The sequence below is a fragment of the Micrasema longulum genome, unplaced genomic scaffold, assembly GCF_059751315.1.
Source record: "Micrasema longulum isolate JH-2025_06_02 unplaced genomic scaffold, ASM5975131v1 h1tg000817l, whole genome shotgun sequence".
Lineage (NCBI taxonomy): Eukaryota > Metazoa > Arthropoda > Insecta > Trichoptera > Brachycentridae > Micrasema > Micrasema longulum.
Window position 1 is genome coordinate 7,858 of NW_028278009.1, and position 144,179 is coordinate 152,036.

Sequence of the window (144,179 nt, forward strand, 5' to 3'; positions counted from 1 at the left end):
TATTTTATGCGTAAAAGCACAATTTAAATAAAACAAGATAGAAAAAAAAATCAAAAAAACTAATTTAAAAAAAAACAGATCCGGTCGAAAATTTTCAAAAACCAATTTAAAAAATCGTAACTCGAAAACTATGCAATATTTCGGAATATACATGGGGGTGATTTGAATACCCCTCAATATGAGGCACTTACATTTTTTTTCTTTGGACGTCACTTCTCCGGCCACCTGTATATATATATATATATATATACATACATACACATACATTCATACATACATACATATATACATACATATACACACATGAACATATACGCATACACAAATGCACATACATACGCGTAAATATATATAATTAATAATAAAAGAATGAAAACTAATAAATAAAACGATAAAAAAAATAGGAACTTAAAAACAATATTTTTAGTTTTTCTAAATTTTTGTAGACAAGGACTGAATTCAACTCCCTATGACACTGTTAATATTAACAAATTAAAACAGTGCTAAAGAAAATTTAAGAGAGGGTAACATAGAGGTCTGGGTATCTACAGGGCCTATGACTCGTCATTGGCTGGTTGGAAGCAAAAATTCATTAACATTTTCTTGTATACCCACGAACAGGCCATGCCTTTGTGGGATTATTTGTTTACTATTTTTCTATTAATATGTATTTCATTGATATTTAATTATGCTTTATTTTTTTAATATTCTGTTTTGTTATTATGTTTATTGTAAAAAACAAAAAAAAAAAATTAAAAAAAAAAAAAAAAAAAAAAATCACCTACATACCAGGCAACGCCTGAAATTTTTGATTTCATTTTTATTTTTCTTCATGGACCAGGTGGATTTATCAACAGCAACAACAACTTCAAAAACATCAACAGACGAAAGAATTAAAGGAATATAAATGTTCAAATATGGGCAGAATGGTGAATGATGCACAGTGTTGCTTGCTATACCTGGTATTATTTCCTTTTTCTCTGCAGCATTGACATATTTTTATACTTTTAAACTACTTTTAATTACTTATAATTTCTATGTATTTAAAATCGATATGTTGCTGCTCTAACTATATTGGGTCATTCATTTTGAAGGTGTTTTTTTTAATTTACTGTCTTATATTTGATTTAAAGATTTTTCTCATCGTTTCTATGAATCCCATAAAATATGTATGTGTATATTTATGTTTTTCCTTTTTGAAAATGTTTTTTTTTTTTTTTACACCTGAGCATGTTTTTCATTCTTACCTTTTAATTACTTTTACAATTTTTTTAATTCATTTTTAATATTATTTCCATTTTCTATTTCCACTGACTGCAAACTTTTAAAATAACTATTTTTACTTTAACCTTAATTTTTAAACAACTTCCATTTATTTATTTTTTTCTTCTCTTTTTTGTACTTTCATTGATAACCGTACATAAAATTAAAAAAATTACAACAGGGGTGGAGAATACCTTTTTTAAATTTATTTATTTATTTAATAGCATAATTATACATTTTTACAATTTAAAAAAAAAAATCACTTGTTATATTTTTACCAAAACTAAAATCCCACCAAGCCACTTTTTGTAGCTTGTTGGTGAAGATTATATTTATACTGACTTAATAATATTATTTACATTTATAAAAACAATGAATAACAGATAAAAATTAACAGCCGGAAATATCAGAATAAACATGTTTATACAAGTAATAAAATATAAATTCATTTTTTAAATACAAGAAAATATTTGAAAAATTAAAATATTTACACCTAAGCTACTATTCATATATAAACTCTTGATCGAGTAGCCACTCTCTTATTTTGCTCTTGTTACAATGTGAGTTAAATTTAAGTTCTTTTGGTAATAAATTAAAAATCCTAGGTACTAAATATTTGAGAGTTCTATTTCCATATTTATTACATACTTTTGGTACTCCCAAGCCATCATTAGACGTGAAAGACCTTAAATAAGGGATTATGGAAGTCTAGGCATTTACAGGGCTTATGACCTGTCATTGTCTGGTTTAAGTGGCCACTTTACACACTGTGTAACATTCACCATTTTGCCTATGTTTGAACATCCATATTTCTTCAACTCTTCCATTTGTTGATTTTAGTGAATGTTAGACAGTGTGTAAAGTGGCCACTTAAACCAGCCAATGACAAGTTATAGGCCGTGTAGGTCCCTAGACTTCTATATTACCTTCTCTAAAATGTTCTTCATCTCTGTTGTAATTTGTAATATGTTAATAGTAACTAAAAATGTTGCTCTTGTGACGTCTCTATCGCAATTTTTATATGTTTTTTAAAACAGTATTTTCTTTCGTTGAAAAAATCAATCATGCTAAAAAATGTATTGTATGGCGAGCATACGCTATAAATGTATTGTAATGTACAGATTCAATTGTTAAAAAGATTTTGAAAAAATATGATTTAGTCGTCTATTAAACCTGGGTATTAATTTTTTTTATTTTTTTTATTTAACTTTTTGTACATAATGTTATTTGTACATTGGCGGGCTTATTGCCAAATGGCAATTTCTTCCAACCAACCAATAAAATGAAAGTTTTATTTTTATAATTCAAGTTACAGAAATTCAACAGAAAAAAAAGATTAAAAAGCTAAAGATATATAAAAATAGAAATAAACATATTTGTTTATAAATTAACTTAAATCAAAACTATTACTCCATGGGAAAAAGGAAAAAAGAGGAAAAAGGAAAGGAGGAGAGATTAAGGAAGAGAAAAGAGATGTTTCTTTAGGCGTGATTTAAACAGAGATAATGTAGTAACATCTTTTATGGTGGATGGGAGATGATTCCACAGTCGAGCCGCATGGACACTATATGAGTTAAAGAAGAAAGAGGAATTGTGGATGGGTATTAAGAGAGTGCCTTGATAATCAAAACGAAGAGGTAAACCATGAACTGATAAGCGTTGAAATTTTTCACGCAGGTATATAGGAGCGTTAGGACTATAAAGTACATTGAACAGAAGTGAGAGGGAGTGATACTCTCTCCGCTGTCCAATTTTGAGCCATTTGAGTTGCCTACGATAATCAGAAATGTAGTCATATTTCCTAAGACCAAAAATGTACCTTATGCATGTATTCTGAAGTCGTTTAAGTTTATCGAGTTGCTCACAGCTTAAATCAGTAATCTAGAATGGGCAGTAGTAATGCTTGTACAAGGGTGCATTTAGTATTAATGGGTAAGGATTTTTGCAACCTTCTAAGTGAGTGTAGACTGAAAAAAAAATTCCGACTGAATTTTTTTTTATTGTTGGTAATAATTCAGCAGAATCAATTTCGTTTTTTAAGATTTTATATGAATACACCTGCTCTAGAACAATTCATCGATCTAAGAGAACTGATTTCATAGTGTTTTGCTGCATCTACATTATTAAGAAAATTTTTATTAGTTTTGTAATTGTAAGATGTTATGATAGGCCTCGAACGGCTAATACTGCAGCGCCCTATGCACCATCTGATGTGGATAACGACATGAAGAAGATAACAAAAGAAAAAAGATTTTCTGTTTTCATTCATCTCTACGTTGGTTGGCGTATTTTTATATTGTCATGTACGTAGGTACTCGTCGACGCGTAGAATTAATTATGAATGGAACCCTGAGAAGGTAGAATACATTTTAACAGGATTAAGCATAAAATTTAAAGCATAAAACGCTTATTGCAAAAGTGTATATTTCCGTATAAACAAAAATTTAACAATAAGCTAAATAATTTTTTATACGAATTTTAACATTTTGCGAGGATTTGACAATTTTGCGTCAATTTTCCTGTCTTCAAATGACATAACGTGAACTTTCAAACGACTTTTTAAAACATTCATATCAAATACTGTAAAAATATTCATGTCACGTTAAATAAAAAAGGATTAAAACAATTTTGCTTACCTTAGAAGTAAATATACGAATTAAACTATTTACAGTGGCGAAGCGTTCTGCTAATCATTTACTGGTCCGAACACACTCACGAATTCAGCCATCAAAAGTATGCATAATGTCCATAAAACACTTTGATAATATGTCCAATTAATAAATTATAAACACGTTGAAGAAGACATTCGATTTACGGTTAGCAATGGACGCCCGGGCGACGGTTCTGTATTCCGCGCAGTTTTCCGCCGATTTCCACGCGACTTTTGATTGATTCGAACCGCTGTTCGAGATTTTTCGTTCCCTTTTGTTGTTTATAGGCAGTGGGTCGCGAACAGGGAAGGTGTGGTGTTGTCTTGTTGGGTTTCGAGGCGACCGGGCGCGCGACCGCCCCTGCTGACGGCGATCTACTGACTGAGAACGTGAGAACTGAAAACTGAACTGAATAATATTGGAGTAAAGGATCCTGCGCACACAGCCTTATCGCTACGTGGTGGAAATTAATGCTATTTTGTCATTTCATTTTCACGTTAAATAGCGTGGCAAGTTAAATGCTATTTCTGAATGCTAAATTATGTAATCATCATTCGCTAATGCGTACCTAGTCAGACATAGGGCACTGGATTGTTACTATAATCAAATAAAAAAGTAGTAAAGATGCAGCTTACAAAATTTTTAGATGTAAATAATATTTTATGTGATCAACAATCGGGATTTAGGTTTAAAAATTCATGTAAAATGGCCCTTTATATTGTTATAGATGACTGGAAAGAGAACATCGATAAAAATAAATATGTAGTTGCAGTGTTTTTAGATTTTAAAAGAGCGTTCGAAACTATTGACCGAAATATAATCATTAAAAAATAAAAAAATATTGGTATTCAAAACACGGAAATAAAATGGTTTGAAAATTACCTCAACAATCGCATGCAAATGACAAAGGTTAATAATGAAACGTCAGATCAACTAAAAAATTATTTGGGAGTTCCACAAGGATCTGTTCTGGGACCACTATTGTTTATTTTGTACATAAATGATATGACTTTAACATTGTCTGATTGCCAAGTTTGACTTTTGGCAGATGATACCTTAATTTATGTAGCTGATAACGAATATGATTCAGCAATAAGGAAAATAAATGCAGAATTAAAAACAGTCTCCAAATGGCTTAAAGCAAATAAGCTAAAACTAAATGTAGGAAAAACAAAATGTATGATAATGGGTAAGAAACGCTGTTTTAACAGTGATCACAGTGTTGAATTAGATGGAGAAGTTCTTGAGAATGTTGAAAGCATAAAATATCTAGGAGTTTGGATTGACTCTAAATTATCTTTTTCAAAAAATGCAGACTATACGAGTAAGAAAATCGCAAAGAAGGTATCCCTGTTAGGAAGGATAAGGAATAAATTAGACATTAAAACCTCTCTGCTGGTATTTAAAAGTATCATCGTTCCCCACATTGATTATTGCTCCAGTATTTTATATTTAAGTAATGAAGGAGATCTAAAGAGACTCCAAATAATACACAACAAAGCGATGAGGATAATATTAAGATGTGGGAGACGAACAAAAGTTAAGAAAATGATTCAACTTCTAGATATCACGACAATTGATCAAAGAATCAAATTCAATGTTGCCAATGAAATAAACAAAATTATTAAAGGAATAGTTCCGAGATATTTTCAAAATAAACTAAAAAATAATGAGTTCTTTCATAGAAACTATGCAACAAGAGGATCTAAAAATATAAGACTGGAAAAGAAATCAAAAGCAATGTCCCAGAACTGCCTTATGTACAAGTATAGATTAAATCGTCCATGTATAGATTAAACAGCCATGGTGACATTACACATCCCTGTTTCACGCCTGTTAAGATGGCAAACCAAGATGTGAATCCCCCATTAACTCTTATACACGCTGAACTCTCCTCATAGAGAGACGATACTGCACGTATAAGTTTATTGTTTACTCCATACTTATCCATCACGCCTCACAATTTCATTGTATCTACTTTATCATACGCTTTTTGCAAATCGACAAATTTGCAAATATCCCGACATCATATGATCAAATAGAACCAATGAATGACCGCAACAATTTAGTCCGCGTACCTTACGTCATTGACATTTAAAATAGTTCAGATTTATATTTTAAATAGGCTTCTGTGATAAAAAGTGCTCATTTCAAAGATATTATAAAGTCCAATGAGTCCATTCAAGCAAAAATGCTCGTTTGAACACGGTTTTATATAACTTTTGACAATTACCAAAACGTTTTGCTTAACGATCGTCTGTCTTTATCTACAGAGCAATTACAAAGCCAGCTCCTTTAACGTCTCGATACGTACACTCCGTAAAACAGTAAAACAGACAAAAAAAATAAAATAACTAATAATTTTTTTATAGTGGCAACTTTCTTTCGCCTAGATACTCTTATATGTTAATAGGGCAGAACTTAGCGACATTATTTTTTGCATCCAGCCACTCGTTTCCAAAACTGAGTTATGTAAGAATTAATTTGGACGAAATTCACTTATTTTTCTCTCATTTTTTTAATAGGATTTTAAGAAAAAAAGTGCCAACCTCAAAACGATTAACAATTTAAGTAAATCGTAATTGAAGGATAAATTGCTCGGCGGATCAAAATTGTTATCACTTTTAATGCGTAGATAAACATATAGAGGGGTTCTAGACCCGTCGATACAAACCGATGTACTTACATCAAAACTTGATGGTAGGGGGGATCGGTAGCGTATCTTAGTAATCGTTCGGGAAAATTTTATTTTATTCGGCATTTTAACGTATCTATTTAATTATACGTCACTGCACAGAACTGTATATTTTTTTCTCTCCGGAAACAGGAAATTTAAAACAAACCGACGCCGATGTTTAAATTACTTAGCAGATGCTAATTAAAATAAAAGCGTAATTTAGCATTTGTTAATGCTACCCGTGTTTCATTCTGATTTTATGGTGCAAATGCTGATTATTCTGTTAAGTATCATGTACCTACGCCTATGTATTTTACGTTACTAGAGAGAAGGTAAAAATGGGCCCACATAGAATGGAAAACTATTCTCCGGTTGGCGAGCATAAACAATTCAAAGAGGAAACATCAATTGAGACATTTCCACAGTGGAATTTCTAAAATCCACCCCTGTTTTTAGATATTAATTCTAAAAATAATGTGCTGTAAAATCCCTTTGCAAACGATAAACGGCTGTAACGTCGCACACTGTTTTGCTTCATACAAACTAGACGCGATGACGTCATAATTATTCCAGGATAATCAGCTTGACAAATGGATGCTTAATTGGTCTGACTAATTCATGCGTTTACTAATAACTGCATCCTAAAATACATATATTTAACAATGTTTGATTATGTCCAAATGCTTGCAGACTGGCTGGATTTCCTCCCTAGGGAGTAGTTTAACAACTCCCTGGGAGGAAATCCAGCCAGTCTGCAAGCATTTGGACATAATCAAACATTGTTGAATTACTACCTGGTAAAAGAAGAAGTATATAAAAATTGGAAAATTGTTTTCAGGCGTTGCCTAGTAGGTGATTTGGTTCAGTCGGATGAATCTCACCCACGTGATAAAGGTTTCAGCTCTTTTACTTCACAAACTTTTTTACTTTTACTTCGTCAACAGATGGAAGAGTTGAGGAAATGTGGATGCTCAAACATGGGCAGAATGATGAATGTTACACAGTGTGTAAAGTGGCCACTTAAACTAGCCAATGACAGGTCATAAGCCTTGTAAATGCCTAGACTTCCATATTCCCTTCTCAAAAATGTTTTCCCTCTCTGTTGAAATAAATTATATTATTTTAGATTATTTAATTGCATTCATTCGCTCATTGTCGCGCTACGGTTAAAGTTGTATTTTGATCCAAATTTGTTGCAACAGAGAGAAAAAAACATTTTGAGAATGGAATATGGAAGTCTAGGCATTTACGGGGCTTATAAAAATTGTAAAAAGCCACTTAACTTCCTCATTAAATGCTCTATTTTATTTTTTTTATTGTGTATGCAGATAATTAGTAGAATTCCATATTTAAATTTGTTAATGTATCCAAAATAAAACACTTTTATTGGATTTCATTATAGTTTTAAAAAAAAATATATATTTGACGCGTTATCTTGTTAGGACATTATCAAACATATCAAATAGAATTCGATAATGCCCTAGCAAGACGAAACGCGTCACATATATATATATGTGTATATATATATATATTTTATTAGTTAAATGAATAACCCCCTAAAGCCTCTTCTTTAGAGGCTTGTCAGCAGGTGGGAAATAGGATATGGAAGGAAGTTATGCAAAATATACCACAACACCCAGACCATTTGAGAAAAAATCTACCCGCGACGCCGACGCTAGTCTCACAATTAGCTGTCTTACCAACTGCGCCACGGCGCCTATGCCTGAATTAAATTCAATAAAAGTGTTTTATTTTGGGTTGGCTTGGTAAGGTACCAAGCTCTAATTTTTACAGCGTGATATAAATCATTTTTTGTATCCAATTAACTTAATAATTTTTTTTTCACTTTCTGAGAGAAGAACTATTAGTGATCTTTTTGTACTGTATAAAATTGTAAACTCTCTTTTTGACGTACCAAAAATACTTGAATTGATTAATTTTAGAGTACCCGCCGTCAACACTAGGAGTACTTTATTGTTTCATTGCTCCAGTACTTCTTCCAACCAACAAAACAATTCATTGATACCGAGACTGCATAGGTTAGGTAACACTTATGGAACGGCTGCAATCATTTTGTCCAATTCTTTACTATCTTATAAGTCCACAATATCAAGTTTATTTGTAGCTGCTTGTCAAACTATTATTGACAATTCAATTCCATAAATTAAAAAAATACTTACTTGTTTATTTTTATTACCTTATACTTGTTTTTTATTTTTTAGTATTATATCAAATTGCATTGTAGTATTGGCAAATACGCATTTCATATATACTTACATATTTTTATTTCATCATTTTTCGCGATAATATATGCTTGCTTGTTTATTACGAGTAATTTAACTTAAATTTGTCTTTCTTGCTTACCGTAACACTTTATTTACTGTGTTTGCTTTACAGAATTTATTTCATAAGCTTTGCATTTTTTGTTTATATGCTTACTGTTTTTTCTTACATACCATTGTTATCATTGTGTTTTTTTTACTTTGTAAAACTTTTTATTATATCCTTTCTAACTAATTTCACATATTTTTTCTGTTTATTCTGTGTTTATTATTTAGTATGTTAGCATGTATTTTATTTTTGTTTTTTGTAAATGCCTTTGGGGCGTTAATGAACAAAATAAATATTATAACTGTCCATTATTTATTATAGGGGCGAAAATTCATTAGCATTTTCTTGTATACCCACGAACAGACCATGCCTTTGTGGGAATTTTAGGTTTACTATTTTTACTATTAATATGTATTTCATTGCTTTGTAATTATGCTTTATTTTTTTAATACTCTGTTTTACCTCTTATGTATATTGTAAAATGATGCGGAGTCCGTGGACGGCCAGACGTACGAATGAATCTATTCTCCAGGAACTGGACATAGGAGTACGACTGATATCCATTTGCGAGAAAAGAATCCTGCAGTGCTTTGGGCATATTTCCAGGGGAGACTCTGATAGTTTGGAGAAAACTACTCTCCGGGGAAGTGTCGAAGGGACAAGGTCGCGTGGACGTCAACCGACAAGATGGAGCGGCACAGTCACTGAGTTATCAGAATCATCACTGACGAATGCCTATAGAAGAGCACAAGACCGTTCCAAACAGAGGGAGACTGTCCGCAGACGAGCCATGCCTGGAGTCAGGCGTAATCACCATCCTCATGGGCCTGCCACACACTCGACGAGTGGCATGGGAAGTAGCGAGGAAAGAGACGTAGTGTGACAACATTACTCATCATGCCGCACGTCATGCTCCTCGTCGTGCCCACCGCTCCCTATTTTGTCGGTTTTTGAGCGCGAGTGAAAGGATCGGCAATATAAGTGCGAGTGGCTGGCCACATAACCGCGCGGTCGCAGCACGTATCGAGCGCTCACACAAAATGTACGCGTCATATTTGAATGATGCAAATTTCTTTGTATGACATTGATATAATTGGCCATACTAAAAATGCATAGCGCGCACACTGCCATAGTTTCATCGTCCATTGTATAGCAAAGACAAATGACAAGTGCGATTAATTGCGCGAGTAGAGCAGTGTGTGGGCAGAGAGGGCAATATCGGGCGAGAGAGCGGCAGCGCGAGGAGCATTGTGATGAGCAGCGCAAGGAGCATAGTGTGGCGGGGCTATCAGACATGAGGCACGGATTGAAGAGATATTGTTTTTTTTATTTTTTATTTGAAAATTTATTTATAAACCCTTACGGATTATTACATTCATATTACAAAAAATAATATATACATTTTTCATTTATGCTCTGTTGTTCAAGATAATGTTTTTTACATCTTTTGAAAAGTTTGTCTGAGTCTTTTGTTTAGTTTTGTCTGGTAGTTTATTGTATAATTTCAGTCCCTGGTTCATTAGTCTTGATTGTCCTTGTCTTGTTTTAGAAAGTTGTAAAAAAACAAAAAAAAATTAAAAAAATTAAAAAAAATTATCGGAGCAATGAATTTCCTCATCGTACACGGGATGCTTCAACTGATAAGTGTTGAAATTTTACTTTTTTATATCAAGCTGATAGAAGTATTGCCACCGCAATATTATTCCAGAGGTATGTAGTACGTACGTATATATGTAACATACATGGTTGATAAGGCTCACTATTTCAGTGCAAGTATATGTAGACTGCAGACTAACCATTAATTTACTGATAACTTATCGAAACCACTATAGCTAGGGTATATCTAGAAACGTATAAGGTGACGCAAAAGTCATCACCCTATCGGAAGATGCCATAATTCACCACTGTAATTGGGCCTCCTGGCCTGTTGTGGTGCAAAAATAAAATGAAAATGAAAATGAAAAATGAAAATAACAGCAATCTCCACTATTAATTAGGTAAATCTAATTCTCAAGGCACTCTCTTAATACCCATCCACAATTCCTCTTTCTTCTCTAACTCATATACTGTCCATGCGGCTCGACTGTGAAATCAGAGATGCTACTATAGTATCTCTTTTTTTTTTATTATATAAATAAAACACGAGTGATACTTTAATCCACAAATTTGGAATATCCAGTGACCGGTTTCATCGCTTTCGCGACATCTTCGAGACTGGTATCTTTATTAAAAAGTTAAATGTATTTATACAGAACATAGGTAAGGATACATAATTCAAAATTATATGTAAGTAAATTAAATAAAGTTATTTTTATCTTAAGGATCATTATCGACAAATTTTCTATGGGTTAACTAATGAATGGATATAATGTTATTTTAATGAGTTTAAGTATTTTATTTTATTGTTGGTGTCCCATCCTTCGTGAGTGTGGTTTTGTAATGATTTCTGAAAAACAAGGGGTAAAAAGTCATTAGTAAAATTATATTACAATGGGTAAAGTAATGGAGAATGCACATGTGTTATCTGTTCATTAAGTAATTCTACGTCGGGTTTATTTTTTAATCTATTAATTTCGAGAATTTCTAATTTGTCAAGTTTATGGCCTTTGGGTGCAATATGAATTATTTTTACATTATTTTTTAATTCGAAGGAATGTTTGTTTTCTATTAAATGATTGGCAAAATTTGAATTATCTTTATTATTAGACCATGATTGAAACCGGTCACTGGATATTCCAAATTTGTGGATTAAAGTATCACTCGTGTTTTATTTATATAATAAATTACAATGAACTTCCATCAAGAATTTTCACTTACAAACTTAAATGTTATAGTATCTCTGTTTAAATCACGTCTGAAGAAACATCTCCTTTCTCTTCCTTAATCTCTCCTCTTTTCCTCTTTTTTCCTTTATCCCATTGAGTAATAGTTGTGATTTAAGATAATTTATAAACAAATACGTTTATTTTTATATATCTTTAGCTTTTTAATCTTTATTTTCTATTGAATATGTTTTGTAACTTGAAATATAAAAATAAAACTGTTATTTTTTTAGTTGGTTGGAAGAAATTGCCATTTGGCAGTAAGCCCGCCAACGTACAAATAATATCATGTTAAAAAATAAACAAATAAATAAAATAAAAAACCACCGAAATTCTTCATAATAATAAGGAAATATCACGGATTTTTTTACAAGTTAAAATTGATAAGTGGCATAAAAAAAAGTTTAAATTTATAATTTTTAAATCCCGCGAACACGGTCCATGGCATTGGCCACGCCCCTAATACGCCACGATTCAGTTAAATTTTGAGCTTTATTTGTGACCGTTTAAATTTAAATAGAACATCGTCACGAATCTTGATGTCGCAATTGTCAAGGTCAAACAAACCGCGTTTTTGCTCAAACATATTTTTTCCACAATGTTTTGAGTGTGTCCAAATGCTCGTAGACTGGCTGGATTCCCTTCCTATGTTACACGGTGTGTAAATGGCCACTTAAACCAGCCAATTACAGGTCATAAATTCCTAGACTTCTATATTATCTTCTCAAAAGTGTTTTTCCTTTCTGTTGCAACAAATTTAGACTTATTTTTTAACAATTACATTTTTTAAATTATGCATGAAAACATTTCTCCGCAGTATCCATATTGATTTTGAAAATACAATTCTTCTTCTTCTTTTTGTGCAGGGTGTCAGGTGTCTCCGACGTTGGCAATCAGCTCTAAAAAGGCCTCTCCGTTTTGCGCTGCCCGGAACAACTCTTCTACACATCTCATTCCGGTCCGGGGCCCCGATTACAATGGGAAGTTATCTTCGACTGACTTTAACTCTTGTGTGGCTGTGATGTCACACTAGTCGACATAGGACACAAGATTTGATATATCTCTCTTATAACATGAGCGGCGTATTTGTGATTTTCAATTTATTTTGCTATAACAGGATTAAATTATATGTTTATTCCCATAAATTACTGAAAAGGAGTTATTTAACAGTAGTCTCCATGTTTTCCATTTTCCATTTTTCAAATGTCTGAACTTTAGAATATTCCGTCTTTTACTAGTGGTAATACGATGTTACATCACCGCGCGCAAAGGGATTATTTACCACAGTCTTTTAAGAGTTAAAGAAAAACCGATATTTGTGTACGAAAATGAGTATATTCGCGTGAACATTTAAAGTATCTTCGTCCGCAACCTACGATATAATCGAATATATGTAGAAGAAAAAAATGTATGCATATTTTGATTTTCATATATTGAGGGGAGATCTTTAAGCCCACCATCCACCCGCAGCTGTTATAGAGTCTTGGGGGACTCTCTGTCAGCTGCGCATATAAAAAAGTTATTATAAGTATCCCTAAGGAATACAAACTCTATGCAGATTAAGGATGGGGGAGGAGAATGTATGGACAGAGGCCGACACGTCGTCCCCACCCCTTTAGGATCCCCTCAATGCCTCTGTTTTTTTTTATTAAAAAAATATGTATTTACACAAACAACATTCATAAATAAACGTATCCAAATATACAAAAACGATTGCTTTAAACTATAGTAACACAACAAACATAAGTAAAAACACGGATGTTTACAATGAGAGAACGGCTTTGAATAAAGAAGGACTCCCTGGGTGGTCAGAGGCAGAGGATCCAAATACAACCCCCGTAAGGGGAGGACAAAACAATAGAACGTGTGCGTTCCGCTCGGAATATAGTAGAAAATACAATTATTTTTTCTAAATACATTTCATATGTTTTTATTAGTATTCATGGTAAGTGAAATTTTTCTGTTTTTATTATGATCAAATTATGACTGCAATTTTTGTGTTCTGCCGGTGACAACATATTTATTTATTTATTCATTTACATGGCGAACAGAGCATTTTACCTTACAAAAATACGTTTAATAGAATAAAAACTCTTTAATATATCATCTCTGTTGAAATCAATTTCTTTTTATGTTCCCAACCTCAGAGTAATAATGCGTCAACCTATAGAGAAGCCCTATCACTGTTTCATATAACGCAAGCGATGTTGGTTAGCAACAAATTGGCGGCCATTTTGTTTGTTTGACAACATAGGCATAACGGTTCTATCGGATGCTTTTGTCGCTGTGCTTGGCTTTTTTATAAGTATATTAAATGCAAAGAGGAGTAAAAATATTATAAATACAAGAAAAAAAGTAAATTTATTGCAACAAAAGGAAAGCATTTTTGAGAAGGGAATAAAATATCGCTTATATAACATAGGCGTTGCCTAATAGGCGAAATGGTTCAGCCGGATAAATCTCACCCACATCATAACAGTTTTACTTCCCAAAAGTCAACAGATGGAAGAGTTGAGGAAATGTGGATGTTAAACGAAAATAAATATTTAATGTTACACAGTATGTAAAGTGGCCACTTAAACCAGCCGATGACAGAGGTTACAAGTCCTGAAAATGTCTAAATTTCCATATTGCTTTCTCAAAAATGTCTTCCCTCTCTGTTGCAACAAATTTGGGTGTTTTTGTGTTTATTTTTCGTAATTGTTGCATATTTATTATTTTTTACGATTTCAATTGTTGAAAAATTATACAGTAAACAAAAAAGCATGAATTTTCACCTTTTCTAGTTTTTGGGTATGTCAACATCAAATATCTGTGGAAAATGAAACGTCAAACTGTCGATAAATCATAGAAAATCGTTTAACATATTAATCTGTGCTCTTTTGAATATTTAAGCGCGCGTTCCAAATAATTCATCTCGAGTGTCTGTAAATTTCCCGCGCAGCCGTCTCCTGTCACTTTTCAAACACGTATGCGGAAAAAAGATGCGAAATATTTCCCATCTCTATCGTTTCGTATGCGTGCGAGCGGCGCGGGAGACGTGCACATGGTAACAGTAACAGCTGTAAGGAAAATGAGAATGAGAGCACTCGAGAAATAATTCCGAAGGAAAAATCGATCCTCCGACGCAGTCCGCCATATGTTTCGTGCGCAGCCGCGGTAAAAGGCCCGCGATAAATTTGGGATAAGTGCTGCCAGTATAAATAAAGTTAAAGTAATTATTCTTTAGGATAAGTACTCAGGTTTAAAAAAAAAACTTGAATAGAAAATTCAATCGATAAATAGTAAATAATTTTTGGAATTCAAAACAAATTAAATGAGGTCAAAAAAGAGGTTCTCAGAAAAGAGAAAATAAATTTCATCAACAATATTGTGAGTTTTTCTAAATGTTTGTAGGAAATTATTACATATTACAACAGACATGGGTATAGAGAAGAATTTTGAAGAAGAAAAAATAAAGGAAGTCAACACATAAACAAGGCTTTTGATCTGCCATTGATATTTAAAATATAGATTTTTAGGAGGGTTAAAACATGCAAAAGCTCGATATGGGAGACTGCTGCGTCCGTTTTTGTACTTTCATATAAACAAGCACTATATGACAATGTCTTGAGTATATCCAAATGCTTGCAGACTGGCTGGATTTTCTCTAGTGAGTTAATATTGAAATTTGATGCAACAGAGAGGGAAAATATTTTTAACAAGAGAATATGGTAGTTTAGGCATGTACAGGGCTTATGACCTGTCAGTGGCTGGTTGAAGTCGCCACTTTACACACTGTGTAACATTCAACATTCTGCCTATGTTTGAACATCCACATTTCCTCAACTCTTCCATCTCTTGACTTTTGTGGAGTAAGAGCTGAAAACTTTATCATGTGGGTGAGATTCATCCGGCTGAACCAATTCACCTACTAGGCAACGCCTGAAAACATTTTTCCAATCTTTATACTTCTTTTACCAGGTAGTTAATTCAGCAGTGTTTTGAGTGTGTCCAAATGCTTGCAGACTGGCCAGTCTCCAGCCAGTCTGCAAGCATTTGGACATACTCAAAACATTGTTGAGTTCTTTAGTTGCTCTTAGATAGGGGAGATCATATATTTCTATATTCAAAATGGATAATATTGCAGTTTTTCTCATTGAGTGTAAGTAAGCTTGAGTTTGTCCATTTAGTCAACATAGTCAGGTCTTCGTTTATGTCATTATTTGTTGATACGTCTGTTTGATTTTAGTCCAATGTTGTCGGCATACATAATAATTTTTCCATTAAAATTGTAAAGTGATAAGTCATTAAAATATATATAGTGGACCCAAAATAGATCCTTGTGGTACACCAAAATTTACTGTTTGTATTTATTTGTCTTTATTTTTTATTTACATATGTATACTGCTTCCGATTTGCTAAGTATGATTTTAGTAGTTTATATAACATTGAATACAAAAGTTTGACCATTTTGTCAGTTGGTTCCTTCGCCTGCAATGGACTCATATTATATCCACCAATAAACAGCTATAAAAAATAGCTTAATACAAATCTTGATCAACTTTCACCGGTCTGTTATTGGTTAGTTGGAAGATATTTATAATAATTATATGTACAAAAGTTTCATAAATAAAAAAAACTAAATTAATTTTACCAAATAAAACACATTATCATTTTACATTGTTTATTTCATCATTTATCATAAACTCACACCATTCTTTATATCTTGACTGAGGACACCGATACAAATAATAACACATGTGTCCAGAAAATAAACATTAACCTCACTTTCTGAGAGCAGCGCGCGCGACGCCATCTTGTGACAACTTCACACGCCAGAGTTCTCAAAAGGTGGAGGAAAGAAAATAACCCCTGCGTACAATGCAAGAGACGATAATTATACAACATTTGTAATGGAGGGATGATTATTGAAGTGATTACTTTAAATATCTGTACAAGTCAGTTTGGGTAAAAACGCGCCATTTTCTTTTAGGCTGATATAAGTTTGTTAACATTTGATCCATAGATAACTGGCAAATTCAAAATAAGATTAGATCTTGTAGCATAGTGTACAGATAATATTTTTCTAAGATATTTACAGAAATTCTGTATTTTTTACATTGCTCAGTTAAAAACTGTTTGAGAAATCAATGTAACGAGTTTTTTTGTTTGTTTTATATCTATAAAAAATGCCGCGTTGCTCCCAAACATGAGTTAATAAAAATCTGACAATAGAGAACAAATTGACATTTGGCTTAAAGCTCGAGAAAACTATAATGCTCTTTACATTAATTTCTATGGACAATCAATTGATTATGTAATTTGAAAAATTAGATTACAAGCTGTGATATATGCGTAAATTAAAAACATATTTAATATACGGAACACACATTGTCTCAATACAATTTTGATGCCAGCATCCATCGATTGAAATATTTTTTTTATTTTGTTTTCGCAAATTTATTGACTCCATTAAGGAGTGCGCGAAAATTAGATTACTCGCTGCAAAGTCATTGGATTAAATCACCTTCCACGATTCTAATTCAAAAAATATCTACTATTTTAGTTACAAACGATAGTTTATTTGTTTTTTTTTTTTATTTAAACGCCCGTATGGGCCAATATATAATAATATTGTTAAAGGTAATATTATTATGTTCAATAGAAAAATAAAATAGTCCTTCTCACAAACACAACACCGAGATATTTACCAATTCGCATTGACATGTTGATAAAAAACTGGCTTCGCGTCGATCCGAAGACACGAATTCGGTACGCGTACATTAAAAACTTTGCGAGTAATTTTTGGAACAACCGAATTCAATATCGAACGGAATAACGCGAATTTGATATTACATTAATTTATTTCGATACATTGAAAAAAATTCATTAAAACGATAGATTGTTGTGCACTTAACAAAATAAAAATAAAATCAGGAAAAACTACATGTAATTTTAATTATAAATGTTATTATAAATATATTATCTTTTAGAAAATGTTGACTCTAAATCAATAAAAAATAGTTTATCTACTCTTCCAAACGCTCAAAGCGCACTCACACTAAACACTATCATCACATCCAGGGCATTATTCTTTTCAAGGTATTTTCAATACATTTGACTTACTTCTACGACTTAACCATAAACGCCTTCACAAAGCCAATAAGACATTTGAGATCTCATTGTGAAAAAATTAAGTACTTAGATCTTGCTCAAACCATAAATAAATATAGCCGGGCGATTACTACAATTATTCTCGGATCAACCTTAATGTACCTCATCGTAACTTGCGTTCCGATGCTGTCTTCGCTGTGGGAAATTCTAAATCCAACGTCGGATTCTTTTCCTCTCTGGCGAGGATCCTCGGAACAGTCAACAACATCTCACCAAACGGTATAGTTGATGTGTTCCTAGTGTTGTCACTCCTGACTTGAGGTGACACACTTGCCATGTCTGCCTAGATCACGCCATGACTATGTCCGATGTACATTTAAATAGATTCTAAGATTGTTAAGGTTTAGTTAACACATTGTATTATTTATCATTAATGCCAATTTATTAGGGCTCTCATAAACCTTTTCATGAGCTCACTTTTTTTAAAAATAGATAACTTCAAAATCAGGGTTTGATTTTTTGTTAACCGCAGCTAAGTCACATCTTATCATTTTTTCAAGACGTGATGCATTCAAACAATATTATGATGATCAAAATAAAAACTAAACAACTTTGATTTTCAACAATGTTTCGAGTATGTCCAAATGCTTGCAGACTGGCTGGATTTTCTCCCTAGGGAGGTGTTCATATTTTAATTTGTTGCAACAGAGAGGGAAAACATTTTTGAGAAGTAAATATAGAAGTCTAAGCATCTATAGGGCTTATGACCTGTCATTGGCTGGTTTATGTGGCCACTTGACACACGGTGTAACATTCACCATTCTGCCCATATTTTAACATTTATATCCCTTCAATTCTTTCATCTTTTGATGTTTGTGAAGTTAAAGAGCTGAAACCTTTATTTATTCGGATGAGATTTTCAGGCGTTGCCTAGTATGAAGGTGAAATAATTCAATTACACGAATCTCACCCGCATAAATAAAGGTTTCAGCTCTTTAACTTCACAAACATCAACAGACGAAAGAATTGAAGGGATATAGATGTTCAAATATGGGCAGAATGGTGAATGTTACACAGTGTGTAAAGTGGCCACTTTAACCAGCCAATGACAGGTCAGAAGCCCTGTAGAAGCCTAGACTTTTATATTACCTTCTCTAAAATGTTCTTTATCTCTGTTGTAATATGTTAATATCAAGCTTCTCGGGGAGTTGAATCTAGTCGTTGTCTATAAAAATTTCGACAAACTCAAAATATTGTTTATAAAATATGTGATTAAAAACAAATTAGTTTTATTTTTGCTTTAATTATAAAAAATAACCACAACTGTAGTGCTTAATATAAATTTTTTGATATTACGCTGATTTGAATGCACGACTTTTCTATTTAAAAATGTGTCTTTAGTGGTTAAATAAAAAATGCTGATTTCAAAGTCACCTGTCTGTAGTAATTACCCTGCGATATGAAATAAGATTATATTTAAATCATCGCACACAATAATGTTGATGAATTATATTAGATCGTAAGAGATTGCTTTAAGACATTGCTCTTCCTACTGGTGTCGATTTCGTGAGAGTCCTGACGAAGAGACGGGTACATCTCGAAACCGGTAGACATTGACAAGTCAGCGAGTGGCTATATACAAGTATTTACTAACATTAGTTAATATATTTGACCATAAAGTTAATACTTCAAATTTAAATCTTACCAAAATGTTTAAATGAATTGAATACAGTATAAATGATACTGTAGAGAAATAGACTACGAGGACATACGTCTCCTTGGCAGTTCTCACGTACACATAAAATACAATGGAGAGCCTCGATTTCAGTATTATAAATTTGGTAGAAAACATTAAAAATTATTTGTTCCGAGTTAATCTTCCACAATGAGACCAAATCACAGATCTAGATCAATTTCTAACTCACATATTGCATTGCTTAAAAAATATGAAGGATTGGAAACAGTAAATAATATACACATTTTTAAAAAGCGGTGATCCGACATCATTTCTTTACGAGTAGCAAAGCCGATAAACATTCATTTCACTCCGTGCCGGGTGGGTACTCTCCGGCTTAAATCCCGAAAGAGGAGATCGATTGGGGATAGTCAGCCTCGTAGTCGCCGCTTAGCTAACAACACCGCGTAAGTTATTTTTATTTCGTTATTGAATTGAAGAAGAATTGAACGTAGAAAAGTGAAACTGAGATAATAGCACTTTTGTGAAAAGACTGAATAATCAAATCTATTCAACAGTTTGAATGTTTTTGACTTTTACAGATAATAATAATACATTACTTTTTACAAACAAGAATCTAATTATGTATTTGACCAGTTTTAATGATTTCTAAGGTACCGTAAGATTTTTCTAGTGGTGTGTGTTTTCTACAAATTGAGAAATGCCATTTTTGTAATCGACGCCATTTTCAGAAGGTGATTAATACAGTTTTTTGTATGAAAACGGTCTGGCCGTTTTTAGCAAAACATAAAATTGACCTTACTGCATCCGATAACATCAATATCTCATTTTTCTAAAATTGTAGACTGGCTGCTTTCTGCGTAACTACATTCAATTAAATTTCAGTTTTTAATAGATGACATTTCACGGCGTAATTACTACGACTGGGTGCCTTCAAAATCAGCATTTTTAAGTTGGCCACTAAAACACATCTTCGTATCTTCCTCCGTGAATGCTACAAATAGACGAGTCGTGATACATTCAAATAATGCTATGGTGATTTGAATGCACGACTTGTATATTTGTAGCATTTATGGAGGTTAGAAAAATGTGTTTTCAGTCGGTAACTCGCAAATGTTGATTTTGAAGTTACCGAGTTGTAAAGTTCCCTCTATTATCCGGCACTTCACTTCTCTGGCCCTGCCAGCGATCCGGAGTTTCTATACAGGCAGCCACCAAGCGGGTGGCTCGGTAATTTCGAGCGTGAATTGGAGACAAGTGACTGCTTGTCGCGGGGCCAATGACCGCTGTGCGCGACGTATTCGTCTACTTTGTCTGCCTCACACCAGTCTGTTACATACATATATGTTTACAATAAACGTAGCTTCTGTCGTTTAAATGAGCCATTATTAGTGATTTCCATTAATCCGGCTATCTGCCAGATTACCGAGAGACCACTGTAGTAATTACCCCACAATTTTATTTTAACACATTTCAAGGCGTACTTTAGCGGAGCCTAATTAAAAAATAAGCAGTTTTTTCATCGTCCTGTAAAAATAACTTTAGCAGTGTTATTTGCTAAACCACGTTGCGTAGTGATTGGTGCGTTTACCTACGACGCTGTCCCGGTTCGACTTCTGGTAAGGTCGACATGAAATATCGATTCAAAAGGTTGTTCCCCGCGGCAATATTTCATTGTTTCTGGACTGGCGCATGAATCGACGTTATCGTGTTCAAATGCAGTGCGTTACATACAATCATTTGAAGAATGACATTAAGGGGTTTTTTTCTGAAGGCATTTAAGCATATTAAAAAATATGTGATATAATTTGCACCATGAATTGAGTAAAACTAGAGATCATAAAACCAGAGTTTGCTGCTAAAATTTGCATACAACTATTTAGGTAATGGTCAAAGCTCTATGAGGGTTTCACTAAAGCCCTCACAGAGCACTAAATAATTAATGCACCGCAGATGATGAAACACCTACACACATTCTATGTGAATGTGATGCTTTATATCACAAAAGAAGATGCATTAACGGGACTGTCACCCTCAATCTAATCCTCCCAATTCTGACGGCGATATGGTATGTTAGCTTGTTAGTAAACCGGAAGAAACAAGTCCGATTGGGAGAACCAGAACTGTTACCACTCCTCCACCGGCCAAATTATTCAAACCAACAGGTTATTTGTTGTATAATGACATATTATATTTATGAAACCAATCCTTTATAATTTAAAGGGTAACACTCAGCGCTTGGCCTAATGGCGAAGCGTTTGCGGCACGGCGAGGGCGCCAGTGTGCTCACCATGGACACTACACTCGTTACCATATGTTCGGGTTCCCCGCGCCCGCGCCGCAAACGCTTCGCCACTACGGCCAGGCATTCGAAGACACACACACCTAACCATCTCTATAACAATAAATTTAGAACAAATTTGGCATACTATTACAATCGAAAAATTCATATTAAAAACTACAATTATCTGTAAAAATGATTTTTCTTAATCGTTAAAAGAAATATTGATATGTGAATAATATACTTTAGGTTAAATAAAAACAAAATTATTTACGACAAAGAAATTACAGAACTGGTATTACATTCAATATTATGTACCGCCATTTTGGTCGACTTACATACAAAAATTAGAGAAAAAACAAACAATCTTAAAGTACATCTGACGCTACTTGACTACAGTGCAAACATCTACAATAATAGAAAAAACTAAAATAAATTAAGATAGTTAAATTCAGAGCCGGACCGAACCCACCGTAGGTTCAGTTGGCACAGAGAACCAGGCACTTGCTAACAAGGGAGGGGAGAATAGTATGCAAGTATTCATTTACAAACGTGTATATTCCCGTCCCTTTTCAGTAAGTGACGGGGCTGGTCATTTTGGAGTTGTTTCAATCGCCAATTTTAAAATGTTGAGATTTTTGACAATTGACGTACGCACAATTTTAACATAAGAAATTTCGAGTCAAGTTTTAAATCTTAAAAAAATTGTATTACACTTTTAAATATTTACAATTTTGTTTAACACAGGTGGCTTTAAATACTTGTCAACAGGTTTCGAGGTGATCTCCCCATATAAACATATATCTCTCTTTAACGTTTTGAACTTTTGCGTTGTAGTCAAGATTGACCAAAGCAGAGTGTAACGCTCTGGCAAAAAGCACTAGGTCAGCACATTGCGGTCATTGAAGGAGTACTCCCAATGGTTTGCTTTCGACCTAATGAGGGTTATAACAGCCCTTACAGGGCAATGTAGAATGATCTCTCTGAAACTTCTCGATGTAGGTTCTACAGTGCAGATAATAAAACACCTTTACACATGTTATGCGAATGTGATGCTTTATATCATGAAAGAAGCCGCATCTTCGGGGGACCATTGGTCAAACCGAAGATGTGAGAGCACTCGCCCCCTTCCTAATAGTCTGATGCTTAAAGGACTTGGGTTTGAAGGAAGAGATTAAGCGATAGATACGAAACCACTCGCTCTCAATTATCTTTAAAAGGTTAGGCTTGGAGGACGAGAATTAATTTATCACGATCCACACAAGTCGTAGTGACGTCAGGAGTTTGTTTCGCACTGGCCCCCATTTAAAATAATAAAATGTGTTGTTTCCATGCGAGCTTTTAGAAACAATTATCTCCCCTTCGTCGGGACATTAGCATTTGAAAATTAGTGTTATAAAAATTTTAAACAAAAAAAGTGTTAAAACCATGTAAATAATTCAATTGAGACATAACATTACAAAAATGGCTATGTATAAGTTATCCATAGTAAAAATTGAGTTTGGCATTGTTTGTTAGACAGAAGAATTAGTCAATTGAATAAATATGATGTCAGATCAATAAATTGTCTTACGAAAAATTATGCATACACCAGTTATCAATTTGACCATATCACAAATGAACTCAATCAGTTTGAGAAGTGTGATGCAAAAAGCAACATTTGTTTATTTTAGTTCATATAACTGGTCTAGATTTCTCGTTAAATTAAATTCAAATAAATGTGGATGCAGTTCACTTTTAAATAACAATCAAATTGAAAACTTTGACAAAAAATCAATGTGTTTCTACAAAATTTGAAATGGGTTTATATTCTGATAATAAAGACGTAAAACCTCTTTAAGAAGGTATTATGAAATTTTGGTTATTTACTGTCTCCGAGCGGATGAGAGTACAGTTCTGCGCGTAGAATAGAACCAGAACCCTGCACGAGTGTTTTCGACTCGACGGCCGCTCTCAGGCTGGATGTGGAAAGAGGAATGTTTAGGCAAACATCCATATTTCATATACACACAGTCTATCTCTAAAAATGCATCCACCTTCTTATTTATCAACCTAGGCCAAGTTATATGGTTCTAATAAATAAATAAAAATGTTGCTTTATTTCGAGAATAATTATTTTATAATATTATCATGTCAAAAGACTCATTCCGTCTTTCACTTCCTAATCCAAAATCATAGAGAAAAAATTATAAGATATTACGATTAATTTTACAACAATCTTAAATAATATTGGCAGTAGATTTTTTTAATGTTAATACATATAATTTTAATGAAAAATGTGTGAATAAATATTCATATGAATGCTTTGTCTCAGTCGCGCCGATATTTTATATTTTGACTGGTTCGAACAGGATTGCCAGAGAGCGAATTATTTTTATGACGAAGTCTAGTGATTTATTTATATTTATGTGTTTTTTATTAATATTATTTTTAAATAAACAAAAAATTACAATGGCAAAGGTATTATTTTTTCCGTGCGCTGTTGGTTTCTATAAAGGTTTCAAATGTGCATTTTGAATCACCCGAAAATGAGACATTTCGCGCTCTACAGGACAAACAAATCAAATCGAATCGTATCAGGATTCTAGAATTGTTTGTATAGTCAGTCATATAAATGCGTTCACTGATCCGTATAGGACGTACCACACTTGTATAACCTACTAAAGAAGAAATTCTAAAATACGTTTGATACGATTCGTCCTATGTGAAATATGGGCGCTCACCTTTACACGATGTTTTTTAGAAGTGCTGAAGTGATAGAAGGTGGGCGTGACGTATGACGTTAAAGTGACGTGAACTGCGAGCCGTTTTGTATGTACCCATTTTTTAAATTGAAAATCAACTTGTTTTTCGTGCATTGGTAGTTACATCATTAGATTTGTAAAAATCCCCATTTATGAGAATACCCAATTGTACTAACTCAACTATTCATAACAAACTTTAATTTATACTTGTCACGCTAACCGCAAGAAATCTGTGTTTTTTTTAACAGGCTTTTAGATTGGCATACTAATTTGTAATTGACGGCGAAATAGGCATCCACATACAAAATGGGTTTTTTTTTGTATAATTTAATGTTTGTATAGTTTTCATGTTCCGGAAAACATTTTAAAAATTCAATAAGAAAGTTCAATGCTACGGGAAATTGGATATAAAAAATGATTTGAATGCCAAACTTTGTAAAAAATTATAGATTTTTAAAAATTAATAAAAATTATTTTTAATAAAAATTAACTACTTTGAATAACGAGTTCTTGTGAATCAACTGATGGTGACGAAAAGCCGATTCACCAATCAACAGAACTCACCGTAGAGAACTTGAGACGTCACAGGAGGAGTAATTTCAAAAGTTTAAAAAATCATAGCGCTGATAATAGATAAAAAAAATTTTTTTGGCTTAATTTGATGGTCTATTAACAAATTTTTTTTTCTTCAAAAGACCACTAAACAAGCTCATTTTGATAGTAATAAACTACCTCAGCTCGCTCAGATAATAAAGCGCAGCTCGCTGCTGTTTGAAAATAGAACATAGACAAGTAATGTGCGGTTAGAAGCTGTCGACTTCAGAAGATATTTTGTGATTAAAGAAATCTTCTAAAATAATTAAAGTTATGTTTTGGAGACGTATAATTGAGTTAAATTTCTTGCTGAATATTATAATTATAAAAGTTTTACATATTTATTTACTCTGGCAATCCCGTCATTCCTAATGTCACCTTCCTACATGTCCGCCCGGTTCAAACATCGCCAATTTCCAAAATCCTATCACATTTTTAAATACATATATATATATAATTATTTAAACATGTTATCTAAGCGTTAAGATTAAAACTTAGGAAAAAATTAAAACTGTATTTGAAAAAAAAATAGTTATACGTATTTGAATTTATGGATTTAAAAAATCACATTGACGCGGATGAAATTACGATATCCAATGAAATACAAGACAATATTAGTGTCCACCGCTCGGGAACGATTATTCTGAATGAAAATAAGACAAATGAATCCACACTTCTAGAACGAATTCTCATTCTTTTGTTTTAAATTAATACAAAAGAAACAAAAATTGAATTAAGATATGAAATAAGCGATAACTTGATAAATTTAAGCAAGTAAGATAGAGGATGTGATTCTATTAAATGCTGCGAACGCCCAGTTTTATTCCACCGGCAACACTACCGTTTAGTCCGACTCGTAAGCGCGTGATCATAGCAGATAACGGGAGGATGTAAGGTGAGTTTCCGGCGCCTCCAAACTAGAACCGACCAGCTAAGGGAAGGTAACTCCGACAGAAAAATTCACCAGAGAAGGCAATGGGAAACAACTCGGGTCATCTCTCCCCAGGACACTGTACAGCGAGTATATCAACAGGCGGTCGTCCCGACTGCGGAATATAAAAGTAGCGCAGGTCATGTTTTCGCTGCAGTGATCGCCAACGTCAAGGGGAACCGACGACGATGAATATCTCCTCGCGTGAATATTCGCATGTGTTTCGTTATCTTTCACATTTTGTTTCAAATCGTCAAAGGCAATGCGATATTTGCTACATCTTGGATGTAGCTATAGTCCTTAAAATATAGCTTGATTAAAATGACAGCTGTCAAACTGATGATGGGAAATTACTGATCACTGATCAAATCGATTTTATCAGTTTTTTCATGCAAACATGAAACTCTGTTTCCAATAATTGATATAAAAACATAAAAACAAGCCTATTATAGTGTGTTTAACACAATTATTCACCAAAAAATAAGACATTTATACTTTTTATTCAATCAATTTACATTGATCAATTTGTCCATCTCTAACGTTTTTGCAAAATGATGTAACCTTGTAAGAACATCGTTAATAATTAGGTTTATTTTAGTTTTTTTTTAGTTTTAAAGCTGATTTTATGTATTTATGTGTCAAGCATTATATTAAAAAAATAAATTAACATGCCAGATACAAATGATTTTTCGCGAGTCAATATAAATAACTCCTTATACGTTACTACAAAGTTATGTCGTCACTTTTGCTGACAAATGTCATTCTAATCAAGCTTTATTTTAAGGACTAGAGTATACGAATAACATATCTATTAATTAAACAACATTGATAGCAGTCAAATTTGTGAATATGACGAATCATTAATAAATATTAAAAGGCGTTATTTTCCAGTGTTGCATTTGCCTATTTCCCATTCAGAATAATCGCAAGTGAGCCGTATGTTTGTTTCCTTTTTACAATTGGTCGAGAATCGAGAATAAGTGAATAACACAACGATATCTTTCTTCTATAATTGTTTACCGTTACTATTAATCATAAAATTGTTTTCTTTTAAGACAATAAAACTAACAACTAACTTAAGTGGTATCATTAACCTACACCTTCATATTATCAAATCTTTCACAATTATTTTTTTTATACGCACGTGTGCGCGAACATTGTCATCAATTCGTGTCAATTCGTATCCTATCCACCGTTACAACTTCGAAAATTATTTTCTCCCGACCGCGCTCGGATACAAAATCGGCTGTTACCACCCTAGAATAAATCAACTTACTTTGCATACTTTAAAAATTTTTAGCATCTTTCTGATAGTTGTAAATAATTGAAAGGAAAATATGTGTCAAGTTACGGTAGAATACAAATTCCTCAACAAAAACTACTTTTACTAAACATTTTTTTTTTTTTAAAAGAAATATTTGCGTTCTTATGATTTACCCAAATATTTAATTTTGAGGGCCATTTTCAACGAGTTGTAAATAACTCACTATTAGAAAATGGAATCAAGTTAGGGTAGAGTGGGATTCGAACCACGGACCTTCGGTCCGTGAGTCCGAGACACTAGCCACAGGACCACAACCCGAATTAACATCTGTTTTAAATTTTACCATATTTTTTATGTATGTACTATAATCTGCCATTTTCAGTAATTGGACACACATAAAAAAAACATTCTTCGAGAAAAGGGTGCTGTCCCGAAACCGGTAGACGTATAGTCGACTGTAACACATTTCGATTTTTATTATTTTACAATTTCTATTTAAATCGTTGACATCCTAGGGTGGTGTACATTTCATTTTTTATAATCAGTGTTAAAAATATAATATAAAATTTGGTCGAAAATATTCCTAAATGCTAAGACAGATATTTGAGTGAAATTTTCAAGTGATTATTAAGTCGAGTTTAAAATTTGTTTGACGCGCGCGCAGCCATTTTTTCAAATCTAGACACTATCGCATACTGATTTTTTTTTCTACATATGCTATAGAATCTAGAGGAGCTTACCATAGCCAATACACTGATTCGACTCTGCATGTTTATATGTAGAGACGTAGAACAGGGCCGGACTATTCAATTTATCGCTCCCGCGACATAATTACTAATGTTTTTTAATTTATTTCTCCTGACATTTGAAGCGAAAAATTGTTCACTGTTCGGGAGCAATAATTTCGATTGAATTTTTAGCGAATTCAATTCCAAAATTTAGTTATATTTTTTAAGACAGACACTATTTCGGTTGGTCATTCGACCTCACAGCGAAACATCTACGCTATAACTTCGAAAGATTGCGAATCTATTGTATTACGTAACATCGAATTACAAACATTTCTAATGTTAGATTACTTTTCCGTCCGTGGTTAACTGTCCGTCTGGAGTTTAGCGTCTGTAACACTCGATAACTCTTCCCGTCCGTTTCCCGTTAAACTTAAAACTCCGGCCCCCTGTCAAACCGTTGCGTAACTTCATTCGCGGAGGAAAATTGTTAAAATAATAGAGAACTCATTACAAGGTTCTACGCCGCCCAGCAAACTATCAGACTTAGCTTTATCGATACTATTCGGAATTCCAAGCTTCAAAATGTCCCTAGAAATATTTACACCAAAAATATTATTATAATTTTTTTTCAGTTAGAACAACAGCAACAACAACGACAAACAATATGCATAGAATGCCATATCGCTCTATTATTATTATTTTATTATTTTATTTTATTTAGAAAACATACAGTCATACAAAATCAGTATTAAAAACAACAATTTTTTAACATAAAAAGACCAATTAAGTTTTCATAAATTAAAAAGATATAAACATTAAATGTGACAAAAATAAAAAATAAATAAGAATTTTAAGTGAAAAAAAGATAATTGTTGACATTTGCGTTTTCCATGGAGGTAATAAATTAAAATAAATAAAAATACCGAATGTACACTCCGAGCCATCCACGCACACACATGAACGCACATATAAAACATACACAAACATATACATTACATGCGGCACATATGCATAGCATAAACCACTCAAGATGTACATTCAGCAACTATCCCAAATAATCGACCCCATGAAGAAATTTTCTGTACAAATGCAACGTGCAGTTAAAAATGTCTACATCAATACTGAGTCCGTTATAATTGCATACAGACCTCGCTTCCTCTATATTCACACATCTTCTCATGCACGCACGCCGATTATGCCTACTCTTAACATGTCCATCCCCGGGTATTTGTTGGATTTGATCGTGCCATATCTTTCTCGGTCTTCCTGATTTATTGCATCCATCACCACTCGCACCGTAGATCCTTTTAACCGTTCTTTAGCTGTCCATTTGCCTTACATGTCCAAACCAACGCAGCGCCCCTTTCTTGATTCTGCTCGTCTCAGCCTTGCATAATGCGCGGATCTCGACATTTGCGCACCCATCATACACCGTTTAACACACATTCGCCTGAGAGATCGCATTTGACAGCATCCAACCTACTTTCGTAAACGTTTTTCCCAATTCCACATTACATTTTATTTACAGTTATTTACGATAAATACACGAATCTGCTTTCGTATTCGTGTCCCGACTTGCTGGAAATAAAATCTGTGTTAAGTCAGGAATTACGGATGAGTTGAGAAGTAAAATAATTGTAGGAAAACACATAAACAAGACAATATTTTGAGTTTGTCCAAATGTTTGTAGAAAAGGGCTGGATTTCACCGCTCAAGGAGTTATCAAGACTGACATATTTAAAAACAGACAGAGAATATTTTTGAGAAAGAATTATGGATATCTAAACATAGACAGAATGGTAAATGTTATACAGTGCGTAAAGTTGACAGGTTATAAGCCCATAACTCCACATTACAATCTCATCTATGTCGTAATATCTTAATAACTTATTTATTCGTGACAATATTTTGAGTTTGTTCAAATGTTTGTAGACAAAATACTGGATTTCACCCCTTAGGGAGTCATTACGATGAACAAATTACAACAGGGATGTAGGACATTTTAGAAAAGTAAATATCGAAGTCTAGGCATTAAAGGGCTTATGACCTGTCATTGGCTGGTTTAAGTGGCCACTTTATAAACTATGTAACATTCATCATTTTGCCTGTGTTTAAACATCCATATTTCTATAATGACAGGTAATAAGCCCTGTAAATGCCTAGACTTCCATATTCCCTTCTCTAAAATGTTCTTCATCCCTATTGCAATTTGTTGATATTTATTTATGTTTTATTTACATAATATGTTAATTTCATTTAATATAAAAAATTATCAAGGAAATATAATTTTTCTTTGATGTGAATGATGTTAAGACTTTCCGTTTCATTTAGTTCTTCAGGTAACTTATTTACAGTTTTAAACCCTTGTACAATGAGTTTTGAGACTCCGTTTTTTGAACGAATAAAATAGAATGTAAATAGATCTTTAAACTCATTTCTGCATTCATAAAATATTTAATATGAATTTATTTCTCATTTAACTCATTCAATACAGTTGCGTTTTTACGACTTATCCAAATATATTCACGTTAGGTTCAAATTGGTAGAAGAATGATTATTTATAAGAATCAATTCTGGTGTAAATATTAATAGAGACATACAACACTAAGATCTTTTCAATAAATATATGTTTTTTATATGTAACGACTATGAATTAAGATTATCAACAAAACATTAGGTATTCCGTAGCTGAATTTAGACCGAAAATAACTTTAAAATACACATCGATACTTCGAATTTCAAATCTGATAAAATTCATAAACAATTTCGATCGAAAAATCGGCAATAGACAGTTTTTTTTATCCAGCGTAGATGTATCGTCCCACTTTCTTTTGGCATCTCGGCAACATTTTACTCTCCAGAGATCCGATGGCTTCAGAGGATCGGTCTTGGGTGGAATAGAGGAAGTTCTTCGACGACAACATTCCAAGTCGCAGAAGGTTTGACCGATGTGTACTTCCAATATTGTCTCTCTGTGTAGCACAGAAAAAGCATAAAAGAGCCACGCTACATATGAAACTTTCAGACCAGATGAGAAACACTGAGATATGTAGTAGATCAGGAGTAACAGACGTTGTTTTTGACCTAACAAAGCTCAGCCTCATCAAGTGAGGGTTATCACTTGAGCTTGCCCAGGGCACTGCAGATTGAACAAACACCGCACTAGAATGAACCTTTCCCAAACTTCTAGATGTAGATTATGCAGTGCAGATGAGGAAACACCTATACACATTCTATAGGAATGTGGCGCTTTACATCATTAAAGAAGCTGCATCCTCGACAAACCACTGGATGTTAAAGAGCTGGCCCCTAGCCCGATATTTACGGATCAGGACTTGGAGGGCGAGAACTATTCGCGGTGGCCCGCTACAATAGATCTTCACAGGCCGCAGTGATGTCAGGAGCTTATATAACACCGACCCCCATTTTAAAGATTGAAAACAACGGACATCGCCAGAATGGTGCCTAAGTTTAAGTGGCCATTTGAGGGACATGTTGCCGAATTAAAAGACCAAAGACGGACCTAAGGGGTAGTCGAGTGGAGAGACCTTGCCAAGACGAAACGAGTACACGGAGATCTACCGCAAGTCGGACGAAATTAATAGAATTTCTGGTGGCTGAATGCAGAAAGTGCGATACAAGAATGTATAGAGGAGTATGGGGGAGGAAAATCCAGCAATGGATAGAAATGGCGGATGTACCATAGAAGATAAATCTTAATTACATGTGTTATGTGCGAAACAGAACTAGAATCTCAGAAGAGTGCTTCGACTCGATGGGTACACTCAGGAAAAAGCCCTGAGAATCCTTTTTGTAGACTTTCTACCACCCCCCTGAAGGCCTTCAGCGCCCACATGAGCGTTATCGCCCACTTGGAGAACAAGCGATGTAACAGATGATCGAGATAGGCTGTATTTGGCGTTCAAAAGTACCATATATTTGAAGCAGCCTCACCAGAAGCCCCTGGACTGAGGCAGGAATGTCACTATTTACGTTGACGATTACCAGCATATTCAATTCAATCCACCGTTGTCTTTTGCCAATTATTGTGCCATATTTTCTTGTTTTTACCCTTACTCACACCTAATGGTGCATGGGACACTGATTTGTACACCCGCTGCGTATTTCAATCACTTTTTAATCGAATTTGTTAAAAATCTATTTAATCATTTGCTTTGTGTCCAGGCAGATGAAGAATACAGTTCTGTATGTGAAATATAATCAGACCCTTGAACAAGTGTTTTCGAATCGATGGCTGCTCTCAGCTGAAAATCCTGACAGGAAATCGAATGGAGACAAGTTCGCCTGATTAAGTAACCATTGGTATGTACCGACTACGCCTTCCATTCTTGAGGTCCTGGATTCTTGGTAGGATGGATGTGAAATATTGATTTAAAAGGTTGTAGAAACTGCAATATTTCGTTGTTACTGGACAGGCACCTTAATTGCAGGACTGATCACCTCGCTTTCATACAGCCGAACCGAATTGAAATATGCTGCATTTGGTTTACTGATACAGTGCCCTATGCGCCACTAGGTGCGAGAAGGGGAATGATGATGATTGTTGTGACAGGCGTCTGAAGGAATTAGACAACATACACAGCAGCATCGTAACAACCGTCAAGAAGTAAAGAAAAATCCATTGGCAGCGCCACGTACTGTGGGTGCCTCTCTTAGCCTTAACCACACTTGCCTACTTCACAAGACATCTAGTTCTCTTGTCTCGTGTCATCTTGTCGGAGCCATTTGCAATGAAAGTTTTGGGCGATCGAAATACACATCTACGCTAGATTCTTTTTCCAAATAACACATATTTTTTACGGATGCATTTTTAATTCGTTTCTTTACGTAATGAATATTTCATTATTAATTGATGAATGTACAATCACAAATTACAACTTTTAAATAACTCCTGATAACTTTTTGTTAGAATTTAAAATCCTACTAGAACCTATGTTTATTTCACTATGTAAATATTATTTTAATAATGCAATGTACATATTATGTAACTTTAGAATAATATAGTGAATCTGGTTAACATATTTTATAATATTAGTAGTAGTTTTGTGGTGGCGCTGACGATTCGGGATTATTTCACAATAAATAAATAACTATATTTTGAAAATAAATACAAACATGCTCGATGCCCGTTTGATGAATGCGTATACGTTTTTGACGTGAGACGTTTATATGCCTATCTGTCAGCGGCGAGCGGTGATATCTTTTTTAGGTAATCTACAAAAAATGTGCATTAATTTGTACTAACAAAAAAGTGATTAATTATGAATGCCTTTTTTTCTGTGGTTCTGTGAAAATCAACTCAAACAACAATTACTATTAACTTTGCGATATACGTAGCTTTATTCTACACTATTTTAATGCAACACTTGTACAAAAGTTTATTAAAAAATACCACAGTGACATTCGGTAGATATTTCCATTAGGATTGAAATGTCAACTTCCATTTCAAATGAATAATGCCAAAAACGGCCACTTTGAACGCCACACGAGCTATGTGTATATAAGAGCCTTAATGAGATTATGCTTTTTGACGTTACCATGAGATGACACTTGTGGTGTCAACGATTTTTTTATGTTACCATGAGGTGACACTAAACTTGTAGTCACTGACATATTTTCTAGACACAAAAAAATGAAGGTGGCGGTCAACGGCATATTATTAACGTCACCATGAAATGAAGCTAGAAGTCATCAATATATTTTTTAGGGTTATCTTGAGATGATGATCGTGAATTTTTTGCATTACCATGATATGACACTGGTGGTAAACGACATATTTTTTGTGTTACCATGAGATGACACTCGTAGTCAATGACATATTTTTTGCATTACCATGAGATGACACTCGTGGTCAATGGCATATTTTTTGCGTTACCATGAGATGACACTCATAGTCAATGACATATTTTTTGCGTTACCATGAGATGACACTCGTGGTCAATGAATTATTTTTTGCATTTTCATGAGATGACGTGGTAAATGACATATTTTTTGCGTTACTATGAGATGACACTTGTGGTCAATGACATATTTTTTGCGTTACCATGAGATGACACTCGTGGTCAATGGCATATTTTTTGCGTTACCATGAGATGACACTCATAGCCAATGACATATTTTTTGCGTTACTATGAGATGACACTTAGGTTACCAACGAGTATGTTTGTATTTACTTACACACATAAATCACGCACACACGCAGAGATGTACGTGCGGGTGGCATGAAACAAAAATAACAAAAGAAAACGGTGAAAGAAATGAGAGCTGCATAATTTTATCACAGAACGGCAGAATGTTTCTACGCTCTTTCCTCCCGGCATTTGGTTGTATACTGAAAGTCGGTGCATACTGTACAAGAAAACATTTTGTTAGAATTTGCATGTTTAAGTCTGACCACAAACCGTACTATGACAAACTAATCAATTCTGAAGGCTGGCTGGAGCAAATTAGCAAATATATATTATTTTCATATTGACATGTGAACAAATAAAAACAATGAACAGTCCTCAGAATAAGTTATCCCAGTGAGGACTCTCCAATGGTCAATATGATAATTCATTATTGAAAAATAAGTCCTCAGAATAGGACATCCCAGAGAGGAGGACTCTTAAATAGTACGAACATATGGATATTAACAATTAAAATGCAAAATGCAGCACGATACCTCTCCTCTTCCTTATCTTTGTTTTTTTACAGCTAAAATATAATTTATTTTGTATTATTCTGTGTCCAGGGGGATGAAAAATACAGTTGCGCGTGAAAGAGAACCATAACCCCGGATGAATGTTTTCGACTCGATGGCTGCTCTCAGGTGAAAATTCCAAGTCGGGATCTAGTAGAAATAAGTCTGCTTCGTTGTGTAGTTTGTGTATCGAGGTCCCAGATTTACTTTAAAGGTTGTTTGAGCTGCAATATTTCATTGTTCCTCGACTGGACCTCGACTGGACAAATGCAGTGCCGTGCGCACCACTGGGAGCGGAAAGGAGAATGATGATGAAAAATTGCTATTTGTTCTGTTCATGTTTTGTACAGTGTGCATCGACTTATAAAAAGTAACATAAATTCGTAAAGTGATGACGCCTAAATTAATTGAAAAAGACTAATACAAAATGCAGAATAATTTAACAACAAAATATTTTATATTTCTGTTTTTTTTACAACGAAACCATTGAATGTATTTTCATTTAATTTGTTTTAAAATTGACTTGGTTTCACTGAACTTTGACTCACAAATTATTTTAGTGTTGTAACACTTAAATATTACACAGGAGGGGTAGATTTGTAACATATGGTTTGAAATACTAAATTTAAATATCTTAGATTTTAAGATATATGAATCGAAAGTTTTGTTTAATTCATAAATAATTTGATTTTATAATTAAATCCAGAGGATCAAGAATAAACATGTGTTTTAAATTGCAGAAAATACTAGTGCATTTAAGTCAATTTGGATCAGAAGAAATACACATAGATTTTATGTAAATTAAGGGAAAATACGAGAGTTTTTTGTTTAAATTACAGAAAATACTAGTGTTTTTGGTTTAAATTACAGAAAACACAAGTGATTATTGTTTAAATTACAGAAAACACAAGTGATTATTGTTTAAATTACAGAAAACACAAGTGGATATTGTTTAAATTACAGAAAATACAACTGTTTTTTGTTTAAATTACAGAAAACACAAGTGGATATTGTTTAAACTACAGAAAATACGAGTGTTTTTTTATTTAAATTACAGAAAACACAAGTGGATTAAAATTAGAACGCCATCACTAGAACACATGAAGATCGACGATCTATTCTATATCCATACTTGATCTCAATCAGTAACACTACAACGGCACACATTTGGATATATTTATATTTAGAAATACTATTTGTACACGATAATTATATTTCATTTTTACACAAATATAAATATTTATCAATAGACAATATATAACAAAACAATAAATTATTTACCTCGAATGCTTGCAATATACCACACGTACATATTATTCACGCTAATTTTGATACAATGACTTGTATTTTTACAATATGAGAAGCTGGAATAACAAACGTCCATACAGTTTGTAGCAAAATGCGATTTATAAAGTTAATAAATGAACTGAAGGCATGAGTGGAAAATTTCGCAAATTCAAAAAAATGTATTTTTTTACATAAGACACATAAATTTTACATTATGAATTGAGGGTCGCGGCAGGGCAAAAGACAGCCGACACAGGTCTAGATTTGGAAGCTGCGATGTTACAACGCGGAATATGGGACAGGATACAGGTGAAGAAGCTGCTGGGCCAGGAGCTGTACCTTTTAACATCTGGTGACACAGCGGAAAAACGGGGATTGCCGGCAGGGTGGCAACACAAACAGCCCCAACCGAGCCAGGTTGACACGAGTAGTGGTCGCGGAACACCAGAGACCCCCAGACGCTAAGGAGCGCGCCGAAGACGATCATCCCGGGCTATACAGAACGGAGAGCCACGAGCAGCAGACAAACAATTATTCCATTGTGAAAATACCCTTTGAAATGATTTTTCAACTTAAAAGGAGAGTCATAGAAAATGAAAAGAAAATCACCGCCCCTTCAATGTTAAGCTTTACTCTGCGCTTTAATACATATTATGTGGTATATTGGAGGCGCTCTCTTTTCAAGCTATGCATTTCTCACTCAAAATTATATCTTCATTTTGCAGCTAACAAAGGAAAAAACGATTGGCAGAGTGCGGATTCGCCGAATCGACAGTTGGCCACGAATCTCGCGCCCCAAACAAAGACGTAACGTAAAAAATAAATAAAGGTATTCTCTTCCGAATTCGCCGAGCGCCACCAACGTATTTGGAAATTAAAGTAGTCGTAATAATAAAAATATAATTATATAGATTAAATCGTAGCAGTGGGAACGTTATACGCGTATTGTACTAAAACTAGGTAGGAAATACGGAAATACGATAAGCGGCTTGATGTAACACGCCAAAGACAGCCGAAAACCGACTGTGGAATAAAAAATACAGAATATCAATTATTAAAATTAATACAGACAGTTGAAAAATAATCCAAAAATATCTGTTACCTAGCTGTAGGTATTTTGTATGAGAAAAATTGCAAATATCGAGCCCTGATCAGCTATTAACGAGTCACAGTGAAAGCACTCTCTTCACATACCCGAGAATCATTTTAAAGACTGAAGGTCTTCCTATCGGTTTCACTGATACTAAAAAAAAATTGTCAATAAACGAGTTACTTTGTAAAATGTCAATTTTAAACTGCGAATTTTGAAGACTTCATTTTAAAAAACTTAAATGTCACAAATCAAAAATTTTTCGGGAGTGTTTAAACTGAATACAAAGGTTTCATTGCTGTTTTTATGTCTTTTGATGAAATAAAATCATAGATGAAATAAAATCATAGATGTACTTCAAGTGCACTGTATAGAAATTGAAAATTCTATAAATATTAAATAAGATCGTCGGGATCGTAGAACTCATAGACGGGGAATAATAATGCGGACATTTCATGTTTTTAGAATGAGGCCTTCATCTGAATTTAACTTTACTGCTTTTCATTCTCGTGTATGGGTCAGTGCTTAATAAGCTCCCGACGTCACTGTGACCTGAGTAGGCCTGTTGTGACAGGTCCCCGTAAGTTAGTTCTTGCTCTCGAAGCCTAGTTCTTTCAAGAGCCTGTTCTTTAAATGAACTGTTTGTTTCGTCATCAAGTCCAAGAAAAAAAAACTTATTTTAGGTAGTGAAAAGATTTCTTATTCATTGTAATAAGGAAAGAAAAAAATAACATTAAATCCATTGACAAAATGTATGGCATTTCTGCATAATTGACCATAATGCAAGAATATTTTTTACATAAAAGATCAAATAATATATTTTGTTCACTAAGTATGTAGTGATAATGACGTCAGTTTCAACTGTCTTTGGGGATGTTTTAAATCACAATTATATTTATTGTAATTTGTACAATGTAGGAAAAATCAACTGCAAAAAAAACCATAAAGAAATTATTTCTAACACACTTATTTATATATTAAAATAACAATATTTCTAATAAGGGAAACACCGATAATTACATTTATCTGAAATTATTATTGTGAATATCGTATTTATATATTTTCTATTTTTTTAATTATTTATTTTCATTAACACATTATATTAATCTTGAAATTTGTATTTTTAATTTGTATCTTATGTTGGTGTATAGTTGTAAAAAATAATTGAGAATTAGCTGAAAATAAGAAGCAAAAAATGTAATTTAATTATTCAATAGTGAAATGTGTAGTCTTTTTCGCATGTACGCCAAATATGGACCATAATTTGGATTTGATAGCTTGAAAATGCTATCATTAGGCTAAGCTAGTTTTAAAACGAATCCATTCAATATTAAAAGCTTAGAAATGGCATACCGCGTGTCTCTTTCTACACAGGCTTGCCTAGTAGAAATATGAATAGAAAAATGGGAGAAAAAACGTAAATATAAATTACGGGAACATACTGCTTTTTTGGCGTACAAAAGATGACATGTTTTGATTTTTCATTTTGGATAACTCTATTACATAGTCCGCAAAAGCTTTGTGAAAAAATATTCAAAAGTATAATTATTTTACGTTGAAAAAAAAGCCTATTTTAATACTGCTGAGTGATAAAAATAAAGTAAACTTATATTACTAGATGTTAAAAAAAACGCAGGTGAAACGTTGCATAGTTTAAAACGTATTATCGTGTTTTAAGACATCTATTATGCATTAATATACAAATTGAATAATTGAGAGTTGAATAGAGGAATTATAATTTTTTTTAAATTCAGTAATATAGGAATATGTTCAAATTATTTATGAAGAGTATTAAAAATGTTTTTAAATAGATTTTATGAATATGGAAACAATTATTTTACTGGAATATATCCGATCGCTCGTAAAATCCACTGATTTCTCGAAAACAAATGCAAGATTAGTTTCTTTCATGTTGACAGTTATGCCGGCTATGCCGTCGCAATCGTGTCTCTCATTTGGGAAATGATGGCCTAAGATGGGAGATTTCGTGTCCCTATAAAAAGTAGTCGGCCACGAAAGTGTCTCGGAATGTTAGTCAAACAAGATTTACCGCAAACCAACAAATACGGTCCAATCGGAAGAGAAATACTCCAAAAACATAAGAATGTCATTGTGTCCATACGAGTGGATCCTATGAGAAAAAAGTGCCTGCAAGGAGATATGAATTTATTAAATGATCATTTATAGCGTCACTATTTGTACTAACCAGTATCAGTATGTGATTATTTAATATCATGGTTTTAGCTAACTGTTCCCGAAGATACTTTATTGAAAGACATATTCCTATATCAATGATGAAAAAAATGCTTCGGGTATTTTTTTCTTCTTTTCTCCCAACGTGAAAAAAAGGATCAGGCTGGGAAGATTATAATGTTATAATAAATAATATGACAAAATGAACATTTCATAAATTTTAGAATGTATTCAATTTTTTTTTATATAAATATAATTTTGAAAAATAAATAATACGACCTAAACGACACGAGGATTCTATGAAAATCTTCGGTATGGTTAAATATTTCTTAATAAATCACAGATGCATATTGAATATGCAAAATAAATCATTTCTGAAGAGAAAAATAGTGAGATGCGTATCGCGGGGTAATGGTTACATCAAAATCGGCATTTTTGAGTATCCCACTAAAAACACACTACTTGTGTCTTTAGCGGGTAACTCACAAATGCCAATTTAGAAATTACCCAGTTGCCGCGATTACCCCACCACAGAATAATAAATTAAATGCTCGTAGCTTCTTGGATAATTTTTAGCAACGACTCTGTCGTTTTCTTAGAATACAAAAAAATATTACATAGACAGTTTGTTTCACAAAAAGGCACAAAATTTAATCAAATTTGGCAAGATAAACATTATGCATTGAAAAATGAAAAAAAATTCATTGAGATTTTTTGCAAAATAACTTTGATCACATTTTGGCTGTAAATTTTTCTACCTTAAGACACATTTTTCTATCAATACAAATGAATGATTAAAAAAAATAATTGATTGAATCAAATCATTGATCGCTCATTTCTTACGCTTAAGGAATGTATAAATAAAACAACATACACAGTCAAGGTTGCGTCTCGAGAGCCTTTAACCACGCTTACCCAATTTACAAGGCGTCAGGTTATAGATAACTCGACTAGAGTCCTGGACGCTCATTTTTCATGAATCGACGCAGATCTGATGCGGAAGAACGCGCAAGAGTTGGCGTTTCGTGGAAGCCATGCGCTCCGACAGCGGACATTGAACGACAAATGGACTGCTAAAATAAGCGAGCAAAATTGTTTTATTTACTCTTTTCTTTACTCGTATTTGTTTGACGATATGACTTCCCTCAAAATTTTTTTAATAAACAAATTATCATGATGGGAAAAATGTATATGCTCAATTAATGATTTTAATAATTTTACCAATCAAATCTGACGATGCTTGGAACACTGAAAAATCACTTGTGACCGATTGAAAATTTTGATAAGATGAGATGATCAGACTTACGCTTCACGAGCCAGGAAAAGAAAACTTTACACGTAAAAATGAAATCTTACTGATACGATTATCGTATATTTATCAATATGTTTCTTTTTTGGGTGATACCGTGTGTGTGCTGGATATGTTCCGATGGTTTCACCCAAATAAGAAACATATTGATAACAGTGACCGTGAAAACCTTCGGACCTATTTAATCGTATATTTATATGAATATTTTCTTAAAATGTGCAAAAGTAAATGCACGTTTTTAATTTTTTTAATCAGTGTTATGTTTATCTCATGGTGCATAAGGCACTGAGTTTATTACGTGAAGGCAAGATGATCAGTCTCGTGAAGGCAAGATGATTAGTCTCGTGCATCAGATGCCAGTCTAGATAAACCGTGTTACTAATATTAAAACAACGTAAATATTTTGCAAAAAATCTCAATAAAATGTACTTTTTAAAAAAGCATTTTTTATCATCAAACCTATTTTCGTGTGACACATTATATGCATAGTGACGATTTATTTAAACTTTGTTTCAATAATTATATTATCTTGAAAATCTTGGAGCAAAAACGATGTAAATTGCGTATTTTGCGATTTTGCATGCATTTAAAATATTATCATAATGTATAAATTATTATGTAATGATGACAAATATTATTGCAATACTACATGCGAAATCGTACACAAGTGTCAAGTTTCTGGATTCGCACATTTGAAGATGGTGAAAAATCCGCATATAAGATACGAAAAGTTACCATTGATAGATTAGGTACTGTAATTGCAATATTCCTGTCATTTTATGGAAATAATTACTAAAGATACCGTAGTAATGAGATCAATACATATTTTTTAAGCAAGAATGCGAAATAATACCATAGTAAAAATAAGTTTTTTTTTCAATTTCGGTAATCTTATCGAGATTTTGTGAAATTTTTACATTTGTATTGAGAGTCAATATCTTTTTTTAATGATTGAATACATCCCTGGATGAAAAAATATTAAAATATCTGAGAATTTTTGATACAATGTTCAATAAATATTTGAGACCAGATAACAGGGGAGCAGTCGAAAATCTTTTTTTTTTCTGCGCCCCTAAGAAACAAAACCTTAAACAATAGATACAGCCAAAAAACATGCAATGAAAACTAAATGCAAAAATTAAAACTATTTACAAAAAGATAAAAATTGCAAAGACTACCTTATAATAAAGCAAAAATTAAAATAATTAGACAATTATTTTACAAACAGAAAAAACATTTAAAACTAATAAAAAAAAATTAACTTACACTTGCTAAAAAAAATTAAAATGAAAAAAATCACACATTAAGAATTTGCGTCAATTTTAAAAACATTTTTTTTTTAAATACGTAACAGTCAAATTTTGAATTACGGAATGTTGTTCAAAATTTTTCTTCTGTCGAAAATTATTTCAAAATCGGTAAGAAAAAAAAAAAAAAAAACACTTTTGAGTCCTTGATACGGTCAAAATTCAAAAAATTAACCGCGGCAAAAATTGCCACGAAAAAAAAAAGAAAATATGGGAAATTTTATAATAGTATCATTAGACAGAAGAGTATAATGTTAAAACGTCGAGATTTCGTGTTGTGCTGCCGTAATCGAATATACATATTTCGCAATTAAAAAAAATTGCAAAATACAAAATTCGCATTGGTGAAATTTACATTACGGGCGACAAATTTTGTTACAATTAATGTTTTTCATAAGTATTATGGAACGTATTTTTAAAAATACACGAATTAACGATTCGCATCATTCGTCGACGAGATGAATTTAATGTTTTTTTTTTTATTAATGATAGTCGCATTGCAAACGAACGCACTTTCAATGTTTTCATTATATTAATACAAATATATAGATGTACATACATATATATGTATATATATATATATATTGTATGGTGTGACAATTGTATGTGGGTAATTTTGTTTCATGTAATTTTCACCATGGTTTAATTAAAAATATGTTTGCTGCGGAGATGAGCGCGCGTGCGACTAATTAAAGTATTTGGTAATGTCGCTCTCGTCGCATCAAATCTTACTAGGTTTGCTGGCTCCGTATGATTCCTGAAAATGTAAACAATACATTAACACTGCAATACATATTTATTTATTAACCGACATTGTCCATGTATACAATTTATAGGGTTTAAATATTACAATAAAAGAATAGTTAAAAACATTTTTAAAAAGAAAAGAAGCATTGACAAACATAAGGGACATCGAGACAAGATCTGGACTATTTATTTAGTGCTTGTCTAAATCGCTGTAAACTTAAACTAAAAAAGTCCAGATCTTGTCTCGAGTCAACAATATGACAAAGATGGGTCATTGGAGAATTAAGGCCATATTTTGTTATAATATGCTGATCGATGAACAGTACTTCATTGTTTCTCAACCTGCGAGTCGGAATATTGAATTTTACTTGTCCCAGTAATGATGGAACATCGATTATACCATTTAGTATGCCGAACATATATATGGAATAAATATTAGTTCTACGTTTTCGTAGACTAGAAATATTGAACATTGACTCTATATCAGCATAGTTACCTCTCTCTAGTCCAAGCATCCACGCTACTTTTCGAAGCAAGCGATATTTATTATGCACAAGTCAAGATAAAAGTGGAGATACAAAGGAATCAATTTTTACATGGGGGCAACGCTCCACGCCGTACCTTTGAAAAAAATGAACTAAAAAAATAGCAATAAGTTTCTTTGGATAAAAATAATTTCAGGATTTCAGAAAAAATCAAATTGCTAAATATTTCTTGCAATATCGTGTATACAATATGCTTGCAGAAATATTGTATTTAGCTGGAAATAAATATTCAATTTGTTTGAAAGAGCGGCTTTTAAAAATGGAAAAAAGCCAGTTGGAGCAGCAAATATGAGTTTGTGTAAAATGTAAAATTTATTTACAAGTAATTCAAATAGATCAAGTCAAAGAAGGAAGTTAAAAATACCACATTGTAAACCGAGGCTAGCACAGAGACATGCATATTTTATAGACCCAAATATTATTAACATATTACAACAGAGATGAAGAACATTTAAGAGAAAGTAATATAGAAGTCTAGGCATCTACAGGGCTTATGACCTGTCAATGGCTGGTTTAAGTGGCCACTTTACACACTGTGTAACATTCACCATTCTGCCTATATTTGAACATCTATATTCCTTCAATTCTTCCATCTGTTGATGTTTGTGAAGTTGAAGAGCTGAAACCTTTATTTATTACTCGTCTATATCTATATTTATATTACTTTCTCTTAAATGTTCTTCATCTCTGTTGTAATATGTTAATATAAACAATTAATATAAACAACTCCCCAGGGAGTTGAATCCAGTCCTTGTCTACAAAAGTTTGGACAAACTCAAAATATTGTTGCCAAATATTATTAATTATTTTTTAACTGATAATATTTCATTGATTCCAAACTTTCAAATTTTTTTTTTCTTTTAAAACACGCGCTATCCTGGATTCAAACTAAAGATATGAACTCTTTTTTTCTATGATATATTTGTTTGCCCTTTAATAATAAGGAATATTTTTATGTTTTTTTTTAATATTTTTTTATTTCCTTTTTTAATTACTATAAAAAAAAAAACCATATTATCTTTTACAGAATATTTTATTTTCTCTTTCTTATGTTACACAAAAATATTATAACTGTCCATTATTTATTATAGGAGCAAAAATTCATTAACATTTTCTTGCATACCCCACGAACAGGCCATGCCTTTGTGGGATTTTTTTGTTTTGTATATTTTTTATTTCCTTTTTTAATTACTTTTAAAAAAAGTACCTTATAATCTTTTACTTTTTTCATTTTAATATTACACAAAAATATTATAACGGTCTATTTATTATAAGAGCAAAAATTCATAAACATATCTTGTATACCCACGAACAGACCATGCCTTTGTTGGATTTTTTTGTTTGCTATTTTTACTGTTAATATGTATTTCATTGCTGTATAATTATCCATTTTTTTATACTCTGTTTTACCTCTTATGTATATTGTAAAAAAAAACAAAAAAAAAAAATATTTTTATTTTTAAATGTAACCTTAACTTGTCAGGGTGATGTATTATGAAAAATTTTATTTTACCAAATTTCGTATTATTTCACTAGATTTTATTATTTTCTATAATTAGTAAGGTATCCAACGTTGGCCTCATGGTGTAATGGTGGACTTAGTGTGCTAGTGTATAATGTACGAGGGAGACCTAGTGTGCTGGTGTAAGATGTACAAGAGTGACCTGGTGTGCTGGTGTAAGATGTACAAAAGTGACCTAGTGTGCTGGTGTAAGATGTACAAGAGTGACCTGGTGTGCTGGTGTAAGATGTACAAAAGTGACCTAGTGTGCTGGTGTAAGATGTACAAGAGTTACCTAATGTGCTGGTGTAAGATGTACAAGAGTGACCTAGTGTGCTGGTGTAAGATGTACAAGAGTTACCTAATGTGCTGGTGTAAGATGTACAAGAGTGACCTAGAGTGCTGGTGTAAGATGTACAAGAGAGACCTAGTGTGCTGGTGTAAGATGTACAAAAGTGACCTAGTGTGCTGGTGTAAGATGTGCAGGAGTGACCTATAGTCCTTAAAATATAGCTCGATTAGAATGACATTTGTCAGCAAAACTGACGACATAACTTTGTAGTAACGTCTAAGAAGTTATTTATATTGACACACGAAAAATTAATCATATCTGGCATGTCAATTTATTTTTTTAATACGATGCTCGACATATAAATCAACATAAATATATAAAATCAGCTTTAAAACTAAAAAAAACTAAAATAAACCTAATTATTAATGACATTCTTAAAAGGTTACATCATTTTGCCAAATGTTAGAGATGGGGCAAATTGATCAATGTAAATTGATCAAATGAAAAAATGATTCATTTGATGTTGTTCATGAAAAAAGTATAAATGTCTTATTTTTCGGTGAATAGTTGTTTTAAATACACAATAATAGGCTTGTTTTTGCATTTTTATATCAATTTTCGGAAACAGAGTTTCATGTTTGCGTGAAAAAACTGATATACATGTTTGATTTGATCGGTACATGGTCAGTGATCAGTACTTTCTCATCACTATTGACATAGTTTGGCAGCTGTCATTTTAATCGAGCAATATTTTAAGGATTTATAGTATAGTGTATGACGAAGAAGAGTGACTTAAGAGTATGCTCACCATGTCTTGGGGGTCCGCGGCGGCGAGCTGCGCGGGCGGCGCGGCGCGGCCCATCTTGTCGCAGTAGTCGGCCATGATGTCGCGGAAGCGGCTCCAGCACTTCTCGGGGACGGTGATGGCCGTGCGGAAGTTACTCTTCACCTGGGGGGGACCGGACATCACGCACTGCGGGTCAATGTTGGGCCGGACAGAGTTCTAATACTACTCTCTACTCTCTACTCTACCCACTACGCTGACATCATATAAAGAAAGGGCGCACTTGCGTTCGTTTCCTTAATTTCAATATAACATGGATTCAATTTAATTTATTTTACAATTGGGGAGGTTAAAAGCAAAAACGCCACAATCCGCGATCACTGGCTTTGGGGTAACCAACAAAACCAGTAGCAAAATTATTATGTCCACATTGAACTTAAAAGCAATAGTCTTCATGGTCCCCGCAATTCAGGGTTCATCTGATACAACAATAATTATAGATAAAATAATATTAAATATAAAATATTTTTACACTTTGACTGCCAAACTAGGGTAGTACATAATGGGACCTTAAAGAAATCGTGCATTTTCAGCCAAATTTCTATATATTTATTTCTGAGGCATTGTAAATGTAACTGCACACGCACAGTTAACCATGGGAATGAGGAAGCTCGGTGACTTTTTCAATTTTTTTTTATTTGTCAATAGACTATTAAACTACGCCAAAAAAAATATTTTTTTTACATGTCGTATTATCAGCGCTATGATTTTTTAAAGTTTTGTATTTCTGAAATAACTCCATGTGTGACGTCAGAGGTTGTTCTGAGTTAGTTCTTCCGATTGATTCGTTTACGGTGAGCCAACAGGATATCCTTCAGCTGTCACATAATCGGTTGGTTCATAAGAACCAGTGAAGTCAATCAAAGTAGTGCGTTTTTATTAAAATATTTTTTATTATTTTTTTCATACATTTTCAAGAATCTTTGCTGTACAATTTGATGCTGTAATTTTTACCGCGCGCAAGAAAACATTTTTTGTATCTAATTTCCCGTACGGCTGAAGTTCCTCATTTGAGTCTCCGCAATAATCCTTAGTGGTAAATGAAAGATTTTACTTGACCAGGGATTTTAATGTGTCATTATCAAATTTCAAAGCCTGTCCAAATTTAAGTGCATCTTTTAGATTTCTATTGCCCGATTTGAAGTCAAAATTGACACTGTTCGCACTTCACCATAAACTTACTTAATGACGTTTGCGGTCTTGTTGGGATTTATGGAAACATATAATACTTGAACTCGCGGGGATCACATAAGGTGGAATGCAATCAGTACTTAGAACTTCGGCTTAAGGCTTGTGTATATCAGCAGCGGAGTATGCACTGTCCAGTGTAGCAAAAATCTCCCCACAGGTAGACATAGCAGTCGACAAAATGGCACGAATAGTAGCAAGATGGCTCGAGCCAACATCGACTGATAAGATATACCCAATCATCGGAATCGCTCCACCACACATTCGAAAGCCGCAGAAGCAGAGAGGTACAGACAAACCCACAATCCTAGACATCGCCTACACCACCACCGACCGATGGCCTCGCGTCTGATCTTGAAACAATTTTGTCAAAGCCACCTCCCCCAACGGAGAGAGGAGCTGCGGCAACAGGATCTTGGAGCAAGACCGTGGATGGATTCACATCCAAGGAGGTGAACATCTACTCCACTCTATGGATCGCGCTCGGCAGACTAAGGGTGGGTGTTACACGATGTTGAAAAAGTCTCCAAAGGTGGAGGTACCTCTCTAATAAAGATATCTTGTGTGATTGCGGAGCAACCCAGGACGACACCCACCTACTGACATGCCCGATCATGGGAGAAGGCTGCACTCCTGAGCACCCTCGTTGCCGCATATTGGAGTGGCAGGACATGATCCAGCCGGACACGTTAAAGGAAAAATGGAAGGATACAGTGCCGGATGTGTCCTTCGTCAATTTCTGGTTTGAACATTTTACCCTCGACAATAATATTGATTTTTACTGGTAAATATGCTAAATACTAGTTCGAAGCAAAAAAATTCATAGACATGTCTACTTTAATGTGTCTGGGTGGAAACTGCACTCAAACGGTAGGTGATAAAATACGCCATTTCTTTATAGTCCCCTTTATAAATACCATTCTTAGACAGTCAAAAACCATATTATAATAATCCGGCATTTGTTTTTGTTTTTCAAATAATTGAAAGTTACCCATTTTCTTCATATGACGACAGCAATAAACATTAGCCTAAAACAGGGGTCGGAAGACTCTTCAAGACTCTGAAGGTCTTTTATAAGCATTGGTGACTCCCGAGTCTGTTAAATAGTATTTTAGAAGTATGTTTTTTAGAAGGTGTTTTTTCACTATAGTCCTTAAAATATAGCTTGATTAGAATGACATTTGTCAGCAAAAGTGACGACATAACTTTGTAGTAATGTCTAAGGAGTGATTTATATTGACACATGAAAAATCATTCGTATCTGGCATGTTAATTAATTTTTTTAATACAATGGTCGACATATAAATCAACATAAATATATCAAATCATCTTTAAAACTAAAATGAACCTAATTTTTAACGACGTTCTTACAAGGCTACGTCATTTAGCAAAAATGTTAGAGATGGGACAAATTGATCAATGTAAATCGATTGAATAAAAAATAATTCATTTGTTGTTGTTCATGAAAAAAAGTATAACATGTCTTATTTTTTAGTAAATAATATTCTTAAACACACTATAATAGACTTGTTTTTGTGTTTTTATATCAATTTGCGGAAACAGAGTTTCATGTTTGCACGAAAAAACTGTCAAAAATCGATTTGATCGGTACATGATCAGTGATCAGTAATTTCCCATCACTAGTGACATTAGTTTGGCAGCTGTCATTTTAATCAAGCTATATTTTAAGAACTATAGGCATAGTATTTTCATTCTTATTTTTTTCCTAGATGAAATGAGGGGGTCAAAATCAAAAAGCCACTGTTCATGATTTTGGGAAAACCAACAAAACAATTAGCGAAAAGATGATTTATTTTAAGTTGTCAATGCAACTCATGGGTGGTATCACTAGTAGCGAGAAGATTATTCATTTTACGTTCAATGTGCACATTAAACTTAAAACCAACAGGTATTTTGCCACTGGTTTTGTTGGACAGTGGCGTACTTGCTTAAAACCCCCTCAAATACAGAAGTTTTTATGCGTTTCAAATCTCATGTGACAAATATTTAACTCCAATAAAAAATCATTGGCACAAGTGACCACTAAAATAAATTTAGTTAATTACATTTTTAACTTGTTATCAAAAGATTAAAAAAATGGTATAATTATAATTGGCAGTAGTAAAACAAGGAAGCACCAAGGATATTTAAATTAACGAGATATGGTTTAAACATATTTAACTTTTTTATAAAGTTTATATTTGAAGCACTAACTTTGTGGTTATTCATTATAATAAAATAAATAAAACAACTTTGTTTATGACCACTAATTTTTTTTTTCCCACCGACCGGTTTCAAAACAAACAAGCTTCTTCGTCAAGGTTTACATAACTAATGAATTAATTCCTATTATATTTTTATCGTGTTAACTAAATACTATGCGTGGACCCAATTTATTAATTACATTTTTTACAATTTTTAAGGTTTTTACAATTTTTCTGCAGTTTTTCATTTCCTCACTTTAGTGTGTTCCTCAGTTTAACACTTTTTTTGTTGCTCCCTTGAAAAACGTAAAATGGGGGTTTTACTGCATAATATATTGATAATTAGGGATCTGATACTAAGTGAAGGGGTCAACACTGTTCTGGCATCGAGACAACACTATAACGTAGGCAAAAAGGTCCATAACCTTTTGCCAGAATCGTGGAAAGACGGGAGTGTTGTCAAGTTACGGAAGGTGTTGACCTCGCTCTTTCATGACATTGGTCGTAGGGAGTCAGAAAAGTTGATGCATGCCACGGATTGGAGAACCTTACTGGATGTCAAAAATATAATATAAAAAATAAGGAATAATTTAAAAAATATATATTTATAGATGACAACCATGAAGTTTCGCATAAATAAATTGTCTATGTTTTTATGAATGTATGTATGTGTATGCGCATGGGTGTATGTACGTGTGTGTGTATGTACATGTGTATATTTATATATACATGTGTGTATGTCTGTATGTATATGAATCAAAATGTGTATCCGAATAAGTTTATATTTTGTTTGTCTGTGCTCTATATTAATTTGTTAAGTATTATAATATATTAAAATGTAATTGCCTAGCTTGGAACGGGGTATGTACCCTTGTTAGCTGGGCAAAGTGAATATGGAATTGTATTTTGATAAAGAGTGTGAATAAATAAATAAAAATAAAATAAAATAAATTAATGTTTTCTACTTTCCCAACAGAATACAGAATCGAAGAAGGTAGGCACCTAATCAAAACCATCTCAGAGAGGCGAGCCCGATGGATCGGCCACATTATGCGCCATGAGGGTCTCCTGCACGACATCATAGAGGAAATGGACAAATTATAGAGGGCGCCCCCGACGGAAATATTTAGAGCAAGTGTGCGAAGATTTAAACTGCGCCTCATATGTCGAGCTGAAGAGGGCTGCGGAGAATAGAGACCAATGGAGGACGAGATGCAGGACTTTGCTGCAAACCAATCCCCAGGATTGAGGCTCCGAAGAAGACTTCCCCAAACCAATTAAAATATATATTTGCGGGTATGCGATGAATTTAATCAATAAAAAGCAATAGGATTAATGCTTCCATTCGAGACTCGAGACTCGAAAGTTTGATTTTCAATAAAGAGACTCTCGAGATGCTAGCCTTTTAAATTACTCAGTACCGGTATTTATCAGAATGTACGTATCGATGAAGACAGCATTTGCAATCGCAATTACTAAGTCAGTAAGAGGTACCACATCTCATAGATTAAAACATCCTCGAGGCCGGTGTAGGAAGGTTCGGTACTCACCTCACTAACTCGCATGTAGATGCCGCGGTTGTTTTGGCCAATGTCAAAGTAGAAATTCTTGTTATCCACCCGCAAGTGTCTTCCTTCCGGCAATTCCCCTTTATAACTGGAAAATAAAATCAGCAATACATATCGTCGCCGTTCCGGCAAAAGTCACTAACCATAAAAAAAAAAAACAGTTTTGAGTTAAATATATGCCTTTTGAAACGTAAAATTATATTCTTCAAGAGGCAGTCACCGAGGTGATTTAGTTTTGCGTAAAACCAAATGATTTGTTTTTTACTATGTGAATTTAAATTATTATACACGGTGTTCCAGGGCCAGACTGCAAAACTTCAGAGGAACATTCCTCAAGGTGAACTGTAAAAAAACCCTAATAAAGTATTTCCAAATAAATTTTTTTTATCAGAATATATTTTTTTATAATTTGAAAATGGAGTAAATATTTGATTTCACAAACAAGAATCCCTTCCACAAAACCCTAAAAAATTGGGATAAAAAATGTATTTGACTGGCAAAGACAACAGACGCGGACTACGGAAGCTGCTGGGTAGGGGAGGAGTACAGGTTTGTGGAAGGAATGCTAGTCTGAGAAACTAAGGATTTACTCTATTTGAGATTATGAAAAAAAAAAAGTATAAAAAATTTGTTTTTGAGAAAAATTTATAAGATTTTTTTTAAAGTTTACCATGGTGAACGTTCCTCGGAAGTTTTGCGTCTGACACTCAAACACGTGTATATTAAAACAAAAACTTGACATTTGGCAATAAGCCCGCCGATGTACAAATTAATATATATTATGTACAAGAAGTTAAAAAAATAAATTATTGGCAGAAATTCGTTGTAATTTATTATAAACAAGTTTTGATGCTGTCTGATTTGAGCATCGCTCGTCATTTATTTCTATATCATCAACGTGCGACGGCATTATTTTTCTGTTCACAATGAGTTTCGACTACAAGAGTTTCGACTTACCCTCCATCATCAGTCCCGAAGTCTTCTAGCAAGTCAGTGAGCGCGTCCCGGAACTCTATCATTCCCTGCGCTGGAATGGCCACTTGAGATCGCGGCCCGCCCCGCGTTATAGTTTGTGATACCTGCAATATTGAAACGAACACAAAATAAATGCGTAAATAAAAGCGCTGATTTCATATTTGTTAATGGATGAATCTCCTCGTGGCCTCGGATGGCCTCGTGGTGTAATAGTCAGCACGTTAGCCTGCCATGCAAGAGGTCTCGGGTTCGATGGCCGACATGGTTGATGAAAGTTTTCACACTAGAATATTTCATAGTCCCTGGGCTGGTACCTGAAGCCTAAGACTGATCATCTTACCTTCATGTAACAAAAATGATCAAGATACGCTGCGATTGGTGTACCAATGCAGTGCCCTATGCACCATTAGGTGTGGAAAGGGAATTATGATGATGATGATGAAGATGAATGGATGAATTTTCTTGGTATATAGATGTTTAGGCATTTACAGCATTATTGACTCGTCATTGACTGTTACATTTTTTTATATAAAGAAGTTTACATTAAATATTACAGTGCGAAAAGTAATTTTTTAAGGGGATAACACAAGTAAACACAGTTTTTGTCCAATCTCGTGTAAGTTGGATTCGTTCCGACGTTTCGGCTACCATTGCATTAGCTTATTTATATTTTAACCTAATTTCGATGTGAAAACGTCACACGGCCAGAGCCACGTTTTTGGAAGTCAGATTGATATAGTCAAAATATTTCAGGAATCAAGATTACAATCTAATCGTTACATTTATCAATGCACATTTTTTTTGGCTCTAACAAAAGCAAAGCAAATTAAGCAAAAAAAAAATATCTGTCGATGTCCACATGCTCCGCTAAGGAACGGATGTGAAAAAATATTAATTTTTATCACAGTTTGATCCTTGTAAAGCAGTTAAAACAGGTTTAATGATCGGCGGCCAATCGAGTCCGCTCGTAGCCATTTTTCTCAAAAAAAAATAGGGAATCAGTTTGTGCGAAATGCTCACCCTTAGAAACCTCCCCCTGGAGTTCTCCTTAAGGTCGAGGTAATACCGCCGATTGTCCTTCAGCATCATCTCCGATTTCAGCTTCCCATCTTCGGGGACACTGTCCGGGTTGGGAGGCCCTGAAACATCACCGAATACATTACAATCATTTATAAACATGCTAAATATACCATCAAACTCATGGGCACTAACATAGTTGGAAGAACCGAGATAAAAGAGGACCAGCAGAAAGCAGCCAGCCATAGAAGAGCGAAACTGAGATAATGGCACTTTTGTAAAAAGAGTGAACAATCAAGTCTACGCAACAGTTACCCGCAACAGACCCCCACAAATATTTACAATTTCGTTTTTGCTTGCCTGTAAAATGGCCGATTTAGACATTTAGACACGATTTAGACACACAATGAACTTTTCGTCTCCCATTCCTTGATTATGCAGATGTCTGTTACCCAGATGCTAATTCTAAACTGCTTGATAAGTCGAAACGATTGCAGAATATTTGTACACATTCTATCTTAAATCTTCGCAAATTTGACCACATAACCGAATACCGCACACAACTACACTGGCTCAGTATCAGGCGTTGAAGAAACATTCACATTCTATCACTTCTTCACAATATTTTTAATAATCCCACTTCGCCTGTTTATCTGAGACAGCTCTTCCAACCTCTATCACAACATGGACTATCTCTTCGCTCTAGTAACGAGAAAACCCTTTTAATATCCCTTCACAGCTCTAATTTTCTTGCCTCCTCTTTCACAGTAGTAGCTGCTCGATTGTGGAATAATCTACCCACTAATGTTAGGGACGCCCCCTTCTTTGTTTACATTTAAATCAAGATTTAAATGTCACTATCTAAATGTCTGAGTTGTTCCTTTTTCTTTCTTCTTTCCTTCCTATCACCTCTTCTCTCCTCTCTTCATAGTATAGTGTAAATTTTTTAGTTAATTTTTGTTTAATATTTTTGTATAATATATAAGATTCTGCATAATAACCTAGAATATGTCCATGTGCTTGAATTTTTCTCAAACTGAACGGTTTGTAGGTAGGAAGAAATTGCCTTAAGGCAATATGCCCGCCCTCATATTTATATAAATTGTATATGTATATAAAGTGTTAAATAAATCATTACTTTTGAGGGTGCGATGTGTTACCTTATTCATAAATAGTGATTCCTTATTTGATTTAAATAGAAAGACACACTACTTTAGTGTTTAAATCTTGTGTAGCTTTTTAAAACTTAAGATTGTTTAGGTACGGCGACAAGGAAAAGAAAAGTAGTGAACAAAGAGTGTACAGACTTACCGAGAGATGAATAGAAGTCACTAAATGAGGAGAGATGATCGCGGAACTCCGCGGCTGTGGAGAGGGCCAGGAACACTTGGGTCCGTCGCCCATCTGCGCCAATCTACAAACACAACACAATTTATTACGTTATTAAGACACGTAATGTAATATATTTATTCGGACAGTCGTACAAAAAAAATTAACAACCAGTTACACACATAAATAGAAACATTTACCCAAGCGTCAACCACAACCATAATACAAGATACTCTAATAGGGATCTGATACTAAGTGAAGGGGTCAACACTGTTCTGGCATCGAGACAACACTATTACGTAGGCAAAAAGGTCCATAACCTTTTGCCAGAATCGTGGAAAGACGGGAGTGCTGTCAAGTTGCGGAAGGTGTTGACCTCTCTCTTTCGTGACATTGATCGTAGGGAGTCAGTAAAGTTGATGCATGCCACGGATTGGAGATTCTTACTGGATGTCGAAAATAAAATATCAAAATAAGGAATAAGTTAAAAAAATATATTTATAGATGGCAACCATGAAGTTTCACATAAAAAAATTGTATATGTTTTTATGAATGGTGTTTTATATCACCCGTCGATGGGAGGAGTGCTCTCCTGAAACTATAGTAGTGTTCTTGTGAAATAATAAAATTGTGTAACATTAATAACAAAGTTTTATTTTCATAATAATTTATAATGAAGTGTTACGAAGTGAATGCCGATCAACCATAAAGAAAGAAAAAAAAGCAAACAAGATTAACATATGCTCATAGAACAAAAGACAGGATTTATTTGCAGTATTTCATTATAAATTTAAATTTTTTTTTTTTAAGAATGTGTTGTTAGTGGTTCAATCCCGATTTTAAAGTTACCTAGTTGTAAAAATTACCCCGAGACAGTCAACATTTTAGGAACTAAAAATTTAAAGCATCTCTGATCAACATTATCAAGGATAAGGAATAAATTAGACATTAAAACCTCTCTGCTGATATTTAAAAGTATTATCGTTCCCCACATTGATTATTGCTCCAGTATTTTATATTTAAGTAATGAAGGAGATCTAAAGAGACTCCAAATAATACAAAACAAAGCGATGAGGATAATATTAAGATGTGGGAGACGAACAAATGTTAAGAAAATGATTCAACTTCTAGATATCACAATTGATCAAAGAATCAAATTCAATGTTGCCAATGAAATAAACAAAATTATTAAAGGAATAGTTCTGAGATATTTTCAAAATAAACTAAAAAATAATCAGTTCTTTCATAGAAACTATGCAACAAGAGGATCTAAAAATATAAGACTGGGAAAGAAATCAAAAGCAATGTCCCAGAACTGCCGCATGTACAAGGGAATACAACTATTTGAGGAAATTCCAGAAAGCATAAAAAATGAAATTAATGTAAACATATTTAAAATTAAATGTAAAAAGTATATATGTGAAAAATATTAGGTAGTATATAGAGTAAATAGTGAATATAATTAATGAAAATGTACATATGAAACAGTTAATATTATAAATTAGGATATTAACCCTTACGCTGCTACGCAGTTTTTCAAGAATCTAATCAGAAATCTTATTATTAATACATTTTAAAAATATTTTATCGAATACGTTGTTTTCCAAACACACTACTGTTTTAAAAATTAATAGCAATTCTAAGAAAAATCTTCCATTTCATAAATATCTAATTCAAGCCCAGTGGAGTGAGCAGGATAAACAACTCGTTCCACCCGCAACACATTTTCGTACAGCGGTTGTAAACCCTTTCTTAATCGAAAATAAAAACAAACAAAAATGATCTCGCACAGCAATCTCAAGGCGCATTGTTTTAATAGTTATTATTGAAACGACAGTATTATGATGGTTTTTTTGTTGATTGCGGGGCAAAGTGCTCTGTTATATATTATCAAACCTACCACTTCCATCAATGCATGCTAAACAAAAATTTAGTAAAATATATCTTGAAATTTGTTGCAACAGAGAGGGAAAACATTTTTGCAAAGGGAATATGGAAGTTCAGGCATTTACAGGACTTATGCCCTGTAATTGGATGGTTTAAATGGCCACTTTACACACTGCGCAATATTTACCATTCTGCGTATGTTTACCCATCCATATTAATGATTATTTTTACATTACCTCAACTCTTCCATCTGTCGACTTTTACCAACTAAAAGAGCGGAAACTTTTATCGATATCGGCGAGTTTCATCTGGATAAATTATTTCATCTACTAGGTAATGCCTAAAAATACTTTTCAATTAAACTGGTAGTGTTGTGGACTAACGGAGTTATTTTACTCAAGTTATTTTAATCAAAAATATTTTAAGTATGTCCAAACGTTTGTAGGGAGTTATTTAGATTGAAACTTAAAGGTAACTGGTAAATGAACTAAGAAGTGATATTATTTCTTGTTAGATATTATAATATAAGTTTCATTAAAAAAAAATGTTTTTGTTCAACTGTCCCACAAATTGATATCACTTCCAAGAAAAATATTCCGTTTCACTAATAGCTAATTCACGCATAATGGATTGAACGAGATAGACAACAATTAGCCAAATTACAAACAGCTGTGGTAAATTACATATTTTTTACATTTATATATATTTTTAATCTTACTTTGTTACTCTAACTGACAAGTTAACTCTTTAAAGCGTCCTTTTTATTGTGAATAAATTTACAAAATATATCATTCAAAATGATAACGGATAGTGAAAGTGATATAGAAATAATAGTACCTCACCGAGGAACTCGGAGGCTTAGCAGCTCAACCCATTCCGAAAGTGAATTAGACAATAACGATCAACTTCTAAGTGATAGTGATGATAGTTTATATGACTCTGATGAAGAGATCGAAATCGAAGAAGCTTTTTCTGAAGTATTTTTGGATCAAGATCGAGCTGATATACCTCATTTACCACCGTTTGAAGAATTTCCTGGTCCAAAATATCCACCACCGACTGATGCACCCCCAATATCGTACTTTAATTTATTTTTTACCGTAGAGTTATGGCAGCTTTTGGTTATTGAAAGTAATCGATATGCCCAACAATTCATCGATTCCAATGTCATACCCACAAACTCACGCGTGAAAAAATGGCATCCGACAACAGTAGGAGAAATGAAAGCATTCGTTGCTATAATCATGGAGATGGGATTGACCGTGAGACCAAATATTATGGCATATTGGTCTACCAATTCTCGGTGCATTCCATGGTTTGGAAAAATGATGGCAAGGGATAGATTTCTCATTTTATTAAAATTTTTGCATCTTACAAATAATGACATTTTGCCTCGTCCAAGTCATCAAGAATACGACCCGTGTGCAAAATTTCAGCCTTTGGTCGAACATGCAAATGCTTTATTTAGACATCACTATACGCCTCATAAATATATTTCAATAGATGAATCGTTGATTGGAACTAAAAACCATACTCAGCTTCTTCAATATTTACCTAATAAAAAACACCATAAGTGGGGTATAAAATTTTGGATGCTTTCGGATTCGATTTCAAATTATTGTATGGCATTTTTCTGCTACAGAGGGGCAAAAAGTTCCGAAGATCGCCAGGCTATAAAAAAGTCAGGACTCGCCCATGTGGTAGTGATGAAATTGTTGGAAATGGGTAGTTACTTGAATAAAGGTTACCATTTAATAACTGATAATTTCTTTACGAGTATTCCACTGGCGCAACATCTATATAAACTGGGAACCCATATAACGGGAACGTTAAGAGCGAATAGAAAAGGAATTCCAGACGAAGTTAAAAAATTAATGCCGATAAAAACTTCAAAAAATTACCGAAATAAAGAAATTTTAATTACGGGGTATCGAGAAAAAAAATCTCAAAGAAAACCAGTGCTTATGTTATCTACCTCCGAAGAGGCGAAAAACATTACCTTTAGTAAAATAAAATGCGGTCAAATTCGAACAATAACGAAGCCATCTATTATAAATACATACAATAAATATATGGGCGGTGTGGACACTTCAGATATGATGAATTATTGTTATTTAGATGAACGCAGATCTGTAAAATATTGGAAAAAAGTTGTGTTCAACATCATATCGAGGATGATATTAAATTCATATATAATATACAAAGAAAATACACGCGAATCGAAAGTAATTTCAAGATTTAAATTTATTTCAAAAATCATTGAAACCATTGAAATTGATTGGTTGCGAGAAAAAAACCATTCATTGGCTCCTGACTTTAATCGAAATGCGCCTCATGGAATTCGGAAACTGCCAGAACGCAAAGAAAAAGTTTGCGTTGTATGCAGCAGGAAGAATGGCGGTCCTGTTAAAAGATCACGTACTATATGCTTAATTTGTGAAAAGGGACTTCATGGGGCTTGCTTGGTAGAACATACAAAATATTGTAAATAATTGTCAAAGTATTTGAGTGCGTTTTATCACATTGTAAGAATTATTTTCGTTTTTGATTTTTTAAGAAAAGTATTTGGTTTTTAGGTTTTTTTCTTTATAAATTTATTTGACGATAACTTTGTTTAAATATAATATATTATATTTAAATACAAAAATGCTTAAATATAAATTGTGTTTTATATAAAATGTAAGCTCTGTTTATGCTGTTAGTTTTTTTATAATGTTTCACTCCAAATTAATTTTAAACTGATAAAACTATTATGAAGCTTATTCTTTTTTACAAGTGTGATTTTTTTAATAGTTTAAATAGTATGTAAATATATTAATTGTTTTAAATTTTTTTGAAAATAATAGAAACTTGAATTATATATGTGTTTGTTGTTTACATAAATTAAAAAACGAAGACAAAATGGCATGTTTTATATTTACAAACCTACCACTTCCTTCAATTCAAACTAAGTCCAAAAAGTTAATTAAATGTTTAGTTTAATTTAACAGTCCATTAACAATAAAAAAAAAACTACTGTTCCTCATTTGGTGTCAAAATGCTGTCGATCTACAATCTCTCAGATGAATTTGTACTAAAAGGATGTACTATAGATGCACACATAATGTCGAGTTCCTTGCAATATGTACGGTTGGTACAAGCCTAAGAGTAATAACCCAATAGAGTCGCCCATACGGAGAAAAGCAATTATATGGTTATTGTCCACAAAGTTAGCTACAGATTACAGCAATGCAACGGGCCGTAGGTACTTGCGTTGAGAATTGCTTGCAGAGTAATAATTACGTTTTGTTTGTAGAATAATAATTACTACCTAATGAACAGCTAACACATATTTATTTCCCATTACTGTAGGTACCCACTAAAATAAATTAACAAATGGTTTTTTAATATTCAAACATCCTAATTGACAATCATTATAGGTTCCATGGTAAATTATTTTGAAATTTTATGACTCTTGACTTATTTGTTTATATTCCTAATTGCGGGGTTTACCGGTGATATAGGGACCTCACTAGAAAGAGTTGTTATATTAAAGGTAATTTATTCAATTAGTTATTCATTACGGAAATACATCAATATTTTCGTAATCACTGGATCGGGTATCATAATAGCGGGGAAAACACAGAATATAATTATTTTCCTCAAATATCATATAAGCGATTAAAAATTCTAAATATCAACATTGATTTATTTTTTATTTCACTGTTTTTGCAATGTATAAAATTCATTGCTTCAGGTCCTGACTAGCTAGAAGTTTTTTGTGTTTATTCGTTTCTCTATATTGAAAAGCACTGCGAATTTAAAGATAAGTAAATTTATAATGAGGAAGTTTAGTGGTTTTAAAAAATATATAATATATTTGCTAAAAGACTACTAAACTAAGCTATTATTTTTTCTATTTTAATGTTATTAGCGCTTCGATTTTTCAAAGTTTTGTATTTCTGAAATTGATCCGCGTGTGACGTCGCAAGTTCTCTTCCGCTTCTTCTCGGTTAGTTCTGTTGATTTGTCCATTGACGATTAACAAACCGAAAATCTTTCACAGCTCTCTTATCATTGGTTGATTCATATAAACAATGACGTCGTTCAAAGTAGTTCGTTTTATTAAATTATTTTTGATTATTTTTTTATTCAATTTCAAGAAACTTTACCGTACAATTTAATGCTCAAATGTTTACCGCGCGTAAGAAAACATTTCTTTTTATTCAATTTTTTGTAGGGCTGAAATAGGTACAAAACAAAATAATAACCCGTCGAATAAGTAATATTTATGTTTTGAAAATGTTTTATACCACTGGCGGTTAAGTGCAACAAGCAGTTCCCGAATTCATTTACCCTTTTGGGGATTATGACGTCAGCATCAGTCTAGTTAGAACTTTATGATAGGGATTAACAACAACGATATATCGTTGTTTAGCAGTATAAGGGTTAAGTGTATAATAGTGATAAATAATGTTAGAATAAGTATAGATGTAAATTAACATATTACAACAGAGATGAAGAACATTTAAGATAAGGTAATATAGAAGTCTAGGTATCTACAGGGCTTATGACCTGTCAATGGCTGATTTAAGTGGCCACTTTACACACTGTGTAACATTCACAATTTTGCCTATATTTGAACATCTATATTCCTTCAATTCTTTCATCTGTTGATGTTTGTGAAGTTAAAGAGCTGAAACCTTTATTTATGCGGGTGAGATTCATCCAATTGAATTATTTCACCTACATACTAGGCAACGCCTGAAAATATTATTTTTTCAATTTCTATACTTCTTCATGGACCAGGTAATTTATCAACAATATTTTGAGTTTGTCCAAATTTTTGTAGACAATAACTGGATTCAACTCCTCGGATAGCTATTTATAATATATATATAATATATATAATATAAATAGCTCCCCAAGGAGTCGAATCCAGTTCTTGTCTACAAAAATTTGGACAAACTCAAAATATTGTTGATAGATGTAAATATTGTGTTGTAAATATATATTAGACTATGTTACATAGAACTAAATAAATAAACCAACAGAAAATGGCCCGAGAATCAAAATATTTGGAAAAATCGTACAAATGCAAATATTTCTTTAAAATATATATATTAAAACGCCGTAGTAGGTACTCACTTCGGCAACTTTAATAAACCGTCCGCGGCGATTTTGCTTAACGTCCAGATAGAACCTCTTAGATTGTATTTGTAGCATCTTGGTAGCGAGCTCTTGTTCCTGTTGCGCCTGCTGACCTGCAAAACCGTAATACACACCTTATTGCTGTGGGATTACAATATTGGTTATACCGTTTCGCTTTTTGTTTCTGTACTTTTGCTTTATTATGTATTACTTTTTGTTAACATGTGGTAACTTTATATTATATCAAATAAAATTTTAAAAAAATAAATAAATAAATTAATTTTTAAAAAGTATATATGCCAAAAGCCCGGCCGGATTGGGTACTTTAATATAAAGTAAGCCGGCCAGTTAGGGGAAAATTGCGTCACGAACTGCATTCGGGCACGGCTGGATAGATTTAGCGCGGGTGCAAATTTGTGGCCTGGAAAGTGTTAATATTTCTTTATTTTATTTAAATCTTAAAGTAGGGCACACATATCATACATATTGTTATGTGTGTTCTAATAATAACATTGCAAATATATTTAATTTATAAATTGTTTATCACATATGTCTTGACCATTATTTTAAATTTTGATATGTGTTTTTCTTTATAAATATTTTTTTCCATTTTGTAATACTTTTTAATTGCTTTAAATAAAATTGAATTTTGTGACTTTGCCTTTTTCCTAAATGGAAGTCTAATTTTGTTCTTTTCTCTAGTATTGTGATCGTGTTCATGCTGGTTCCGATCAATTTTTTCCAAAATTCTGTTTTCTCATGAAAGTTATAGAAATAAAATCAGCATTCCATGTCCGCTCCCTAATTGGAGCATATGGTGTCCACAAAGCGCCTCCACGCATCTCTACCGGTTGCCGGCTCATGCTTATATGCGTCCTCCTAAATCAGGTTCGCGTCCCAGAGTTCCGACATAAACTGCCGAGGAACAGTCAGCAGCGGACGTCCGGGACGTCGAGAACCTGATGCCTTGTAAAGTGGGCAAGCGCGGTTAAGGCATGTGGCCCAGCCAACCGTATGTCTCAGCTGGATGACAGTCGTCATAGAAATAAAAAGATTACGTAAATTATAATAATTATTAAACATACCCGAGTCAAAATTATTACTTCCTCCTTCCATACCTGGACCATGGTACTCTGAAAATTCATATAAAATTTTGACATGTTATAAAAACATATTTATCAATTTAGTTATTTATCAGTGGCAAATGGTGATTTTATTTACAGGTAAGCTATAAAAAATATCTTATATTTGTACCTACATAGAAGGTACATAATATAATGTACGTAATATATCCTATAAATTGATATTTTTCTGTGGTTCTGTGTGATACAACAACTCTCATCCATGAAATCAACTTAAACGACGTAACTTCGTGATATATTGTATTATAACTCATTAAAAAATAAATAAAAAATAGCACTATGAATTCAGTCGATATTAGGTATTCAATTGAAATGTCGACTAACCGGATTGTTATAGAAATTAATAGTGCTAAAAACGGCCGCGTTGAGCGCCATATGTCCTGCAATATGATGCATGAAAGTAATTGTAGTCTTATGTCAAAAGTACCATCTCAAAGAATAATAGCCCTTAAGAAATAATGTTTGAAATACTGTTTTCCAAATCAAGAATCTTCTTAATCTAGGAGAAAAAACCCACACTGGGGTTAAGATATTCAAAATATAGTATACTTATTTGTATAAAAAAATAAGCTGGAATTATCGGCTAGTTTCTTGGCTCACCGCAGGCGCTGGGCCCGTTTTATTAATATTAATATTTATATTAGGATAAAAATACAAGCGGTGGAAATGATTTAAAATAAATAGTAATTATTTATTTGTTTTTCTGTAAATAAAGTTGCAGTAAAACATTATTATGGTCAGTCAAATAAAATGGTTAGCTGCACATAATCGCTTCTATACACGGTTCACCCCTGTTAATTATTAGTCATATAATTTAAAAATGAGTATTCTTTGAAAAGCTTTAAAAAATCCTGTTCCTTTGATCAATAATCAAACAACCCTATCAAACCTTATCCCCTCCCTCCATCCCCTCTACTGTTTTCATTTATTTCTCAAACAACAGAATATTTTCATAATTTAATCAGTGCATGTTTGTCCTAATCAGTGCATGTTTGTCCTAGTCAGTGCATGTGCTTATTAACCCATTGCAACACAAAGCCGGCAAATCGCCGGCCAAGGTCAATTTGTCACTGACTCACAAAGCGGGCGATTCGCCGGTTTGTCTTTGAAGTACTTTTTTTACATTAAAACTGAATGACAATAATAAAAGACATAAATAAGTAAATTTCAGTTACTGATTTTAAAATAAAATGTAATAATCACAATTTATTTCACATTATTTATTACAAAATATGAATTTAGTCTTAATGTTATTGTAGTAAAAAAATGTGTCTAAATTAAATAGTGTGTTGTATGAACAAATTTTGTCATCTTTATTAGTGCTGCAATGGGTTAAAATGCATGTCGTGTTGGGTTTATATTTTTGTGCAACAACGATGGTGAAGGTGTATCGTGGGTTTTGCATGTTGGTTTAATTGGTATCCTGACAAAGAGACGGGTACGTCTCGAAACCGGTAGACATAGAAAAGTCGGTAAGTGGTTATATACAAATATTTAATAACATTTAGTATATTAAATACTGTTTTATTTCCTGTCTACCATGTCACTTTTTCTTTGTGTTAACTGCCGCGAGGTTTGCTCCGAAATGCCGCCGAGTAGCAGGATGGGGTGTCCTTTTAAGAGTAGTTCAGTGACATCACACGTACAGAAGAATTATATTATTTGAATCGGTCAAACGATCACTGAATCAAATTCAATTATAAACACCTCTCCCCGCTTCCACTCCCACAAAGTCTACTATAAACCATTGAGTCTTTCTAATTTTTTTATAATAATTCTCTATGCATAAATGTGTCCATAAAAATGCCCATTGGGCGTATATATAAATAAATAAATATACATAAAGATTCCGTGTATTTTTAATCAAACTGAGTTATGTATAAAAATTGAAAAATAATTAAATAAGTACTACACACATGTCGAAGAAGTATCACATTTCATTTAGCTTGAAGAATACAAGAACGTAATGCATTAGTATCAGAATATCATATTACTGTATTTATCCCATCAACCTTAGTCAAGTTTCCAAGAACATTGCGATCATTTATATGTTACTCAATTTACATTCATATCCAAAAGGAAGCCGATATTAATAATATAATTAGCCCTTCAATCAAAACTATTACAAATCTTGCACCCCTTCCAGAGTGCCATAAGTCTAAATGTATATGCTGTAAATATACATTTTTTGATTGCGCCACAACGGGCCAGAGAACCAAATTACAGTGGTGAATTACAGCACAGAACACCCAGACTTGAAAAAAATCGCAACAAATATTTGTGAACTCGCCGGGAATCGACCCCGGGACCTTCCACGCATGAGTCAAGTGTCTTGGCCATTAACCATCGCACAGCGACTCGGACTTAGCTTCACTCAATCCCATTATTCGGGACTTTTACACGACAGCCGCCATCGAGTCGAAAATGCTCGTACAGGGTTCTGGTTCTATTTCACACACAGAACTGCATTCTTTATCCGCTTGGACACAGAGAATAAACAATAAATATTCAAAATATTTTTCTACACCTTGATGGACTCAGTTTGTAAATAGATAAATATTTTGTGCTCAAATGTATTTTCCAATGTACCGTATAATTTAAAAGTATTGGAACATTAAAAAAATATATTATTAGCCCGAATATTGAAGAATTGAAGATATATGGATGTTCAAACATAGGCAGAATGGTGAATGTTACAGTGTGTAAAGTGGCCACTTAAACCAGCCAATGACAGGTCATAAGCCCTGAAAATGCCTAGACTTCCATATATTCCAAACTCCATAGTTTATGTCTTAAATAAAAACGGTAATATACATTTTTTTAAAATAAATATTATCGTTCTTATAATTTACCCAAATATTTCAATTTTACTGACCATTTTCAACAAGTTGTAAATTAGAAAATGGAAATCAAGTTGGGGTAGAGTGGGGTTCGAACCTCGGACCTCTGATCTGTGAGTCCGCAACACTAGCCACGGGACCGCAGCCGATTCAAATAACACAGTAAAACTTAGCTAAAGAGATTTTAATGAAAATTCTATCAAAATCATTATTAAATTTAGCGAGTACTCTCAGGTAAAAATCCTGCAAAAGAAAATCGACTGGAGATTAGTCGGTCTCATGGTGTACTGGTTTTTGTGTTTGCCAGGCATTGATTAAGTAAATAATTGTAAAACTATAAATATCGATTGACCGTATTGTATTTATCATGCCGTGTAGATTTTTACTGTGGCGTGGAATGGACCAACCATGCGATAGCGGCCCAGTCTCCGTGAATGTACGATATATATATCGTTAATTCTGTTATACAGTTAACCCTATTCTTGGCAATGTATCCTATAGGATACAAATGATCTCATTTTTTCTCATGATCTAAAACAGCATCCAGTTAAAACTGCTTTGCCATATTTTTCATTATTTACTGCATTATCACAATTCATAACAAGCCATCATTAAAACAAAAAATTGTTTGAGATTTTAAAGCCTTTTCAACCATCAAATGTGGGTTAAGATTCTTTGAATTAAGTTTATAACATACATAATGGGTAACATAATCATGTTAGGTGTAATATTTTATATAGAAATTTAATTTCAAATGATGCACTAATTCTATTTCAAGGTTGTGAAATTATTCAATAAAATATCTATAGTGAATGTTTAACCACCAAAGATATTTATAACATTATTTTTGAAAAACAAAATATTTAAGTAACAATATATTTCATTTAAAATCTACTTATAGCATTAACAAAATATATATTTTGATAGACGATAAAACTAACCTAGCGATTTGTAATAAAAAGAAACAGTTAGAAGTAAAATAAAATGAAACTGACACAAAATAAAATGATCACTCAATAATCGATAAATGGAGAACAATTAATAATAAGTTTTGTAATTTATTTTAATTCAATTCGCGCGATTCTTTATCGGATACGAATTTAAAAGTCCGAAATGTCAAAAGTGGCTGTATGGGAAACGGCCTAGAAAGAACAAAGGAAGAGTCTAATGGGAAAGGTCTGAGTGGGAAATATTGGGGGAGATAGTTCCTGACCTGTGCCAGCTGCCATCCCGCGGGATTATTGGCCAAGATCAGGGACCCGGAGACTTAACAGCGGTTTTGGTATCCGGATCTCGCTGTCTTCCGAAAGTAAAAAGCCGACAGTGTCAAAGAAATCGATAGGCCTCAGGGGCCTCGGAAAAATTATAACATAATTCACTCTACACTGGCAGAAAACTCGCTAACTTGACAACGCGAGCTATCAATTTACAAGCCGCTTGACGGAAGGCGAATTGCATTCAACAAAAATGTATTCGCCATCTTGAAACAAGAACAATGAGATATTTACATTTTAATTTCCGATGAAACTACTCGGCGAATATTTGAAAAAACAAGTCAGGAAGGGAATAAAAAACATTTTCTATCGTATTATTTCAATTAAAAATACATACTCTGACTAGAAACGCCTTCGTCACCGCTTCCAATATCCGACATCTCAATCCACACCAAATTTACGTACCACAATTTTTTCGAGCAGATGTAGCTAAGGCAGTGTAATTGTCGTTGACCTAGGTCCTATATTATTTTTCAAATTTGAATTTTATTTGAAGTTTCGATAATTTGTGCAAGAAAAAGATCTAAAACACAAACGTTTGTTGTGTATTTTATAAAAAAAAACATTCAAATAACAACATCCAGTTGGATTCCAATATGAATATAAGGATTGTAACTTTTCTTTATAAAACTTTTACACGCGTTAAGAATTAATTAAAAGTAATAATTTTTAATACCGATCTCACTGTAGCGATTGTATTATTTAAAAAATATTTTTATTTAGTTTGTAAAAACGGTTTTTTTATTCATATCAAAAGAAAAAAATATTATAACTTTGTGCATAAATTGAGCAAGAGCGCATATAAAACCGCATTCAGTAATAAATAATAACGATTTTTTTATCCAGTATAGATAAATATATAAATTAATTGTTTAAATAATGTACCAAAGTAAAAACGATTGTATACATGTGATATAAAAACAATTCGTCTGTTGTTATTTCTAAAAATTCCAAATACATATGAGTTTTTTTGATAAGTGAAGCAATCGAATTATTGATTAGCGTAATGTTATGCAAATGTATCTAGAACATTAAAAACTATATAAATACATTTTTAAAAGGCAATGATTTTCTCAAAAATTATATTGATTTTCAAAAAGATTTAGAAAATAGATGTTAATAAATACATACACATAAGTAAGAACCAAGAGGCAATCCTTTTTAGTTATGGCAATATTAAACAAATAAAACAAAATAAAAAATATTGTCTATGAACCATATGAACTCGCATCTGACATTTGTTTTTTCATAACCTCGGGTTTAAAAAAAATGCATAATTTTGACTTTTGTGAAATAAAATGACAAGTATTACTACCGAGAATTCGTGTGAAATATCGTTAATGTGTTGATCAATGCTGACGATGGAATTGTGCGTGTATTTGTTACTTTTTTTCTACGGGTTTGCCTAAGTCGTATCGACGTGTTATTGTTTATTATTCATTTTGGCACACGTAAATTGTTACAATGTCTCTCCGGATTCCTATACCGGGAGAAACTTTCCCCAACATCCTCGAAATACCGATGCCGGCGTCAGATTCTGGGAACGCGAATGTGGCGCAGAACAGGCCGCTCTACGTTCCTCGCTTGTCTGACATTCCGGTGCCCGACACGCAGTCGCCTCCGCCCGCCTTCTTCGCCAAAATGCAGACCGAAAAACATCCCAAATTCGATCAGACAAATTACGGAACACCTTCGACTCTTCCGAAAAGCTCTGAAAGTCTGACGTCCCATGTAGATGTAAGTACCAATGTCCGGTTTATTTCTTGAATATTGTTTTATTTTTATACAGTACCGAAGTCTCAATGAAGAATTAATTTGGTGTTCAAGGTTTTTATCCACAAAAGACTCGATGTTTTGATAAAACAATCAATCTGTTTCATGCTGTCAGAATGTTCTTCATGGCATGTTTTTTATGTTCTTCCTGATGGCCATATTAGATGATAGCGATGAGACTGCACCGTGCGTAATCCACAATGAGGAAGATCAGTGGTTTTTAAAAATTGTTAATAGATTATTAAACTAAGGCAAAAAAATTGTTTTTCAATTTTTATATATTGTGTTATCAGCGCCACAATTTTTAAAAGCTTTGTTTTTTTAAATAACTCCGTGTGTGACGTCAGAGGTTCATTTCTGCTTAGTCTCAATCAGTTCTTCCCATTGGTCCATCCACGGCAAGGAAACCGGAAATCTTCCTTAACTCATATCCTAGGTTGAATCATATGAACCAGTGATATCATCCAAAGTACAGTCGAACTCGGTTATAACGATCACGGAAATAGCGAGATCTCGGATGTAACGAGGAAACATTAGTTGACATTTTAGTTCATGGTTTTCTCCATACAATTATTCACTGTTATAACGAGCTACTTCTCGGACATACCGAACAAAAATATTGTCAAAAACTACACAAAAAATCTTCAATTGTTAAAAACATCATTTTCGAAATAAGAACCTAAGTAATAAAATCCAAACGGTCGGCTGACGTAAAGGATAAACACCGCCGGGCGTTGGGATCGGATTATGTTTACGATAGCTATGTAAGTGCCTAAGTACCCAATTGGATTTTTTGCCGACAGTATTGAAAAATGAACTCACATGGTTTTTTAAAAATCCAAGCTTTGTGAACTTAGTAAGTGCCGGTTCGGCACATTGTTACAATTTACAGCTGCTTTTGCAGTTTATGAATGACGTGCTTGTTTCGGGGGTTTTTACGGGGTTTTTTTTAGATTTTTTATTATTCCATGCTTATTTCAATACACAATAAACATTACAAGTGGGTGATGTCAAATGAGTTCTAGATCAGATCAGTTAAAACCTAACCTCTGAATTATAAACATGTCTACTAACAAGAGGAAGTGTCTCAATTCGTGAAAAAGTGGTGATTATTCGTGCGTGAAATCGAACGTGTCGCGAAAAATGTGGAAGTGTGTACAAAGTTTTCTCTATCTTCATCCACAGTGTCAACATTGTGGACAAATATTTGTATTTGAAAAGAATATTACGGACATAAAAAAAATTTGAAAGTGCGATCGTACTAATGTCTATGAAGCATCGCTTTAATGGTTTTGTATCCAAAGAAACGCAGGATTTGCAAGTTCGCAAAAAAATTTGGAAACGATGATTTTAAATGTAATAACTTCCTTATGTGATAGGTATGTTTGTAAGCATTAATTATAATTTTCCCTAACATTTGTTTTTTTTTTAAAATTGTTTAGTTAGTGACAGTGTACAATAACGATTGTATAAAGAAAACCTTTCTCTGGTATAACGAGTAACGCTTATAACAAACAAATTCAATCGGTCCCATCTTCCTCGTAATAAACAAGTTCGACTGTAGTTCGTTTTCAGGAATCTTTTCCATACAAGTTAATGCTCCAATTTTTACCGCACACAGTAAAACATTTATTGTATCCAATTTCCCATAGGTAACACCTGGTAGGCGGGTTACTAGGTTGCAAGGCTAGTACCGCACTCTGAAGCTAACTTCACACAGTACATTCTAGTTAGTAAAACACTCGCTAGGTAGCGCCGAACACTTCACATTTATAGTGCTCAATTGTGCACTGCAAATTAGTGTGTCTAGTGATGTACGTGCGTTAAAATCTAAAGGTTTCTCAAAAGAGTGTAAGAATTATGACTTTACTTATTTTATTTTATTTATTTTAAAGAAACAAACAGTCAACAATGATATAATAACTTTTTTTTTTAAAAATACAGTTTAAAGACAGGCCAGCAAGTTTCTAAATAAAAATCATACATATTATTAAATTGTGTTACAACAAAAGGATGTGTTTATGTGTATTTGTATGAGAGTAAGTGTAGATGTGTGTTTATGTGTATTAGTGTGGAAGTAAGGGTTCAGGAGTGTGCATCATTAAATAGTAAGTGGGATCGTATCGCAGCCAGAAATAATAAGTCTTAATTTATTTTGAAATAAATTAAGGGGTATGTAAAATATATCAAGAGATGAAAAAAAAAACATTACAGTTAGAGAAAGAACGATAGAGGAAAGAGTTTTGTGCATAGTTAGTGCTACAGACTGGCAGATGGAATAAATACTTATTTCTTGTCACGCGAAAGGGGACATTAAGATTAATTTTGGATAATAGGTTAAAAGAGTCTACTTTATTATTCAATAATTTATGTAAATAGCACAATTCAGATTCAGTGCGTCTATTTTCAAGGGTAAAAAAATCCATTTTGTTTGGCAGATTGGCTGTAAGTACAAAGCGTTTTATTGTTTTTATAATCTAGGTATTTTAAAAAGAGATGGACCTCTCTTTTTAATTTTTTGATATTATTTTTGTGTTTTCATATGACAACAGCCGGTGACTTGAGCCCGGGACACATAGTATGTATGCAGTATTTTGAGAATTAAAATAAAAATGTTAAATATCTGATTTAGGTGCCTTCTCCCCCGGCTCGAACGGTGGTACCAGTTTTGGGAGTTGAGAACGCACGAAAGCGACTGAAGGCGTTCTCCATTCAGAAGAAGCAAACGTGCCTGAACTCGTCGCCGACGTCCAAGCCTCTGGCTCCCTCCTCTCGTGAGTACGCAATCCAATACTTCTCAAGGATGACAGAAAATTCCTCGGGAAAGGGGATATTGCAAGCCGGGCAGCTTGCCCACCACATGCCTAGGGTTGCCAGGTGATCTTTTAAAAATGGAGGCCTGATGGGTCTTAACTCTCCCTTTCCGGTGATGTGCAGCTAGTACACATTGCATCTAATAACTTAAATATCTCCATAAATATAATAAATGATGGGTTGAGATATTCGGTATTCCTTCGTTATACATTTATGTATCGGTAAAAACGCTTTTTTTATTAAATAATTAATGCTTATTGGGAACATAAAAAGCGTTTTATCGAAAATCGCAGATATCACCGATGCAACAGAAAGTTTCCCAATGTGTCCCATGTTGCGTTTGTAGTAAAAGAATAACCCTAATATATAATTGTCTCGCACTCTCTTTACGTCTCACTCTCGATAATATGGGTATATTTGGGAGCGAGAGAGATAATTTTTATGCGTCACAAGCGCGGACAGCAAAGTTTCATGTACTTCTCCCAGACGCCTGTTAGCTGGGTTAGTATTAGTAGCTACTCGGCTTTCGTTAAAGTTTTATTATTTTTAAATTACTCCTCCCGTGACGGCACAAGTTCAAGTCGGTGAGATTTCCCGACATTTAAAAGGAGAACCCCGTACCTGTTTAAATAAGCTAAACGCCTTAACTTTGATTAAGCTGAGTAAACGAATGATTTTTTTATTATAAAACTTAACCCAACCTAACCTAACTTCACATAACAAAATAAATTTATTTATTAACAGACATTGTCCATGTATACAATTTATGGGGTTTAAATATAACAATAAAAGAATAGTTTAAAACATTAAAAAAAAAAAGAAAAGAAGCATTGACAAACATAAGGGACATCGAGACAAGATCTAGACTATTTATTTAGTGCTCGTTTGAATTGCTGTAAACTTAAACCAAAAAAGTCCAGATCTTGTCTTGAGTTAACAATACGACAAAGACGGGTCATTGGAGAGTTAAGGTCATAGTTTGTTCTATGCTGATCGACGAACAGTACTTCATTGTTTCTCAACCCACGAGTCGGAATATTTTTACTTACTTGTCCCAGTAATAATTTTACTTGTCCCAGTAATGATGAAACATCGATTATACCATTTAGTATGCCGAACATATATATGGAATCAATTTTAGTGATATGTTTTTGTTGACTAGAAATATTTAACATTGACTCTGTATCAGCATAAGAATAATTACCTCTCTCTAGTCCAAGCATCCACTCTACTTTTCGAAGCAAGCGATGTTGGACTGATTCAATGTGATCTATGCGATTGATATAGAATGGAGACAAATTATTAATTGTTGTATTAATCTGTAGTTTGTTTTAGTTAATCTGTTCCGTACTACAAGGAACAATAATCATTTGTTGTCGACCCAGTCACTCTGTCCCAGGGAGCTCTCTGTGATCTGGTAGCCGCAGAATATTTGACCAGAATAAAGACTTCCTTGATCAGATTAGTATCATATACATTGCAGCTTCCACAAGCTCGGTGCTGATCGGCAAAATGGTGCATGGGTCCCTGAAGAAGATCACATCCGTGCAGCCGGAAACGGAGGCGTCTAACAAAGCCAATGATAAAAACAAGATTTTACCAGTTGTTAAGAAATTGCAGAAAAAAGGTTGGTATGCAATTTTCAAAATCATTGACCAAATATATTTAGAGTTTGTCCGAACTGGTCAAAGAAAAATCATAAAAGTTGAAAAATATTTATGTAGGTGAAATAATTTTTGTATAAAATTGTAAGATTCAATATGTCCATGTATTTATAATTTTCTCAAACTGAACGGTTTGGGTAGGTAGGAAGAAATTGCCTTAAGGCAATATGCCCGCCCTTATATGTATATTTATTGTATATGTATATAAAGTGTCAATAAATAAATAAATAATTCAGTTGAATGAATCTTATTCGCATCAATAAAGTTTAGCTCTTTTACTTCCCAAAAATAACAGATGGAAGAATTGAAGGAATATGGATGTTCGAACACCGGTAGAATAGTAAATACTACACAATCTGTAAAGTGCCTACTTAAACCCGGCAATGACAGGTCGTAAGCCCTGTAAATGCCTAGACATTTTATATTAGCTTCTCTAAAATGTTCTCAATCTCTGTTTTCAATTTATTAATCTTTAACTTAGTTAGTGGGATTATTAAAATTAAAAAAAAAAAATATATAAGGTTTTGATATAAAATTTGTCTGGTTTTTTTTCAAATTTAAAAATGAGAACCAAAAGTAAAACAAAATGGTAAAGGTTATACGTCATTCGAAAGAAAATTTTCTGCTACAAAAAATATTGTGTTTGCCTTTACGTTACATATATTATTTAGTTATATTTATTTATATACGGCATTTCTGCCATTTACAAATATGCAGTGTAAAGAGTGCCTGAAAATATTTTATTTAAAAAAAAATCGAGTGTGAAAATATATATTAATACTATACACATTATAAATTACTTGAAATACATACATATTTTAAAGTAATTATAAAATAATAAAATACTTCAATCAATTAAATTATAACTATTCTAACCCAATCTCCTGAAGTTGATATGCTCTTTTTGATAAGAATATGTTGGTCACTTCATTTTTTAAGTTAAGCAGAGATAAAGTAAATATATTAAAATGTGATGCATATTCATTCCCGGTATTCTGTAATCTAAAAATAGGTGAGTTATATTGAGCTACCATTCGAGAATTTTGACAATAATATATTGTACTTGCAAAAAGTACTTGCAGAATTTGTAAAACAATAAAAAAAAAGTAACAAAACTGATCTGATATCAATGGTTCCGTTTCTCAGAGAGCGAGTACGAACGCCGCCGGATGTCCCTGCAGGCCATGAAGTTGGTCAGGTCCGAGGAGGACGCGAAGCAGGCGCTGGTCAAGCTCGGGTTGCCCCTGGGTCTGCTGCCCCCTATGGATTCCTTTGGGGCCGTGAGGACCTTGCCCCTGCCTTACCACAGGGTCTTGTGTAAGCGCTCATTTGCAATTATATACTGGACATCCTCAATTATACGACGCCATCAATTGAAGCACCTTTATTTTCCCAGACCAAAAAAATACCAACAAAGTTATATCATCATTATTAAAGAACTCACACGAGAGGTAGTATCATACATGGTCAATATAGTGCAGGCAATTGGTAAAATAAACCAAAGTAGGGAACAAAATGCCGAACACTCCTCTAGTGGAGCGGCAGGCCTGTTGACTGCTGCCAACAGGCCGGCTTCTCCTGAAAAGGTTTAAGTGGTTTTCTCTCCACATGAGCAAATGCTGAAAAGTTCCTGATTGGCTCGCATTAGTATATCTCTCCTGATCCCAACAGTTTAGATAAATTTAAAGAAATTTAATTGCAGAAAAATCTACTTATTGAAATATAAACCTTGTATATTATAAGCAATGTAAATAATAAAGCAACTCCCATAAATAAAAAAAAATCACCATCATTCCCTTTCCGCGCCTAATGGTGCATAGGGCACTGCATCGGTACACCAATCCCAGCGTATCTTGATCATTTTGTTACATCAAGGTAAGAATATCAGTCTTACGCTTCAGGTACCAGTCCAGGGACTATGAAATATTCTAGTGTAAAAACAACTATTTTTAAATATTTTGAGTTTGTCCAAATTTTTGTAGACGAGGACTGGATTCAAGTGTCAAGTGTAAAGTGGCCACTTAAACCAGCCAATGACAGGTCATAAGCCCTGTGGATGCCTAGACTTCTATATTACCTTCTCTAAAATGTAAATAAATATTTCATGTCAACCATGTCGGGAATCGAACCCGAGACCTCTTGCATGGTAGGCAAACGCGCTGACCACTACACCACGAAACCAATAATAATAGATACAAGGTGGCGCAAAAGTTGTCACCCGATGTTCTTTGGCTGTAATTTGAAGACCAGTTAAATCGGGCGATCTTGCCGGTCAGTGCGAATCACCGAAATGAGAGATTAGGCTACCCGGAAATGCAGCCCTCAGAATATTGGTTGTGATTCGTGCAGTACGCGCCGTTGCTCCATCCTGTTAGAACCACATGTTCTCCAATCTCAATTTATCCATAGTATATTTTATGTAATATAATATATTGTAATATGTTCTCAACATTTTCTTCTAGATCATTCCGAAGTAGAGTTTCTTATTCGAAAGTCCAAGACGCTTAAATATGACTGTGATGGTGCCACTCTTCTCTTCGACAAGGAAACGCTGGATGTAATACAAAATTTAACAATCGATTTAGATAGTAATCGCAAAGATAAAAATAATAAATCACAGGTAAACCCGGAACCCAGCGAAGACATATTCATGGATGACTTAGTCGTATGTGATAGCTGGTCACTCGAGAACGATTCCAACCAACCAGACGACGGGACAGTCTACTCGGTTGAAGTAAAAGATCAGAAAATGCCTATCGAGTTTTCAACTAAGGCTAGAGAAATTCCTAAAATAAAAAAAACAGGAAAATCCACTCTCGCATTAGATTCCAATGACTTCTCCAGCGAAATATATTCCCCAACCTCGAGTACGAGCTCTTTAGAAGACGCTATCGCATTCGCTGCCAATATAGCTGGGCCGCAGGCTGCAGCAAACACTGAACAAATTGATTTTGATAACGACTACAAGAAAGGCTCGGCTAACATCTTGCACCTTGAGAGCTACTACAGTCCTGAGATGGCTTCTAGTGGAGAAACTACACCCGTTGATAAGATGATTACAAATTTAGACAGTGCCAATCGAGAAGCTGCAAAAGATACTTCTGTACACCATGCAAAAGATGAAAGAGTAAAAGGAGATAAAAAAGACAAAAAGACAGAGAGAGATATTTCTAATTCTAGGAGCAAAGATATGTACAGAGAAGATGTACCGAAAGAAAAAGATCACAAAACAAGCAGACGATCCCGATGGGATGAATCTCTAAGCCCCGAAAGAACAGACAAATATAAAGATAGAAAATACGATAGGGACAGAACATCACATTCTTCTAAAAATTCCGGACGAGATAGAAACAGGAATTCTAGTAGAAGCAGCTATAAAGATGAAAGTCTTGAATATTTCAATAGAAAAGAGTCTAGCAGAGATAGAAGTACTAGTTCCAGTAAGAAGGACCGAAAGTTAAGGGATTTAAAAACAAGAGACAAAGATGAAGCAGACACCAGATTAGAAAGAGAAACTAAAAGAAGCGATAGAGAAGAAAAAATCGTAGCTAAACAAGATAAATCAAAGAGCTATAAAGACGAAAGTCTAGATGAAATTGTCAGTAAAGAGTCCAGTAGAGACAGAAGCTCTAGTTCCAGTAAAAAATACCAAAATTTTAGTGATTTGAAAACAGAAGACGAAGCAGACGCTAGATTAGAAAGAGAAACTGACAGACCGCGTGATAGAGATGAAAAAATCGTGGCTATACAAGATAAATCTAACAGGTATAAAGACGACTGTCCAGATGAACTTGACAGAAAAGAGTCCAGTAAAGACAGAAGCACCAGTTCCAGTAAAAAGGACCAAAATTTGAGCGATCAAAAAACTAACTATGAAGATGATGCTGGTTTGAGTCTCGAAAGAGAAGCTAAAAGACCACGAGACAGAGACAATCAAATCTCAGCAAAACAAGACAATACTAACAGTTCAGATAATGGCGGTAAATTGGCTGTGGGCGACGACCGTTGGAAGGAATCGTACAGTCCAGAAGTCAGTGTGGATTGGTCAGAGATGTCCCAGGGCTCGGAGGGCAGGGGCCGTGGTGGGAAGACATCCCAGTGGGGGAAGCCCAGCAACAAGAGGGTTGAAGACGTGTGGAGGAATGTAGAAGAACTGTGCGCTCCCAAGGTTCATACTGATCCCAAATGCCGGAGGTTCGTTATATCACATTTTATATTGTATTGATTTTGGAACATTGTTTTTTAGATTAAAATTAGGAGTATCTTCTCTCTTTAGTGAAGTTTATCATTAGAGCCTTCACAGGGCACCGCAGATTGAATTGATCAACAACCTTGCTAGAATAAAGCTTTCTGAAACTTCTAGATGTAGGTTCTGCAGTGCAGATGAAAATACCCTTATACTCATTCTATGTGAATGTTATGCTTTATGACATAAAAGAAGCTGCATCCTCAAGGGACCACTAGTTAAACCTGAGGATGTAGGGCGCTCAGCCCTTCCTAACCTCACCTAACCTAGCCTAACCCAACCCAACCTAACCTAACCCAACCCAACCTAACCTAACCCAACCTCCTCGGTCTTTCAGGTGGACTAAATTTCTTCCCGAATTGGAGTACTGTGAGAACTGGAACCACTGCGATTGTCTGCCAGATAAGAAAATGGACGCCGGTAGTATTGCTGTATTAGAAGCTATCACTTCTAAAGAAGTCACCGAGCAATGGTAAGAAAAAAATATTTATGCCTACTCTCCGCCTTGTAGTCTAGTGGTTAGAGCGTATTTGCCTACCATGCAAGAGGTCTCGGGTTCGATTCCTGACATGAATAACATGAAACATTTATTTCAAATGGTGTTTAATGCAGCTTTATTTAATAGATGAAGAATACAGTTCTGTGTGTGAAATAGAACCAGAACCCCCGACAAGTGTATTCGACTCGATGGTTACTCTAAGGTAAAAATCCTGAAGAAGGAAATTGTGTGGGAATAAGTCGACCTTGTTTGTAGTTGGCGTATTCACCTACCACGCTAGATGTTCCAGGTTTGATCCCTGGCAGGTTTGACATGACCTAAAGTCTAAGACTGATCATCTTACCTATATGAAACAGATGATCGAAATAAGCTTCATCTGTAGCGTCTTATGCACCATCGAGTGTGAATAGGGCTCTTATGACGATTATTTCACAGTCCCTGGATTTGCATTTGAAACTTAAGAATATTTTTTCTTCGTGTATTATTATAGATAACTTATATAGCGCCATTTTCGTAATATAATACCTCAAGGGCGCAATGTAAACAACCGAATGTAAATCATGGAGATACTCTGCGATTGGCGTAAATACAGTGACCTTTTCTTTTAGCGATAATACTCTCAAATCATCATCGCGTGGCTGGTACCCGAATCTAGATTACGCCCTAGCCGACAAGTCCACCATAGAACTGTCGACAAATTGGGAGTCGGACGATTCGACATCGCAGCACGACTCCACAACGCGCAGAAAAAAGACGTCTTCTATAACGATAGACAACAGTGCCAAATTTGAAAGAAAAGAGGGACTCAAATCATTCGATAGCCGGGGCAAGCTGAGCAATTTGATTGATGTAGCGGCCATTCCAACGCCTATTGAAAAACCTGCTGTAGAAACTGTGACGACTGCACCGATGCTTGATTTGGAATACGAGAAATTCATGGAAGCAGTTTGGCCAGAAATATCCGAAAAACATGAACTCAAAGACGATTTGAACACCGAGCAGGTCGACGAATCTGAAAGCCATTTGGAAGTTCCTCTAGATCTTGAAGGTGTCAAGTGCAAGAACAAAAAGAGCAACGATGCGAAGGAATCGGAAGACAATCTAGACGTCAAGGAAAATGTCGAAGCCAAAGAGAAGAACAGGAAGAAGGAGGAGAAAAAAATGGATAGTGGGAATTGGAGTGAGAGCGATACTAATGTGAAGAAGATTGTCAAGACAAAGAAATCCAGCATTGTCAGGTATGTTGCATGTCAAACTAACAAACCATCATGCCGTTTATCCGTAAGGGTAGGCAGAGAGGATCTCGATTCCTCTACATTCATACACCCGTCTTTTGACTTGTCCATCTTCAAGTATTTGTTCGATTTGGTCATGCCATGTTTTTCTCTGTCCCTCTCTTTTTCTGCATCCATCAACATTTTACGTAAATCTTTTTAGCCGTCCTTTCGCTGTCCATTCGTTCCACGCGTCCAAACCAACGCAGAGCTACTTTCTTGATTTTGTCGATAATGCTTGTCTCAGCCTTACATAATGTACGGATCTCGACATTTGTGCATCATACATAATTTTACCACCCATTCGCCCGAGAGTTCGCATTTTGACAGCATTCAGCCTTCTTTCATCCCTCTTTTTTCATATACTCGATTTGGACATACTCGAAACACTGTTAAATGTTGTAAACAATTTACCAGTTCTGACGATGCCCATTTTAACCATGAAAGTTTATTTTTATCTGGAAATATCTCGACCTCACTATTGTTGACAGATTTTTTTACATTTTACATTTTTTTTTTGCACCAAAACAGGCCAGGAGGCCTAATTACAGTGGTGAATTACATCACAGAGCACCCAGGCTTGAGAAAAATCACATTTTAATTTTTGTGTTCTCACCGGGAATCGAACCCGGAACCTCCCGTGCGTGAGTCAAGCGTCTTGACCACTACACCACGGAGGCCGCCAATGATATGCTGCACATGGTATGATATGCTGCACATGGTATGATGATGTTTATTTATTTAATGATGATTCCAGTGCCAAGGCGGATCCCGGCAGGCGCAAAGGCCACGCCAAGGTCAGCTCCCGACGCAACAAGCGCAAGAAGGACTCGGGCAAGGCCAGGCCTAAGGCCGGCGCCTCGTCCTCTTCATCCAGCAGCTCCTCCAGCAGCTCTTCCAGCTCCAGCAGCTCGAGCAGTTCCAGCTCCACCAGCAGCAGCGACTCCAGCGACGACGGCAAGAAGAGCAAGTCGCACTCCAAGAAGGTACGGCCTATCAAAACAGAGTAGTAGTACATAAAGTTATTTAACCATGTTTTTTTTTTAATTCAATAAATAAAACACATTGTGGTGTTGATTGAAAAAATAAAAAATATTTTTAATGAATTCATAGGTAAATATTAATAGGTAATTATGACAGTTTTTACAATTTTTCTGCGGTTTTTCATTTCCTCGCTTTAGCGTTTTCCTCAGTTTAACACTCTTTTCTGGCGGTCCCTAGAAAAACGTAAAACAGGGGTATTACTGTATTAATTTATTCATTCAAAATTACACTCGTTTAAATTAATTTATTTAATCCAACATAAAATACAAATACATAGTTAACAAAAATGTTTGTACAATAGGGAGGTACATTCAATATATTTATTTTTTTATTTATGGATGTAGCCACTCCACTGGCCCACAGGCACGTTCAGGAGTGTCAGTGTATTATTTATTTATACATAATTGTACATAATTTCACATCAATTGTGTCAAAAGAAATATAAAAAATTAAAACAACATTTTCTTAAATGTTCTTCATCTCTGTTGTAATGTGTTAATATAAACAGCTCCCCAGGGAGTTGAATCCAGTCCTTGTCTACAAAAATTTGGACAAACTCAAAATATTGTTGATAAATTACCTGGTCCATGAAGAAGTATAGAAATCGAAAAAATAATATTTTCACGGGTTGCCTAGTATGTAGGTGAAATAATTCAATTAGATGAATCTCACCCGCATACATAAAGGTTTCAGCTCTTTAACTTCATAAACATCAACAGATGTAAGAATTGAAGGAATATAGATGTTCAAATATAGGCAGAATGGTGAATGTTACACAGTGTGTAAAGTGGCCACTTAAACCAGCCATTGACAGGTCATAAGCCCTGTAGATGCCTGGGCTTCTATATTACCTTCTCTTAAATGTTCTTCATCTCTAATGTAATATGCTGGAAATTCTGTAAAAAGTCTGTCTGTAGAGTATTGGTAAGGCTTTTTGTGATTTTATTAATGGCTCTAATGTAGTTTTATTTGTTCCTCCACATCGTATTATTGAGTGAAATATAAGTAAACTTATTAAGGCTTTTTAGGCCATGCCCGTGTCATGCCATAATAATTAACAATTAAAAATACATGGTAAAATTAATTAGATTAAAATATAATGATATGTGATGCAATATAAAAACAATTAAAAAAAGCATAAGTAATAAATAATTAAATTTCAAACAATAAAATTTTGAAAATATAATCAGACATAAATACTATAAATTATACAAATTTAGATTCATACATAATCAAATATACAAAATAACAGTATCATTGAAATCATCAAAATAAAAGTTTAATAAAAAAATACAGTTGTACTGAAAAAAAAAAAATAATAGTAGTAGTATCATTGAAATCAATAGAAAAAGAATATATATATATAAATATAAACATAATTGAAATGATAATTGAGATATGCATCACATTTTGATATATTTAGTTTATCTCTGCCTTACTTAAAAAATAAAGTGACCAACATATTTTTATCAAAAAGAGCAAATCATCTTCAGAAGATTGGGTTGGAATAGTTATAATTTGATTGATTAATGTATTTTGTTATTGTATAATTTCTTTAAAATATGTATGTATTTCAAGTAATTAATAATGTGTATAGTACGAGTATATTAATATTTCATACTCGATTTTTTTTATTTTTAATCTTTTTATTTCTAAGCACTCTTTATACCACATATATGTAAATAAATAAATAAAAATATGGTTTCTATAAACTCAGTTTTCTCTATAGGATAAATCTAAATAGGAGTAATAAATAATATGCCAAATAAGATTTAAGTACTAAATCAAATAGTACAAAAATACATAGTGAAAAAAATATCAAAATATATAAAAAGAAATAAAATTATGGAAGGAAAGAAGATTTGTCAATTTTTGCTAATTGCTAATCTCATGACAATTGGTTCGCCTTGTTAGGGCAAATTTTTGTTTTTATATTTGTAAAAATAAAATAAAGTGTTCAGTAGACTCAAATCAGTGTTTGATTTCTTATACGAGTATTATAAGTTTAAATATGGAGTTCTACAAAATAAACACCAAATCAATCAATAATTTAAAAAAATTGACAACCTTGTCCCTATCGATGTGCAGCAACCTATTGGAAACATTTTTCTTAAATACATTGGCACTTGTGGAGTTCTTTATGGCTGCAGGAAGTTGATGAAAAAATTTCGGAGCCAAGAAGGTAAAGTTTCTTTGAGCTAGCTTTGAGTGAGTGGTATTATATTAACTTTAAGCGAGCAGCTTAAAGCCGATATGCTTAAATCTATTTTAACGAAAGTTAGTTGCTGGCGCACTTTAACTTTTCCCAAACAAATCTAGTCCATTTTTTAACCTTTTAAGACTACATATTGAGATCAGTTCTTGTGGCAGTTAATTCCAACCATCAACAACCCTATTGCTCAGGAAACGCTTCCGTGGATTTAGATTGAATCTCGTTTTCTCCAGCCAGAGACTGTGGCCTCTTTATTTATTTACACGCGAGAACACACATGGAAAACATAATTTTCATCTTCCGCTTATCAGCGCATTTCTCTTCACGAGGTGATATGATTTGTATATTTATGCATTAATACATTAATGAAATGAATATATTTTCAGAAGAACAAAGCCACAGTGTCCAAATCCAAGAAAAAGCGCAGGAAGAGAACCTCGAAAGCCAAGGAACTGGCCCAGAAACTCAAGTTGAAGAAAAAGCAGAGGAAACTCAAAGAACACAAAGAACAGGCCAAGGTGAAAGACAAGAAGAAATTACTTCCCTCGGAGAAGAAAAGGGATGAGGCATATTCAAGTGATGAAGGTACATTTTTAATTATTATCGTTTTATTAATTTATGTCTATTTAACTCTTGTGGGCAGGTCTACCAATGAACAAAATGACTTCCTACAGTCTGTATTAAATGCTGCAGCGAGACTTTTTTTCGGAATCTCTAAGTTCAGTCATATCACTCCACTACTTCGGGAATTACACTGGCTACGTTTTCCACAGAGGGCGCAATAGAAACTCTGTTAGCTTATGTATAAATCACTGCACAACTCTGTTCCGGAATATCTAAGGGAACTATGCATTCCAGATAACTAACAGGCGTCTTACGCTTAGATCAGCCATGTCTTTATAATATGGAAACTTCACTGGTCCATTAGAGTTAAGTCTAACTGTGTAAAATATAAAACTTTGTAAATGTACTGTATGTTTCCTAAATAAAAGAAAATAAAAATAAAATAAATTAAAAATTAATAAGTCAAAGCATGCGTAATCCCTAAGTCAACGCTCGTGTCGGGTTTGTTGTTTGTTTTCCTCGTAAATAAATACAGTTCACTGGCGAAAAATCGGCATTTACTATAAAAAATAAAACAATATATTGCATTTGCAAAATAGTAAGGAGTATCTAATAGAAAAAGTGAAAATTAAATTTCAATTACTGTGGCGACTGCTTTTCTTGACATTTGGCAGTCGGCTTGCCAACCGCCGGCTAAATGCAATAAATAGAATGATAAATAATAAATAAATAAATAAAAAAGAACTGATTCCGTTGAGCGCCTGGCTAATATTGACGTAAACAATGGCTCATTAAAACAATGCTAAACTTTTATTACAAAACAAAGTGCAACTCACACCCTTGGATGCTTATTTGATACGGTTTAATGCACGTTATAAAATTTTATTGGACTGATTCTCTTACTTAAATACGAAATGACAGCCGGTTTAGCGCAAAAAATTTTGACTTTCGAAAACTTCAAGCTCTGGTTGAGGGCCAAAAGTAGTATCAAGTATTTTTTTTTGCATTCCGAGTAATCCAAAAGGCAACTTTTTAGACCCATCTTATTTCAAAATTCGGAAAAAAAAAATATCGGTTCACCCTAATGTGTATATACAATTTTTTTGACAGGATCGTTGACTCGAAAGATGAAAAAACCAAAGAAAATTACCACCAAAGAGAGTAGCAGTAAAAAGATGTCCTTAAAACGTAAATCTCGCGATGTAACTCAAAAAGACAAGAAAAAGAAACGAAAGAGAGATACGTCCTCTTCCAGTAGCAGTTCTTCCGATTCCAACTCCAAGAAAAAAGACCAGAAAAAGAACAAACGAAAGATATCATCAGAACGCGACGACCAGCAACACTCCGGCAAAAAGAAGAAGAAGGTCAGCGATGAAAGAATGGATTCCGAAGACGAAAAAGAGGAACTCTCCGATCAGTTCAATGTCGAAACCGTCATGAATATCAAACGCGAGAAGACATCAGAAGATGAATTAGAAACGGCGCAGGAATTTTCTCCGAGAATCCACAAAACGGTACACACGCAAGAAATCATCAGCGTCAATGAGCTACACAGCGATTTTGTCCAAAGTAATAAAAAGAATTCAACCATACCCGATGATGTCATCATAAAAACAGAGAAAGATGATATTGAAAATTTTACTGTTAAAAACCCTACACCGGTGATTGAAAATATCCCCGAACTGACCCAAATCCCTGAACCTACGCAAATCCCTGAACCTCCCCAAATCCCTGAACCGACCAAAATTCCTGAACTGACTGAAATCCCTGAACTGAATCAAATTCTTCCACCTGAAGACATCGCTAACAAAGTGGCGGAAAGATTTTCGGCTGAAAGTGAACACTCCAACTCGACACAGACAAGTTTCGCATCGTTGCGAAACGCGCTATCGTTTTCGCAGAACTCTGTTGACTCTGCGCATAGTTCCGAAAACCGTTTCACGAATTCCATCAGCCCGTGCGAGAATTCAACAAGCTCGTCCAAAATTGTCGACAAGGACGATAAAGAATGTCCAAGTGGTCCGGTCGGGAAGACACCCGGGTATTTTGAAAGTGTGACTCAATCCGTCTTATCAGGTTCCGGAATCTGCGACAAATTGCCCGTCAGATACTCGCCCTCGTTGGATGTCAGTCCTTGTGCCAACGACGTCTCGAGAGAGTCGGAGAACTCGCAGGTCTCGGAGGTGGAGAGCAATCGGAGAACGGTGGAAGAGTTCGACCGCCTCAAGAGGGAGTTTGAGGAGTTCAAGAGACAGAGGCTGAAGCACAACACGAGCGTAGAGCGTATGGCCGCCGCTGAGGAACTGAAGAGGCAATTCGACATGGTGGAGAACTACGATCTTCCGACATCTCTGCCGACCACCATTGAAAACAAGGTAAGTTTTTAAAAACAATGTAAAGAAATATTTACATTAAAAATTGAGTTATATATGAGGTTATTATTTGCAAACACGTCTCGTTTCAATACAAGTAAATTTTACATCAAATTTCGAAAAGCAATCAATGGATTGACTCAATTTTTTTACAGAACATTGCATTTTAGCAAAAGAGTGTTTCTATATATTGATGTAATAACTTATATTTACATATTAGTTATTAATTTAAAAATACTTGGTACACTTCCACTTATTTGTTTGACCAATTAGCCTTTCACTTTCACCCTCTAATGGGCATCTTCAGACTGGTGAATATTATACAGTGTAAGGATAATTTATATAAAACTAAATATTATCTTAAAAAGGTACATTTAAAAAATAAGTTGAAAGAGATACAATACGCAATATTTCAATGGAACAGAGTGGGACAAATTATTAAAACATGGGTTGGCAGTGTACTGTAAGAGAGGGTTCTATTCTATGAAAAATATTTATTGTTTTATTACAATGTACATAGTCCAACTTAGAGGACTAATAAAGGTGAGTATTCAAAAACTCACCTCTCAACTCACTCATTTTAATTAAAGTTAGTTGTTAACGCACTTTAACTTTTCCGAAACTACATTACACATTTTTGAGAAGGGATATGGAAGTCTAGACATTTACAGGGTTTATGACCTGTCATTGGCTGGTTTAAGTGGCCGCTTTACACACTGTGTAACATTCACCATTCTGCCCATGTTTGAACATCCACATTTCCTCAACTCTTCCATCTATTGACTATTGTGAAGTACACAGTGCGTAAAGTGGCCACTTAAACCAGCCAATGACAGGTCATAAGCCCTGTAAATGCCTAGACTTCCATATCCCCTTCTCAAAAATATTTTCCGTCTTTGTTGAAATAAATTTGAATATGAATAATTCCATAGGGAGGAAATCCAGCTAGTCTGCAAGCATTTGGACATACTCAAACATTGTTAATAATTAGGTTTATTTTAGTTTTTTTTTTAGTTTTAAAGCTGATTTTATATATTTATGTTGAAAAGTATTGTATTAAAAAAATTAATTAACACGCCAGATACTAATGATTTTTCGTGTGTCAATATAAATAACTCCTTAGACGTTACTACAAAGTTATGTCGTCACTTTTTTTGCCAAATGTCATTCCAATCAAGCTATATTTTAAGGACTATAGTACCTTACCTTACATGTAACAAAAATTACCAAGATATGCTGCAATAGGAGTGCCAGTGTAGTGCCCTACGCACCACCAGGTGCGGATAAGGAAATTATGGCCATGTGTAATACTGCGCCGAATAATCTAATCGACATACACATTGTGTCATTTCAGGCGGTGAGCGACATTCGGCCGATCCCCACGGTGACGGGAATATCTCCGGCGGGCAAGGCGGGGCCCGGGAAGGCCTGCGGGGAGATCAAGTGGGACTGGAGGCCGGATTCCGCGAGCCACGGGCCCTCGACCAGCGCAGGAAGGAAGCTGTCCCGTTGGGGTGAGCTAGCGCGTACAATACCTTTTTTATTTATTTCGTCTTAAAGTAGTACAAACATAATATATGAATGTTCTTATATTAACTTATATCTAATTATTATTAAAATATATTTTTATTATTATTTATTAATTTTTTTGATTTTTTATTTTATTTATTTAATAGCATAATTATACATTTTTACAATTTAAAAAAAATTTCACTTGTTATATTTTTACTAAAACTAAAATCCCACCAAGCCACTTTTTGTAGCTTGTTGGTGAAGATTATATTTATACTGACTTAATAATATTATTTACATTTATAAAAACAATGAATAACAGATAAAAATTAACAGCCGGAAAGATCAGAATAAACATCTTTATACAAATAATAATATATAAATTTATTTTTAAAATACAAGAAAATATGTGAAAAATTAAAATATTTACACCTAAGCTACTATTCATATATAAACTCTTGATCGAGTAGCCACGGTCTTATTTTGCTCTTGTTATAATGTGAGTTAAATTTAAGTTCTTTTGGTAATAAATTAAAAATTCTAGGTATTAAATATTTGAGAGTTCTATTTCCATATTTATTACATACTTTTGGTACTACCAAGCCATCATTAGACGTGAAGCGTGTATTATGGTTATGTTTGATAGGAAACTTGAATGTATTACTATTAAATTGTTCCAAAATGATGCAAAGCCACAGTAGTCCTCAAACAGGCAGAGTTTTGATTGTTTTGTACAGGAGATCATTATTACTTCTTTGTTTGTAAATCTCTGCAGGTACAATTCGCTTAACTATAGAATACTGTAGACCCTGGATCATTTTAATATTAGTTTTAGTCGAATGTCCCCACGACTTTATACCATATCTTATTATTGATTCTACTAAAGAAAAATAAATAATTTTAAGAGTGATTTTAGGCAAAATAAAAGATAACTTATAAAAAGTACTCGCAAGAGTCCACAATCGATCACAAAGTTTAAATATATGACGATCCCATTTAAAATTATGATCAATAAAAATACCCAAATACTTATACTCCTCCACAAATTCTATGAGTTCACAATTACACATGTTAGAAATACCATCATGCAAGCAATTTGTGCAATGAGCAATAATATTAGGCAAAACATATTTTTTAGCATGAGGAGATTTTATGTATAAGCCCTTAGTCTTTTTTGCATTTATAATGAGACCATAGTCATGAGCCCATTTTAATGATTTTTGCAATAATCTCTTGTGATTCTAATGGGTTTTTATTGGAAATAACTAGTGCGGTGTCATCTGCAAAAATAAATCTCCTTACTTCTTTAAAAACGTTGCAAATCACTGACACATAAATTATATACAATTTAGGACCCAAGATAGACCCTTGTGGCACCCCTGATAAACATTCCCTCGCTAGACTTAATGAATTCTTTATTTTTATACTCATTTTACAAATGTATGTATAATTACATTATATATACATTTGTTAAGGACAGAGACACAGTTTATAGCGACACAATCAGGAACGACCCATGTCTGTGAACTTCGCTCCGACTCGCAAAAAAATCCGTGTTGAGTCGGGGCACTTGTAATGCATTCATAACCATACATTCACACACATATATACATATATATTCGCACATACATATTTATATTATATTTTATACATACATATACATATAAGTTTATACACATCATTGATACTTTATACATTATTACATTTTACATTTATAAATACATATTAATCATTAACATTTCATAACATAACAAAATGACTTTTTAATAGCTAACTTATCTGCTACACTCATATTTTTTTAACTTACATTTTAATGAAATAATTTTTTTCTCTTATTTCTAATGGTATTTCCATTTTTGGTCTATACTTGTTAAAGTTAAAATAAAAACACCTTTTAACTCTTTGAGGCACAGATTTTTTTAAAATGAAAAATAATAAATTACTATTCTTTGATCATTAAGGGTGAAAAATAAATCAAAATTAAAAATACTTCTCCGGATGGTATAAATTTGACTACCACCATGCCAGTAAGGAAGTCAACAACTCTTTAAATCAGCCGGAGACTAGTGAATTATGGAAGCGAAAATAAAATGTCGGTATTGTTTTATCAATGTTGGTGGACTTTTCTAGGATTTACCCAAATAACTCAGTGCTAGAAAACGTGCATTGAGTTAGGGTTCAGGGACTAGCCACAGAACCACAACCGTAATGTATTAAATGTATCTTTTTTCCCCCAGGAGTAGTTCCTCAAGAGACTCTCCTTCAAAACAACTCCACTCTCATAGAAGTCAAGCTGAAATCGGAGGAAGAACTCCGACTGCCGATGTCCGGCCAAATGATCGATGGCAACGTTTTGAATTATGATGACAACCCGTATATAAACGAGGGGTCTGATCCTTACATTCCCGAAGACAACTCTTACATGGAATCTTATGCAACAGAAACCGATGACAAGGTTTGTTTTGTTTTCTATATTTTATTTAGTTATTCTAAAAGTAATTTACTATAAAAATAAAAAACGAGTGATACTTTAATCCACAAATTTGGAATATGGACCGGTTTCATCGCTTTCGCGACATTTTCGAGACTAGTATCTTTATTAAGGAATTCAATGTGTTTATAAATTTCAAATTATATGAGAGTAAATTAAAATAAATGATTTTTTTTTAAAGATCTATGATATTTCTAATGAGTTTAAGTATTGTATATGTATTATTTTTAATTGTCCCATCCTTCATGAGTGGAAGAGTGGAAGAGAAAGATATGAAAGCCGAGTGAACACGGTTGAAATGCGATCTCTTAGACAAATGTGTGGGAAATCAATGTATGACAGGGTTACGAATGATGAAATCAGGCGAGAGTGTAAATCTGAGTCAAGTATAATTGATAAAATTAAGAAAGGGTCTCTGAGATGGTTTGGTCACATAGAACGAATGGACGACGAAAGAATGGTAAAACAAGTATATATGGCGAAAATAAACGCCAACGTGAGACGAGGACGACCGAGAAAGATGTGGCATGATCAGATAAACCAAAATCTTAAGTCTGGTCATGTCAAAAGCAGACAGAACCGAAGGGCATGTATGACAAGATGTATGAATGTGGAAGAAGCTAGGAATGTATGCCAGGAATGTATTCTCTCTGCCTGCCCCTACGGTGAAATGGCGTGATGGTAGTAGTAGTAGTAGTTCATGAGTTTGATTTCTGTCAATTATGATTTCTGAAAAACAAAGGGTAAAAAGTCATCAATAAAATTATTACAATAGGTATAGTATTGGGGAATACACGTGTGTTAGCTGTGCATTAAGTAATTCTTATTCGATTTATTTTTTAATCTATTAATTTTGAGAATTTCCTGTTTGTCAAGTTTATGGCCTTTAAGTGCAATATGAATTATTTTTACATTGTTTTTTAAATCAAAGGAATGTTTATGTTCTATTAAATGATTGGCAAAATTTGAATTATCTTTATTATTAGACCATGATTGTATATGACTCATCTTTTATTTCTATAATAAATTACAATGAACTTCCATCAAGAATTTTCACATACAAACTTGTTTTATTCTAAAATAATTATTTTGAAGAAAAAAAAATGTTACACAGGGGGCATATTCGATGTTAAATTAATTAAAAGTACTAACATGCAAACAAATAATATTTTAAAGCACAATGATATTTGTGAATAATAATTTTAATTCTAAAAAAGGACGGAATTTTGGAAAAAAAATTATCAAAGCCAACATGAACATGATCACAATACCAAAGAAAAGGTAAAAATCAGACTCCCATTTAGGAAAAAAGGTATAGTCACAAAATTCCTTTTTATATAAGGCATTAAAATATTATCATATGGGAAAAAACATTTATGAAGCAAACAACAAATCAAAATTTAAACTGAACATTCAATAAATTAAATATATTTAACAATGTTTTGTGTTTGTCTAAATGTTTGCAGACAGGCTGGATTTCCTCCCTAGGGAGTTATTTGAATTAACTAACTGGTCAAAGAAGAAGTATGAAAATCGGAAAATTATTTTCAGGCATTGCCTAGTAGGTGAATTGGTTCAGCCGCATGAATCTCACCCGCATGATGGAGGTTTCAGCTATTTTACTTCACAAAAGTCAACAGACTAAAGAGTTGAGGAAACGTGGATGTTTAAACATGGCCAGAATGGTGAATGTTACACAGTGCGTGAAGTGGCCACTTAAACTAGCCTATGATGGGTCACAAGCCCTGTAAATATCTAGACTTTTATATTCCCTTCTCAAAATTGTTTTCCCTCTCTGTTGCAACAAATTTAGATCAAAATATATTTCATCATCATCATCAGTGGCGCTACAGCCCGTTGTGGGCCCTGGCCTCCTCCAGAATTTGTCTCCATGCGTCCCTGCACCCCGCGGCTCTTCCCCAGTTCGTCAGGCCAATCGCTCTTATGTCACTTTTCACATTATCCAGCCATCTTAATTTTGGTCTGCCTCTGCTTCGTCTGCCTACCGGAGTGGTATAAATAATCTTTTTTGGGGTGCGGTTATCATTCATTCTGTGCACATGGCCCAACCATTGTAATCTTCTTATTTTGATGAATTGTGCAATGTTGGGTTCGCCATACAGTGCCTCTAATTCGTGATTAAACCGTCTCCTCCACACTCCGTTTTGGTTGACAGCACCAAATATCTTCCTAAGTATTTTTCTTTCGAATACTAATACCATATTTTCATCTCTTTTAGTCATAACCCAGCATTCGGCACCATATGTAATGACCGGTCTGAGGAGTTTTGTAAATAATGGTCTTAGTTTTTCTTGTAAGCAATTTGGATCCCAGATGTTTAAACAAGCCATAATAACATAATTTCAATACGTTTTTGATAAAAAAAAATTAACCTGTATTGGGTGTGCGCATATTTTGTCAATTAAAAAAAAAGATTTTATTTTGTACTAGTTCAGTATGTATATATACATACATGTAATTTTTAAACTTTTTCAATTTTCTTTCCCAGATTGCATAATGTAAACATTATTTTGAATTTATTTCCATGCCTAGTATTCTGTTTATTTTGTTATTTTCAAGTATTTTTCATACCCCTTTTAATTTGTAGTATATCATAATTTTAATTTTTCTGCTTTTGTAAATAATATTATAGTTTAAAATGTAAAAACGTCTTTAAATAAATTTGTTATCTGTATGTCCCTAAATGAGTTTTTTTTTAAAAAACTGTGTATAAAATATTGTATATAATTATGTATAATATGTTTTCAATTTAATAAAAAAAAAATTAAAAAAACATCTGTTTGCTGCCGATAGCCGTGCTCTAATCTCGGTACTATAATTGTTATCATTAGTCATTACAGTACCAAAATATATTTACATTGTTATTATTAGAGCAAATTTAAGAATATGATTATGCGTACCCTACTTGAAAATAATAATTAATTGTATAATATGAAGATCGGCAGAAGCACGTTTCGATATATCCCTACATGCTATCAATGTTTTTTATTTATTTACTCGAATGTAGGTTTACAAGATCCAAACGATATCTACGGTCAGCGACGATAGAGATATCACCGGGGAGGGTTACGAAGATGCGGACAACGATTACGAAATGTATAACGAAGAGATGGGATACGTGGCGCAGGCCGAAGTCAGCGACGATGACGATATTAAGGCCGCCAAAAAGATTTCCCTGGATGAGAGGATCAACCTTGTACTGCAGTATCCGGGTGAGCATACAGAAAACGCACTCTTTATTATTCCATTTTTTTCAACGGCTTATGCCTTTAACAAAGTATAAAAAACATTACCAAACACAATACAAAACGCTTGTTCTTTAAACCCTGTCACATCCGAAACCACAATGATCAATATGACCAAGAAGACATATTGGCACATAAAAATAAATTTTTAGAACAAATAAAATTTACAAAAATATAATATTCAAAAAAACAAATGGTTGCTTACTTCTGCAAGGGAGAAGCGAGGAGAGTGGAGGAGGAGTCTGATACACCGTCAACCACATGGCCACGTCCCCCCCGCTTCTCCCCCGCAGAAGTAAGCAACCATTTGTTTTTTAAAATTTTTTTTTTTTTTAATTTTGCGTTCTAAATATTGTTTTAAATATGCTAATATGTCTTCTTGCTCATACTGATCATCGTGGTTTCGGATGTGACAGGGTTTAAAGAACACCCTGTATAAACAAAATTATGAAATAAAATCTCCTGCGCGCTGTTGCCAGACCGTGAACAATATACACATATATAAGATAATTTTGTGTTATGTTATATTTTACAGCAAAAAATATTTTTCTGACTGGGCTAAAAAAATAACAGGTACTTTTACTAGGCAAACGTAAAAAAACTCATTAAATAATAATTTAGTAATTAAGTAAATTAATACCGTTTAATATTACACTAAGGCTTATTAATAGAAAGCCGGGTAAACAATTTGACTCCCTGGCAATACTAACAAAATGTCCACATACGTTTATTTAACAATCTGGCAGATCTACAGTCTGTATTGAATGCCGCAGCGAGACGGAATTTTTGGAATTTCTAAGTTCAGTCATATCACTCCACTACTTCGGGAATTACACTGGCTACGTTTTCCACAGAGGGTGGAATACAAACTCTGTTGGCTTATGTATAAGTCACTGCACAACTCTGCTCCAGAATATCTAAGAGAACGAATGAACGGAATGAAGTAGCTGACTTAGATCAGCTACATCTATGTCGAGAGGAAAAGTTATTATACCTCTTCGCAAACAGCACACTAAATTCGAACGCGCATTTGCGGCCGCAGGCCCTACGGCATGGAATGCTCTCCCAGCAGAGGTGCGAAACTGTGAGAGTGAAGTGACGTTTCGGTAAAAACTTAAAACCCACTTGTTCTCTAAATCATTTTAATAAATCCTTAGCATGTGATGACAAACTACAGTGTTTTTCTTAAATTATAAATTAAAAAAGTTAAAACTAAATTTATTTCCATATATGATCACTTTGTAAAACGCCCTTGTGGTATTATATTACAAAAATGGCGCTATATAAATTATCCATAATAATAATAATGGTAAAATAATTTAATTCTTAAATAATATTACTAGTGAATTTGCTTTTTACACATTAAATGTGATCCTACCGTATTCCCTTTTAATCCCAGCAGTATTTTGACACTTGCAAACGACACAACACGGCATAGTTGAATTTAAATTGGCAGTTGCGTACTAAGCGACGTCTACAGAGTACCTAATGGCCAAAACGTAAAACTACTAATTTGTGAGTAGTTAAGTCGGATTCAGTTTGATGTGCGTATGCAGTTTCTGGACTGTTCTAAGGCTGTGGGTGTTTTGTATAAATTGAGAAATTTATTTATTAATATACACAGCACACAGTGCCTTTTTCCCTACAAAGATAGCTACGTATTTAAAATAATATAAACATTTCAATATAACGTGAAAAACATAAAAATGTAATTGAAAAGTATTATGTTACATAAATACTATAACACAGAAGTTTCGTATAAAGAACAAACTTAGATAAAAAAAAAATAAAAAACGATGTGTGCATATAAATTTTTAAAAAGAAAAGAATTTTTACATTTTGAATCCGACATAAGTATCGTATTTATGGTGCTCTTCCATCTGAAGAAGAGTCTGGTGAGATTTGTCTGGCTGAATTATTTCTCCAATACATAATTTTTATTTTTATTTTATAGGACTTACAGGCGGAATAGCTGTTACCAATGGGGACTCCTCCCCCTCACCCCCCATCGCCACCCTCAAACCCTCCCCTGAAAAGGGAATTTTAGTTATGTAAGTACCTTTTTTTTATGTTTAATTTTCACAACTATGAGTTTGATTTTACAAAAATATGAGGTTTATAAATAAGTCATTATCAAGATTCGTGTCGTATGCAAAGTTGGGAAAATTATTGTCGACAAAATTAAGAAATAGGTGCTGCGTTAGTTTGGACATGCAGAATGAATGGACAGCAAAAGAATCAATAAATAAAATAGATTTACAATGCAAATGTTGATGGATGCAGAAAACGACAGAAAAAAGAACTGAAGAAATGTCTTCCAAGTAACAATGTTTTGAGTATGTCCAAATGCTTGCAGACTGGCTGGATTTATGCCACTTAAACCAGCCAATGACAGGTCATAAGCCCTGTAAATGCCTAGACTTCCATATTCCCTTCTCAAAATGTTTTCCCTCTCTGTTGCAACAAGTTTAGATCTTCTAAATACCTAAATGGTGTCTGAAATATCTTCTAAATACTTGTTAAACGGTAATAAATAAATATGTATAGGTAGTTTAAATAAAATAATGTTAAAAAAAACTAGTCTTAAAAAAAAATGTGTCCCACCGAAAAGTCTTTAGAGTTAGTGGGTAACAAATTGTAATATGTATTTAAAATATAAAATAAACGCTGTTCTGCAGCACTGAAACTGAAAGACATGGCATGACCAAATCCAACAAATACTTGTATGGACGATATGGACATACCAAAAGTCAGAATAATGCACGAGAAGATGCGTGAATGTAGGAAGTGAAGTTTGTATGCAAAAAAGCGACGGATGAAGAGACTTTCACTACCAAAACTAACTACAGTAAAACCCCTTTTTTTCGTTTTTCAAGTGACCAAAAAAATGTATGGAAAAATTACATAAAAATAAAATTAACATTCCATACTAAATTTATAGTACAAGCGTGTCGCTAAAAAATTGTAATTGTAAAACATAAGTTGTGTGAAGTTAAAGAGCTGAAACCTCTATTTATGCGGGTGAGATTCATCTGATTTAATTATTTCACCTACATACTAGGCAACGCATGAAAATTATATTTTTCTCAATTTCTATACTTCTTCGTCTTCATGGACCAGGTTGATTTATCAACAATATTTTGAGTTAACTTCACAAACATCAACAGATGAATGAATTTAAGAAATATAGATGTTCAAATATGGGCAGAATGGTGAATGTTACACCGTGTGTAAAGTGGCCACTTAAACCAGCCAATGACAAGTCATAAGCCCTGTAGATGCCTGGACTTCTTTATTACCTTCTCTAAAATGTTCTTCATCTCTGTCGTAATATGTTAATATAAAGTCAGAGTCGAGTCTCGAGTCATTGTCCACAAAAATTTGGACAAACTCAAAATATTGTTTTAAATGAAATATTTTTTACTGTTTTTTTAAATACCTAATTTAAATTATTGGTTGTGGTTATTTCAACAGACATTTCTTGCATAAAATGTGCCAAAGTACCATTTTGAAATAAGTGTGAACTCGTTTTGGTTATTTAGAAGTACTTTTTGATGACTCGCTCATTTTTTTTAACTTAGGATATTCATTCAAGCATTTTCACTTTTCAGAGCCGGAGTGAAGATCACAAGATTAGATCCTCGGACTAGCAGACCCAAGAAGGTCTGCTTCTCCGATGGGCTGGCTCCCGGTCAGGATTCCGACTTGGAGGACGTTACTCCGCCCAAGGTAAACAGTCAGATATACAAACACTGCGTCGGCTCTCCTATTGCAGAAAATCTCGATCATTCAATGTGTGAACTTGCTTCTTCTACAGGTAAAATCACTAAAATGTATTTCCCAACGCTGGCTGACGCAACAAACATCCCTACTTTTGAAACGACACAAATCTTTACCGGACACGGAGCTATGAGAAGTTCCCTATATAAGTTTAAATTAAGGAATGATGACTATTGTCCATGCGATGATATTTCTTCGCAGAGTATCGAACATCTGTTATTTCAGTGCCCATTTTTCAGTTAACAACGAAAGATGGAATATCCTTAACAGATATCCACACTGTCGTTAAAGGTAGTTATCACGCGCCATTGTTCTTAGACTTTGCGACAATGGTGATTGGACTCAAAGGTAATAAACCAAAACCAGTGATCAAACATCCCATTTCCAAGATAAACAATAACAATTATTTTCCGAGTACCTTAGTCTTGTACATGACATGTAAGGCACAGGGGTAAGCATATAAAAAAAAATGTTTGAACTCAAAGTCTCATACTTCAGAAACATTTCAGGGACCATGAAACATTATGGTGAAAACCACCCTTGAAATGACCTTTGATATTTAATCTTGACCAGGTTGAATGTTGAAATAAGACCCTTTTTCTCTTACATCACTCAAATTACATACATTAATATTATTATTATAAATCAAATTTCTCTTGTGAAATTTTGTATTACTACTAAAATCGCTTTAATGAAATTTTATCGACTTCTCTTGGTTTAAAATCTTCTCCTTATATTGCTTTTTCAAATTTTAAAGATTACTTGTTATTCCTTCTTTATTTTTTCTTTTTTCTCTGCTGCCATTGGCATGTTTTTATACTTTTAAACTACTTTTAATTACTTATATTATATATGTAAATAAAATCAATATATTGCTGCTCTTACTATAATGTGTCATTAATTTTGAAGATGTTTTTTAAATTGACCTAAATTCACTGTCTTATATTTCACTTAAAGATTCTTCTCATCGTTTCTTTGAATCCCTTAAAATAAATATGTGTTTATGTTTTTCCTTTTTTAAAAAAAATGTTATTTCCATTCTTAATTTTTAATTACTCTTACGAATTTTCTTCATTTTTAATATTATTTCCATTTGTAAATACTCACTACAAACCTTAAAATATCTTTTTTGCACTTAAATTTTTATTTTTAAACAACTTTCATTTATGTTTTCTTTTTCCTTCTCTTTTTTATACTTTCATAATTAACCTTACATATAATTGCTTTTTAATATGGAAACTTCACTGGTCCATTATAATTAAGTCTAATTGTGTAAAATAATAAACTTTGTAACCGTACTGTATGTTTCCTGAATAAAAGAAAATAAAATAAAAAATAAAATAAAGACAACGGACTGTCGTTAAGGCGACACGGCTGGCTGGGCCATACATTACGGATGCCTCTCGAGACCCTCAAGGTCTAACCGCACTAGAGCGTCACTGCCCGGTGTGTTGCAGTAAGCGCCCTTGAGGTATTATATTACGAAAATGGCGCTATACAAGTTATCCATAATAATAATAACATGAAATATTATTTAACTGTTTTGGATTTTAAAAACCTCATTAGAGCTGCACGGCACTCTTTAGGAAATTTTGGCATGCAGCGCCGCTGTCCCGCATTGATGCTCTAGTGCTGTTTGACCTTTAAAGCCATAGTCTGATAAAAAGTAACAAAATTGTACAATGTTGTCATTTTAAAACATCGTTCTTTCAAAATTGCTGCATTTAAACAGTTAAGTTAATGAATTCTGACTCAAAACTTATTTAAAAGTTTTATGGATCTAAAATATTATTACTTTTCCACCGGCAGATTGCGCCTTTTGAAATTTTGTCTAAACTTAGGTACATTGGTACTCGTACAAAGACAAATTATTTATATTATTGTTATCAAAGGCATTTTTCCATTTGTAGTATGACATTTTACACTTATATGTATATAAATGTGTATAAACCACTTTAGTTTTGAGTTACACTTCGATTGGTTTTGTGACAATGAGGTAGTAACCTCGAAACCGGTTGAAGTGTAACTCAAAATTAAGGTGATTTATACAAATTTATAAACATATAAGTGCACAAATTATTTAATTAAAATTTGAATTTATTTAAAATAAAACACTTTGTAATTTTTACCCCATAAGAGTTTAATATATTATAACACAACTAGTTTTAGGTATTCTAAATTCTAATTTTAAAATTTAAATAAATTAAAAATGTCTTTCCACAAAGTAAATGGTGCAACAATAAATAAAATAAACTAAAATTTGTTTTTGTGATTTTAATGTAATAGATTAAACAGGATTTTTTTTTGTTATTATTTATCGTTTTTTTCATTTCTAAGTTGATCATCTTTAATATTTTATTTTCAACAAGTAGAACATTTCACCCATAGTCTCTATTGAAGTTATGACTGTTTTATTTATTATTTTTATCTATTAACCGATAGAAAAGAATAATGAATGAAATAAATGGGGGTTTGCGTTTGTTTGCTTGCAGAAGGCGCGCGCGGACGGAGAACAGAAGAAGAGCAAGCGGCGGCCGAGCGGGGGCCACGCCTACCCCTGCCCACCGCACTGGCCCGACTACCGGCCCAAGTGGGACCCCCTGCCCCCGCCGCCCCCGCCCCCCGGCAGCCCCCCGCCGCAGCTGCTCCGTAAGTCTCCCCTGAACATGAAACGCGCAGTATCCGGAGGGGTGTTCTTGAGCCAACGCTGAGTTTTTATGTATTTACACAGCCCCACGTCCCGCCTTATATTTTCCGAAAATTTTACAATTCAAACTCACATGCTCTCAGTTTGAATTTTGTCTCCGAACTGCCAAAAAAATCAATGTATTGTCGGATTCAAAGACTATGTAGGTACAAATAAATGATTTTTTTTTATAGCTTACCTGTAAATGAAATCACCGTTCGCCTCTGCTAGATATTTCAACGACATTACTTTTTTTACTTCTGTACCGTCAATGAAGAGTGGTGGCTCGAAAATAACCATCTCGCACTTTTAAGCATTGTGTTTTTATGTGTTCTTTGGCAAACTGCGTAAATAAATTACTGTATTTTTTTTTCAGAACCACGCTGCAATTCGATTGCTTCTACTGTCTTGAACGCACCAGATTCCGTCATCACCCGTCTGCCCAAGATATCCAGTCACTCGGAAGCCCTTCACACTTAACCATCACACCGCTCAGAATCGAGAAATATTTACAATATACGGGGTGGTTCTTTTTCAACGGGAAAGCTCAAGCTACCCGAAGTCGGATAATATGATGGTAAAAATGTTTTCATAAACATGATGACAATTAATCCTTATAGAACATTTATTTTGTGTTGATTTACGCTTGTAAACCTAACAAAATATGTTATTTTTTTAAGATAGTAAACCTATTGAATTTAAAAAATGTGAGTGGAAGACTTATCTACCACTTTATTCTAGATGTCCTGTAAGGGGTTAAAGTATTTAATTTTAAGGTGAATACAATTTAAAATAGTTTTTCTGTACAGTAAAATATTTATGTTGCTATCAGTTATTGTTATCGTGGTAGGTCAGTCCCAAAATCATCTATGTTAACATTATCTACATATTGTGATCAAACTTCACTTAGTGTTGTAAAAATTATGCATGGATATGCAAAATGTAAATTCTTACACTATGTAAGGCTGATATAAGTATTATCGACAAAATCAAGAAAGGAGCTCTGCGTCGGTTTGGATGTGCAGAGCGAATGGACAGCGAAAGGATAGCTAAAAAGATTTACGATGCGAATGTTGATGGATGCCAAAATCTAGGAAGACATGTCATGACCGAATCCAACAAATACTTAAAGATGGACATTAGGGTGGGCCGATACTATTTTTTTCCGAATTTTGAAATGAAAGGGGTCTAAAAAGTTGCCTTTTGGATTACTCAGAATGCAAAAAATATCAAAAAAAATATTCGATACTACTTTTGGCCCTCGACCAGAGCTTGAAGTTTTCGAAAAAGTCGATTTTTTGGAGTAAACCGGCTGTCATTTCGTATTTAAGTAAGAAAATCAGTCTAATTAAATGTTATAATGCGCATTAAATCTTATTAAATAAGCATCTAAGGGCGTGAGTTGCACTTTGTTTTGTAATAAATGGGTAGTATTGTTTTAATAGGCCATTGTTTTCGTCAATATTAGCCAGGCGCTCGACGGAATTAGTTCCGCGGAGTGTAAACTTTTTCCATTTTGGTAGTTTTAAAGCGCGTTCAAATTTGTAATGTGATTAAGTTATTTCTTTACTAACACAAAATAATTTTATCAAAATAGATAATTAACAAAATGTTCAGACAGTGATAAACTTCAAACCTCGGTTGAGGGCCAAAAGTAGTATGGAATATTTTTTTAAATAATTTTTACGTTCAATGTGATCCAAAATGCAACTTTTTAGACCCCTTTCACCTTGATGTCTAAAAAAATAAAAAACCTCATACATCATCGGCCCCATTCTAATAGACATGTCCAAAGTCGGAAGAAGCGAGGTCTGTATGCAGACTGAATGATAGGGCGTTCTTTCTGCTGCTTTGTGAAACTGTTTCTAAAAATAACAATTTAAAGAAGCACGGGCAAAAGCATGGCCAGCCCCCAACCCTTCCCCTAGGTAAACGAAAAACTAGTCAGAATATGTGAAACTCTCCCGTTTGAGAAGTTGCGGCCATAAGCAAACAGTTTCAGATCTTTTCCCCTAGAATAGCAGATTATCATCCCACGTTTAGGGGCGGAAGCAGTTTCACATATTCTGACTAGTTTTTCATTACGCGTAACAATTTATTTAATTTATTTTCGTGAAACTATTTCAGCGGTCGCTCGTACCAGAGTTTTAGCCCACGCTGCTCCGAACTGTTACTTAGAAACCGTTTTACAAAGCAGTTTTATTAATGAAACGATAACTAACTTATGAAGTATTCTGTGGTGAATTATTTATTTGGTGAACTGTCGAGCTACGAGACTATAAATATAAATTTCATCATAAACAACCCTACATATCATGGCAGATAAAAGGATGAAAAAAACGTGTAAATGTACGTCTTCAAGAAAAGAGGAAAAATTTCAAGCGGTTAAACGAGTTGCCTAAATTGCGTCAACGGAATTCAGCTGTGTACTTAAAAATGTCACAACTTCTTATGCAAGATCTAAAAAACTAGAACGAGTATAGAAGCTTCTCAAATTTCCAATCAAAACATGGATTGAAGCAGAGATCGACCAGAAAAGGACAATCAAGTTGAGTCAGCATTAAAAATTTGGTTCAGCAATGTTCGTGCTTTTTTTTTAATTCTCCGCTTAATGTTATCAATCGGTCATTATTATTAAAAGTTAAAGGTCCCATAGTGATCGTAATAAGCAGATCTCACTGTAATATTAAGTCCGAAATACACTTTAAAAATACAGTACTATAGTCCTTAAAATATAGCTTGATTAGAATGACAGCTGTCAAACTCATTTCATTAGTGATGGGAAATTACTGATCACTGATCAATTCGATTTTATCAGTTATTTCATGCAATCACGAAACTGTTTCCGAAAATTGATATAAAAAATGCAAAAACAAGCCTTTTATAGTGTGTGTTTAACACAATTATTCACCAAAAAATGAGACATTTATACTTTTTTCATGAACAACATCAAATGATTTTTTTTTATTCGATCAATTTACATTGCTCAATTTGTCCCATCTCTAACGTTTTTTGCAAAATGATGTAACCTTGTAAGAACGTCGCGAATAATTAGGTTTATTTTAGTCTTCTTTTAGTTTTAAAGCTGATTTTATATATTAATGTTGATTTATGTTTCAAGCATTGTATTAAAAAAATAAATTAACACGCCAGATACAAATGATTTTTCATGTGTCAATACAAATAACTCCTTTGACGTTACTACAAAGTTATGTCGTCACTTTTTCTGACAACTGTCATTCTAATCATGTTACATTTCAAGGACTATAGGTAGCACCACACTTCTCGTTGCCACATATTTTAGAAATTATATTTACCAAAATATAAATTAATTTGTTAATTCAAAGCATGTTCATGTGTTTTTTTTTTGTAATGAAGTTCAGTGGTTTTTATATATTTTTATTTATAAATAGACTATCAAAATAAGCATTTATTTTTATGTATCGTATTATCATTGCTATGATTTTTTAAATTTTTGTAATTTTTTAATTACTCTGCGCGTGACGTCAGTAAGTCCTCTTCGGTTAGTTGTCCTGGCTGGTGGGTTGGCTTCCTGGAAGTCAGAAATCTATCGCAACACTATCATTATTTAACTTGTGATGTCATTTAAATTACAGTAAAACCCCGAAATTACGTCACCCTGATTTGCATTTTCCATCGATTAACATATAATTTTTGTAGGCCCATTCAATTTTGAATTTTTCAGTTCATTAAAAACTCAGTTTTAATTTTTTTTTCCCTCCATTAAAGTCAGAGAAATTTGCAATCTGTACTGAAAATTGACAGCTTGAGAGTCTGAAGTAAGTTTCTATCATTATACCAACTTTTTAAATAGAAATTTGTAATTTTACAGTGACAGTTTATGTGTTTTGCGAACATCTATTGCCGCCATTTTCGTGTTTTTGACAACTCGAGAGTCTGAAGTTAGTCTTTAATCATCATACCAACTTGTTGGTCGGAAAAAATTGCAATCCCCACTGAAAACTGACAGCGCATGTGTCTGAAGTTAGTCTCTATCATTATGCCAACTTGTCGGGAAGTAAAATCGATAATCCAAATTATCGCCGCATTTTGTTTTTTTTTTTTAATTGTAATTTTGCAAACAGTTTATTGTGTTTTACGAACATTCATTGCCGCCATTCTCGAGTTTTGGTTGTAATTTTAAAGACGGTTTATTGTGTTTTACAGACATTTTTTACTTATGAATATGATATTCAAAAAGTCGCAATAAAAATAAAATTCTTTGCTAAATTACTTTTTTTGTCGGTCCCTTAAAAAACGTAATTTAGAGGTTTTACTGTAGTTAACTTATATTAATTTTTTCATACATTTTAGAGAAACTTGGCCGTACAATAAATGCTCTAATTTTTATGGCATATAAGAAAACATTTTTTCATCTAATTTCCCATAACACTGAACTTCCTCATTGACTCAAAATTCACCGTATAGCGCATCAGTTATTTACCTTTTTTACCTATGAAATTAAAAATATAAGCGTTTGATGCATATTGAATCTAATTTCTATAAAAATGTAGAACTGAGAATTTTTTAACATATTTGAATAAAAGAAATCATTCCTAGGTAATAATAAATCAAATTTTAAATCAATTGTATTTATGTATATGAAAAATCATTTAAAATAGTATGTAAAACAATTTGAAGTTTATCACTTCTATCCTTATTTGTATCTAAAGGTGCATAAGGCACTTTGTCAGTGCAGAAGTTTCAATGTATCTCGATAGATTATTAGGTGAATGCACGTGGATCAAAATTCAAATTAAAATAACTTTATATAGGTGATGAAATTAATTTTATGAGTGGAAAAGTGGTAGGTAACTGTCCCGATTTGTAAATAGCTTATCAAATGCCATTAGATGAAAAAACTCTCACAATAGAAATTATAATACATAATACAAATGAGATCCTTAGAGTCATAGGAACTTAAGAAGATTAATTTATTTTTGGCATCATTTCAATCTGAGTGTAGTTGGATGTAAAATATTTAATTAAAATAAATAATGATTTATTGTACCTACCTGTATACATTTTGTAACATATTTGTTTGTGATCTCTTTTAACTCCCCTTTTAAATATAGTGCATTCTCACAGTTTAAAAACACACATTTAATACATTTAAACGGTGTAAAAATACAAATATAATGCATTTAACTGTTTTAAAACACAAATACATTGCATTCTCACAGTTTAAAAACACAAAAACATTGCATTCTCACAGTTTAAAAACACAAATACATTGCATTCTCACCGTTTAAAAACACAAATACATTGCATTCTCACAGTTTAAAAACACAAATACATTGCATTCCCATAGTTTAAAAACACAAATACATAGCATTCTTACCGTTTAAAAACACAAATACATTGCATTCTCACAGTTTAAAAACACGAATATGTATAATGCATTCAAACTATTTAAATCACAAATAAAATACATTCTCACAGTTAAAAACACAAATATAATGCATTTAAACCATTGACATATAATACATAGATACGCCCTAGAGTAAAATATTTTTAAAAGTACTGACATGAAAACGTGGTTAATTAAGTTTGTTTATTTAAACCAGGGTTGCATTCAACAATCATGTATATGCTTCCAAAAATTGGAGGATACTTATTTTTGGTACATAAAAAAAAAAATATTTTTACGTTAACAATCGACATTCGTTTTTGGATCCCAAACAGGTTTTTTTTTCATAAATTCCTTAAAATTTCTACCAATTTATTTATTTTCTCTGGATTTTGGGTAATGCAAAAATAATATCAACTCACGTTTATTGTATTTTAAAAACATTCCTATCAGTGCATCCCTGTAACTAAGAAGAGCTTCGAAATTGCGCCACTGGGCGTAGTTTGACATTTACATTTGAATATTAATTGTTTCAAGCTTTGTTGATCACTCATAAACAAATATTTACTCGTGAAAAGTTGAACAATCCTTGTTTAAATGTTTATCCGAAAGATTTTTTACACACTTTCATGACACATAGCAAAGTAGGCATTTTGGTTTTGATTCTAAACATCACGCCTGCTGGCGGTCGAAGAATTACTAAATATGCAATGGGCATGACTGAGTTCGTCATCATTTTTGAGAGCTCAGGGCGTGGCTATGTGTATTATGTCAATAATTCAAACAGTTAAAAAATACAAATATAATGCATTTTAACTCAATAACACATATATTGTGCATTTAAAAAACATATCAATGCTGGAAAGACTATTTACTTTAAGCGAAATTTTGCAAAACTTTACAGGAGTTCCATTTAAAAATGAAAAAAAAAAAAATCATAATTCAGAACAGCTCCCCAGGGAGTTGAATCCAGTCCTTGTCCACAAAAATTTGGACAAACTCAAAATATTGTTGATAATTCAGAACATCGTCTATAGACGGGGTAAATCATATTTCAATGTGTATTCGCCTATTTATTGAAAAGATTTTACAAGTCCCGTGTCGTTTGATGTAATTAGTTCTGTCGTTATTAAAACTGCGATGTCGCTTGGAGTAAATAGCCTTTCCAGCGTCGATATGTATATTTGCAAACCATTTGGTTGAAATGACAACCAAATTTCTCTCATAATATCGTCTGTGTAGGTCAGTACCGCGGATGAATTTGAATACAGTATCATGTTTGTTTTTACTTATAATGTCTGACTGTAAATATATCATTATACTTGTAGATATTTAAATAAAATTACTACTTATAAGTAACCAATCATTTGAATTGATTTCTTTATTGATTAACCCTTCATCCCAAGAGACCAATCATCCGCCTCAAAGTTTTCATACAAATTTTTGTTTGTTTTTTTTTACAACTTTAACTTACACCATATTTTGTAAAATTGCCTATCCAACTCTATTATTTATTTATTTATATATACGCCCAATGGGCATTTTTAAGGACATATGTATACATAGGTTGATGCCGCCCGTCAATTAATAAATGCGTTTGTAGTGTCTAGAGTCGATTATTGTAATGGTATCTATGCAGGTCAACCAATGAACAAAATGACTCGCCTACAATCTGTATTGAATGCCGCAGCGAGACTTATTTTCGGAATCTCTAAGTTCAGTCATATCACTCCACTACTTCGGGAACTACATTAATATTTCACGCTTGTTAAAAAACCTTTCAAATCAATATTTCACATCCACCCTGCCAGGAATTAAACCCAGGACCTCAAGAATGGTATGTACCGAGAGCAGCAATTGAATCAAAAACACTCGCCCGGGGTTCTGATTCTATTTCTCCCCCTAGGGGGAGAGAAGATTTCTACTGTATATCGAGCCATGATCGGCAGAACAACGTAAGCAACATTTTTGGCAAATTAAGTTTTTTTAAGGAAAAGTGTTCTTTTTGCCCCCTGCACAAGTGTTAAAAACATCATGGCTCTATAAAATTCACCTGCCACATTATAAATACTTATTTTATTTGTTAAAAGAAAAAAACAGCCATTATATCGATATATTAGATATAAGGCAATTATATATATCTAGAATAATTATGTTTGTGAAAGCAAATTATTCTACCAAATCCCAAAAGGAAAACTCCCACACTACCAGAAGTCGAACTAAAGGATGGGTTATGGGGTCTACCGCAAACTCTGAATTCGGGCAAAAAAATTCAGGTTTCTGGGCCCCAAAATATTCAATATGTTACCCGAACATTACAAAACCATGACCAGAATTCAATTAAATAAATTTGTAATAAAATGGTTACTGGATTTACGTAGAGACAAATCGGAAAACTTGCTAAAAATCATTTTAAAATAATAAATGCTATCTACATATATTGCATAACTTTATCATAAATGAACTAGTAGATAGTCGTGTTATTATTTATTTTTGCATTAAAAATTCTTGTATTTTGTTTTAATTAACAATATTAAACAATCCAGTATTTTCTTGATTAAAAAGAAACATTTTCATAACTGTAATAGAATATAAACAAAATGGTTGTGGCATAAACAATTCGCTTGGCGTAAACAAATTTAATGGCATGAGTAATGAAGCAGACGGTAGCAAAAGTCAGAGAAATTGATTCCCAAACCAATAGACAGTTGATACAATGCCAATATCAAATTAATCATAGGTTTTTCATAGACCCAATTTTAAAAAAAACAGTGCAAATTCTAGGAAAGTCATAAAGAATAATTTTCCAAAAACATTTAATTATGTACTTGCCTACTTTTACGAAGTATTTTATTTTTATTTATACATATAAATTTATAACACATAATGTTGTTTGATACTTGAAATAAAAAAAATATTAGATTCATATTTATTAGACCTACATATTGTCATGTTATACCATGAAACAATTGAATTAAAATTTTGTACCTGTCAAGTAAAAGCCCTTTGGGCGCATTTAATAATAAATAAATAGTGTTGATAAATATATGAAAACAATATTCTAAGTACATACATATATTCAAATATTTGTACAAAAGTATGGGATTCCACTCCCTGACTAGTTTATTGAGATATTTATGTTTAAAAAATTTGATGCTCCGAGATAGATAGAAAGGTGAATGTCACACAGTGCCATCTAAAGAGATAATGTAAACATAAAATGACAGGTCACAAGCCTCGTAAATGCCTAGGTTTCCATTATCCCTTTTCTCATCACCCATATGCTCATTTTAAAAATTGTATGAAAAACTAATAAATAATATGTTTTTTTTTGTGCCTTAATTTTTTTTAAGTTCATATTCTATTGGTAATGGCAACTATCATCATCATCATTCCCTATCCGCACCAAATGATGCATAGGGCACTGCATTGGTTCACCAATCACGGGCGTATCTTGATCATTTTTGTTACATGAATGTAAGCTGATCAGACTTGCGCTTCAGGTACCAGTCCAGGGACTATGAAATATTCTGGTATGAAAACACCCTTTTAAATAAATGTTTCATATTAACCATGTCGGGAATCGAACCCGAGACCTCTCGCATGGTAGGCAAACGCGCTGACCATTACACCACGAGGCCAAAGAACAATAGAATGTGAATATTTTTAACATCTTTTGTAAAAGTTGTCTGAGTCTTTTGTTTAGTTTTGTCTGGTAGTTTATTGTATAACCCTGGTTTATTAGTCTCGACTGTCCTTGTCTCGTTTTAGAGTGTTGAATTCGATATTGTTCTGATATTCTCGTATTGTGTCCATGTTTACTACATTTTTTTTCAAGTTTTAGTTCTTCGTCTACAATTACATCAGTGGCTAATTTATGAATAAATTTAGAATAAAACAGATGTACAAGTTAAATGTTTATACATCATCATTCCCCTTTCCGCACCTAATGGTGCATAGGGCACTCCTTTGGTACACCAATTGCAGCGTATCTTGATTGTTTTTGTTATTTTATTTTATTTATTTATTTTATTTTTTATTTTTGCACCACAACAGGCCAGGAGGCTCAATTACAGTGGCGAATTACATCACAGAACACCCAGGCTTGAGAAAAATCACAATAAAATTTTTGTGTTCTCACCGGGAATCGAACCCGGAACCTTCCGTGCGTGAGTCAAGCGTCTTGACCACTACACCACGGAGGCCGCCTGTCGTGTAGAGGTAAGATGATCAGTTTTACGCCTCAGGTACCAGTCCAGTGCCTATGAAATTCCAGTGTAAAATGATGGAAAGATGGAAAATAAAATTTCCTTCTCTAAAGTAGTCTCTGTCTCTGTTGTAATATGTTAATCTTGATAACCCCCTAGAGGGTAAAAATATCGTAAAATAATCAATACAGGAATCTGAATATATAATTGTTTGTTCAATATCTACTGAAGAAATAACGTACCTGCGGTACCTGCTTATTTAATTAAGATCATTATCAATTTAATAACCAATAAATAATGTGTTAACTTGGAGATACACAATGATACACATTTAATTGGTTTTTAATGATAAACCGGATGAGTTGAATTATATTTAAGTGCAATCTGATAAATTTCGGTACATTACAACGAAGTTTCCTAATGAAGAAAGTGAATATTTTGATAATTTTATTTGAATTTGCCGACTACCGATTACAACAGAAATGTGTACATAGTAAAAAAAACTATTTTGACGTTTACTTCGGGTAAGAACTTCAAATAAATGTAAAATGTGTTCAATAAATGTGCGATGCGCGCACATTCGGGAACAAAGTGACGTGCGGCCATATTGGTTTTAGCCGCTCGGTTCGACGAATCGGCTCGATTCGTCCGGAGTAGGCGCACGAAGTGGCGCGGAAGCGGCCGAGTGGAATAGTGGTATCTGCGGCCAGGCCAGTGCCAGACCTAGTGAGATGGTGTGGTGGCGTGTGTGAGTGTGTGCGGCCAGGTACGAGGGTGCTCCGCCCCGCGGGGCGCGGCTCGGCCGGGGGCGCGAGGGGCGGCCGCCCGCGCGCGCTGCCGCTCGGCCTCCGACGGCCGGCGCTATATTTAGCGCGGCCTTCCGGCGTCAGGCGTCAGGAGGCGGCCTATTTCGGTCCGCGGCCGAGCGCCGAGTCGCCGCCCCCCGGGTAAGAGGCAGGCGATCGATACTCCCCGCGATGCAGTATCGACCGCGGGGGCCGCGCTGCACCCCTCGTGTCCAGGGCGGCCCGCTCACTCTCGTGTGTTTTCAGTAGATCTAGTTCTCCGGGACGATGCGAAGGAAACTTATAATTAGGTCGAGAACTCAAACCGTTTAGACGTTTCAATATTCGTTATGACGAACCGTCACAGTGCCTCTTTTCTACGGTAACCTGCTACCTCGCTACTCGCTTGGGATTATACGCGAGAGGATCACTTCGCGGAGCGGGCCAGGGTAAGTGTAGAGTAGAGTGCGCCCCATCCCGACCCCCCGCGTGGAGCCTTCAGCTGATTACTCGGGGGCCGATCGATACCTCTCCTCCGTCCACTTACCTGTCAGAATCCGCCACCGATTTGACAGACCGACACCTATCTGACATCTCCGCTCCCGAGCCAGATAATCGATAACTAGTCCACGTAAAAAGTCAAAACAGTGTAAATAACAGAAGTATTCTCCGCCGTACTACAATACTACGCGAGTGTTCTACAAAACGAATTGTGCGTGTCGTAATAAGAATCGAATCAATACTCCGAAAAAAATAATATTGACACAATGTGCAGTGCACTGAAAAATTCCAGGAATTTGGGTGCGTTATCGAACGTCAGCTGGCGGCTGGGCCGACAGCCACATCGATTTTTTGTAAACATCAATATTTTTTTCTGATGCCCTGTGTCGCCTGGACTTGTATTACGAACACCTACTCGATTAATTCCTCGAATTAAATATTCGTTTTTATAATGAGTACGGTCCACACCGTTAATCCGAACCGAAAAGTAGCGTTACATAATGCGCTTCGGACATGAATAGATCTATCGATAATAAAAACAATGAACTATTTTACGGCCTTCTCGAACTTTTTGTCGAAATTAATGGTCAGTTTAATCTGTGTTAACTGTTTTTATTGTTTTTGAAATTATGCCAATTTGCGCTACTGACAGGCCACCGAGGATAATTTTTAATTTGCAATGAATTTAACATGAAAAGCGTTTTTGAAAATTTAAGATAATTGCTTTATATAAAAACTTTTATTCCTGAATTAAATCAGCGATACATTTTTGTGTAAAACTATATTTTAATGGCCCGCGATCGCACGCTATGAGCATATGTTGCAAATCAAATACGTATTATGACGAAGGTAAGGTGATCAGTCGTACGCTTCAGGTGCCAGATCAGGGCCTCGATTATGATGGGAAGTAAAAAGTTATCTTTAATTTTATTTACAAAGTAAAATAAGTTTTCTGTACGAAAAATATAATATGTTTACAATTTTTTTTATAAACATGTCTAATTACCGGTTACCGACGAAGATACTTTGAATATTCTTACAAATATACACTCTCTCGTACATAAATATTAGTTTATACCGTCTCAGTATATTCCGATGAAGATAGCCGTTCATAATCGCGGTCCAGAGACAATGAAATATTGCAGTTCAAAAAATCTTTACAATCAATATTTCACGGCCACCCTGCCAGGATTCGAACCCAGAACCTCAATAATGAGAACAATGACATGCTTATCTAAAACGTACTTGCGAAAATGGTAATTATCGGAATAAATCATAATAATATAATAAAACATCTAATTATAAATAATTAGAGGCAGAAAAAGTGCAAAATAATAAATAATTTAATTAATCATGATCACCCCATCTGTCTACATCTGATGGTGCATTTAATTAATTAAAAAACATTTCAATGGTATACGAGTATTTTCTTATTTATATTTATGCTTCAATTTTTATCGTCGGCCTCGTGTAGTCAGCGCGTTTGCCCACCATGCGAGAGGTCTCGGGTTCGATTCGCGACATGGTTGAAATGAAATATTGATTAAAAAGGGTGATTTCACACCATAATATTTCATAGTCCCTGGACTGGCACCTGAAGCGTAAGACTGATCACCTTACCTTCGTGTAACCAAAATGATCAAGATACGCTGCGATTGGTGTACCAATGCAGTGCCCTATGCACTATTGGGTGCGGAAAGGAAATGATGATGATGTTTTTAATTACATTCATGTTTTATTTTCTAATAATTATCGGTATAAATATATATTACAACAGAGATAAAGGAACATTTTAGAGAAGGTAATATAGAACTCTAGGCATCTACAGAGCTTATGACCTGTCATTGCCTAGTTTAAGTGGCCACTTTACACACTGTGTTAAATTCATCATCCTGCTCATATTTGAACATCTATATTCCTTCAATTCTTATTCTACTCAACAAAATATTGTTGATAAATCCATCTGGTCCATGAGGAAGTATAAAAATATTTTTTTTAAATAATTCAGGCGTTGCCTCATATGTAGGTGAAATAATTCAATTAGATGAATCTCACCCGCATAAATAAAGGTTTCAGCTCTTTAACTTCACAAACATCAACAGATGAAAGACTTAAAGGGATATATATGTTTAAATATAGGCAGAATGGTGAATGTTACACAGTGTGCAAAGTGGCCACTTAAGCCAGCCAATGACCGGTCATAAGCCCTGTAGACGCCTTGACTTATTTACTACCTTCTCTAAAATGTTCTTCATCTCTGTTGCAACAAATTTAGTTTGCCTGCAAACATTTGCACATACTCAAAACAAAGTTATCTTCTATACATATAAAGTTTATATTTGATAATAAGAAAACAATAATTAATAACCAAATAAACAATATTTCTTTTAGTCCTCTCCTGTCTAGCTTCGAAAATAATGATATCACATTACCACCCGTGTAAGGAAAAAACGACTTGATTCATTGGGTCCGCGTGTAGTATTTAGTGAACATGATAAAAACAAAAAAAAGGAATCAATTCATTAGTTACGTAAACCTTGACGAAGAAGCTTGTTTGCTTTGAAACCGGTCGGTGGAAAATAAAAATTAGTGGTTAAAAACAAAGTTGTTTTATTTATTTTATTTTATTAAAGTTGTCTTCGACTATCTATAAAGAAAAACCGATATTTGTGTACGAAAATAAGTATTTTTGAATGAACATTTAAAGTATCTTCGTCGGTAAGCTATAATTGAATATGCTTAAAAGAAAAAAATGTATTCATATTCTGTTTTTCATACAGAAAACTTAATTTTACTTTATAGATAAAATTGAAGATAAATGTTAATATTAACAGCTCCCCTGGGATTTGAATCAAAAATGTCTACAAAAATTTGGACAAACTCAAAATATTGTTTATTATCGGTATGTTTTCTAATTCATATTTATTTTTTGATATGATTTGAATTTTTTAAGCATCAGTAAAAGAAGAAAAAAATATGTAAAAAAAGGTCCTGTCTAAACACAGGGATTTCCTAGCTAGTCGGAACCTGAAACAAATAACCTCTGTACACACGTGAAATAAATACAAATGGTACTCCATTGCTACACTAAATGCAGCGTATTTCAAAATCTGTTTCATGAATGCGAGGTGATCAGCCGTACTCTTCAGATCCCAGTCAAAGAACGTGAAATTTTGCAGTTCGCAGAAACCTCTAAAGAATATTTCATGTCGACCTTCCCAGGAATTAAACCCTGAGCCTCAAGTATGGTAGGCGAACGCGTAAAATGCTACGTTACGAGACGGACTTATTTACACTCAATTTTCTTATTCGGGATCTTTACCTGAGAGTTGCCATCGAGTCGAAAACTCTCGTCCCTGGTTCTATTTCGCACAAGGACTGTATTCTTAATCCGCCCGAACACGGAAGAATTATTGTTAAATAGCTTATGAAAAAAGTTATTCAACAAACCATGACGCCGTTTCCCCGATGGCGATAGAACGCCACATGACTCTATATTTGCATACAGATCTCGCTTCCTCTACATTCATACATCTTCTCATGCACGCGCGCCGAATATTCCGGCTTTTAACATGTCCATCTTCAAGTATTTGTTGGATTTGGTCGTGCCATGTCTTTCTCGGTCTTCCTCTATTTCTGCATCCATCAACATTCGCATTTTCAATATTCTTAGCCGTTCTTTCGCTGTCCATTCGCTCTACATGTCCAAACCAAAACAGAGCTCCTTTCTTGATTTTGTCGATAATGCTTATCTCAGCCTTACATAATGTACGGATCCCAACATTTTTGCATCTGTAGTACATAGTTTTACCACACATTCGCCTGAGAGATCGCATTTCGACAGCATTCAGCGTACTTTCATACCTGTTTTTCCAAGTCCACACTTTGCTCCCATACATCAAGGTCGGGACCAGGACTCCATTGTGAACTGCTAATTTATATAAAATATTTAAGTAATAAATTAATAACAATTTTTTGCAACACACAGGAAAAACTTTTTTTTTTGAGAGAGCAATATGGAAGTTTAGGCATTAATATGGTTTATGACCTGTCATTGACTGGTTTTAATGGCCACTTCACACACTGTAACATTCACAATTCTACCTATGTTCGTTTTTTCGAATATCCATATATCTGCAACTCGTCCAACTGTTGATTTTCGCGAAGTTTTGGCCACCTAAACCAGCCAATGACAGGTCATAAGCCCCAAAAGTGTCTAGATTTCTATATCCCCTTCTCCAAAACGTTTTCCCTCTGTTTCAATAAATTTCGATCTTAATAAGCAGTGAAATACAGCCTGTCTACAAACATTTTGACATGCTCAAAATGACTGGTATGAAAATGAGTCTAAAAAATATCGGCCTCGTGGTGTAGTGGTCAGCGCGATCGCCTACCATGCGAGAGGTCTCGGGTTCGATTCTCGACATGGTTGACATGAAATATTTATTTTATAAGGTGTTTTACACTAGAATATTTCATAGTTCTTCGACTGGCAACTGAAGCGTAAGAATGATCATTCTACCTTCATGTAACATAGGTGAAAAATATTTTAGTATTTTTAGGCGGATGAAAGAATTCAGCCAGATGAATGTCACCCGTATTATTAAAGGTTTCACCCCCTTTATTTCACAAAAATCAACAAATGGAAGAATTGAATGATTATGGATGTTTAAATATAGGCAGAATACGTGTTACATATTGTGTAAAGTGGCCACTTAAACCAGCGAATTATGTTTTTTCATTTGCATTAATTTTTATTATGTGTTTTGTATATTGATGGGTCACAGTATTTATAAATGTACATTTGTATTTTTTTTTGTATATGAGAGGCCCGACTTAACACGGAATTTTCTAGCAAGTCGTGACATGATGAAAATTAAAATCTCCAATAATATATTCGTGAATTATGTATAAAATAAATTTGGTCCCATGGAGTTGGGACTTGCGTTTGAAAAATTTATAATAAGCTTTAAATAATAAAATATATAAAAAATGACAGGTCATTAGCCCTGTAAATGGCCTGACTTCTATATTCCCTTCTCTAAAATGTTTTTCATCTCTGTTGTAATATTTTTTTTAATAAAAAAAAAATCAAAAATATTTACAAAATAGTCTTAAATTAAAGTGCTGCTGAGTTGCATACATACTACTCGTCAGCAGGTTCTTATAAATTGCTTAGATTATTCATACTTAACCTACATTAATAATAATTTTACTTGAAAAATATTACATATTACATTATCAAAAATTAAAAACTATCACTAATACAAAAAACTTTTTTCTATTAACCACAATTTGAGCAAACGTCTCACTCCTGTATTTAACTCAGTATTTTTAACATTGTTTGGTAACATGTTAAATATTTTAGGTATACTGTATTGCAGTGTTCTTTTGCCATATTTAATGCAAAATCTAGGAACAGCTAGCCCTTCCATACTTGTAAATATTATATATATATTAATACAAAATGATAATTTGTTTGGAATGCTTTGATAAGTACGATCAAAAATTATATCCAAATATTTACACGTTGTTACAAATATTGGCTGTCATACCTGTTTCCACTGCTACATCAGTGCCTCGATTATGAACGCTATCTTCATCTGTATATATCGAGACGTTATACTTAACTTCTGTACTATCTGTATCTTACCTCGGTATGTTCTACCTACTTGTCATATCGACATATGATCGAAACAAGCCAATGGAATGACCGCAAACAATTAGTCCGCGTTCCTTACGTCATTAACACTTAAAATAGTTCTTATTTGAATTTTAAATAGGCTTCTTTAATAAAAAGTGCTCACTTCAAAGCGATTATAAACTCCAATAAATCCCAATTCAAGCAAAAAATGCTCGCTCGAACATGAATTTTGCATGACTTTTAGAAATCGCCTAGACGGTACGCTTAGCGATCATCTGTATGTATCTACCGATCTGTACCGATCGACTACAAAGCCGGCTCCTATAACATCTCGATACATACACTCGGAAAGATAGTAAAACAGATGGATAAAAGATAAAAACTAAATTATTTTTTTAGAGTGGTAACTTTCTGACGCATATAATCTGTGTCTGACGCCTAGATACTCTTATTTGTTAATAGGAGAGAACCTAGCGACATTACTTTCACATCTAGGCGTTCGTTTTATTAAAGTGACAATTATGTCGGAATTTAATTCGACTTCAAAACTTACTTATTTCTCTCTCTTATATTTTGAATAGTCTTTTAAGAAAAAAAGTGCCAACCTCAAAACGATTAAAAATGTTAATAAATCACAATTAAAGGAAAAATTGCTCGGTGGAACAAAATTTTTGACACTTTTAATGCGTAGATAGACGTATCGAGGGGTCCTAGACTCCTCTTTATAAAATGATGTACTTACATCAAAACTTGATGGTTAGGGTATCGATACTATACCTTTGTAGTCGGTTGGGATACTTTTATCTTCAACTATGACGTCATACTGAAGCTATGTCATTTTAGAATGTGTACCGTGACGTACACTTCCCCTTGATTCATATCGATGTACCTACCCAAAATTTGAAGGGAGGGGGTCGGTAGTATATCTTCATAATCGCTAGAGGGAATTTATCTTCAATTATACCGTCAAGGTATGACGTCTTTATATTCCCATCATAATTGAGGCCCAGAAAGGACTTTTTAAAGCCTACAGAGACTTCAAAACTACTTGCGGAACACGAGTGTAAACAGACTGAACGGCTTGGCTCTCATGAATATTCACTATGGGATAGAAATTAAATTGATGCGAATGAAGTAGTGGATTTATTTAAAAAGAAAAACAGAAGATTCATTCTGTAGTGCATATGTGATCAAATGAAACTTCTTGAAATGAAAAATGAAAGGTTATTGCATGCACTTTTAATAGTTTTATTTTCTTGAAACCCCCCGATACTAAAACCTGGCTACGCCCGTGCATGATGGTATTGGTAGAACTCATTTAATAGTTTATTTATGACTAGCGGACCCGACAAACGTTGTCCTGCCCGACCGTTGGCTTGCCTGCTATTTATTACCTTGGAAAAAGACATTTCATTGATAAGTAGGTACTTAGGTACTTGTTTGTGATTAAATTCCAAAACTAAAAATTGTAAATATTCAAATAATATTGAATTTAAGTAGGTACCGAGGTACTTATTTATGGTTGAATTCCAAAACAAAAAGTAAATAGTTTTTCAAATACGGCATTCTTTTTGCAAACGTCAAACTCCGGTCTTCTCACCGACAGAGGGGTGTAATTTTATAGGAATACGATTTAAATTAATGTTTTGAATATAATATTATTTTAGCGTTAACAAAAATCCAATAATAATAAATAAATGGGTAGAAATTATAAGGAATTTAAGGAAAGAATCTGATTGAGATCAACAAAAAACAAATGTTGTTTGTAAACATTCAAAAATAAACTTTTTTTATACACAAAAAAACATCATCTTTCGATTTTTTTGCAAATGCATTCTCCTCGGATGCAACCCTAGTAGATCGATGAATAAAACATTTATGCTCCTAACTTCTTTTTTACATATTCGATTGAAGATTTTAATATCTACGAACACGCACAGCTCAAAGAACTTTATTTCTCTGAAAACCGCACGTAAATCTGTTAAGCCGTTTAGGAGGAGTACGGTGACATCACACGTACATAGGAAATATATATATAAAGATGAGTAAATGCAATGTTAATGGATACTTAATACAATCTGACTAATACAATATATTTATTTGATGACTTCACTTTTGTGTCAGATTATTTTAATAAAAGCGAAGTGCAGTAAGACGCTTCACCATCTGCATTCCAATTGACTAAGTCACAATAACCAGGTGACTGAAGCGCATTTCAGATGATGACAGGATCGCAAATACAAAAAATAATTGAAGAGTGATTTTTCAAAGAGTCCCGAGTCAAAATTTCTGAATTGAAAAATAAGAATGCCATTGTAATCACAATTAAATGCTGCATAACCGCGAGAAAATTTGTTCCGACAGAGACGGAAAACATTTTTGAGAACGGAATATAAAGAACATTGGGCAGTACTGGTGGTTTAACTTAAGCTGGCGCGTTCAGAAAACTCACACTAACGCATTTAAAATCTATAGGATGTTGATAAAAAAAACTGTGTTTCAAATTTTTAATTTGCTCTCTTTTTTTAAATTCGGTGTTGGATTAGAGGGAGGTGTACATGAAAAAAAAACATTGGGTAATGAAAGATCTTCAAATGAAAAAAAATGAACTGAAGAAATATCTTCTTTATAGTGCCTGTTTATAAATAAATTTGTTAAATATAAATAAAATAAACGTAATATAAACCTGTCATAAACATATAAAAAAATGTTTCCCACCGAAAAGTCTTCAGACTTAGTGGGTAACAAATTCTTTTATATATTTTTTAAATTATTAAGTAAACGCTGCTCTGCAGCACTGAAACTGAAAAGTGTAATATTAATTTACTAAAATACTTTGTTTCATTATTTTATACTTTTCAAATTTTTTTTTTTAAATGTTGCGTTTTTCTAATTATAGTCCTTCCAAGGACAAGGGGCAATTTAAATTTGAAAAATGTCTTGACTCCAGAACTGGAATGCGAAGCTGTGTAGATTGTTTTAAGTATATAAATAACAAGATTTATTGTTTATTAATAAGTGTGAATACATATTTTTCCGATATAATTTGTACTGTGCATTTTAATTACACTATTAATTGTTATTATGATGAACACAAAATATTAAATATAAAAATACGCTTGTTTAAAAATAAATACTCTTAAATATATGTTATTTTCTTAAGTTTTTTTTTTTTTTCGCTCTAATCCAAAAGAGATGTTTTATAACATCAAGATTTTTAAAATCAGTATTCTGTACATTAAAAATGTTTTTGTGTAAGTTTTGCGAAAGCGCCATCACTACGAAATCGACCTATTCATGATTTGATTGAATGAAACACCTACATATTTATAAATCAGTGTTTTTAATCCATATCTTAATACTCGTACATATTATTATATTGTTACTATTAAGAATCGCAGCGAAATTCAGACGAACGCAGAAACATCCTGTATATATTGTATTACCATATCATTAGCAACAATTTTTTTTTTTTTTTCTTTCTGTTGACGCCCATGGGGCTTTTACATTATACATACTATATAATAAGAAAAAGTTACACATTAAACATAATTAACATTTTATCAAAGTTACATAGTTAACATAATACACTATTAAGACATAATAATACACACATTATATTATGTTTATAATATAAGGCATAGTAGGATTAAAATAAAACATAATTATTTCTATTTTTTAATTTTTTTTACACCGGTAAACTAAAAATATAATAGCAATAGTAGTATAAAAGCAATAGTTGTCTATGTCACGCCCATGAGCGCGTCTGAGCGCGAGAGAGACAGAGATTATTTTCATAATGCGTATGCCGTGCGATGTCATACCATGGGCTTATTCACGGATACTACACAATGCGTATGTGTAAGTATAGCGCACGCGCCAGCTTATAAAAATCCACCAGTAAAGTGGTCCATTTTGAGATCGCAAAAAATATAAAAATATTAGAAACACCGTGTATATACCATGTTACGTTAAAATACAACAGTTTTTTTGGTTTCTTTCGTTTAAATTCACCGGTTGGATTCGACCATATGAGGTAGATACAGATAGTACAGAAGTTAAGTGTACCGTCTCGATATGCACAGATTAAGATAGCGTTCATAATCGCAGCTCTGCGGTCCAGATTGGGCGAAGTTCCCATTAAACACTTGACGAAATGGCTTTATCAAACGAATGCAAATGTCTCTCTTGAAAAATGTAAATGCCGAAAAGCGTAACTCAAAATAGTCTTCTATCTGTATGGAGAATTTGCATTCGATATCCATTACTGGTTACTTCCTTCTTCACATGCATAATTTCAGCCGTAATAAAGTATTAGCTAACCCCTTTACTCCGGTGTTCATTCTAATGTATTTTTATTTATTTTGTTTATTTATTTATAACACTGACATGTATTAATAATATAGGTACATATTTTTTTATTATGCAGATAAACAAATATAAATATACAATATTCGTACTAAATACAATTTTTATATAATTTTTTTAATTTTTTTTAAAAGAAATATTTGCGTTCTTATGATTTACCCAAATATTTAATTTTGAGGGCCATTTTCAACGAGTTGTAAATAACTCACTATTAGAAAATGGAATCAAGTAGGGGTAGAGTGGGATTCGAACCACGGACCTTTGGTCCGTGAGTCCGAGACACTAGCCACGGGACCACAACCCGATCTCATATTTATATTTACAATTTACACGCGTTTTCCACAACGTAAATAAAAAAACGATTCTTGTGTAGTGGCGTCTTACGATAATTTGAATATTTTATTATTTTATTATTAATTTTTTAAGATAACAAATAAATTGCTAAAAAATGAATGGTGTTTTTAATCAGTGCTACATAAATACGTAGTGTTTAAAACTGTTTTAACATTTTCTAATTTCTCTCTGTATATTAAGTCTTGTATATTCTCACGTGTAAATTTTTTTTTAAAAGTATTTCATTTCATTTCATTTATTTATTCAGATATTTAGAACATTACAGAAAAAAGACCCAATTCATTCTAAATACAATAATAGATGACAAATTACAGTTGATAGTTATGTTTTTAAAATAATATAACAAAATGTAAAAAGAAAAATTAAAAGTTAGAAAGTGCTTTCCTAAGGCAAGGCCCACTGTCGTGAAATATGTCGACATCCGAGGCGATGCGATTAAGTAGCAAGATTGCTCTACCAACCGCCATAACCATCGGCAGGTTGGTTCTGCATCGTGGTAGGTAAAACAATCGATGCTGTCTTTGTCAAAGTATATTGTTAAGTGTCCTCGCCACGGGTAACCCAATTGATGTCACATAATTTTTATTATTGATGATAATGTGGAAAAATTTAATAAATAAATTAATATTAATTTTCATTGTGCGTTTTGTGATATAAATAATAATAATATATACCTAGTTTTTAAAACTGTGAATATTTTGTTAATTATCTCTGTTTATTAAGTAAGTCTTCTTTGTTTATTCTCTAATGTAAAAATATTTCAAAAAAGTATATTGTCAAGTGTCCTTGGCACGGGTAACCCCAGTGAGGTCATATTATTTTTATTATTAATTATAGTTTGTAAGAGAAAAATATGAATAAATAAATAAATATTAATACATAGACGCCTATGGAGTAAAATATTTTTAAAAGTAATTTCACTAAATCGTACCCATAGTTATTACGTTTTTTAAATATTTTTATACCAGTAGTCCAATCACAAATAACTATCGACGTGCTTAAAAACATGCTGAGCATTTGAGCAATCACAATGAATAATAATGAACATGTTCAAGTTATCGCAGTCATAAGTCAACGCGTGTGTAATCTCTAAGTCAACGCTCGTGTCGGCTTGTTTTTTGTTTTCTTCGTAAATATATACTGTTCACTGGCGAAAAATCGGCGTTTACAATAAAAATAATACAATATATTGCAATTGCAAAATAGTAAGGAGTACCTAAAACAAAAAATTAAAATTAATTTACAATTACTATGGCGACTGCTTTTCTTGACATTTGGCTTGCCAACCGTCGGCCAAATGCAAACACGTCGCGAAACGTAAATATTTTGACATTTAATATTATGTGTTCACGGATGTTGCATTGTGATCGCGAATACGATAAACAACCATGGTGAGAAATTGTTGTCACGTCGCTTATTAGCTATCACGCATAAATTATAAACAATAACAGGATACTTACTAATTTTTGTAAGATACCTTGATTTCTATATTACCTTCTCAAAAAATCATTTTCTGTGTCAATACATTTCGATCTTAATATCTTCCTTAGGGGTGAAATACAGCCTGTCTTCAAATATTTTGACATACTAGAAATGACTGGTATGAAAATAAGTATAATCATTATCGGCCTCGTGGTGTACTGGTCAGCGCGTTTGCCTACCACGCAAGAGGTCTCGCGTTCGATTCACGACAGGGTTGACATGAAATATTGATTTAAAAAGTTTTCATTCATATTACTTATTTGTACTTATATTAAGTTCTCCAAAACAAAAGCCAATTTCAGAAAGAGTGTACACGTTTGCATTTTGTCTAATGGAAAAGACCATTACAGTAGACAGCCGCTAATTTATATACTATTAAGCGTGTTGTCCAGAAGTTTATTGAAACATACAGGGTGTTCATAAAACCCTGTAACATCCGAAATCACGATGATCAGCATGACCAAGAAGACATATTGGCACATTAAAATATTTTTTTAGAACGAATAAAATTTAAAAAAATAAAACATGAAAAAAAGCAAATGGTTGCTTACTTCTGCAGTGGAGAAACAAGGAGGGGGAAGGCTGATACTGCGCCGCGCTCCTCTCACTTCTCCCCTGCAGAAGTAGGCAACTATTTGTTTTTTTAAATATTTTACTTTTTAAATTTTCCTTTGTTCTAAACATTTTTTAAAATATGCTAATATGTCTTCTTGCCCATGCTGATCATCGTGGTTTCGGATGTGACAGGGTTTAACGAACACTCTGTATGTATGTTTTTGTAATAATATTTAATTTTTATTTTTGCTATTATTTAATTATGTAGATACGTGCTTCCACTTTCCATTATTTTGTATCCCAACTCAACACAGGGCCCTAGGCCTCATAGAGTTTGGGATATGTTATTATTATATATTTTTTGTAATATGTATGTTATTTGTACGAATAAATAAAATAATCTACACTGCGATTGGTGTACCAATGCAGTGCCCCATGCATCACAAAAACTCATATGTTTCGCCTCACGGATTATGCTATTCGGTACAATCCCCTTCGGTACAATTATTTGATCTGCTGATTATGTAAAAGCCTTATTTATTTATTTATACTTTTACAATTTTGTATTCTTTTTTTTATACAGAATAATGTTCCCTCACTGGGGTGTCCCGTGCCGAGGGAAACATTTTAAAATAAGTATAATGAAACATTCCTTAAATAAGTTATTTAACATAGTTAACATGATAAGAAAATAAAAACTTAATTAATCTAATTAACCTAATTATCATCGTAAGCATGATAAGCAATGCAGGAGAAATTAAAAAAATACAAATTCTTCAAAATAAGGCGATGAGGATTATACTCAAAAGAAATATCTATTCTAATGTAGAAATAATGCACAAGGAAATTGGCTTGCTCATAGTAAAGCGGCAAATTAAATTTAATGTAGCAATTTTTATGCTTAAAATAATTAAGGAATTAATAAAATATACATAAAACAATAATAAAATTTAACTAACAATGTCATACATATGAAATAAGGGATAAAAAAGATAATATTACCAATAGGGAGAAAGGCAGAATCTCAAAACTCATTGTATAAGGGATTGAAGCTGTACAATGAGTTACCTGAAGAAATAAGGGAGATAGAACAGATTGTAATATTTAAAATTAATTTGAAAAAATATGTTATTGAGAAATTTTTATAAAAACATTGTAATGTTATTAAGATGTTATGAACTAACTTAATAAAGCATAAATAAATATGAACTAAAATAATCATAAAAAACATTATGAATTCTTATAGACTTGTAGACAAAATTTCATTGGGCGATAAAATTAATAAAAACAAATAAAATCTTTTTTTTTTTGCAATTCTAGTCTTTGCAGGACTTGTTCATTGTCGTTGGCTGGTTTAAGTGGCTACTTTACACACTGTAACATCCACCATTCTGCCTATGTTTAAACATCCAAATTTCCTCAACTCTTAGTTGATTTTTGTGAAGCAAAAGAGCTGAAACCTTCATCATGCGGGTGAGATTCATCTAAAATTTCATGTCATGTTCCAAAGAGTCATGTAATTGTTTTCAAGAGTACGTCTCTGCTTATAATAATCAGCCGTATACTATTGAAGTCTCGGCCTTTTTCAGTCGATTTGTCTTATTGATAAGCAGGTGTTAAATCACCTGTTTAAGCTAATTCTAATATGTTAATAATTGTCTTTTTCTGCGCGAGTTACGTCACAAGGCGACTTGTATAGTACCGCTCATTACTTGTTCAAATTTATACCCAGCGTGCTAATTGTTCTGCGTGAATTTCTTTTATTTTTACTTGGTTTGTGTTTATCGTCTCCCAAAAAATTGTACATATAAGTTGTTTCTATTGTACCCACATCAATGGGACAACCAGGGCCCCGATTACAGTGGGAAGTTGAAATTTATCTTCAATTTTATCTACAAAGTAAAATTATATTTTCTGTATGAAAAGCAGAATATGCATACATTTTTTTCTTCTAAAGATGTTCATGAGGAAGTTCAGTGGTTGTTTTTATATTTTTTATTTGTTAACAGACTATTAAACTAAATCTAAAATGTTTTTTTTAAACTTTTATATATCGTATTATCAGCGCTACGATTTTTTAAAGTTTTGTATTTCTGAAATAACTCCGCGTGTAACGTCAGAGGTTCATTTCCGCTTATTCTCATTCAGCTCTTCCCATTGGTCCAGAAACGACAAGCAGACCGGAAATCTTCCATAGCTCTCAGATCATGGGTTGATTCACATGAACCAGTGACGTCATTCAAAGTAGTGCGTTTTTTTCAAAATAATTTTTATTATTTTTTCCTTACATTTTCAAGAAACTTCGCTCTACAATTTAATGCTATAATTTTTACCCCGCGCAAGAAAACATTTTTTGTATCCAATTTCCCGTAGGGCTGAAGTTCCTCATTTTAGGTTACCGGCGAAGATACTTCAAATGCTCATGCAAATATACTTATTTTCGTACACAAATATCGGTTTTTCTTTATAGACAGTCGAAGATAACTCTGTTTTGAGTATGTTCAAATGTTTGCAGAGGGAAAACATTTTTGAGACTAGAATATGGATGTCTAGGCATTTCAAGAGCTTGTGACCTGTCATTGGCTGGTTAAGGTGGCCACTTGTACACTGTGTAACTTAGTATATTTACATAAAAGTTATTAATTTAAAAGATACTGTGCACATTTTTACTTATTTATTTTGACCAATTAGCGCTTTCACCCTCTAATGGGCTGTCTACCAGTCTGAAGATGCCCATTAGAGGGTAAAAGCGCTAATTGGTCAAAATAAATAAGTGGAAGTGTACCAAGTAATTTTTAAATTAATAACTTAAATTTATTCAAATAAGTTATTACTGCACATACCGTAATTAATTAAAATATGAAACAAATCAAATTATCCGAATTGTTGATTATCCGAATAGGGTCCGGTCTCAATTGATTCGGATAATTGGAGTTCTACTCTTCCATCATAAAAAAGAAGGACGCATCTAACATTTTATTCGAAAATTAGTTAAATATATATTCGGAAAAAATACGCATCTACTGGTACTTGAATTATCTTCCTAAAATAAACACAACCCTATTATTTTCACTAATAAATGAGACTTAAGTGAAAAAAGTCTTGAAGAATACTAAATGTAAAAGACTTTTCGAACTTGGGTATATAATTATAAAAGACTGATTAAAATACTTATCTTTTTCTTCTATTCCGTTTTTAAAAACATCAAATAAATGTACCTACTCGTATTCAATTAAATTTAAGATCTGCCGGTAATTTCGAAGTTAATTGGTTATTGGATCGGCGTTACTAGTTTGAAAAGCAGTAAATGACCAGTAACGTCTGTTTTATTTAGTTGAGTAGAATCAATTGGCATATTAACAATAAGAAAGGAAGACATTTACTTAATTACTAAATAAAAGGGGCGTTTCTAGCCAGAAACGTCTTAATTGCAGTATAACATATTTTCTTGTATTTTTTTACTAAAAAGAAAATGATAATGTAAATTTTTAAATATACAAGGTGTTCTTTAAACCCCGTCACATCCGAAACGATGATCAGTATGGGCAAGAAGACATATTAGCATATTAAAAAATATATTTAGAACAAAGATTTTACAAATAAAATATTTATAAAAAACATATGGTTGCTTACTTCTGCAGGGGAGAAGCGAGGGGGGTGCGGCCACGCGGTCGGCGGGGTATCAGATTCCCCCTTACCCCTCGTTTCTCCCCTCCAGAAGTAAGCAACCATTTGGTTTTTTATATATATTTTTTTTTTCTAAAAAAATATTTTAATGTGCCAATATGTCTTCTTGCTCATACTGATCATCGTGGTTTCGGATGTGGACAGGGTTTAATGAACACCCGGTATAACGTAAAATTTATTCAAATTAATAAATATGTTCCGTTAGGGCAAACCAAAATACATACTGTCGCATTTTTATTTTAAAAAATTTCGTGTTATATTTTCTCAATTTTTGAAATTGTTTAATTTTTTTTTATATTGTTATTTTGTTTTGCATTTTTGTTTTTTTTTTAATGTTATTTCGTAAACTTGCCAAACACAAGAGCCAGACTCTTTTTTGGCAAGTTCAACCTTAAGTGTTGCATTTTTTTACTGAGTGTATTGTTTATTTATTGCTAGTAAAGGTTTTTATTTTTAAAAAAAATATATGTATACTTAATTTCTGTAGTATTTTCACACTGCGAATTTTTCAATTTCCGAGTTACAAAATAATTATTTTCTCCGTTTTTAGTTTTATGTAGAAATGTTCTTCTTTCTTATGGCGGCAGTACTGTAGGTATGTTAGTTCGAACATACGTTAGATTTTAAAGGGTGTTTTTTTTATTAGTATGCGAAATAAAAACCGGTTGCGAATGCGTACTAAAATCTATCCCATTAAATAAAAAATAACATTTGTAATGAAAATATTTATGCAACATCCACAAATTTAAACATATTAGGTCACAGGCCAGTTGGCATTTGACCTTAAATAATTCAAATAATATCGGTAACAATCAGGTGCTTTGACGAGAGCCGAACTGTCAAAATGTGAATGTCATTTTTAGGCGGGATTACGGATTGCAACCTGGCGGGCAAAAATAGACGCCATGCGAAAGATTGCCAGCAATTAGAAAATAATAACCCGACATTTTCATTTTATTTATTGACAACAACAACAAACCATCACGCCGTTTCCCGTAAGGGTAGGCAGAGAGGATAGAACGCCACAGCACTCCATCTTTGCATACATTTATTATTTATTTATTCATATATATGTACATTACAAAATGGAATATCTTAATTCATACATATAGAAATAATTAAAATAATTAGGTAAAATTAGGTATATATAAAAAAAAACACATTAGTATACATAATATCCAAAGAATAATATGTTAAAAAAGTAAGAGAATCTTGTAACGATAAACTCCCTCAGAGACGTGAAAAATGTCAATGTCCAAAGTGATATTGTTCAACATAGAGATAGCCCTTCCAACAGGCATAACCATTGGCAGGTTGGTCCTGTATATTGGAATGTGCTGTCTATGCTGACGCTGTCTAAGGTAATTATCAGGAACATAAAAGCTAATGCTACGCATAATTTCAGGGTTGTCAATAATACCGCGCAACAATCGAAAGAAGTGCGTTGTTAAATACACATTCCTTCTAGTCTTCAAACTGCTGTAACCAAGCATACCCTGGAGGAACTCAGTGGGATAAAGCCATGGATAATATCCGCACTCCCTCGTGTAGAGAAACCGAAGAAATGTCTTCTGAACCCTCCACCATAAGAGAGTACTTCAACTCACACACATACATACATACATACATACATACATACTATATATTTTTTGTTTTTACATTATAAATTCAAGATGTTTACGAATCGGGTTGTGGTCCTGTGGCTAGTGTCTAGGACACACGGACCAAAGGTCTGTGGTTCGAATCCCACTCTACCCCAACTTGATGCGCATTTTCTAATAGTGAGTTATTTACAACTCGTTGAAAATGGCCCTCAAAATTAAATATTTGGGTAAGTCATAAGAACGCAAATATTTCTTTTTAATTAAAAAAAAAAGAAAAAAGAAAAATGTTTCTATTCACTCGTATCAAACACACACTCACCCTGTCCATAAACCCACCCTCACGCCCATATACACACCCTCACATATTCGCATACCTACCAAAACCACACTCCACTCACTTACCCACGCATTCTCACACACAAAAACTCGCACACAATGCACTTCTACATGTATTAATATCTAACTGAACTGGATTTTTATAATTGTATTTATGTGGAAAACTGATTTGGCTTTATTTTATGTTTTTTCATAATGTTGTGTATATTTTTTTGTATTGCTGTTGTTTTTCTGAATAAACAAAATTAAAAATAATACAGATCTCGCTTCCTCTACATCATGGATTTGGTCATGCCATGTCTTTATCGGTCTTTCTCTAGTTCTGCATCCATCAACATTCGCATTGCAAATATTTTTAGCCGTCCTTTCGCTGTCCATTCGCTCTACATGTCCAAACCAACGCAGAGCTCTTTTCTTAATTTTGTCGATAATGCTTACCTTCGCCATGCACAATGTACGGATCTCGACATTTGTGCTTCTATCGTACATAGTTTTACTAAAAATTCGCCTGAGAGATCGCGTTTCGACAGCGTTCAGCCTGCTTTCATCCCTGTTTTTCTAAGTTCATACTTCGCTCCCATACACCAGGGTCGGAACCAGGACTCCACTGTGAACTGCTAATTTGGCCTCTTGCGACAAACATTTATTTGGCAAGGTTTATTATGAGGAAAATAAAATGGCAAAGTGCTTGTTTGAACATACGTACGGTCTCAAAGAGTTAAAACAGTCTCTATTTAATGCAGCTGTCCTTTGTTGGCGATTTGAATAGTAAAAATGTAAATTAAAATTAATTAATTAATTACGATGCAAGTTTCACACGCTTGGTAGTTCTTCAGAATCATAAATAATAATTTTAGTATAAAACAGGTCATGGTAAGTAAGGTTGTGTATCTTCTCTGTCCTCTACAATGTTATTAATTTTTTTGTTTTTAAAAAATCATATTTCTTAATTTTAGCTTAGTTTAAGAGTCATTATGTTCTGCAGATGCCTCCTGTAGATCAATCACAAAAAAACTATCGACGTGCTAATAAGCGACGTGATAACAATTTCTCACCATGGTTGTTTATCGTATTCGCGATCACAGTAGAATATTCGTGAACACCTAATATAACAATCACATATTTGAATTTCACCGGTGTAAAAATGGAAAATATTCCAAAACTGCTATTTATTATTTATGATGCTATGTATTGCATTTAGCCGGCGGCTGGCAAGCCAAATGTCAAAATTAAAAGCAGTCGCCATAGTAATTGTAATTGAATTTTCACTCTTTTATATTAATATAGATACTCCTTACTATTTTGTAAATGCAATATATTGTAATAAAATAACTTTGTTTTTAACTATTAATTTTTATTTTCCACCGACCGGTTTCAAAGCAAACAAGCTTCTTCGTCAAGGTTTACGTAACTAATGAATTGATTCCTTTTTTTTGTTTTTATCATGTTCACTAAATACTACACGTGGACCCAATGAATCAAGTGGTTTTTTCCTTACACGGGTGGTAATTTGATATCATTATTTTCGAAGTTAGACAGGAGAGGACTAAAAGAAATATTGTTTATTTGGTTGTTAATTATTATTTCTTATTATGAATCGCTTTTTTAATTTCTAAGATTTCCATATTGTCATATTTAATATTTTATTTTCAACATGGAGTACTTTTAATCCTGTGTCTTTATTGAAGTTATGATTATTTTCCATCAGATGATTTGCGAATTCAGAAAAATGATTATTATTTAAGCATCTTAAGTGTTGTTGTACTCTAATATTAAAGTTTCTTTTAGTTTTTCCAATGTAGATTGAATCGCAATCATTACAATTTAATTGGTATATCCCAGATTTATTATATTTATGCAATTTGTCTTTGTGATTTTTAACAATGTTCCTATATTATTAGAAAGCCGGTTTAATGTTTGATAGTAGGGAATTAGATAATTGTTTTAAAAAAATATCATTTATAAAAAGAATCCGCCTCCATTGTTTAGGTGGGTTTGCTTTATTTACTGTGGGAGTCGAATATTAATATTTATGTATAAGTAAATATTTTTTTACATATTGTATTATTTTTATAGTAAACGACGATTTTTCGCCAGTGAACTGTATTTATTTACGAGGAAAACAAAAAACAAACCGACACGAGCGTCGACTTAGAGATTACACACGCGTTGACTTATGACTGCGATAACTTAAGCACGTCGATAGTTATTTGTGATTGAGCTACTGAGAGTCTTGCCTTCATCACGCTTGCCTACCACACAAGGCATCGGGTCCTCCGCGCGCTGAACGCCCGCTGCTGACTGTCCGTCAGCAGGTCACGACGTCAGAGGACTCACGAGGATGCCCAGCGCTTCGCGCCGCGCTAATGACGAAGCCCAGTTCCGTCAGGTCGAGAAAAGACCAGCATGGCGCTACGAACGTCACCGGGCTCCAGTTGGGTTAGGTTAGGTTAGGTTAGGCCGGTCCCGCGCCCCCTCCGCGCCCCCCGCCCGTCCCGGGAGGTATTTATTGATCCCCAGCCTTGCCCCAGTTCGGTGCGCCCTCCCCGCGCCCCCCGCGTGTCGCGCCCCGCGCGCCCCGCCCGCGCGCCGCACAGACTCCGTACTGCCACTCCGCCCGTAGGTAGATTACGAATTTAGAAAGGGCAGCGGCGCTATATTTAAATCGGGACCACTGTACCATGCCGAAGATGACAAAAATCGGGAAGTTATCATTTTCAGCAGTGATTGGCGCGGATCGCACCCCCGAGAAGTACACCGTCGCAATTTAACCCATTCATGACGGGAGTTCCATATGGAACTCAAAGAAGCATAGGAATTTATTTATTTATTCATTCAAAATTACACTCGTTTAAATATAAGTTCTTTTAAATTTTTTATTTATTTATTAATAACAAATAAAAATACAATAAAACAACTATATTCAATTTTTTACATTTATCAAATACATATATTTACATTAACGTTTCCCATTTCGTAAAAGAAATAAACTATTCTTGTGTACATAATGGGGAGTGACGTCTTACAATAGTTTATTTTATTTTAATAAATAATGTTTTTGGGATAGTATAAATAAATTACAAAAAAGATATAAACGATGTTTTTAATCCGTGTTACAAAAAGAAGAGTTAAAGTGAACTTATTAAGGCTTTTTAGGCTGTGCCCGTGTCAAGCCATAATTCTTAACAATAAAAAATACATAGTAAAATCAATTAGATTCAAATATAATGACATGTAAACAATATTTTGAGTTTGTCCAAAAATTTTTTTTTTTTTAATGTTCTTCATCTCTTTTGTAATATATTAATAATGACATGTGATGCAATATAATAACAATCCAAAAAAATGTAGGTATAAGTAATAAATAATAAAATTCCAAAGAATACAATTTTAAAAAGATAATTAGACGTAAATATTGAAATGTAAATTATAAATTATACAAATTTAGACTCATACAAAATAACAGTATCATTGAAATTAACAAAAAAAGTATAAATAGTAAAATATAGTACTTTTATAAATGGCGCTTTTATAATTTTTTAATGAAAAATGCCATTTTTACGTTTATTTTCAATGGAAATTTCACAAAACTTGATTTCTGGAAACTTTACACTACATTGATTGTAACAAATACCATAACAATATAATTTGAGGCCTTTTCACAAAATGGTGTACAAAACAAAAAATTAGTTTTTTTCTTTCGTTTTGACACCATTTTGTCAAAATGACCTAAATTATACTGTTATGGTATTTGTTACAATCATTATAGTGTAAAGTTTCCGCAAAGCAAGTTTTGTAAAATTTCCATTTAAAATAAACGTAAAAATGGCATTTATCAATACAAAATTATAAAAGCGCCATCTATGGATAATTAGTTTCATATTTTCGTTTAGAACCTTAACTGTTTGGCGGCTACATAAATGAAACCGTAAAAACTCTAATGAGGCTCGAACACAAAATGGCCAAAGGACCCAATAAATTATTCTACCATTAATAAAAGTCTTTCTTTAAATTTCGATATTGAACAGCAAACGACATAAATAGAGCTAATTTTTTAAATCGTTTTTTTTATTTTATGTATTTATTCAGATAAAAATACGACGGTATGAGAAGCAAACTTAGAAATCTCCACTAAAAACAAAAATTAGTTATTGATGCTAAAATGAACTGTAGAAAAACCTATGTATCTAAATAAATGCGTAATTCGAAACCGTCTCTAAATCTTGCAAAAACAGATTTTAATTATACTACTTGACACCGCAAACTTAGCTTTCTCCATTGAGTTAGTGAAGCATAATTAGAAATCTCACGATTCCTTCTCAATTTTTTTTTGCAAATATTTCAGCAACTCCTTCAATTGAGATTTTTACATATTACAAAAAAAAAACGTATCCCTGACTATGAGGCCAGGAGCCCTGTGTCGAGTTGGGATACAACAAAATGGAGAGTGGAAGCATTCATTCATATTATTAAATAATACTTTAAATAAATATTATTGCACACTGAACAACACGCGTAATAATCTATGCAATGTCTCGCAGCAGTCTCCTGCAATAGTCTCGTTCTTCCCTTAGACAATATCCAAACTTGTTTTCGTGTTTAAAATATATATTTACGAACCAAGATTTATTTACAAGTAATTCAAATAGATCAAGCCAAAGAAGGAATCGTGTGTTAGAAATACCACATTGTAAAACGAGGCTCGCACAGAGACATGTATATTTTATATGCCCAATTATTTTTTTACTGATAATATTTCATTGATTCCAAACTTTCAAAATTTTCCTTCTTTTAAAAAACATGCACTGTCCTGGATTCAAACTATATATATGAACTCTTTTTTTCTATGATATATTTTGTTCCCCTTTAATAATAAGGAATATTTTTGTGTTTTTTTAAAGTATTTTTTAATTCCTTTTTTAATTACTATTTAAAAATATTACATATTATCTTTTATATAATATTTAATTTTTTCTTTCTTATGTTACACAAAAATATTATAACTGTCCATTATTTATTATAGGAGCAAAAATTCATTAACATTTTCTTGTACACCCACGAACAGGCCATGCCTTTATAGGATTTTTTTGTTTACTATTTTTACTATTAATATGTATTTGATTGCTATGTAATTATGTTTTTTTTAATACTCTGTTTTATCACTTATGTTTATTGTAAAAAAACAACAAAAAAAAATTCTTCCGAAAATGGCATTTGTTTTGAAGAACTTAATATGTTCATCCAGGACATGAAACTCTCTTGGGGCCACAAAAGATAAATTCTTGTGAGCGAAAGTCGTACGTGTTTTTTTATATTAAATAATTAAAATTGTAGGAAAACCTCGTACGGGCATTCTGATGGGATCTCCTCTTGTAACCACGTGACCAGAAATGTGTCAATGACTCCTTTAAAAAAATAATCCAATATCCATCTTTGCCATGTTGTGAGGAATTTCGGATTGTCTCCGAACATTTGTCACGAATATAGTATGCAGGCACGCCACCAATTCACCGCTCGGACAATTCAATTAGAATCGAAATAAATAAATTGTTTGCACGCCATTCGCTCAGGATGTCAGGAGTCAGGACGTCGGGAGCGATCTTCGGACACCTACCACTGTCCATTGTACAACGTTTATTCATTCATTCAATTATTTTCTATAACGCCATATTGAAATGCAGGGCTGGCCCGAGCACCCTACACTGAGATATTATATTTATAGTTACCAGTAATAATAATAATGTTTGGATAACTTATATAGCGCCTTTTTTGTGAAAATCACCTCAAGGGACTAGACACGAGACAAATATACATTAGGATTATTCTACATTACCTCAAAAAAACCGACAGACAACGAATATTTTATTTGTCAATTATGTGTAATGTATTTTATTTATTTTTATTTATTTATTTAAACGCCTTTTAGGCTTTTACAAAGAAGTAGCAAAAAATATATATAAATGATTTTTAGAAGAAAAATATCAAAAACATCCTAACATATTAGTATAAAAGTGGAAAGAACAGAAGTACATTTTTAAATATGAAGACAGAAATGCATTTTACAGAGCAAAAGTAAAAATGAATTAGGAAGAGAAGGAAAAATAAAAAATAAATTTAAAAAATCATTATATATTAGTAGAAAATATATGAGGATACATAATAATACATACATATGTTGTAGTTGAGAACAGGAGTACATTTTTGCGAATAGGTTCTATAAAAATAATCTTAAAATTAGAAGAAGTTAGAAAAATACTTATTTAGAAAACATATATAAGTCAATAAACGGTAAACAATTGAAATCAACATAGTATTATTTAGGTATTAAAAATTTGGAGATAGTAAATTGATACACTGCCTTTTAAAATTCAAAAGTGTTGTATTAAATATTTTAAATAGTAAATTTTAATTATTTATTGACAATTCTTGATGGAATTCTATTGTAATAAGTTATTAATTTAAAAATACTTGGTACACTTCCATTTATTTATTTTGACCAATTAGCGCTTTCACCCTCTAATGGGCATCTTCAGACTGGTGAATATTGTACAGCGTAAGGTACATTTAAAAATAAGTATCTTTTTCAACTTATTTTTAAATGTACCTACACTTACGATAATATTTAGTTTTATATAAATTATCCTTACACTGTATATTATTCACCAGTCTGAAGATGCCCACTAGAGGGTGAAAGCGCTAATTGGTCAAAATAAATAAGTGGAAGTGTACCAAGTACTTTTAAATTAATAACTTATATGTAAATATAAGTTATTACATCAGTATTTTATTTATTTAAATAGTTGTAAAAAAAAACTAGTCATATCTTACATTATAAGCTTCTTACATTTACTTACTTCTTACATTATCTGCCAGCAGTTCGTACGAACTATGCCCAGAACTCTACACTTATACGTTTTGTTAGTGAATATAATTTGAACTTTCCCCTTATTGATCCATTTGATTGTAAAAAAATAACATTTAAAATGCGCGTCTTAAAACATACTTTTTTGTCTTATACTTAGTTTAAATAATAATGTCTTATTTTATCCTATTTTATTTTATTTTATTATATTGTATCTCTAATTCTTAATATTTTAAATATATTTATATTTTCGACACTTGACACTTGTGCAATATTTTCACACATGTCCACCCTCATTCCAATATAACACCCACCCTCTCACTCACTTACACTCGCACAAACACTAGTATGTATTGTACGTGTATTTAATGTATTTCTGTGGATATCTGTCATTGGTTTTATTCTCTGTATATTTTATTTGTTGTATTTTTGTTACATGTATTACTGTTGATATCCCAAATAAATAAAATAAAAAATAAATAAAAATAATGAACATGTTTAGAAGAAAAAATTGTAGGCATATTCTGCTTTTCATAGAGAACTTAATTTGACTGAAGATAAATTAATGTCAACTCCATTGTAATCGGGGCCCATATTGAATTATTTGAGCCACTTTTTGTGAGTTATTTCTTTATTTCTGAAGTTCACAGTTCACACCAGAGTCGTGCGTACCATTTTTTGTTAGTTTTCTTCAATATTATGTATTAAGCAGCCGTGATATTGTCAATTACTTTCATCACAAAACGATATTGTCTATCATTTACTTCACATATAGATGTTTCATTATTTCAATTTTCTTTTTGATGCCACATACATATTTTTTCTTTGCTATAATTTTACCGTCGTAATCCAATTACAATAGTTATATGAAGAAACATATTTACAAGAAACCGAACAAAAATAACATAGAACTGGGCCGATTGTGCAAAAAAAAAATGTTTTATGTCTCAGAGTAATAAGGCGCTAGAATCGCTAGCGCAGTGACTAAACCGTCCTTACACGTCTGTTTTTAAACCTTAAATCAAACCTAAAATTTGCGACGCTTTTGTTTTATGCAAAAAAGAGCGAAATAGCGTCTCTACAGCTGTGGCGCGTTGTTACTCTAAGGTCAATGTCTTAAAATTTGAAGGTACTATTAGGTTAAAAGGTACATGTAACTTGTATGAAAATTGCCTTTAACAACATGGACAAGTTTAATTTGAGCGCTTCTTCTATGTAAATCTTAAGTTCACAGATTTAAAGTTTATCATAAAGTAGCACTCAAAATTGGATGTTGATGAATTAAATCAGTAAGAAGCTTTAACCTTTTCTTTACTGGCCCAAAAACACCGCGCGTTACGGTAATGTGTAGTTATTATACATGCAAAAAATGAGAAATTTTAAATCGAAAAAATGTCATGTTCGTAGGGAATTGCATCAATTACTTATAGTTGATGTAAAAGTGATAATATTTCAAATTGAATTCCTAAAAATATGAAAAAAACATTAGCTCATGCTCATAGCGCGGGCGACAGAACCACCCCTGACGAAAGTCGGACTAGTGAACTAGAAACTTTGCCGTTCGCGCGTGTGACGCGTGAAATCTCGCTCGCTACCTAAATATTAGTTTTCAATAATAATACATATATATATATATATTTTTTTAATGTTATTCAAAATTTACTTCTTAGTTGTTTTTTTAACTGGTTCAAAGTATCTCTAATACCAAATTATCTTTTTTTATCGATAATTCTATAACTGGTAATATTTTATTCTTTTATATAGTTTATATTTCTTAGACTTTCTAAATTAATAATATTGTTTTAAATGCTCTGTATTACTTATAATTATGTTTACATGTATGTATATTTAATTGTATTTGTAACTAATATGTAAAAGGCACTAAGTGCCGTTTATTTCAATAAAATAAAAAAAATAAAAATTATTTACTAGGATTACTATTCTACTACGTACTCCGCAACATGCGACACAGTTTATATTGTATCGGTGGTTTATCTCCGATTTTTGATAAAATGCTTTTTCTTTTCCCAATAAGCGTTAATTATTAAATAAAACGATTTTTAAACCGATACGTGAATGTATAACGAAGGAATACCGAAAATCTTGACCCCTAATTTATTATATTTATGGAGATATTAAAGTTGTTAGATGCTACGTGTACAAGCTTCACATCGCCAGGAAGGGAGAGTTAAATGCCTTAGTTGATAGTTTTTGCCAGCCCTGTGTTAGCTAAGTCCATTTATGATAGTCTCCTGTGTATATCGAATTGAGTGCGGGGACAGCTTATAATGGCTTTGCCTCACGCCACCAGTCACATCATTTGAATTGATTTATTATGTAGGAACGAGTACATTTGCACCTTATGTGTGTAAATATTGAATATCGTAGTTCTTACACCATAATCAATATCATCATATATCAATATCAGCATCGTCCGCGTGGCATGTGATGTAAACGGCCTTATCTCCCTTAGCTCTAGATTTACCACTTCCTTCATTCTTGAAAGCGTTTTGATATATTTATTCTGCTTGCGTAAGAAAGGGTTTTTGGCAAAAATATTGTTGTGTAATATTTAGTTAAAAAGATGCTAAACATAATTTTTTTATACCAGAAGGGGGCGTAGAACCAAGTTTGAATACATCTCATTGTTTTCAAAAGATTCCAAACTACCCCCTCTGCACGACATGCGCGCATGCGTGAAGTGGCTGCCTTATATGTTGTCAGACCGCGAACAATATACACCGCAAGACAAAAAAAATTACGAGTTTACCTGCTACCGCGCCCCTTGACTTTACTGAACCCTTTTTCTAAGAAATCCTTTATCGATACCTCTTTCTTTTGTTTAATAAATTAAGGACACTATGTGTCACCTTTCTACAATATTTACATTTTAAAATGTCTCAACAGTCTTGTTTTACCCGCGTTTGAGTGAACATAACACAACAATCATGGAAAGTGCAAAGCAAATGTCGATTGCGATAAAATCCAAAATAATCACATTGTCGCAAGAAAACATATCTAATTGTGAAATATCTCGTCGAGTTGGGTATTCAGAAGGTGCAGTGAGGTTTTTATTAAAAAAAATCCAAGAAACTGGATCCATAGAACGGAAAAAAGGAAGCGGACGGGGGCGCGTGACATCTGCCCGAGATGATCGCTTAATAAAAAAAATTGTTATGCGCGATCGATTTTTAACGGCACCTGAAATACACGCAGAGGTGCAGTCTACCAGCACATCAACATTTTCAGTAAAAACAGTGTCCAGGCGGCTGTTGGAGCATGGTTTCCAAGCACGGAGTCCCGCAAAGAAACCATTACTCACGGACAAAATGAAGAAGGCTAGACTGGATTGGGCGAAAGAGCACCAGAATTGGACCTTGGAGGATTGGCAAAATGTTGTTTTCTCTGATGAATCAAAATTCAACCTTTTTGGTCCAGACGGCAGAAAGATAGTTCGACGAAAACGTGGGGAAAGATATCATCCGTCGTGCGTCACTCGAACCGTTAAACATTCACCCTACGTGATGATTTGGGGGTGCATGACAGCATACGGTTTACTACCTCTAAATTTTGTACAGGGTACGATGAATGCCATTCAGTACAAAAAAGTGTTAAAAAAACATATTATTCCAACAATCGAGGACATTACGCAGTATACCGCGGACCCAATTTTTCAGGACGGTTCTGCGCCGTGCCATAGAGCCCGCACTGTGAGTACAAATATATATATTTTTTAATGCATTTTGTGACCACATGATAAATAATTTATTGTTTTTTTATAGATCAATGAATTCAAGGAGAAAATTGGCTTAAAATCGTTGACGTGGCCCGGGAATAGCCCTGATTTGAACCCGATAGAAAATTTATGGGCGATTATGAAAAAAAAAGTCGGGAAAAAAAAATCAAAAAACATTGAGGAATTAAAAAAAAACTTAATTCAAGTTTGGGAAGAAGAAATAACATCAGAAATTTTAGATTCGCTTTACGCTTCTCTAAATAATAGAATTTTACATGTTATAAAAAATAAAGGTGAATTCACTAAGTACTAAATATTTTTAAATGTTATAAATATGTTTAAATGTAAAATACTTTAATTTAAAATAAAGCGATAAGAACCTACTTCTTAAATATGAATTAAAAAATAACATGTCTTTTATTATTCCATCACAAACACTCGACCATAAATGAACCGTTATGGGTCTCTAAGGTTCGGGTAATCTGATACCTGATATATAATGGCAATTTCTAAGTACAATTCATGAGTAAGATTTTTTATTTTAACCTTGAAATAACGAGTAGTCATCACATATGTCAAACAATATAAAAAAAACTAATTAAATATCAAGAATAATTCATTATATGTCAATTTTAGTTTTTTTTGAGAACTCGTAAATTTATTTGTCTTGCGGTGTATTATCATAACACAAATATAAGATAACTTTGTGTTTTGTTATGTTAACCCTACTGTGGGTTGCCTTAATGTGCTCCTCGTAAGGAGCTTGGGTCATGGGCCAGGAATCAGAGTGTAATGCTCTGGCAAAAAGTACCTGGTCCGCACCATGTGAAGGAACTGATAAAAGGGTACTGGAAAAGGATTGCTTTCGACCTAATAAAGCTCAGCCTCATCAAGTGAGGGTTATCACTAGAGCCCGCCCAGGGCACTGCAGATTGAACAAACACCGCGCTAGAATGAACCTTTCCGAAACTTCTAGATGTAGGTTCTTCAGTGCAGATGACGAAACACCTATACACATTATATGCGAGTGACACAGTTTTAAATAGCGTATTTGTTGCACAAAAATCCATAAGTAAAATAATACTCAGAGTCCCGATACAGACATCTACTGAAGAAATATTCCACAAATCGCAACTTATGACACCAAAACAATTATACGCTAAAACAATACTCACTTACAGATTCAAAAACTACTCTCACTCAAATGAAAGACATAACCCCTACAATACATCACATACAAATAATATAATCACTAGATCCTCAACACAAAGACAACGTAAACAAATACAAACTAATTCCACTTTCGGACAAAGGGATTTTGAGTATTATCCAATTAAAATCTATAACCTACTTCCACTATCTTTTAAAACAGTTAGTAACGAGAAAATGTTTAAAAAGGCTATAAAAAAATGGATAGTGGAGCTAGGTAGAAGTAAAATGGATTGTCTCATTTGCCCAAACCAATATTGAATCAACTGCTCCACAAGTGTATAGCTTATGTTAGGTTTTTGTTATTTTCATTGTGCGTTTTGTAATATAAATAATATAGATGTACATACAGGGTGTTCTTTAAGCCCTGTCACATCCGAAACCACGATGATCAGTATGGGCAAGAAGACATATTGGCATACTTAAAAAAATATTTAGAACGCAGATTTTTTTTAAAAATAAAATATTGAAAAAAACAAATTGTTGCTTACTTCTGCAGGGGAGAAGCGAGGGGGGCGTGGCCATGTGTTTGACGGTGTATCAGACTCCCCCTCCCCTCCCTCGCTTCACCCTTGCAGAAGTAAGCAACCATTCGTTTTTTTCAATATTTTATTTTTGAAAATTGTATTCGTTCTAAAATTTATTTTAATGTGCCAATATGTCTTCTTGCTCATACTAATCATCGTGGTTTCGGATGTGACAGGATTTAAAGAACACCTGTATACACGCTCCAATTTTCATATCAACCATGTCGGGAATCGAATCATGTATAATTTATATTGGTATCAATAATTAATTTTCTGTTTTTGGTGGAGATTTCCAAGTTTGCTTCTCATACCCCTCACATTTAATACAGTTAAAAATGAAAATTGGAAACGGGGAACTTGAATCTCGGAGACGTGTTGGAATATTGTTTTTTTGTTCAGCGCTTTTGAGGTGATTTTCGCGAAATGTCGCCGCATGAATTGTCCAAAATACTAACATATGACTTTGGCGACACGCAGTCTGAATAAAACAGCGGACGAACAAAACTTATCGCTTGCGGACGTCAGTGCCAGTACCGGATATGAATGTGACTCGAATATTGATTGACAAATGCGCTGACCTTTACTAAAGCGCAGGCGGTATCGCGCGGCGAAGTTACGTTGACCCGAACGTTCTAACTATTCATTTATTTTAATTATTTAACTTTTTGTACATAATGTTATTTGTACATTGGCGGGCTTATTGCCAAATGGCAATTTCTTCCAACCAACCAATAAAATAAAAGTTTTATTTTTATAACTAAACTTTTATTTTTATAATTAAGTTACAAAGCATATTCAATAGAAAGAAAAAAAAAGTTAAAAATATATAAAAATAAAAATAAACGTATTTGTTTATAAATGACCTTAAATCAAAAATATTACTCAATGGGAAAAAGGAAAAAAGAGGAAAGAGGAAAAAGTAAAGGAGGAGAGATTTAAGAAGAGAAAGGAGATGTTTCTTCAGACGTGATTTAAACAGAGATAATGTAGTAACATCTTTGATGGTGGATGGGAGATGATTCCACAGTCGAGCCGCATGGACACTATATGAGTTAGAGAAGAAAGAGGAATTGTGGATGGGTATTAAGAGATTGCCTTGAGAATTAGAACGAAGAGGTAAACCATGAACTGATAAGCGTTGAAATTTTTCACGGAGGTATATAGGAGCGTTAGGACTATGAAGTACATTGAACAGAAGTGAGAGGGAGTGATAGTCTCTCCGCTGTCTAATTTCCCTCAAATTCGTCTAAGAGATCGCATTTCGACCGCGTTCACTCGACTTTCATCCTTCCTCTGCCAGTTCCATATTCCACTTCCATACATAAGTGTTGTGACTAAAACTCCGTTGTGCACTGCCAGTGTAGCTTCTATTGACATATTTTATACAATATAATATTATCAACAAAAAAATACACGTTACAAAAAAACACATCTTTAAACTTATGAAGAGACCGCAATTTGGAAAAATGCCCACAAAGATTTCAACGTCAGCGTGGACCATTTTTAAAAATATTTTTTTATTTCTCTATGTAGTTATAGTCCATATAATATGACACTACAATCCTATAAGGAAACTTATTTATACGGAGATAAAAAAAATGTAGTTCACAAGCAAAAGGGAAAAAAATACTCAAATATTTTTACACAAAATACGGCCGTAGTATTGCTGTAAACTGTAGCTTCGTGATTTATAATCATAGAATGGTTTTTGTCCGCATGGGCGACTCTATTATTACTCTTAAGAACAAAACACATTTTTTGATATTGTGTATCTCAAGGAAGATTTATTCACGGTGTTTCAGGACCAGACCGCGAAACTTCCGAGGAACATTCCTCATGGTAAGCTTTAAAAAAAACCCATTAAAAAAAAAAAAAAATCTTATCTCAAAATGCAGTAAATCCTTAATTTCTCGGACAAGCAGTTTCTTCACAAACCCCTACCCCCCTCCTACCCAGCCGCTTCGCTTTTCGCGTCTGGTGCGTATTGCTTCGTTGGTCAAATACGTTTTTATCTATAAAAAAATGTTAAGCAAGGGTAGTCGTTTGCGGAAAGGATGCTAGTCCGAGAAATAAAGACTAACTCCATTTTGAGATTGTAAAAAGAGTATGTTTTTTTTTTAAAATGACTATGGAAAAATTTCATTAGGATTTTTTTTAAAAGCTTACTGTGGGGAATTTCCCTCTGAAGTTTCGCGGTCTGGCCCTAAAAAACCGTGTATTTTTTAGAACCCGGGACTTCGATCAACCATCCATCAATATCATCATCGTCATTCCCTTTTCCGTGCCCGGTGGTGCCTAGAGCAATGAAATATTGCAGTTAAGCCACCCTTTAAAATCAATATTTCATGCCCACCCTGCCAGCAATCGAACCCAGGAACTCACGAACGGTAGGCGAACACGCTTACCGTTACACTTATCTCCACTCGATTTCCTACCTTATTCAGGATTTTTAAGCTGAGGGAAGCCATCGAGTCGGAAACACTCGTACAGGTTCTAGTTCTCGCATATAACCGTTTTCTTCACGCGCTTGTACATAGAAAAATCTACCATCGAATTCATTAATATTAATGCCAGTAATTAATACTCATCTTAATTATATTACCTTCAGTTCTCGTATTAGCAAACATAGCGTGTCTCGCCATGGCTTGAATTAACATTTCTATTGTTTTACCCTAAATTATTTTTTTTCACTTTCATGTAGATACTTTTATCATACGCCCTAAAATGTACTCGTATTATTCAAATATTTCGAATTATTCTAAGGTCGCGTGTTTTTTTTGTATCGATTTTCTCGGCCCACACGGTACCCGCCTTGCGTGCCCCGCGGAACTCACGCGACGTCCATACACGAAGTACTGGGCCCACGGAAAATGAGAGCCAACCTCAATTTTAAATGAATGAAGGTAAAATTTCGGACGGAAGAACATACATATATACAATTTATTGATTTTGTGCTGATTCAGTTTCCTTTTTTGTGTGGAATTTATTAATTATGTTTAGGATTTAAGAAATGTTTTTTTTAAGTATAAAACGAAATACGAACGTTCTTTTGATTTACCCAAATATTTGAATTTTGCTTGCCATTTTCTCTCTCTTTTTGATTATGTGGACATTACCAGTTGCCTCCAGGAGACCCTATCGCCAGCCAGCACTCTCGCCTCCTCCCACGTCAATCCAGCGGCCCTTAGTTCTGCCGAATAAAGTCGAAAGATCGTCATCAACGCCCTTCCAGGACGGCGTAGGCCCGCAGGTTCAAAGAAGAGGCAACTTTGGTTTAGGTCAATGGTCATTTTCAATGAGTTGTAAATAACTCACTAGAAAATGGAAATCAAGTTGTGTAGAGTGGGGTTCGAACCTTGTACTTTTGATCCGTGAGTCCGCAACATTAGCCACGGGACCACAATCCGATTCGTTAAATTTTGTTATATGATATTGATTATATTCAAAGCATTAACTTTCTAGTCAAATATTTTATCAAATGTAAGTAAATAATTGCAATAATTGTCGGCTTCGTGGTGTAGTGGTCAGCGCATCGGCCTACCATACAAGAGGTGTCGGGCCCGATTCCCGGCATGGTTGACATGAATTATTATTATTATTTTATTTTTTTCTCTAGAATGTTTCATAGTGCCTGGACTGGCACCTGAAGCGTGATACTGATCATCTTACCCTCACGTAACAAAAATGATCAAGATTCGCTGCGATTATTTAGTTAATGCGGTGTCCTATGCACCATTATGTGCGAAAGGGAATTTATGAAATAATTGCTTATACCAGATTTTTATATGTCTGCCGGTTTAGAGTGACCGTCTCTTCGTCAGGACACTAATTAAACCATCGTGGAAAACCCTGCAGAACTTACCAACCAACTCACCTAAAACCAACATGCAGTCTTGGTCCTGATGTTTGGGAGCGAAGTATGAACTTAGAAAAACGGGGATTAAAGGAGGCTGAATGCTGTCGAAATGCCATCTCTCAGGCGAATGTGTGGTAAAACTATGTACGATAGATGCACAAATGTTGAGATCAGTACATTATGTAAGGCTGAGACAAGCATTATCGACTAAATCAAGAAATGAGCTCTGCGCTGGTTTGGACATGTCGAGCGAATGGACAGCGAAAGAACGGCTAAGATTATTTACAATGCGAATGTTGATGGATGCAGAAATAGAGGAAGACCGAGAAAGACATGGCACGATTAAGTCCATCAAATACTTGAAGATGGACATGTCAAGAGTAGGAATATTCGGCGCGCGTGCATGAGAAGATGTATGAATGTAGAGGAAGCGAGATCTGTAGG

General features: G+C 33.5%; 3 protein-coding genes and 2 long non-coding RNA genes across 12 annotated transcripts in view; 2 read left to right on the forward strand and 3 right to left on the reverse strand.

Moving 5' to 3' along the window:
- Positions 1 to 11,068: 11,068 nt before the first annotated feature.
- Positions 11,069 to 66,868, reverse strand: Pur-alpha (Purine-rich binding protein-alpha). Of its 2 annotated transcripts, XM_088230769.1 has the most exons (10): positions 66,791 to 66,864; positions 62,283 to 62,330; positions 61,195 to 61,310; positions 54,163 to 54,265; positions 52,855 to 52,973; positions 51,817 to 51,938; positions 50,842 to 50,947; positions 45,864 to 46,004; positions 42,703 to 42,727; positions 11,069 to 11,368 (listed from the first exon to the last, which is right to left on the reverse strand). In XM_088230769.1, the coding sequence occupies exons 1-10, from the start codon at positions 66,831 to 66,833 to the stop codon at positions 11,322 to 11,324; spliced, it is 870 nt and encodes a 289-aa protein (XP_088086895.1). In that variant the 5' UTR covers positions 66,834 to 66,864; the 3' UTR covers positions 11,069 to 11,321. The 2 variants fall into 2 exon arrangements, with proteins under 2 accessions (XP_088086895.1, XP_088086896.1); XM_088230770.1 differs by lacking the exon at positions 11,069 to 11,368 and having other exon boundaries at positions 42,668 to 42,727; positions 45,864 to 46,028; positions 66,791 to 66,868.
- Positions 27,688 to 30,204, reverse strand: LOC148278872 (uncharacterized). Its single transcript, XR_015823049.1, has 2 exons — positions 29,204 to 30,204; positions 27,688 to 28,767 (listed from the first exon to the last, which is right to left on the reverse strand). It is a non-coding gene; the product is annotated as an uncharacterized LOC148278872 (long non-coding RNA).
- LOC148278873 (uncharacterized) lies at positions 32,921 to 35,231 on the reverse strand. Its single transcript, XR_015823050.1, has 2 exons — positions 34,159 to 35,231; positions 32,921 to 33,903 (listed from the first exon to the last, which is right to left on the reverse strand). It is a non-coding gene; the product is annotated as an uncharacterized LOC148278873 (long non-coding RNA).
- A 776-nt stretch (positions 66,869 to 67,644) lies between the features above and the next one.
- On the forward strand, positions 67,645 to 100,397 carry LOC148278874 (uncharacterized). 3 transcript variants are annotated; one of them, XM_088230766.1, is made up of 17 exons: positions 67,645 to 68,190; positions 70,859 to 71,000; positions 72,524 to 72,667; positions 73,851 to 74,021; positions 75,167 to 76,898; positions 77,288 to 77,422; positions 78,058 to 78,687; positions 79,481 to 79,709; positions 82,366 to 82,564; positions 83,654 to 84,918; positions 86,270 to 86,441; positions 88,665 to 88,882; positions 91,947 to 92,151; positions 94,139 to 94,235; positions 95,796 to 95,913; positions 98,457 to 98,613; positions 99,027 to 100,397. In XM_088230766.1, the coding sequence occupies exons 1-17, from the start codon at positions 67,918 to 67,920 to the stop codon at positions 99,128 to 99,130; spliced, it is 5,991 nt and encodes a 1,996-aa protein (XP_088086892.1). In that variant the 5' UTR covers positions 67,645 to 67,917; the 3' UTR covers positions 99,131 to 100,397. The 3 variants fall into 3 exon arrangements, with proteins under 3 accessions (XP_088086892.1, XP_088086893.1, XP_088086894.1); XM_088230767.1 differs by having other exon boundaries at positions 86,270 to 86,429; XM_088230768.1 differs by having other exon boundaries at positions 86,270 to 86,429; positions 88,671 to 88,882.
- An 8,413-nt stretch (positions 100,398 to 108,810) lies between these two features.
- The window catches only part of LOC148278875 (plasma membrane calcium-transporting ATPase 2-like), a 212,096-nt gene continuing 176,727 nt past the window's right edge, over positions 108,811 to 144,179 (forward strand). The window contains exons 1-2 of one of the 5 annotated variants that reach the window (XM_088230763.1): positions 108,811 to 108,963; positions 109,282 to 109,463. The gene's annotated coding sequence lies outside the window, so the exon portion shown is untranslated. Of the gene's footprint in view, positions 108,996 to 109,281; positions 109,464 to 144,179 lie in introns of all 5 variants that reach the window. The other 4 variants (XM_088230759.1, XM_088230760.1, XM_088230761.1 and 1 more) reach the window with 4 other exon arrangements.

Excerpts from the sequence above, each read along its gene's own strand:
- Pur-alpha (XM_088230769.1), bottom strand. The coding sequence starts at position 66,833 with ATGTCGGATATTGGAAGCGGTGACGAAGGCGTTTCTAGTCAGA. Across the intron at positions 62,331-66,790 it reads CGAAGGCGTTTCTAGTCAGA|AGTACCATGGTCCAGGTATG; the intron begins GTATGTATTTTT and ends ATGAATTTTCAG. Across the intron at positions 54,266-61,194 it reads GGTTTATTAAAGTTGCCGAA|ATTGGCGCAGATGGGCGACG; the intron begins GTGAGTACCTAC and ends TTGTGTTTGTAG.
- LOC148278874 (XM_088230766.1), top strand. The coding sequence starts at position 67,918 with ATGTCTCTCCGGATTCCTATACCGGGAGAAACTTTCCCCAACATCCTC. Across the intron at positions 74,022-75,166 it reads GCCTTACCACAGGGTCTTGT|ATCATTCCGAAGTAGAGTTT; the intron begins GTAAGCGCTCAT and ends ATTTTCTTCTAG. Across the intron at positions 82,565-83,653 it reads GGCATATTCAAGTGATGAAG|GATCGTTGACTCGAAAGATG; the intron begins GTACATTTTTAA and ends TTTTTTTGACAG.